Genomic DNA, 142765 nt, shown 5'->3' with positions numbered 1-142765 from the left:
CGAGGTCTTCCATCTCTCTGCCAGGGGAGCCACTCCAAGAAGGAAGAACCAGACATCAAGGGGAGAGCCCGTAGCGTGCTGGCTAGACTCTGCTCTTTGATTTGGTCCAGCAAAGGCACAGATGACAAATAAAGCCCACCGGTAAACTGTGCCAGGATATTTTTACAGATCATCACATATTGGGATTCTGTAGCAGCCACTGTCAGGGCTCTGCCCACATCCCCCAGGAAAACTTAACCATCTCAAGTCCCCTGGCTCCTAGCATCTTTCCACTCCCAACAGCACCTGTGTCCCTCCATCACTCCCTTGGAGGGCTGCCCCGAGGCAGCTGGAGCCCACTTTGCTGGTCTGCGTAGAGAGCAAAGTGCCTGAGAAGAGTTTGAAGGTGATGGGTGCTGGAGTATCAATACTGCAGCTCCCTGGCCCCTGGGCTGGACAGCTGTAAAGGATGACCTGCACTGTCCCCAGAGTTCTCCTGCAGAGCTGAACCGAAGTCATGCTCTGTGGGACTTTGCTTGGCATCACAGCTTTGCCTGACCTCCTCCCTCCACAGATCCACTTCCCCACAACCATACCAATGTTTTTATGCAAACACTTCCTAATACACCACTTTCACGTGACTTATTCCAAGGTCCGCTTCTGGGGAACACAAACTAAGACAGAATCAAATTCAGATCCTGAGTATTTAGCACTTATTCTGTGCTAGGCACTGAGTTAGGAAGGTTTGGGGTTTTGTTTTGTTTTGGGATACATTATCTCATTTAATTGTCACAATTAACTTTGGGGATATTAGAGGTAAAGAAACTGGGACTCAGAGATTTTAAGCCACTTACTCCCAGTTGCACACCTGGCAAATGATGAGCTTCTGCACCTGGGAATCCAGTGCTCTTACATCTGCCTCTTTTACATGATGGTGGGGGCTGGGAACGGGGAGGTAGGAAGGATGAGATGGTCACCAGGTCTACTGAAACCACATGGCAAAACTTTCACCGTTCTACATATTGAAGGGTCCATAGAATATTTTATTTTCAATGAAGATTCTGTCTAAAAAGAGCAACTTGAAAACCATTGCCTTATATCTTCTCTGTGGGATAACTATAAAGATTAAATGAAATAACGTATGTAAAGGGCTTAGCACAGAGCTTGGCACACAGCATATAGCCGACAAATGCCAGCAGACAGGATTATCTATTTATTACCTGCACTCCCAATTTATGTGTGCTTGTTCTATATAAATATGCCACCTATAATTTAAGAAAACAAATAACATACCTTTTCAGTGGCTGCAAATAGTACTCTCAATGTCTAGTTAGTAGAAATAAATTATAGAAACATACATATATGCATTATTTCTATGTACACACGGATACAAATGATTTAACGCCAAGCTGTAGGCGTATGGTTTCTGGGATACATCTCCTAAGAAAAGTATGAAAAAGAATGGCTATATGTATACGTATAAATGAATCACTTCTGCTGTACACCTGAAACTAACACAACATTGTAAATCAACTATACTCCAGTACAAAAAAAAATTAAATGTAAAAAATTTAAAACAATTAAAATCTTAGCACAGGAAAAAAAAAAATTAGTTTGATACTCCCACCCCATCCTTACCTCAACCCTACCCCCAATTCCACCCCCATTGTCTGCTGTCTATGTATTTGTCAGGAAGTGAAGGGAATTCGGCTCTCCGTGATCAGCTCATCCCAGCCCTTTGCTGCTGGGCATCAGCAGAGAGGACCCATGGACAACTATCGCTTCCCACGCAGAAGCCAGGTGCAGGCGACCCATGCACCAATCCCATAGCTGCCCTTCCCATTCATTCACTGCAGAGCAAATACTTGGGAAGACCTGCTCTACGTGCCAGGTTCTGTGATAAGCTCTGGGACAGACACAGTGGAGAAACAAAAACAATGATTAAACAGGCATGACCCCTGTCCCCATAGTGAGGTAGAGCCACACTAGTGTATAAGTATATACTTCTTTGTATATTTCTACACGATTATACAAGTAAGTGTATATGGCCAACTGTGATCACGCCACTAAGGCTGTATAGAAAACTGCATCAGGAATCGGAAAAGACAGAGAAGGTTTCTCTACCAAAGGGAGATGTGAGATGAAATCAACAGGTGTTAGTCAACTAAGTGAGAGAATAGTCAGGTGGGAAAAGTTCCCAAAGCTAAGACTCTAAGATGAACAGAGCACATAGACTTTTCTGGGCAGTGAAAATATTACAAGGGTGGATCCATGACATTATGCATGTTTCAAACTCATAGAATGTACACCACCAAGAGTGAACTCTGGGATAAACTATGGACTTTGGGTAATTCTGATGTGTCAATGTAAGTTCATCCTCGGTAAAAACCTCATCGTTCTGAGTGAGTGATGTTGATAATGGTGGAGGCCATGCATGTGTTGGGCAGGGGGTATATGGGAAATCTCTGTACCCTCCTCTCAATTTTATTGTAAACCTAAAACAGCTTTAAAAAATAAGGTCTATATATTTAGAAAAATCAGTTATCTCTTGTAACTGGATTACTTATTAAGAGAAACCATTCCCTTTGATTGCCAGGGCTGCTCTGCGTGGTCTTAAAGAACTTCATATTGAAGGGCCCAGAGTTTGAGTGTCCTCGCCTGGCTAGCAAGAGCTGGGGTGTTGAGATCATCAGCCAGACCTCTGCCCACAGGAGCCCATAGTCTAGTGATGGGGATGGATCGTGTTCAACCAGATATTTGCCCACTGGGTATGCTGGGCACTCTGGCGCCCCCACTGCCCTTGACGATTTCCGACACCATAGCTCTGGCCATACTGCACTCTAACTGTCCTTGTTTATTGCTCTTGGAGTGAGAACAGTCGTTCTTGACTATATCTCTATCTCAGTGTCAAGCTCTTTTCAATAAATATTTGTCAGGGAGATTAGGGGCCGTTTGGAGATGGGTAGAGGTTCAAAGGTGAGAGAGAGGATAGACAGATGGAGATGAGCACAGTGCAAGTTGAGTATATTCAGTGTGCCTGGAGAGGTCAGAAAACACAACCTAGAGAAGGGGATATTTGAAAGGGCTCTTACAGATCGAGTAAGAGTTTGCTGACCAGAGAAGGAGAGAAATGGTGATCCAAGCTGAGAGACCAGCGTGCGTAACTGCAGAAGCCTGAATAACAATGACTTCTCTGGGCAAGGGATGTGGGGAATGGCTAGAAATGAAGCTAAGTGGGATGCAGGCCACGGCCAGCTAGGGAAGACATCGGTAACATAAGTATGAAAGCTGGGACTCCAGCTTCCAGCAGCAGGGGCCAAGAAGGATTTACAGGAGGACACTGATGGATGCCAGCAAGCTAATTAGGTTAGCAGGTCCAGGAGTTAATAGGGATAAGTCAGGCCATAATCCCTGAGGCTGAGGACGAACCCAGGCCAGTGGACACTGCCTTTACAGTTGAACAGCTCACAGGTGCTCCCAGAGACAGGCTGGACCAGCCAGCTCCTCTTGCTGTAGGTTTAACAGTTCTCTCTCCCTGCTGCTAGCAGACTAATCCCTAATGTTTATGTGAATCAATTACAATAGAGAGAAATCCCATGGGCGGAGAGGGGTCTTAGAAGTCACCTTCCAGGGCAGTGTTCTACCCGATCGGAGTCTAGAGGCTCATGATTTTGCCAAAAACACACAAAGCAGGTGGCAGAGCAGAGGTTGAAACCCTGTCTCCAGATCTCTACTGCAAGGGTCCTAGAGCTCTTGCACCATTCCCTGTCCCAGCCATCCATGCTGGGGTTCTTAGAAACAGCTCTTTGGACTTCCTAGGTACAGGGCAGGTGAGGGTGAAGGGCTGGGGCTGCCCCCTCCCCACGAGACAAGGGACAGCTGAGGGTGTTTTCTGCCTCTTTCCCCCAGAGGAATCATTCTGCAAGGAGTAGAGGATGCCCTCACTCTGAGACCTGCTAAGTCTTGAATTAATTTCAAGTTCCTCTGGAGGCTGTTGCTATCCTTGAGCCCCTGCTGGACTAGGCTGGGAACGGGAATGCCCGGGACTGAAAATGGGGCCATGTGCCCATCGAGCCATGGGAAGATGGGAAGGATTCCAAGCCAGGAGCTGCCCGTTGCTCTGTTGCTCAAAACAAGACAGCCTCCCCCATCACGTTCTCATTGATCTACGATTTAGGAGACTGAAGCAGCCCCTGAAGCATTAAACAATACCCACTCTCTGACCTCCCCCCCGTCCAAATATTCACTGATGGACACTTAGGCCATGTGGACAAGTATTAATAAATTACTCCCCCACTCCCAATTCTCCTTTCATTATGCTTTGAAAAATCAAATCAAATCCAGAACACGGAGCAGCTTATTAAAAACAGAAACTCACTCTTTGACTCTGTGTGTTTGAAATAAAAGGTATTTTTTAATCCAAAGGAATTTCTAATTCACTGCAGGACTCCGTTCGCTGAACTTAATGTTTGAAATGCCACTTCTCTGAACAATGTGGGCTGGGGTCCGGTAGCGAATAAAGCAGCCGTCTCAGCCTGTTCCGCATCGGCTTTTCAAGAAGTCATACACACTTGAAAGACATCAGGCTTTGGAGAAGTCTGCTGAGGCCCCCCAAAAATATCTGAGTTAGATATGTTTAAAAATAGAAGAATATCTAAAGGAAACTTACCCAGGGGAATGAAATGGGCTAATTTCATTCATTCAACTGTTCATGCAACACATACTTATTGGGCACCAGCTATGTACCTCACTTTGTTTTAGGTATGGGATGTCTAAGTGTGCCTGACTTTGTTTAGCTATGGAATGTCTAAAAATGACTCATATGTGGCCCTACCCTCAAGGAATGCCCCGACCGGTGAGGATGGGACAGGCCGATAATACAGGACAACACAGCGATGAGGGCCACCAAGGAGAAATACGCAACGCGCAGAGCAAGAGAGGAGAAGGAATGAACACCTCGTCTTCCAGAAGGATCCAGAGAGCATTTTAACTGAAACTAGTCACAACTCTTTCTGCTGCAAGGGGCTTAACTCAACTTGGCTTAAACAAAAGAGAGATTTCATCGGCCCGAGTGAACACGTAGAGATTCAGGTAGAGGTAAAGATTCAGGTATGGATGAATCCAGGAGAGTTAACAGAAAGAAGAGCTTCTGTAAAGGCCCTGAGGCAGGTTTCTCTCCATCTCTCAGCTTTGCTTTGCTCACCAAGCTTTCTCCTTGGGCCCGTTTCCCTAAGTAACAGTAAAATGGCCTCCTTTAGCTGGGAGCCCACATGTTGTCAGTTTAGCACCTCCACAGAAGAAAAGAGCCTCTTTCCCTGCAGCCCCTGGGCTGATTCTTACTGGCGTGACCAGGGCCTCGTGCCTCCCTGGGCTTATCCCTGCTTCCAGCGGATAGAAGATGCTGCCTGGGTAGGCAGGCTTGGGTTACCTGCCCATCCCTGGAGTCAGAGGGCTGCATCAGGCCTTTCCAAACTACATTCATTCCAGAACATTCATTACGGAACACTGTGAGCTAAGCACTGCTCTGACAGATGAGGATGCATCAGGACAAACAAAAAAAAAAAGAGAACTCCCTGCCCTTAGTGAGCTTTCAAATAAGAACACATCTGGGCAGATGCATAAGTGCAAATGCTGGAGAGCAAAATAAGCCAAGGAATGGGGGTGCGGTGCCTGCGGGAGGGGCAGCGGTTGCTACACTAAAAAGGTTGTCTGGGCTTCCCTGGTGGCGCAGTGGTTGAGCGTCCGCCTGCCGACGCAGGGGACACGGGTTCGTGCCCCGGTCCAGGAAGATCCCACATGCCGCGGAGCAGCTGGGCCCGTGAGCCATGGCCGCTGAGCCTGCGCGTCTGGAGCCTGGGCTCTGCAACGGGAGAGACCGCAACAATGAGAGGCCCGCATACCACACACACAAAAAAAGGTTGTCTGGGGAGATCCCCCCCAAGAAAGAGACAACGTTGTACAGAAGCCGAAGTTGCTGAGGACTCAGGTCAGAGGGATTGCAGAGGTGGGAAGAACCTCCCTGAGGCCCTGGGCAGGGATGGACTTGACAGCTCTGAGGGACAGCACATGTTCCCCGGCTTGACCCTATTGAGTGATGGGAAGGAGAGCCCGTCAGAGGAGGGCGGGACGTGAGAGCTGGCGGGGCCTGAGAAACCTCGGTTAGGACCTTGGCTTCTGTGTCGAGGGCAGCGGGAGCGGCAGGGGTAGAGCACGCGCACCAGGTGGTGCCAAAAAGGAAGATCGGGACCCCATTGATCAGAGAGCGGAGGAGGGATCCCAGGCGAAGAGGACCAGAGACGCCCTACTCAGAGTCCAGGATGGAGTGTGCGTGAACCCGGGAGATGGACCAACCCTGAGAGGCAGAATGGCACGGAGCAAGGACAGACATAAAAGGCACCAGCCGCTGTGTAGGCTAGAATATTCAGAGAAAGAGACTACGTCTGGGTCAGAGCCACCGTAAAGAAGGCCCAGGAGAGGGACCTAGGGTGGTCCAGGCTGTGCGCCAGGCCCCAAACTGAACGGTGTGGGTGTTCGAGAGTATCTCTATGGAGACAGCAGAAGCCTCACGGAATCAATCACTCCTCCTAATCTTCCTCCCGGGAAACTCGCAGATATTAAAATGACCACTCAAGGGGAACGGGATTTGATTTCAGGTTTAATTGAAGGGCACTGTGCAAATGCGGAGACTGAGAGAGGGGAAAAAATGTTTCCTGGAGATGGTTTAATTTCCATTTCTTCTTAAAAATACAGCAGACTGCCTATTAAAAATGTTAGATAAAGGATATTGCAAACAACCATTTCTTTTTTTTTTTTTTTGTGGTACATGGGCCTCTCACTGTTGTGGCCTCTCCCGTTGCGGAGCACAGGCTCCGGACGCGCAGGCTCAGCGGCCATGGCTCACGGGCCCAGCCGCTCCGCGGCATGTGGGATCCTCCCGGACCGGGACACGAACCCGTGTCCCCTGCATCGGCAGGCGGACGCTCAACCACTGCGCCACCAGGGAAGCCCCAACCATTTCTTTTCCTTCCCGGGAAAGGAGAGATGACATTTGGGATGCCCTTAGCAGACGATAATATTAGCGCACACGAGTGAAGCTCGAAACTTGGCAAAGCACTGTCCACATGTGCACGTCATGAGCACAGCAGCTGCAGCGAAAATGTAATGGAGTTTCACTCCACATCGAGTGTGGAGGCCTAGAGTCCTAGGAAATCAGTCCCACCTGGAAGACACTTACGCAACTCAGCAAGCACACAGGGAACCCCATCAATGTGCCACATGCTGAACCAAGCTTGGGGGTGACCTGGCTTCTCTTGTGTGCCAGGATGGTCTTAGAGGCCAGAGGATATGGACCCAGACGACCATGACGATGAGTACAATCTCACGTAATAATCTTTCTTGCACTCACAGCACCGCTGTGCAGCAGGAATTAAGCCAGATCTATATGACTTGGGTGTTCTGGTGGCTAGGACTTAGTTCTTGTCTTAAAATTCTGGACCACCCCATAAAGTACCTCCTTCTACCGGCTTTCTCAGCTTCTTCTACTCTTGGGCTAAGAGCTGTGTTTTGCATACACTTAATTCTCAGCATAGCCTACGAAGTAAGTCCTGTTACTATCCCTATGTTCAGATTAGGACACTGAGACTTAGGTTAAGTGAAGTGCTTCAAGGTCACTGCCTAGACTGGACCCCAGGCAGCCTGGCTCAGGAAGCCACACTTAAGCACCCAGCTCTGTGCCGGGCACCTGAGGTCAAGGGTCGAGTGTGAATATGGTGTTACAGTAGAAGATTATTTTTAATCCTCAGTGCAATCCCTGAAAGTTTTTGTCATAGCCCTATTCTCAGATGTGGAGATGGAGACTTGGAGACGCCAAGCCAACCCTGATGTCTGGGCTTCCTCTTAGGAGGTGCCAGAAGTGGGATCTGAACCCAGCTCGGCCCCAGTCAATCCACTGAACCTGTGTGCCTCCACAGGACTTGTCTCCTGCTAAAGGTTCATCACAGTACCTCCCGATTCATCCTGACTTTTCTTCTCTTCCCCTCTGAGAAAACCCAACGGGTACATCCCTGAAGGTTCCAGTGGGGCGGTGCAGGGGGAATTCCGGCCCCCAACTTCCACTGCTGCTCCTTGACTCCCACCAGGACCCCCAGAACCTAAAAGATCCTGGGAGAAATGAGGTCATCAGGATTTCTGCACCTGTACACGCACAACCAGTCTGACCACAGTGCAGCTAAATGGGTCCAGTGGTTAACCAAGGAAATGACAGCTGAAGGGCTGTGTGAACAGCCAAGTTAGGGTAAAATCAACAATGGTTTGAACAACCAGTCCGTTCTGTCAGGGCCGGGAACTTTACTGGGGTGAAAAGGGCACTGGACACAGAGCCGGGGCCTCTGGCTCCCACCCTGGCCATGATACTTGTTTGCCCAAGTAACTGGACCCCTGCTTCCCCAGCTGTAACATGGCCATCACCCACCCGGACGGAGGTCATGAGGCCTCAGTGAGGACAAATAGGGGAAAACGCCTAGCGATCCATTTGCTCGTAGTGTAGGTTCACTAAACACTCGTTAAATATACTGGTTGTGTCTGGATGTAACGTTAGCTCATGAGGGAACACGTATCAAAGTGGCCGTTATCACTGGATAGATAAGAGAAGCAGTTAAATGTATTTTTTTCCGTCCTTGACCATCCACGTTTTCGGAGGGGCCTCGTAAAACCAACCTTTGCAGTGGCCCCAGCAGCCTCTGGGGCAGGGGGAACGTGTATGCTGTTGGCTTGTATCTCCTGCTTTGAAATCCACAAAGAAGCTCCACGGCAGTAATCCCAGAAGCCACCGGAGGATTTTCCACTTCCCAGCCCACTGCTGCTAGGAAGGAGACCCAAAGGCGCCCCAGGCTGAGTGCTGGGAGCTCGGGACCAGGGGAGACAGAAAACTCCCTCTTTCAGTAAGTGGCTGTTGGCTTTCAAAAGCCACTTTCTCTCCCCTTTGGGTTTCCTCAGTGAGTGGAAGACAGAGGTTAGAAATGTCTCCGCCACAGTAATTAATAAGAAGGGGCAGTACTCGCTGGGCTCACAGGAGCCTATCGCGGTCTTAAACATGTAGCGGCCACCATCTCCTCTGACCTTTACGACCACCCTACAGATTTCGGGAGCTGCCCCATTGTACAGACAAAGAGACCGGCAGGGAGATGAAATAGCAAGCCCACCATCACAGGGAATGAAGTGGCGGAGACCACCCAGGGGGGCTGATCCGACGGGGTCCAATGTCTGAACACTTAAACACCTTCTGGTTCTTTGATTAGGACCATCTCTGAGCGTCAACTCGGACGATATTAGCTGGTGTTTCTCAGGCAAGCTTGAATCGCAGTCTCTGCGACGCTGAACACAAATTTCTTCTACCTTCCAAGACAAGCATCAAGCTAACCTTCTGGGAGTTTAATTTCAGTGTTTCCATCCAAGTCAAGAGGAGTCTGGGAGGTCAGGGAGGACACGCCGCCACGCCCCTGCTCCCACCTTCTCTCCCTCTCAGAGCACGGCCCCCCATCCTCCACCTACCCAATCAGAGACCCAAGGTCTGCCCCACGCCTCCCTCATTCCCCCCAGATCCAATGAGCCCCCCAGTCTTTCCCACTGCCCCTGGGAGGACCCAGCTCCCCACCTCCACTCTCACGGGCTCTTACTGGTGTTCCCTCAGCAACTGCCCTGCCCCTGGTTTGCCCCTATAAACACATGCTCCCCCCTGCCCCGTCTCCAAGTCTCCAAGGTGTTCATTCAGAAACCCACATTGGATATTACTGTGCCCCCGCGGAAGCCCTCCGCCTGCTCCCCAAAGCCGCAGACTAGGGGGCCAGCTCCCAGGATCCGCCATGATCCGCTGCCCCCTCCATCTCCAGCCTCATCCCACCACCCACCCCACGCAGGGCGATGCTGGGCTACCCCTCTCTGCAGGCCCTGGGGCTTCCTGCTGCCACCCCTTTTCCTCCTCTTCCCAGAACTCTCTCTCCACCCTGGTCACATGCTTACACTTCTTCATCTGCCAGCTCCTCCCTGACCTTCAGACTCAGCTTGGCATCACCCTCCCCAGGGAGCCTTCTCTGAGCCCTGGGTTGGGAGGCACCTCCGCTGTAGGTGGTGAGGACCTGAGGACCGCAGGTAACGCACCTACCCCATGGTGATGCCCCTGTATCTGCCTGGCTCGCCCACCCGCAGTGACTTTGAATTCAGCATTGCCACTAAGGCTTCTGGCGTGGAGCCCCGGAGTCTGTGCTTCTAGCGAGTGATCCTTGTGGCCTCTGGAAAGCATTGTTCTAACCTTGCTTCGTTTCCTGGTTTAGACCAGGGTTTGGCTGAAAGTTGGCTCTCAGCGATGAGTCGTGAATGGGACTGGATCAAAGTCTTAAATCAGAGTCTCTTGGGGCCCCTACTACTCTGCCCTTCTGCTCTACCAGTTCTTTGCCATTAAAAAAGAAGACTGTGTGTCATTCCTTAGGCCCAGTTTTTTCTTTCCAGTACACAGTTCCTGTTGAAGGGGCAGAGAGTGTGTTGGGACACTTTCTGCTGTTCGTTCGTGGTCTTTCTTGTTATTCTTGTTGTTCCAGGAGGTTCCAATGCCCACAAACCCTCCCCTCATAGAATCAAGGACAGCAGCCATAGGGCCTTTGGGTAGCTTTAAAAGGGTGACTCTTTAGCGAGTTGATGATTTGAGGAAGGAGAATGCTGCTCTGTGGCCATAGAGATGCCTGTGACTAATTGTCTTTTGACAAGTCTGAAACGGCAAGGTCAAGTGGAAAATATCTCTAGCCAAACTTTTGGTGCCATGAGGAAAAAGAAACAAGCATTTATCAAGGACCCACTCTGTGCTGGCCGTGGGCTCTGTGCTTGACACACACTGTTTCACTGAATCCTCTCAAATGCTCCCATTTCAGGCATGAGGAAACTGAGTCTCAGAGAGGAAAACACGTTGCCCAAGACGGTATGGTTGTTACCTAACAGCAGCAGGGTTCAAGGTTGGTTGCTTAAGGCCTCACGCCTGTGAGCTTTCCACCGATCACATCTGAGCTGGGATGGGGGTCAGGGAACAAGGGTCTAGAGCAGGGTGCAGCATGCTAACTGGGGAGCCAGGGCCCCCGGGCCACCTCTCTGGACCACAGTTTCTTCCCTTGCCGGTTGGGAGGCTGGATTTCCCGGGTGCTTTCAGGAAAAGAGCCTTGTTCTGGGAACAGGAGCTTGGGGTTTTCTGCTCAGTTTATGGCAGGTCACTTGCCCTCACTTTCCACCTTCCAGGTGAGGTTTTCTGACGATGTTCCTAGGAAGTCCTGAAGCACCTTGGAGGCTATCCTAAGGCTCAAGGTAGTTGAGGGTGGTGGGGTCCTGGCCAAGAGGTGAGGTCCTGACGCCACTTTGATGGTTTACAGTTGGTGATTACACGTAAGAGCTCTTATGAAGAAAGATCCACGGCTACATATGAATGAGCGTAGAAGTGAGTAAAGGAATTAATACACACAAAGCCCGACGATTACAAAGTCTCTGCGGCCCCACATCTCTCAAGTTCAACAGCGGGTGTTTTATTGACCAGTGGCAAGCTCTACACATGACTGTGGTGTCAAGAGTGGTAATGTCTCCACCCAAAGCCAACACCTCCCACGGACCTGTAGAGCCCAAATGTACCAACATGCAAATTACTATTACTCTGCTTAGTCATCTCATGGGTCATCCACAGGGTGCTTCCCAGTCTGTAAAGCACACTCATCTGCATGGTCGTACTGTGATGTGTTGTCAGTTTTACCAAGATTGTGGTTTCAGGGTTTGGGAAGCTCCATTTTACTGGGCCCACCTTCTCACTGACACCCTCACACCAGCCCCTCTGAGGCTCTGGAAACTTCCATTTGCCCTTAAAGGCCAGCTGGAGTGCCACCATCTCTGGGAAGCCTCACCCCGTCCCTTTGCTGTTTGGCCCTTCTTCCTCTGGGGCCCGTCTGACTCTGGCCCTGGTGAAGCCCATGTTCCAAGTTTTGTTGCTATCTAGCTGTTACTCATCTCCCCTCCGATCACAAAAGCAAATGGTTCAGTTAACACCGAAAAGGATAAAGAATGAAAGATGCATGAATGCATGAACGAATGAATGGACCAATGACTAAATGCATGAGAACCCGGTTTCTTATATTAGTCAACTTCCTCTACCTCCCTGATTCCCTAAGTAAAGTCAGTCCCACCCTCATGCTCACCATACAGCAGGTTTATGAGGGCCTGCTATGTGCCTGGGACCACACCAGGTACAAGGGACACAGCGGTGAACAGCAAAGTCAAGGGTCTCTGCCCTCATGGAGTTTCTACTTTTCAGGTACACAGTCAGAGCACTTCTCAGAGGGAATGGTCTGCCCCGTATTGATGTGTGTCTCTCCAAATCTCCGTGGAGATCAGGACTATGTCTTGTTAATCTTCATACCCCCGGCACCCAGCTCAACACCTAGTGAAGGTTAGGTGCTCAGTAAATGTTTGATGGATGAATGTTGAGACCCATCACAAGCCAGGTTCTCTGCTCGATCCTATTTCTGGGTCATACCCAGGACCTAGGACTAAACTGTAAACACGTTTCCTAACATTCCAGGAATCTCAAGCAGCACCTGAGCAATGACTATTTTCATTTTTCAATACTTACACTGTTTACCCTCAAGACAGGGGCATTAATAAACCCCATTCAGTGTGCCTGCACGAGTGTCTGTGTGTGTGTGAAGCTATAGTTTCTGTCACCTGGGACCGTCGTGAAGCCCTTGTGTCATGACATGTGTGATGTGTCTGGTGTGTGGCAGGGGCTCAGAAAACGCCAGCACCCTCCCCTTGGCCATTCTCAGTTATAATAGCAGCAAAGAGCAACCCCTCAGTATCAGCCTCCTGGCTTAGGGCTTAGGGAGTAAGAGGTGATTTGGAGAAACTTAAAGCCAAGCTGGAACAACCTTATGGATTAAAATCGCCACCCATGCGCTGGAACTGATATTGCTTCTACAAGGCAGAGCAGAAGATGAGAAAAAAAAAAAAAAAACACGAAAGAAGATAGTCAAGAATATTAGAACCTCAATGTTCACAGCAGCACTATTGACAATAGCCAAGACAGGGAAGCAACCTAAGTGTCCGCTGACAGAGGAATGGATAAAGAAGATGTGGTACGTGTATACAGTGGAATATTACTCAGCCATGAAAAACAATGAAATAACATGACTTACAGCAACACGGATGGGACTAGAGATTATCGTCATGCTAAGTGAAGTAAGTCAGACAGAGAAAGACAAATATCATGTGATATCACTTATATGTGTAATCCAAAAGAAAATGTTACAAGTGAACTTATTTACAAAACAGAAAGAGACTCACAGACACAGAAAACAAATTTAAGGTTATCAAAGGGGAAAGTGGGGGAGGGATAAATTAGGAGTTGATTAACAGATACACGCTACTATATATGAAATAGATAACCAACAAGGTCCTACTGTACAGCACAGGGAACTCTATTCAATATCTTATAATAGCCTACAATGGAAAAGATTCTGGAAAAGAATTTATATATATATATATATAAAATTCACATTTTATATATATTATATAATTATATAATTTATATTTATATATATTATATATATATATATATATATCTGAGTCACTTTGCTGTACACCTGAAACTAACACATTATAAATCAACTATACTTCAATAAACTATAGTTTTTGTTTTCTTCTTGCTTTGGCAGGATCGAGTCTGAAACTCCAGCCGTTGCATAACCAACTCCACTTCTTCAGTTGAAAGTGCTGATCTGATTCTGGAAAAGAGTCTCTGCCATTCATCCTTTCATCCCTATTCCTTTATTTAAGTGAGTGTTGGTTAAACATTTACTATGTACTTGGGTAGGGTTGGCAAACTATTTCCACCAAGGGCCGGACAGTAAATATTTTAGGTTTTGCGGTTTACAGGGTCACTGTCACAATTACTCAACTCTGCCACTGCAGCAGGGAAGGAGCTACACAACCTGTAAGTGAGGCCGCTGTGTGCAATGAAACTTTACATATAAAAACAGGTGGAGGGCCAGATTTGGCCCACGGGTCACCCCTGCACTGGGACCACTAGGTACTGGGGAAGCAGAGGTGATCAGTTCCCCTGGAGAAGTTCACAGAGAATGAAATAGGCAAATGCAGTGCCCTGTGCTCAGGCTTCTAACACAGAAGGTCCTTCGAATAAGATAAAGGAAGCGAGGTAGGCACAGAAGCAGAGAAGGATTGACAGAGGAGAGGACTTTGACTGGGTCTTGAGAGGTAAGTAGGAGTTCACCAGGCAAAGGGCAAAGAATATTACAGGTGGAAGGAACAGCATATGCAGAAGCGTGGCGTCTGGAGAGAGTGCTGCGAACTTGGCTCGAGGCCACCATCTCAGCATCCTGTTCCTGCCCTGCCTGCCTTCTGCTGTATTCTCTGTACTTTTGGTGTATTCGCTGATCATTTTATTTACCTCACTTGCTTATGGGTGGCCCTACCTCTGGAGTGTGAGTTCTACGAGGGCAGGAATGACCTGCACCATGGGGTGAAGTGTCACCTTTATGTTTTCCCAGCGCCCATGGCTGCTCCCACCACGGCAGTCATCATGTTGGGGACAGTCGTCTGTTCATGGGTCTGCCTCTTCCCTTGCCGTGAGTCACTCAGGGCAAGACCCAGATCTTCTTAATCCATGTGTGTCTCCCCTGCACCTCGGTCCATGGCTGGGGCTCAGCACATACATGCTGTGGGGAGAATCAATGCAAGTGACTCAGCGTGGTGAAAATGAGGGAGGAGAGGACGCTGGAGGGGGTCAGGACTCAGGTCATGGTGGCCGTGTGTGTCACAGGCAGGGGCTGGGATGTTGACCCGGATGTGCCGAGACACAGGTTACTCCCTTTGCAGAAGGAGTACACGCTCATAAACTGACAGTGTTAATGCAGGTGGCGGAGGCGAGGGCAGGAGGAGCACCAAGGGCAGGGCTACTACACCACCAAGGAGGAAGCTGGGCTGTTTGGGAGCAGTGGGGCGGGGCAGGTAGCCAGAGCGTTGCTGCAACGCCTGAGGGCCTGGAAGAAACTCGTTACTGAAGAATGAGGCTTTAGGAAAACACAAAAGGGACACTTCGTCCCATGCTGTAGGTCATTCTTGTCCCCAGAGAACTCACCTCCGTGTCCCCCTAAACTATGGAGGCAGGCCTGCCCCTTGGGGACCGAGGACTTACAAGCTGTGACGTGCAGCAAGTCACACCACTACTTAGCCCCTGTTTCTCATCTGAAAAACAGAAATACCCATAACACCCCTGTCCTGACTTGGGCTCCCTGCGAAGCAAACTCTGAGGAAGAGATTTAGGCGCCAGCGGGGCGTTAGGGAGTGGCCCCATCCGTCCCGCGGGGAGGAAGAAAGTGGGAGGGGCCGCCAGAGGAGCCGGACTGTGATGCGGTCACAGTGAAGGCTTCCAGGCTCAGGGCTGCATGGTCCTGAGGGGATGAGGACCTCATGGGAGTGGGGCCATTTCTCAGATAGTGAAATGACTCTCTCTGGCTCCACCTTGGGAAAAAAAAAATTAAGATCTCCAAGAAAAACCAGGGAAGCTTGAAGATCTCAGTCTTCAATAACGAGTCTGTCACAGGTACTCGTAGCATTACAGCAACCGGAGGACCAATCCAGCCCTCCCATTGAACGGATGGGAAAACTGAGGCCCAGGGAGAAAAATGGCAGAGCTGGGTCAAGGGTACAAGTCTCTCGACTGTCAAATGGGTGTCTTTTCGTGTCAGCCTGCCATGTCAACATGCCTTCTTTTTCTGCCAAGTTTCACTCAAAGGTGGAAACAAGTCAGACTCAATCCAGCAAGGCATCTAAAAGTCCTCAGGATGTGGTCTAGGGACTGAGCTCTCTGGTGTGAATTGGAATAAATCTGCACACAGATTCCAGCTCTATCACTCACGTTGTGTGATCTTGGAGAAGCCACTCACCTTCTGCACCTGTCCTTTCATCTGTAAAATGGGCATGGTGATATCAACCTACCTCAGAGAATTGTTGCAAGAATTTAATAAATACTGAGCAGATTAAGTGCTTGGCCTAGAACCCCGCTCACTGGAAGCACCCCAAAATAACAGCTGCTACCATTATTATATGTTTTTGGTGCTGGCCCGGCACTGAGAAGCTTGGGGCAGGTGAATGATCTCTCCCTTCGTGGGACTTATGATAAAGAGCTAAGATTTAGAGTTGGGGATGAATAGTTAAAGGCAAAGGTCAGGGAGGGTGTAATTAAGTGACTTTGTATGAGGCAGTGAGTAACACAGAGCTTATAAGAGAGGAGGAAATGCATAGGGTTGACTTCAGACTGACATGAAATGTACACTTGACATCATTTTATTTCTTATTAGAAATATCTCTTGTAATCATTTGATATTAGATGCATTTTCATCAAAATGTCAAAGCAGTTCAGCAAAGGCAGGCAAAAATTCCCCTTTTACAGAATAGAGGACATGGGCCCGGAGAAACCAAGCGACTTGCCCAAAGTCACGCAGTTAGACATACTCAGGACTGTTTTTAATGAAAAAAGAACGTTTATTGGTATTCTTTAGTTCTTCTGATACTTTTTTTCCATTGAGGTGAAATTAACCATTTTATTTAAAGTGTACAGTTCCGTGGCATTTGCTACATTCACTGTGTTGTACAAATTCCATGTCTAGGTAGTTCCAAAGCATCTTCATCACCTCAAAATAAAACCTCTTACCTATGAAGCATTTATTCCCTATTTCTTCCTCACCTAGTCCCTGGCAACCACCATTCTGTGTTCTATTGGTCTGATTTACCAATTCCAGATATCTTATATAAATGTAATCATACAATATTTGTCCTTCTGTGACTGGCTCGTTTCAGTTCACTAATGTTGCCCAGTTTCATCCAACTTGTAGCAGGTATCAGAACTTCATTCCTCCTTATGACTGAATAATAGATCTCATTGCATGTATAGACCACAATTTGTTGATCTATTCATCCACTGATGGACATTTGGGTTGTTTTCAGCTTTTGACTATTGTGAATAATACTGCTACAAACATTTGTGTGCAAGAATTTGTTCAATTCTTTGGGGTATGTATCTAGGAGTAGAATTTCTGGGTGACATGCTAATTCCATGTTTAACTTTTTGAGGAACCCCCAAACTGTTTTCCACAGTGGCAGAACCACTTTACATTCTCATCAGCATATATATCAGCAGGTTCCAATTTTTCCACATTCACGACGACTCTTGCTATTTTCCTTTTTACAGTTTTTGCGTTCATCCTGGCAGGTGTAAAGTGGTAGCTCGTTGTGGGTTTGATCTGCATTTCCCTAATGCCTAACGACGTGGAGCATCTTCTCCTGTGCTTGCTGGCCATGTGTCTACCTTCTTTGGAGAAATATCTATTCCAATCCCTTGCCTGTTTTCTAATTGAGTTGTTTGTCTTTGTGTGTGTGTGTGTGTGTGTGTGTGTGTGTGTTACATCATAAAAGTCCTTTCTATATTTTGGATACTAGACCCTTATCAGATATATGCTTTGCAAATATTTCCCCCATTCTGGAGGTTGTACTTTCTCTTGATAATGTCCTTCGATGCACAAAAGTTTTTCATTGTGATGAAGTCCAAGTCTCTGTTTTCTTCCGTTGCTCATGCTTGTGGTGTCATCAGGGCTGATATTTAAACCTGGGTCCTCTCGCAGAAAATTGAGGTCCCTTCTGTACACCACAGCAGTCTTTGGAGGGGCGGTGAGAGGAACTTACATTGGACGTGAAATGAGCCTGGTCCTGAGGGAGTAGGGGGCTGCCAGTGGGAAAAGCTGTATGAACAGAAAGACTGAGGGGAGGGGAGGGCTCCCTGAGCAGCTTCTGCCCTCTCTGTTGGGCTGAGGCGGGGGTGGGGGGGTCCCAGTTCCAGATGCTGGAGGGAGCTGTGCAGCAGGAGGGCCTTGGAAGGGCCCTGCCCAGACAGGAGGGCAAATCTCTAAACAGAACCTTGGGGGCAGGGAACTAGGGGCAGCCATGAGACCACGCAGGGAGGCAGAGACAGCAGAGGAGAGGGGAGAAAGGACAGGAGAGAGGGAGAAGAAGGGGAACATCTGCGCTGGGCAAGGGACAAGAACAAGTGTGGGAAAAGAAAGTGCTTTGCCAAACTCTCAAGCACCAGGTCCGCATTCCACCTGGGAAAATTAGCGAAACAGGGGGACCCCGGGCTCCAGCCTGTGGCCGCCAGGGGTGCCCCGAGGGGGCTTGGAGTGAGGGCTTGCCTTTGAGAATAATTTCAGACCCACATACAGGTACAAACGTGTCGTGTCTTTACACACGTTAGCTCATTGAATCTTCCCGCTAGCTCTATGGAGTAAGTATTTATTTTCTCTACTTTACAAGTAAGGAAACGAAGATGCCGAGAGCCAAAATAACTTGCCAAACGTCACATTACCGACAAGGGGCAGACCAAGATTTGGACTCTGATATCCTGATCCCTAGCCTCGGGCTGTTTCCGCTATAACCCAGCTACAGTCAAATCCACAGTGATGCTAAGTAAATCCTAGAGGCCATTCGGATGCAGAGTGCTGTACACACAGGTGTGGGGTGGAGATGCTCGCTACTCCAAGTGTGGTCCGCGGACCACCAGCGTCTGTATCCCCTGAGAGCTGGTTAGAAATGCAGAATCTCAGAACTGCTGAATCCGAATCTGCATTTTTTTAACGAGAGCCCTGAGGGGTTTGTATAACAGTTTGGGAAACGTTTGTCAATGCCATATCATTTCAGATTTTCAAGAAGAATTTTTACCATTAGAAATAAAGATAATAATAAAAGTAATCATCATACTTAAGCTTAGCCTCCTGAGTCAACCGCTGACCTCCCAAACTTGGAAATATCATTTAACCGGAGAAGATTACAATCTGGTTTGCTTATCAGCCAACAGCTGACCTCAAAGCCTTTGGCAAGACAAGATGTTCTGCTCTCCCAATGAGATCAATAGTACGCTTCTGGTGGTGTATTTATCTAGCTAGCATTTCTGACATATGTTATGTAAAACTGCCCCTCTTCTTTCAGCTGTCTCTGCTTTATCTGAATTTCTGACTTAGCTTGACCCTAGAGCACACTGACGCTTACGCAACAGCACAGTGTTTCTCTTTGGAAGTCCCCTGTGTTCCCACAGTGGCCTTGCCTCCTGCCCTTGCCCTGCAGATAAGACAGCTGTGTCCCACCTGCAATTCTCTGGGCGAATTGGGATCCAACATTGGCTGAGTCCTTACTGCCTTCAATTCTTTGAGAATTTTCTGGACTTGACTGAGGTCCTTTTCAGACCTTCTTTGCCAGCTTTGCTGGGAGTAGAGGCTGCTAGGTGAGTAGACGCACCTGTCTCAGCGTAAGCGTAGGTCATGCCAAGCAGACTTTTCCTCCGCTCTCCAGGATGGCAGGGGAGAAGTGTAGCTGGTGGGTTAGGACCCAGGATGGGACCCCAGGGGTCAGCTAGGGAAAGCAGAGGTCAGGAGAGAACAGCTTGAAAACCTAGCGCTCTAAGGTCGGACTGAACTAAGACTGCATCCGGTTGTGCTTCTTATTTGCTGGGTGACGCTGGGTAAATGACTTATCCAGGCTGAGCCTGGATAAAATGGGATTATGATGTCCACCTGTGGGGGTTAGACTAGATAATATAAATGAAGTACTGGACACCAGGCCTGTCACATACACTCAATAAGAGGGAGTCTGTAATTTGATTATAGAGTAGGTCATTGAGGGACAGAGCTCACCAATGTCACGCATCTTCCAATGCTTAAAACACACACACATAGAGAGACATGTTTTCCTGTGCAAAATTCAATGAAGAATAACTGAAAAAATTAAAAGTGATATGACTTCTTCAGATATTTAATACAATAGTGGCCCACAGGCCAAATCCACCCATGGCATATATTTTTTGTGGTCCACAAACAAAAATAAATTTTATATTTTTAAAGAAAATTTGGCTGGTCCTTGATTAGAGAATAGTCCTAAGAACAGCCTCCTGTATCGAGTGCACACCACGTGCACAGTTACCTTCACGGATAGCCTTGGTCAGTCTTCCCAAGAAACCAGCAAGACACCCATCGTTGTCTCATTTTGCCGATGAGAAAACCAAGGCTGAGAAAGCATAAATAATTTGACCAGAGCCACAAAGCTAATGAGTGGCCAAGCCTGGATGGAGTGTCACTGCTCTAAACAAACTACTTTATCGTGGACCTTCTGAATTGATTTGATGAAGCATCTAAACCAAGAAAGGGAAATCCACGAATGCCCAGAGTCCACTCATCAGCCTGAAGGCGAGGACATGGCTCGTGGGGAGACTCACAACCAAGGCCCCATCCGGGAGTCTACGTCAGCTGAGTCAGGAGTGAGAAAGGTCTGGGTCCTCACAGGAGCAAAGAGCAGGAGAGACCTGGTAGGCTGTCTCACACCTGGGCTGGGCAGGGGGAGTTGGGATGTTAGGAGAAGACAGTGGGGCATGTGGAGGGGGCTTTGGGGAGTATTTCCTCAACTTGATGAGGAATTATCAGCACCCCACCCAGGTGCTAGGCACATGCCAGGTGCCTGGAGAATGCAAACGTGAGGAAGGCCTGCTTCCTGCCTTGAAGTCACACTAGTGGGTAGAGGAGAACAGACTGCAGACATGAGGTCTGTGTCAACGAGCTGCAGTTCAGGTGCGATGGAGGAAGCGTAGGTGAAGCCCTACTGGGCGAATCAGGAGGAGAGGGACCCACGGACCTGCTCATTGGCATCTGCTTCCCTTCTCTTCCCTTCCTTCCTCCCTCACTAATATTTTCTGAGCCCAGTGCAGTGATGGATGCCGAGGAAAACACAAAGAAGCAGCAGATCCATTCTCTGCCCTCACAAGCTCCTGAAATCCTGAGGGGAAAACATGGAGCAGGACTCCAGAGCAGCGTGGCGGAGGTGTGTGCAGGCGCCGGGCAAGTGGGAGGAGCCTCCGGGTGGAGTGGTTTCTAAAAGCGTGTCAGGCACCGTTGAAAAGACTTTACTAACAAGATTCCATTTAATCTGCATCTCCAAGTAACACAGTCAGAGCAAGGACTCCAAAAAACGCAAATGCACTGAGGCAACAGCAGACTCTGCAGGGCCGCCGCGTACAGTTCCGCAGATCGTGCACTGAGTGAAGGGGATGAGTGAGAGCTGAAATCCAGCCCTCCTTCTTCTGGCCAATTTGTGTGCTCTGGTGCAAGCCTACCCCTGCCCAAAGCAACTGGGGCTTTTCTTCTCACGAAGGGGCCACCCACCCCCCACGCTGTGGGGCTGCACCCACCTACCAGGGGCCTCTTTTTCAAATCCCGTCGAGACTCCGTATAAGTTAGCAATGTCCCAACTCTGAGGATTTAGAAGGAGCCAGGCCTGGGTGGGCTTGGAGACGGAGACATTTTCACCTTTAAAGCACAGAGAAAGACAAGACAAGTATCGATGCTGAGGTTTTATAGATGGCGTGTCCCAGGCCCCAGGAGGAAGCCCGACTTGCCCAGGGGCCACATGATTTGTCAGCCGCACAGTTCAGAGTAAAACTGACCCCTGTGTTTGGCAGGCTTCCCTCTACGTCCCGCAGTCTCTGAGACTGTCTCTCAAAATGCGGGAAAGAGGACAAGGAAAGCAGGGGGTCGGGGGCCTTTCCCAGCTTCACCAACCATGACTGGGCTGCAGGACGGCGCCATGGCTTTATGACCTTCTTGGAAAAACTCAAAGTCCCTGTAGTCAGGAGTCGCTCAAAGTCTTCATAAATGGCATCATCTCATTGATAACTATATTGAGTACATGCCCAGTGATAATAATGATAGCAGCAAGAGCAGCAGTAAATTGGGGTAGTTTTCTAGTCAAATTCTATTTTTCGAATATAGTGCTGCATTTCAAAGGTCTTTTGTGTAGAAGCCAGGGGTAACGCACATTGGGTGAAGAGGCATCAGAAGAGAGGTATTTCCATCCAGGATCCCTAGAATGGAGCACGCTGGGATGCTGGGAATGTCACATAGTCTGATGGAGGTGGCGTTTCTGTACACAGGTGCATACATATGTAAAATGCATTGAGCTTTACACTGCAGAGTCACACGCTCTATATAAAGTGTATTTCCACCATAGGCAGTTGACATGTCCTGTCTGATTTCATCCTGCATAGGCACAGCTGAGTAGAATTGTCGACGGATTTACAGGGGAGGAAGCTCAACTCTGCCACTCACCAATGCAAGCTCAGACAGTCTCCCGGAAATGCTGCTTCTTTACCTGAAAGTGGTTCCTGCTAAATTAGATTATATGGGGTTGTCTGTAAACCCTTGGTCACCACTCCAGCCCTGCTTTGTCTGCACATCACCCTAATCGAGGTGGATGCCACTGTGCGCTGATGCACTGAACCACAGTAGGCTGTTGGGACATTAGGGTGGATCCCATCTGGACAGCACTCGTGTCCTGCAGTTGGCAAGTCAAAGCTCGTACTGCTTGCCCCACAACAGGCCAGTTAGTCAAGAGACCAGGCATTAGGGCGAGGAATAGCGACTTTATTCGGAAGGCCAGCAGACAGAGAAGATGGTGTCCCAAAGAACCATCTTACCCGAGCTAGAATGCAGGCTTCTTTCATACTGAAAGAGGAGAGGTTGTGGTTGGTTGTTGCAAACTTCTTGGGGCCGGATCCTTTGTTCTTGGGGCCGGATCCTTTGTTCTTGGGGCTGTCCACCTAGGTCAGGTCACAATGTTCCTATAAACCTCCAACAGGACCAATGTTATTCTCTGTTCTGCAACTTTTTATCTCTATATGAATGGAAAAGTGGTATCCCTTTAAAGGTCAGAGCCTTGAGAATGGGTGATCCTGTATATTTCAGGCTGTAGGCAACATTCTTAACTTGTAGCCAAGGCAAGAGAATACAAAGGTTAAAGGAAAAGAAACAGATCCCATATGGAGTCGGATTTGTTCTTCTCTATTACACTGTCTCCTCCCTGTGCAGCTGCCTTTTCTTGAAAGCAACTTGAGCACTTAGAAGGGTGCGCAGGGCATGTCCCTCCTGATTGTGTGAAGTGTTCCGTGGCAAACCTCGATTAAGCTGTCATAAAACTATTTAAAAACCCCAGCTGGAAGGATAGGGCAGACCCACTATTTCCATGCTACTTGAAATGAGATTGCTTCCTCTTAATCCTGGAAAATATAGCGTGTATGGAAGTGAGTGTGTGTGAGGGAGAGAGGACAAGAACATGGTAGGCAAGCACCCCAAATTCCCTTTTATCTTGGAGCCTGTGCGCTTCCTTTTTCTGCTGAGCTGTTAGTCTGGGCAAAGGACATGGACAAACGTGTACTCATTAAAAATGCTTCTCACGTGGCTAATCTGTGCGGGGGTTTGGAAGAGCTGGCATGATGAGCCCAGAAATTAGGACAAGGCTGTGCGTTCTCCATGAGCATCAGGCTCTGCCTCTTCCCACTTCAGGCTCTCGGTGGATGTAAATGAAACGTTCGTTGAATTGAATTGAGCAGAGAGAAGCTGATAAATAATCCCTCTCGACTGTGTTCCCCTGGAGATCCATCCAGGCACGCACAGGTACAACCAAGTCAAATCTCAAGTCACCGAGTCATTATTACTCTCCTATGATGAACCGGAAGCGGCTGTATTCAGTTATTCATTTGTTTATTCAACAGACATTTATCTGTTGAGCTCCTGCATTTGTCAGAAACTGTGCTGGGCGCTGGGGTAGTTACAAAGAGGTAAACCCTTCACCCTCAAATAACTCAGGAAGAGGACACGTTCCCTGATAAATGTAACACAGTGGGCTCACTCCCAAGGCTCCTGAAACCTGCAGGAGGCGCATTTTAGCTGGGGGCGCGTGGAAGGCATGCAGATAAGTTGCAAACTAATCTCTGTTTAAGTTCAGAAGAGCAAAGGGAAGAAAATGGGCATTGGTTAAATTCCATCGTGTTCCTGGCTTTGAACTAGGGGTTTTTACATAGCTTGTCTGGTTGCACTTCATAAGACTCTTGCAAAGGAAAGGGTTTTCCCCTCATTTTGCAGCTACGGACACAGAGTTTTAGAGAGGTGAAGATGACGTGTTCAAGGTCAGAGAACTAGAATGTAGCCGATCAGTGTCTGAAGGGTAATTTTCCTGGCACCACTGAGGGGCATAGAATGGAAAGGGTTGGTGGGTTGGGAGGCTGGCTGGGTAGCCCATCCCGCAAAGAGTTTGCACTTTATCCTACAGACAGCTTTGCTGCTTGGCGGCTCAGGGGCCAGATCTGGGTTGTGGTAAGTGTCGAAAAGCAGCGAGTGGAAGTGTAGAGCATGAAGTCTAGAGCTAGATGTCTGGCGGGTAATGTCAATTCCACCTCACACCAGCTGTGCCATGTGGGGCAGGTGACTCAGCTACTCTGAGCCTCATTTTCCTCATCTGCAAAATAGAGATGGTCACACCACTTCCTCTTTCCCAGGGCTGCTGAGAGGAGTGAATGAGTGGCACATTATCCTGTGAGAAGCAGTGCCCAGAGCAGAGAAGTGCATAATGTGTGTTAACAATTCTGATGAATATACAGCACCTAGCACAGTCTCTGGTACCTAAGTGGTATTTAATAGATGATCATTTTTCTTATCTTGTGTTTTACCAAAATTATCAACTATCTACAATGCTTAATTGATCTGTAGCACAATAAAGAAGGAAGTATTGGTCAGCTACTGATGCCATCTGGAGACAGGGGCACCGTTTATTCATTGAGAATAAACCTTTTCGGACAACTCAGAAGTTAGGGACCTAGGAGAACGCACTTTCTTGACTCGAGATGAGTTTCTGTGTCCCGCTGTGTGGCCGTGATGTGAGGGGCTGCACAGCCATTCACAGATCGCTCATGTATGTAACGGGGGGTCTTTTCCGCGGCTGGCTGGCTTGGAGCTGGTTAAAAGTTTCTTTTTCTAGAGTGCTGCTTGAGAAGTACCCCAATTTTACTGCAAAATCTAGATACTTTTCCTTTGGCTCTACCACCAACCCCTTGTGTCATCCTGGAGGTGTCCCTTTCCTGTTCATTTGCTTATTTGATCTTCATAATATCTCATTTAGCAAATGGGAAAGTGAGAGGAATGAAGAGACCTGCCTCAAATTACAGAGACAATTAGACTAAGGATGAAATAGGAACGAGAACCAGAAACTGGGCACTCCTGGCTAGATTTGGATGTCGGGAGAATGCAACAGCTCCTCGAGGCAGGGGTATCAGACGCCTTCCACCCCCAGGACGCAGACCAGCTCCCCATAGACCCCTCTGTGCACCCTGGGCCAATTTCCCACCCCAACTCTGCAGGGCTGCAGCCCCTCCCCTCATGACAACCTTCTCCAGGGGTCTCTGCTGCTGCAGAGGTGAGAGATACCTGGAGCCTGGCCAAGACCGCAGCAGTAGCCCAGGAATGTAGGACAGTGAATGCCCCAGGGAGCAAACCTTTAACCTATGTAAAGTGGGAGCCAATGGACGCGTTCTTCCCCCTACCCCCTCCCCTCCCCAACTGTCTGTTTCCTGGTACTTCACAGGCCTCTTAAGAGACAGTCCCTCATGAATAAACAATACCAAATGGAGACCAGCTCAGTCATGCAACTTGGGATGCATCCCCCTCCTTCCCTGCCCCCCACCTCCCCCTTTCTCTCTCCAGCTTCTTTGGAATTATCTATAGTCAAGGAGTAACACATAGGCTTTTGCTCAGCCTCCGCTCAGTGGGATTCTCAGAGAAAGTAATTTCACTCTCTTTATTATTAATTAGGATAGATAAAAGGCTGGAGGGAAGGAGGGGGAGAGAGGAGGGGGGAGAGATGGAGAGAAGAGGTGGCATTGACTGTAGATGAACATTGAAGAAGCATGATGAGTATTACAGGAGCTGAGACCAGTACAGTGGTTCAGGTTCAGTGCACAGACTCTACAGCCAGCTGCCTGGATTACATCCTTCTTTCGTTAATTACAAGCCTGTAATTGGGCGAGTTACTGACCCTTCCATTTCCTCATTTGTAAAGTGTAGATGATAATAATTTCTGCCTCATAGGGTTTCTGTAAATATTAAATGTTCTGATAGTTGTAAAACACCTAGAATAGTGTCCGATACAGTATAAGCATTATGTGTTCATTAAACACGCAAATCAACAAATGCCTCTCCCTTGAACTGGTATGCAGGACTCTAAGGAAGTTAGTGAGTTTCTCTGGGCCACAGTTTCTTTAGCAATAAAATAAAAGGCTTGAGTTACAGTCAAGTATCTGACCAGTTCTGATCCCGGATATTTTAAGGAGAGCCCAGGTACTAATGCAAATCCAGCAGGGACGGTCTTCATGATCTTGTATAAATGGTCTTAAGTTTTATGTAAATTTTGCCATAATTAATCCTCACAAGAGGTCTATGAGTGCAGTGAGTTCTCTGCATTTTACAGACGAGCAAGAGAAGGCTCAGAGAGGTTAAGTAACTTGTGTGTGGTTACACAGTGAACTGTGGGGGGAGAATGCACGCTTGGATCTGGTTGACCCAGAAGCCCTACCAAGTGATAATCCTGTTCGAGGGCTGACCAACTATGACCGTAGAGATCTAAGTTCTGGGGTTAAAGATGTGAAGAGTGGGCTGGTGGCATCCTGGCAATTTGTAGATTACTGACTGGGTGTCCTTCTGCATACTTGATGGCTTATGAGAAAAAGGGGGACAATTGCCCAAAGGTCTGGGGTTGGAGTGTGAGACGAGATGGATTGATCTGTGGGCTGGAGTATAAGGGTCCAGATAAGGAAGGAAGCACACATTTTGAAGGGAAAATACCATTTGGGTGAGAATTCACTTATTTCTCTGTCTGCCAGACACCATGTTGAATCTGGCCCATGGTGGATGCCCAGCACAGGTTTCTGTGGGACTACTTCAAGCTTTCCCAACAAATTTGGTTAGATGAATGCTTGGTTTGGGTTTCTTAAAGTTTTTTTGTTTTGTTTTTTTTGGCAAGATGTCTCTATGTTACTATGAAACACTTCATATTTTATTAAAGGAACGATTGCATAAAATAAATAAGACGTGGTTTCTTTTGTCACATTCTTAGAAGAATGGCAGTGGCAGAAATTCAGAGCCCCAGACTTTCTCTGTAGATTTGAAGGGGGACAAGGCTGAGGGGTCATTGGAGGATGGAGGGGTCGGGGGAGTGAGGAAGAGAGACGTGCACCAGTAATAGCATCTCCCTGCTTTGGGTCTCATTTTTGCAGAAGCCCAAACACTTCCCTTCAGTCCAAGCTAATGGCATTTGCTGTGAGTTTATTTTGATATCGTCACAACTGTCCCCAGAGAGTGACATTGACAGGCTTTCTTTTCTTTTTGCCTTGGTAGCACAGCACCAGATTCATTGCTCACGGGTATCAGAATCATTTCATCTTGACACCAAACCCTGGCATCTACAGATTCCAAGAAACATGCCTCTGCTTCTCGAGGAAGCTCAGACAGGTCCTTGCGTTGGGGCGACCAGGACATGACAGACCATCTGTCTGGCAGAGATTACTTTATTTAAGTGCAGGGTGGGCTTGGACTCAGATATGCAGAATGAGCAGTGGATGGATTTATTATTCTATCTAATGCATGATTATTTGAGTACCTTTTTAAGCACTGGAGACCCAGCAGGGAAAAAGGTTGATAGTCTCTATTTTCAGAGAGCCTCGTTTAAAAGGAGATTCAGAAACTGAACCGACTGCTTCCCCCAACAACCGATTTCCAGCAGGGGTGATGCCCTAGCAGCCAAGCGCAAGGAAGGGAAGCGTATCAGAGAAGGACAGTGTGGTCTGGGGAAGACCCTGTTCAGTAAATATTCAGGACCACCAGCTCTGGGTCAGGGACTAGGCTGCAGTGGGTACAACATGATGGAGAGACACACACACCCTGCCACAAGGAGGTCACATCTGATGAGTGCAAAATGGGGTTACATGTAAGGTGCATAGAGCAGTAGGGACAGAGATTCAGCGGCATGCCTGGGGAAGTCAGGGGCTGTTTCAGGGAAGACAGAGTGTGATCTGAGGCTTGAAGATGAGTGGTCTGTGCCAGCTGGACAAGACAGCAAGGAAGGAAGGAAATACACACAGATGTGGAGGCACGAGAGAGCGGGGAGTAAATAAGATGTAGCGGGAGTCTGGTACTTATGAAACACAAAAGATGACTGGAAGAGAAGAGAAGAAGCAGAACTGGGAGTGGACAGGTAGCCAAAGGCCGCCCTGGGCCGTCTGCATGCCATGCTGCGGAGCTGTCACCTTTATCCCGTAGATGAGGGGGGCTCAGGGGGGGCTCACAGAAGAACACACCGAATGGTTTGGTGGAACATCCAAGTAGTCCTGAGACAGCGGTGGTGGTTTTCTGCTTCCCCTTCTCCATCTCATTCTTATTTTCCTCCTCCTCTCCTTCTAAAGTTGACCCTTGTTGAATATATTGTACAATTACGAGTTTATTCCTCTGTCTTAACCAGACTCTTGTCATCATAGACCCTCCTTGGATATTCGTCCAGAAGTTGAGGTCACTATTCAGTACACGATCCTTATGGCCAGGGTGACAGGTGGGACTGGCGAAGGGAATCAGAGCACACAAACCAAGGAGGAGCCCTTAACACGACTGGGTCCAGTCGGTTTCAGGCAATGTCGCACGGACAGGGCCCCTGTACCTGCAACTATAGCAGGTACAGGGGCCCAACGGGTCATCCAGGATATCTATTTTGACACTGGGCTTTTTCCAGCCAGAAAATATTTGCTTACAAGGAACATACATAGTCCATAGTTAAAAAGTAAGGAGGACAAAAGGAATCCAATGGAAAACTGTGGGTTCATTCATATAATTGAAAGGAAAGCTCAGCACCTAGGTAATAATAATAATAATAAACATACATTGAGCACCTACTATATGTCAGCTGCCATTCAAGAGCTGTACATGTATTAATTCACTTAATCTTTACAACAATACTAAATACTAAAGAGGACATTAGTATGGTGCTAATTTTATACATTAGGAGACTGAGACTCGGAGAGGTTAAGTAATGAACCCAAAGTCACACAGTGAGGCAGCATCAGAGCCATGATTTGAACACACAAAATCTGGTTTCTGAATCAGGGCTTTTCACGCCTGTGCTAAAAAAACAGGAAGTAGGAAGGTAAAATTGAGTGTTCTAGGTAAAAGGAAATAAAGAATGATTGATGTCTTCGGAGAAGTGTCACATGTGACGGGCCTAGCTTGGGATGCCTGCCATCTTGTAACTGAGGAAGGAGAGGGTCCCTTATCCAAAAGGCTCCCCAGACTACTTGGAATAAGGGAGAGTCATTTCTCAAAACAAGCCCAACTCTGGATTCCACATAAGATTTAATTTGAAGCAACAAACAAAGAAACAAACACAAAAGAACTCCACTACTAAAAGAAAAAAGAAATTATCACCGGAGACCTCTTATTTGTATGTGAATAAATAAAAAGTTTTAAAAGTTGAAGCTGTCAGTGTTTATTATTATTATAATTATTATTATCATTATTAGGCAGCTTTTGCATATAGAAAAATATTTAAGGTTGATTTTTTAAATGTATTAATATGAAAAAAATTTAGAAATCCATTTTTTGCCTTAGGACTTTGAATTCAACTTACAATTCTCTTTTAACATAGACTATATTTTAACAGTTACTATCAGGGAGTTGCTTATTCAATGTTTAAAGAAACCTAGATAACTTTAAACAATGGACCCAGATAAAACAACTCAATTCATTAAATCTCCTCCAATACTTATACCGATATGATAAGCAAAAGCCTTCCTTAAGTATTTAGGGACCTCCCTGGTGGCACAGTGGTTAAGAATCCACCTGCCAATGCAGGGGACACGGGTTCGAGCCCTGGTCCGGGAAGATCCCACATGTTGCAGAGCAACTAAGCCCGCGCACCACAACTACTGAGCCTGCGCTCTAGAGCCTGCGAACCACTACTACTGAGCCCATGTGCCACAACTACTGAAGCCTGCGTGCCTAGAGCCCGTGCTCCACAACAAGGGAAGCCACCGCAATGGGAAGCCCGCGCACCACAACGAAGAGTAGCCCCTGCTCGCCGCATCTAAAGAAAGCCCACGCACAGCAACGAAGACCCAACACAGCCAAAAATAAATAAATAAATAAATAAATAAATAAATAATTAATTTACAAAAAGCCTTCCTTAAGTATTCAAAACATCTTAGTGAAGCAATAAACTTAAAACCAAGTTTAAAGACTCTTAGATTCTTCTAAACAATCAAACATGGCAAATTTTCTTTCTTTAAATTTTCCAATAAAAATTGACAAGTCTAAATTAAACTGCTGCTTGGTTACATTTTAAAGTAGCGTCATCAATCTAATCTGTCTCTAATATGTCAAAAATATTTTTTATTACACCACATACTTCAAATACCAAACATGTGCTGATTTTCCCACAAGTATTATTTCTGTGATTTACTTTCCCATCACTCGGTGTATTTCTATGCTTTCCCAGGGTGAAAGCACCAGGAGAATAAACAAGTTGCACCAGGAGAATAAACAAGTTAGCACCAGGAGAATAAACAAGTTGTTTTAACAACATAAGTAAGTACCATCTTAAACTTAGGAGCTTATCAGCCAGAATTTTCGGGCCAGAACCCAGGATCTGAGACGCAAGGACAATTTTTTTCTTCATAACAACTGGCATGTTCAGTCTTTTCTGGTTACTATGGCAACAAGCGACTCCAAGTCCATGCTTTGCACATGGGATTAGGTTCTGCACTCGGGCCCTGGTCAAAATTAAGTGATCTAACCCCTTTTAACCCTGCAGCACAGACTGCTAATTGTCCCCACATAGCCACGTCTTTCAGCATACATTCCCAGGATAAAGACTACATTACCAGCATCCTTTGTAGCTAGGCAGCAGGGAGTGGCCTGGGGGATGAGATGCAAGCAGATATTGGTGTGGGCAATCTGTTGGAGATGGCCTGAAAGGTAAAGGACATGCTCTTATCTCTTTCTAAATGCCTGGAATAAAGATTTGATGGCTGGAGCTGCAGCAGCCAATTTGAAGTAGGAAGTAAGCTTATGGACGGATGGTAGGTGCTCTTGAGGAACAAGATAGATGAAGCCTGCGTCCCTGAAACAATAGAATGCCATATCAGCCTTCCTATCAGGACTTGTAAAAGAGAATTAACTTCTATCTGATTCAGCTACTGTTATTTCAGGTTTTCTGCAGCCCACCCTCATCCTAACTGCTACAGATACTATCATCTGATTTGCATAGATGAGATTCTGAATCTTTCCTCCATCAACAAGATTTTTCACCAGTCAGCTATTTTACCGCCTGATGGAATTCCACCCTCTCCCATGACTGGCTATGGACCACAGTCCTAAGGCACCCTAATGACTTAAATAATTTTACCAAATGGGCAGCCCAAATTAGTAGCAGATGTCATGTCTCTTAAAACTGATGCCACAGCTCCCAACACAATCTTAAGGTAGATATAGCTGCCTCCAGAATCATTAAATGCAGATTATTAAGTGCAAGAAGCTAATATTAATTTATATTTTATGAGTTTGCAGTTCAAAATATATGTCAACATCAAAATACTTAGTACATTGATACACATCAAAATAGCAATAGCTAAACTTACTATACACTTTCTATGTGCATGGTGTATTTAATAATTATCTTCTTTAACCTTCCCAACAATCCCAGAGGGTTGATCCTATCATTATCCTTATTTTAGACACAAGCAAGGTGAAGCTAAATGTTTTGCCCAAGTTCATACATGCAGCTCCACCCCATAAACCACTGAGTGATAGAGGTACTCCAGCCCTTGTGCATTCTCTGATTTGTTTTAATTACCAAAAGGGGGAGGGGGAAAAAAAGATGTTTGCAGATTTAGTCTCAAGGAAAGTTAACCTATTAAACTATCAAAAATACAGAGAAATAATTTCAGGGCCTCTTTTTTTATTTCTCAATAACATATATTGATGCCATCTTCATTCTTTGAAAACATGGAACACTTATATCCCAGATTTGAATATTTAGGCTTGGTTTCAACTGGGAAAAATAACTCACTCTCCTTTGGGGGAAAAAATAGGCAAACTCCAATTCTGAAGGCCACCACCGTGGGCATGTATTTTAAAAAAGGAAGAAGTACAAGGCTTTCTTCCCTCAGAGAGATGCTGCTGGCTTGGCAGAGTCCGGACCCTGGGCAGCTCTTAAACTGTGTGACTTTCTATTCTCATTTATAAAACATCTGCAGGAACATTGGCAAGTGTCGTATGCATTAGAAACATACTTAAATTAAGGATGGTCATCATTTATTGAATACTTAGTAAGTATCTGGCAGTGAAACAGTAAATTTTTATATATAATATTTCTCCTTAAAAGGTCTCTGAGAGGCAAGTACACATGCCCATTCTGCAGATGGAAACTAGAAGGCTCAGAAAGTGTGAATCATCTGACAAGCGGCTTCAGCACACATCTCAGAGTCCAGAGCCCCACCCTGCACCTCTGTGCTCGGCTGCTTCCTTTAGCAAGCAGGGCTACATTTCACCCTTCTCGGTCTGTTCTTTCACTCAATTTGCCAGGGTAAGGCGCTGGTTTTTAAATGTCATAAAACCATGGTATAGAACATTTTTGATCCCTAAAGAGCCCCACAATTTCTTTTCAAGAATGACGTGTTAACCTTGGGGTCTTGGACAGCCTTCAAATCCAGGAATTGCCTTCTACCTGTTTTGATTTTACTCCAAAGTAAAATCATTGAAAAGTATCATAGAACAAAGGTTTATGGTTGCATGGACTCTTAGAGATCGCCTAAGCCAGTGGTTTCAATCCTGGGAAGGGTTTGCCCAAACGGCAACCCAATGGGAAGCACATGTACGACAGTTTAAACCACCTTTGTCGACTCCCTCTCTTACCCCTTCTTGGGTTTCTCTTTCGAAGTACCTTTCATAATGGTAATCGGTCACCGATTGGGTCATATCCCTAATATCCAGCCCAGGGCCCAGCCTACAGCAAACATTCGCGAAACGGATCAATGCAGATGGAAACCCAACGTGGAACCCCTTAGGTCCCCTACAGCACAGTTTGAGAACATTGCTTTAAATCAGCCTCCTAATTGTACACATGAGAAAACTGATATCAGAAGAAGGAAACTGATGGATCTAGAGACTGTAATACAAAGTGAAGTAAGTCAGAAAGAGAAAAACAAGTATCGTATATTAACGCATATATGTAGAACCTAGAAAAATGGTACAGATGAACCGGTTTGCAGGGCAGAAATAGAGACACAGATGTAGAGAACAAACGTATGGACACCAAGGGGAGAAAGCGGCGGGGGGTGGTGGTGTGATGAACTGGGAGATTGGGATTGACGTGTATACACTGATATGTATAAAATAGATAACTAATAAGAACCTGCTGCATAAAAAAATAAATAAAGGGCTTCCCTGGTGGCGCAGTGGTTGAGAGTCCGCCTGCCGATGCAGGGGACACGGGTTCGTGCCCCGGTCCGGGAAGATTCCACATGCCGCGGAGCGGCTGGGCCCGTGGGCCACGGCCGCTGAGCCTGCGCGTCCGGAGCCTGTGCTCCGCAGCGGGAGGGGCCGCAGCGGTGAGAGGCCCGCGTACCGCAAAATAAATAAATAAAATAAATTCCCACTGATGCTAGCATGTATGGTATCTACAACCAGCTCGGGTTCCTAAAGCAGCCAACCTCCCCCTCCGCAAGGCCAGGTGGACACATTCTGTTTTCCACTCGTGCAATCAGTTGGCCTGGCCGCCATCTTTGTTCCCTCCACAGGTCTGGAAAACATTATCACACATAGGAAACCTCTTACTAAATTCACCCAAAAGCCATAAGTTATAGCCAACAAAGCCTACCCTTACCAAACATTACAATCTCTCTGATAAAAAAAGTAGTCCTCCCAAATAAAATGGCCTTAAACATTATTATTGCCTCACAAAGAGACACCTAGGCCATTATCCAAACCAAATAACATATGTTCATACCTGATAAGTCTACCAATATATCATCTTTATTAAATCACAGAGAAACACAAATAAACGCCCTCAATGATCCTATCCCCAGCCTAAAACAAATGGTTCGGATCATGGGGCACTTCATTAAAAATAAAAACAAAACTGTTACTTATTTTAAAAATCATCATCTTAACTGTGCTTTTCTTTACATGTACCTTTATTACTGCTGTAGTATCTGCTTCCAGTACAGCCAGGCAGCCACCACACAGTCCAGTTTCATGCCAGCAAAACTCATTGCTGACCGCTCAGGGCATATTACAAAAAAAAAAAAAAAAAGAAAGGAAACGTAAAATTGTAAAATCCGGTCACAGAAAAGAAAATGTTGGAGGAGGTCATCAAGAGGACATGACCTCGGGTTGACCCCTGAGCTGGACCCAGGCAATTGGAGGCTCCTCCCCTTCCCCTGTCCTTGGGATGAACTCTGCCTGTCATGCCCACAGTGGGAGCTGTTTTCAAGGACGCAGTCTTGAGAGAGCATGTGTGGTTGAGACCCTTTGGATGGTGTATGTCACTGAGCCCCTTTAAGGCCTCTCTGTAAACTCAAGATTCTGACCGGCAAGTGCAGAAATCTACTGGTTTTGTTGCCCAAAACAAACTTCGTAAGTTTCCATACTTATTAAACCTGCCACCTACCAATCTGGTGTGTCTGCCTCTCTCTTGGGTCTCTTCTTGCCTCCACCTATGGGGCTGGTTTCATATTTCACCCCAAAAGCTCCTGAGGTTGCAAACCAACAACCTGTTTGTGATCTCCCTATACCCACTTGTTAGCTTATCACGGTGCTACCCAAACGTGGTGAAATAACCAGCCACCATCAGTCTCCTGCAAACTGTGGGCTCCTTGGGGGCTGGAACGATGTCGTGTCCACCTCCTTGTCCCCAGCACTTGGCACAGTATCTGACACTTAGTAGGTGCTCAATAAATTTGTGTTGGATGACTGAAGGATTGCACCTTTTCTCCAGGACTTTTCCATCTTATTGGAAATGTAGCTTAATACGCAAATAAACTACCAAGCTACAAGGAATAAAAGATTCTAAGAAAGACACAGGATTTCATAAAGGGAAGAGACAAAAGCTACACACGAGATGACAGTAACGGTTTCATGTGGGGACAGTGAGACAGCAGGGGTCAGGCTAATGGAGAGCCTTCGAGGGCACCGACTGTCCATTTGCAGAGCCTGGTGGTGGGTTTTCTGGGACTGGTGATGTGTGAGACCACAGGTATGACAGGCACGGCAGGACACTCTATTTACCTATTAGTGGGTTTTGTCCCCTTTGTGTTCCTGTTTTCCCCATTTCAAACCAGGCCTTGGATGTTTCTTTGCCTCAAAGACTTTTGCCAAAGGGAAAATTAGAAGTAGGAATTCTTTGAAATCCTGTTTCAATCCATGTACAAAGGAAAAGTGGAGAGGAGGATACTTCTGAGAACACCAGGAGGGAAAGTGACAAAAAGGATCTCTGAGGCTGGAGGTCAGCTGGAGGTCTGCAGAGGGGAGCCACCACTCAAGGGCAACACCCTAAAGAGGGGTGAGCAGGAAGGTCAAGTGTCCCTGGAATTGTGGGTTGAATAGTGTCCTCTAAAATTCACGTTCCCCTGGGAACCTCAGAATGTGATCTTATTGGGAAATAGGGTCTTTGCCCATGTAATTAATTAAATAAATTAAGATGTGGTTATACTGGATTAGGGTGGGCCCCCTAAATCCTGGTGTCCCTACAAGAGGAGAAGATACATACAGACACACAGACAGACACACACAGACTCATACAGACACACAGACACACACACATAGCCATATGAAGATAGACGCAAAGATCAAAGTGACGCTTCCGCAAGCCAAGGAAGGCCAAGGACCGCCAGAAGCCACCAGAAGCTGAGAGAGAGACAGGGGACAGATTCTCTCAGAGCTTCCGAAAGGAACCAAGCCTGCTGACACCCTGGTTTCAAAGTTCTGGCCTCCTGAACTGTGAGAAAATAAAGTTCTGCTGCTTTGGGCCACCCGGTTTGTTGCAGTGTGTACTGGCAGCCCTAGGAAACGAACACATCCAGGAAGCCTGGACCGCATGACAGGCGTGTTCAGGAGCCATGGTCCTTTATGGGTTGGGCAGGAGGCTGTGCTGATATAGTGAATGCTGCTAAGAAGCAGAGTTCCCTCGTACCAGGCCCTGTGTTAGAACTCTGGACCTTTGCATACCTCAGGGGTTGAAGAGTCCTGTGATGGATATTAGGGAAATCTTTACCAGCCCAGCAACAGGGAGATCTATGTTGATTTCAAGGACACAGAAACGTGTTCATTTAACCAGAGCTTCTGGGCTGAGTCATGTTTGCTATATAGGGTTCACAAAGAGGAAGAGTGGAAGGAAACAAGTGAGAAACATACATTGGGACCATATCAAGGAAGACCGTAATTGTTAGGCTCAGAAGTTTGGATTTACTTCCCAAGGCAATGGGAGCCATTGAAGTTTTAAGGGTTGAAAGCTTGGAAGTGACTTGGGGGAATGACTTTCTTGAAGGGGGACTTCAGGAAAATCACTCTGGCTGTAGTGTTATATAGGTTATCAAGTGTCTGGCTACAAGTAACAGAACCATGACCTAAAGTGGCTTAAACAAAATAACTGTATTGACTCATACAAAAGAAAGACTAGAATGTAGGCTTCAGGTACAGTGTGATCTGGGCTCTGGATATACTTAGCTTCAATTTGGCTTCCGGCAGAGGCATAAGATATCTTCCAGAGAAACTGAAATAAGAATACTTCCTTGTTCATATCCAGCTGGAAATAAAGAGTAGCTTCCCAAGGCATACTTTTAAGAACTTCTTTCCTAGAAGACCCAAGTATATTTCTATCTTGTTGATCCAAACAGGGATTAAATCTACTTATTCCTGAGCCAATTTCTGGCAAAGAGATTAGGGGAGTCATGATTGGACAAGAGCAATGAGCTGCCTTAGCTGTTGGAGCTAATATATGTGAGCAGTGTAGTGTATGGCTCTGTTTACTACTGCTGCTCAAATGCCTAGAGATTTTCAAGGTTGGAAGGGGACTGAAGAATCATGGGTCCTACGTTCCCTGTAATGAAAAATCTCCTGTAAAGGTCTCCATCCACGTATTTATTATTGACGTGGGTACATGCTGCCTGAGCAGCCTGTTCACAGTTGGATTGTTGACCTATAACGGAATGAGATCTGTCAGTCAGATTCCTCTCCTGGAAAAACTAAAACTTGGAGCGGATGAACAGTTGCCACGATGTAGAGGGGCTGGGGCTACAAGCATACAGGAAACTTTTAGGGCGACCCCAGGACTTAACAGGGAATGCCTATAGGCGAGGAGAGAGCAGAGAGACAAGGAAGGGAGAGAAAGAGAAAGACAGAGAGGGCCACAGAGACAGGCTGTCATTCTCCTTCTGGGTCCCCACTTTTAGTCAGTCTGTATATCCCTACATCACTTTTTTTTTAATCTTTTTTTTAAGGAAAGTTGGGCCAGGTCCTCACAGCCTCAAGAACCCAAAGTAAAACACTGCCCAAAACCAAACACCAAGTACCCAGCAGCTCTGAACTCATCTTTGACAAGCAAGGCAGCTCTTTCCTTTTCTGCACCATCACCCAGATGGCATCAGAACCCATTAGGATTGTTCCACTCTGATGAACCAAGAAAGGGGATGGGGAAAGGATGAAATCAATTTCTTTAACCATCATTACTAAGAGCTTTGCTGTTGCTCTGAAGACATTGTGGGGCTGGGTGGGGTGACGGTGAGCATTAAATCAACGTCAGGGCTCCCAGGGAACTCACTGTGCAGACACTCCAGTCATGACTGTTACTGGCTGGCCATGTTGGGAGACACAGTGCGGGTGAGAAGCAGGAATGTTCACAGACACACAATCCTGACACATAGCCCCAGATCCGGGCTCCTGGAAACTGGCGAGGGTATCAGAAGTGCTTTCATAACATGTCATAACTCTAGGAAAGAGGCCTTCTGTGCTACCTGGTAAGAAGTACATTGTAAAAATAAAGGAAGTGGGGCTAGAAAAAGCCTCCCAGGTTAACCCACCAGAGACTGGGAAAAGATGTGTCTGATGTACATCTTTTTAGATGGATAAGCTGATGATTTATGCATGTTTCACCAGAGTTGCTTAATAAGAAATTTCCATCTCACTGTACAGTCATCTAGGGGAACTGCCAAGAACGCAGGGGGGAAATCCAGAGCCGACTCTGATTCTGGGCTGCAAAGCAGAAGAGCTGGATGGTCTGGGGCCGTTCACTTGCCCCATCTGACCTCCCTCCTGCTAGGATATAATAGGATAGTCTTAACGACGGAAGCATTTTCTGTTTTGCAAAGCGCTTTTCTGTACATTATCCTATTTGATCCTTGCCATAAACAACATTTCTTTACTAATTCATCCAGGAAGTCTTTATTGAGCATCTAGCATGTAACTGGTATGAGATGGGCACTGCAGTCAGCCGGGAGCAAAACCCGACGCATTCCCTCCCCACAGCAAGCTGAATCAGATCAGATCAGAAGGCAAACGCCGCCGATTATACAATCAGGAAAATCCACAGGGCGCCGGAGGCAGTTGTCCCCGTGAGGACAGCAAGAGGACCACGCTTACATTTGGATACTTGGACCCGGTTGATGTTCCGAGCCAGGCCCCCAGGTGCTGAGTCTGAGAGGTCCATGTCCGAAGGTTCCCACGGCTGGAAGACGCTGCCGCTGCAGAGAACAGAAGTTGATGTTCCTGGGAACCCTCTCTGCTCCCCTCGTCCCAAACACTAAAGCATTTTGGGGAATGCCAAGTGCGGTGGACGCCCTGACTCACATCTCAGAAAGAGCAAAGCCCACACGATGCTTCCAGGCAGGCCAGAAGGTTCACCTCCACCCCCCTCTAGAACTGAAACAAAAACCAATACGTTCAGGCAAGAGGTCTCGGGTCACGAAATACCCAAAACTTTTCTCGCAGACTCCCGGAGGGCAGGAAACTTAGACAGGCAGCAGGGCCCGGGTGCAGCTTGGCAGGGTTCCTGCTCCTTGAAGAACTCTTGCAGATCCACATGCTTTTTGTTTCGGCTTCCCCCCCACCCCACCCCACCTTGCCCTATTCTCTTTATTCCTCTTTTCCTTCCCCTTCTAGTAGGGAATTTTCTCACTCTCTCCTCTGCCCCTTTTAATCGTTATCTCTTCTGCTCTGAATATCTCTTTTTTTCCTTCAACTCCCAGAAGTCTTCTGCATACCACCACCCCATTCTCTAGGGCAGGCCTCCCCCAGCTGTGGGCAGGGAACCTGGTGCCGGAGAAATCCACCATTCACACAACACACTTTTATTGAGCATTTACTATATGCTAAGTAGAGGTTTTAATGTTGGACATACATGAATTCACTTAATCATCACAGCAACCTTGTGAGATGGACAGTATTAAGCCCATTTACACAAATGAAGAAACTGAGGCACAGAGTTAGTAGGCTTAGGGATTCTGAAACTAGCCTAATTTTGTTGCAGGAAGGGGGACCCCTCGCAGGGCCCGAGAGTAGGCTCTTAGTCTAACACCCGGAAATGAACTGTCCGAGGAGACACACGTGCTGACGAAGCAAGAGACTTTATTGGGAAGGGGAACCCGGGTGGAGAGCAGGAGGGTGAGGGAACCCAGGAGGACGGCTCTGCTACATGGCTCGCAGTCTCAGGTTTTATGGTGATCGGGTTAGCTTCCGGATTGCCTCTGGCCAATCATTCTGATTCAGGGTCCTTTCTGGTGGCACGGGCATAGCTCAGCCAAGATGGATTCCAGCGAGGAGGATTCTGGGAGGTTGGTAGGCCATGTGGACTGGCATCTCCTTTAGACCTTTCCCGGATTCCGGTTGTTGGTGGCTTGTTAGTTCTGTGATCCTTACCAGGACCTCCTGTGATAGAATAACTCATGCAAACTGTTACTGTCTTTGCCTGGCCAGGGCTGGTGCTTTCAGTCAGTGTTTCCCCCAACGATTTCACACATCCAGGGAGTGGCAGGTTTGAACCAAGAAGTCGGGTCCAGCTGGTCCTGGTCTGAAGCACACACTACACATTCCTCTGATGAAGAGCTAAGGAGCTCTCTGACTCCACTGCAGAAGGCTGACCTCTCCGACTGGGGCAAGGGAAGCTGAAAGAATTAACTGACCCCGAGGCCAAGCTATGCCTTTTTCCTCTTAGCATTCCTCAGGAAAACTGTGAAAGAGGACAAATCCCAATAAGGGGATAAGAACTGTAAAACCAGATTTTTTGGTAATGCCTCTTAAATCCTGTGTCCTGCACGTACGTAGCCTTAGGACTGGCATTCTGCCATTGAGCAAGACGCCTCCAGCGCGCACACTTCCCTGTAAAGAAGGAAGGGCAAAAACCGCGCAAACCTGACCCTGAAAGGGGGCCCGGTCCTCGAAGCCCCAGCCCCAGGAAACCTTTGGGGTTGGCTCCTGCCTGGGGTCCGGCTGCCCAGAGCTTGACCTGCTCTGGATCACGCTGCAGCCTCCGCATCTGGGAGGAAAAAAACAGCGGCGGTCAGGAGGGCCAGGGCGGGGGCCGGGCCTAGGTGGCGCCTCCGCGGCTCTTATCTGGGCCCCCGCCCGAGCCTCACCGGCTCCCTAGCCCCACTCCTCCCCTCCCTCTCCCTAAATCCCACCGCGAGTCCCGCGCCCTTAGAGGAAGGGGGTGGCTTTGCCCAGCCGCCAGCAGGGGGGATCGGCCCCTTCTCGCTACCATGCACCCGACTCGGGCTCTTCAGAGCCCGTCCTCTCGCAGGGCGCCGTCACCTCCTCCGCGGGGCTGATCCCCCGGCCCCCCTGGCCTCTCTTCCCCAGTCTTCCCACCCTGAAGGCGGCGGCCCCGGCGCGAAGTGTCGCCGAGACGTCCCCGCAGAGCCCCTCTCGGGGCGGCGATCCGGTCCCCGCGCCCGAGCCGACAGCAGTCCACGTGGCTCGGAGCTCTATATTCGGCTCGCAGGCAGCCCAGAGCGTGTGGAAACCCGACCGCGTCCGGGTGGAGGGAGTGACGCGAGGAGAGCGCCGGGCGGCGAGGGGCGGGCGCTGGGCGGAGGAAGGGGAGGGCCGCGCGCAGGAGAGGCGCCCGCCCGGCTCCGGCGCGCGCCCCGGCTCCTGGCCGCGGCCGGCCCCTCCCCGGCCCGCCCGCCTCCCCCTTCCGTTACACCCGGGGGAAGGTGTTCCCGAGACCGCTCCCATCCTCACCCCGCCTCCCCGCTTCCCCGGCTCCAGCCTCCGCCGGCGGAGCTCCACTATGCCAGACAGTTTCGACACTTTGCAAAGACAAAGACCAGAGGAAGGAGAACGAAGAGGAAGAGGAGGAGAGAGAGGAGAAAGGGGCGATGAGAGCTGGGAACGGGGCGAGTGTTCGGGACACCCCCTTTTGATTCTCCTCCGAATCCCCTCATCCCCCGAAGCCCAGGAAACTTTCGCGTGTCTCCGGCCGCGGTGAGTGAGCGCGCGGAGCCGGGGGTGCGCGGGGGGCTGCATCCACCGGAGTTGGGGTCCGGCAGTTTCGCTTGTGTTCTCCGAGTGGAGGGGCGATTGTCCGCACCCGGGGACAGAAGTGGTGGGGAAGGATCCAGGAGGGTGTGACAGGAGGGTGGAAGTGGGTTGAAGACCTCAGGTGCCGGGAGGGAGGAAGGCAAATGTAGGAAGACCCCTTCCTTAGCAGCGGTGTCGCCGGGGTCTTTGGGAGAGGAAGGAGGTCGCAGAAGAGGGTCGGGCTCAGGGGTTTACAGCCGTTTCAAAAGCAGCTGTTGGGTGCTTAACGGGGAGCCTACACCGGGTCTGGGGCAGCGGTCCCCGGGGTGGCCCCAGTGACATTGCACTCGGCGCCGGGCTGGCATCTCCCCGGTGGGGGCCGCCGAAACGCGGAGTGGCCAACGGGGTCGCCCTCCGGCGCTTTAGAGCGGAACCAGGGGTGCTGGGGCGCGCGGAGGCCGCCCAGTGATCCGGTCGGGCGGCCGAGGGATGGTATCCGGATGGTGCTTCCAAATCCGCTGCGAGCAGGCGCAGATCGAGGAGGTGGCCATCGCCCCCGGGGACACCGCAGGCCCGCATTGCTCCGGATACGGTGGAGAGGTTGGCACCCGGGACAGGACGGCTGGACGTGGCGTGGTGGACAGGGTGGGCGAAGGGGAGCGTGGCGGGGGTGGTGCCCGTGGCGACTTGAAACTCTGGGTCCGCCCCAGTCCCGGTAGGCGCCGCAGCTGCCGCGAAATAATCTGACAAAAGTTAGCAACTTGTCTGCGTCTCGGGTGTGTGACCCGCGCGGCGTAGGGGCCGCTCCTTGGGAGAGCGCAGGAGCGGTGAGCGGTGCCACCGGGGCATAGCGCCCTGATGGGGGTACAACCTGATTCGGAATCGGGACAGGGGCGCAATTTCTAGCTCCTCCTTTCACTAAGCGAGAGTGTGTTTGAACTTGACCTTGCGGGAGGAAGCGCGGCTGAACTTGACGTGGGGATTGAGGCTGCTCCCCAGCTGGGCGCCTTCGCTGTATCCCGAGGCCTGGTCTCCTGGGAAGGGTGTTGGGATTATCTGGGCTCTGCTCTTCCGCCGGAGACCTGAGTCTCTCCTCCCTCCTACGCGAGGGTCCCAAACCGCACCTTCACGCTCGGGGCTTGGTGGGGTCGCTGGGCGAGCGGACACGTGCCCGCTCAGAAGTCTGCGAGTGGTTGGGGGCTGGGCGGGTTCTGCGTGTCCCACAGAGGGAGACAGCCTTGACCCTGAGGGCAGTGACCTCCTCACTGCGTCGTCGCCGCATCAGGCATCCGCCGGGCTTTCACGTGCCCACGTCCGGGGACCTCTCGCCTCTTCCGGCTCATCCCCCTCCCAGGTCCCACGCCACGCGGATTTGTGCAGAGATGGTTCCCCAGGGAGACAGCGAGCACCCGCTCCCGCTCTGCGGCTGTGTGCCTGTGAGCGCGTGTGTGCGTGTGCGTGTGCGTGTGCGTGTGCGTGTGTGTGTGTGTGTGTTGAGGTGGCGGGGGGCGGTACTCGCCAGCGGGGAAAATGAGGTCGGCGGGGAACGAGGTTGTACAGCCGTCGCGCCTGGCACACAGTAGGTACGTATGAAGGCTGTCTGAAAAGGCCTCTTCGAGGGAAGGCGCTGGCAGAGGCCGGGACGTCCCTTCCCTCTTTCTCCCCACGTTTACTATTCATTTCGCATCTATCTACCCAGCCCAGCGCTTTTGGCTTCTAGACGTACCTTGCGCACCCACTACGTGCTGGGCTCAGAGATGCGCTCTTCTTAGACGCTGGGGCGAAGCCGCCAGGTTTTCTTTCCCGGGAGCTGCGGGAGAGCGTTCCCGACGTTCGGAAAAGGCAAGGTGCACTGCCGCCTGCCGACTACTCTAGACATTGCATCTTGGTTCCGAGGCTGGAAGGGGCGCGGAGGCAGGGTGCCTTGGGTCGCGCCCTGCACCTCCGGTTCCTACCCCCAAACACCATGGCCCGGCCTTTTTCTGAAATCCTGCGGTTAGCTGAAAAGACCGACCCGAGAGTTCACCATAACATGCCCCGATCTGGGTGCGGAGTGGGGGTAAAACGGGGTCATTGCTCTTACCTTACAAATATGTTATGCAAGATAAACATTACGTGTAATTGAGTGTGTGTGTATAAGTAGATATACATACGTATGTTCACATACTACATATGTGTATGTATATATTCACATGCCTCGATTTCAAGTTTGGGGGAAAGGAATTTCATCATAAGAAAAATTTATTTTGCTGAATACGTGACCGAATAAGTAGGGGGTCCTTTCCCGACCTTTGAACTATCCCACAGGCGTGGGAATATGCTGCCCCTGTGTTGTGCTAGGCCTGCATTTGCTGTCCAGGTCTGCGCTGGGGCAAGGCCAGGGCCTGGGCCCCAGCAGAGTCTTACCTTCACTTCCCTCCGCTGGCGGGGGGGTTAGCAGCCCCCTGGAGCACTGGGTTTAGAGAAAAAAAAACCAGGAAGTGTTGCCAGAAGTGATGGCGGAGGAATTTCTCTAAGGGCTGAAGATTACGCTCCTGCAAGCTCTATCAGCAGCCGGAAGCTGGCTCTTAAGCAGCCCCCTGCTGACCTTAGGGCTGTTTCCACTTTGGCGGTACAGGCCGGGCACGCCCCGGCTGGGCTCACCAGCACCTGAAGTCCTGAAGTCGGGGACCTGCCTAGTACTGGTCGTCAGAGCCTTCTGGTGCCCCAGCTTTGGTGGGCTGGATCCACCGGTGGGCCGAGTGGCGAGCGTTCCTCGGAGGTCCTGGGGCCTCGCGGGTGCGTGGGACTCTGCGCCAGGTGGGTGTCCCTCTCCTCTCTCCACCACCAGCCCCGGGAACCTCACCTGGAGACAAGCTGTCTGCAGCCCCGTAGGAAGGGGCCCCTTAATCTTCTGGTCAGTTAACTCTGTCTGAATCCGTTGTTGACTCAAAGGCATTATATTTGGACAGGGCTTTTGCCTTGCAGAATCGAAACCTTAACCCTCTCCTAGGTCCCCTCCCATACCACAAAAAGCAGCCAAGAAAGCAAAAAATAAAATCAACCAGTTATCTTGTCCATACACGGCTTCCCTGTGAGTTCTCCGTATGCATCTGAACACACACACCGCGGGCCGGAGGAAGAGCTGGCCTGGTCACAAAGAATTACTCTAGAATAAGGCTTCCATACACTTTGGTCAGTTATGGAACCCTGTGGAACCTCCAGCACTGCCAACCCCCTTGCAGAGCGGAGGATCTGGGCGCTCTCTTCTGCTCAGTTTGGTCCCAGGAACCCAGCCTTGGGCCCCAGCAAGACCCTGCGTTCTAGCCCCAGGGCCAGCACTCAATTATGTGACTACTTAAAACCCAGACTGTTTCAGGCTCTGGGTCTGTGTCACGCTGGGCAATGAGCAGTGTGGAGCTCTGCTGACATTACCTCGGGGGCATTAGGGCCTTTCTCTGCGAAAACAGTGCCCCCCTCCCATGTGCTTTTGCCTCCAGCTCCATCCTCAGAATGCTCCAGGCATCCCTGGCATCACAGACAACCTAGCCCACCCCATGCCAACTGTGTACCCCCTTTCACTCCTGGAGCCTTGAGAAGCCCACCCTCACTTGGCAAAGTTATTCTCCAGCGATTCGCAGCATTGGGTATGGAGACAAGGCCCAGAAGCTTCCGGCTCTGGGGTGACATCTGTAAGGACTCTCCAATGATGCATGTTGCAAATAGGGACCACAGGGACCTCTCCAGGACCTAGGTGGTTCCCACGATAAGAGCTGAGATGTTCTTAGAAATCAGTTTGTTCAACTAACTCTTTCATTTTATGCAAAAATACTGAGGCCCCGTGGAGAGGTCACGGGGACCTGCAGTGACAGAGCTGATCTAGACTGCTGGCTGGTCTCAAACTTTAAATAGATTAGCTGTCTGGGCTCCCCCTTCCCCAAGCCCACTCATTTCCATACACTTATGTCTCTTTTTCATTGTTGGAGACAAATAAATCCTTGGAGATGAAGCTAAATCCGGCCTCTGTACCCTGACACTGAATTAACTCTCGGAGACAGAGTTTTGGGTGAAGTAGAAAAGAATAGCTTTATTGCTTTGCCAGGCAAAGGGGGCCACAGCGGGCTAATGCCCTCAGAACTATGTGTCCCAACCTGGAGGGGGTAGTGAGAAGTTTTATGGTAATGGTTCAGAGAGGGCGTGATCAGCTGGTGGCCATTCTTCTGACTGGTTGGTGGGGAGGTACGTGGGAGTCGGCATCATCAACCTTCTGGTTCCACCTGGTTGGATTGTTTCGGTTGAACCAACATTTATTAGGAACTTATTGTCTCCCAGGCGCCATGCAAGGTGCTAGAACTATAGAGATGGAGGGACATGTGGTCAGTCCTTGTTCCGTCCATCCCCACCCCGCCAGAGGTCACGGTGTCGTGGGGAGGTGCATGGGGACATGAAGAGTTACTCTACAGTGGGGGTTTGCACTAGAGCAGAAATACATACTGGCCGAGGCAGGGTTTCGACAGAGAAGAAAAGGGATTCCTCTACCTGGGGGACCCATGGAAAGATTCATTGAGGAGACAACCCACGGGTACCTTGGGGAATTCTTCCAGGCACAAGTCAGACTGCAGGAGAGCAAGAGTGTTTTCTTGAATGCATAGAACTGGTATCGAGTCAAAGTGGCATGTGCCCTGTGTGCGCAAGAAAAATAAAGTAAAATGACAATAACAAGAGGTCTTTTATGCATGGTTCAGCAGAGGGGAGGGAACTGGGGATTTTAGGGGTTCGGTGCTTTGGTCCCCGGTTCCCGTGCTGATCTCCGGTTTGCTTCTGTGGGATTCATCCTTGCTACTCAGCCAGGGTGCAGGTCCCTGGACCCTGCAGTCCTCCAAGGGCTCTGGGCTTCAGAGGGATGGTGTGTAAGAATGCCAGTGGCTGCGTTGGCTTAAAAAATACAATTCGATGCTTTCTCTCTAATGCTCGGTTGGAGGAGCTGATTTGGGAGAGTGCAGTGAAATGGCACAGCGGCAGCGTGGGGGCGGAAAGCGCCCAGGTTTTCAGGATCACGCCGCCCAGGTCGAGCTGGGTGAGCTCGGGCAAGCCCTGCACCTCCGTTGGCCAAATCTGAGTTGCAGGTGGGCGATTATCCCCCCAGGAAGTGGGCCACTATGAGGATGAAGCAAGGTCATGCGTGAGAGGATATTGCCTGTGGGGCTGGGCTCCCAGAGCCCCCCGGGACCCAGTTAATAACAGTCTGGTTCCAGAGGGTTCTAAGAGGAAGTGCTGCTGGCTGGAGATACTGCCTCGGGACAGAGCACGTGGGAATAGAAGAGGTGACTGGAGGTGGAACGTTTTGGGAAGCTCATGGAAGAACACTTGAAACCCGAGGCTGGCTTTAATGTTCAGTGGTGGGTAAAAAACCCACCCTGGAAGCAGCGAGGCAGAATAGCTGGGTTGGGGTAGTAGCATTCTTTTCTCATTCCTGCAGGTTGCCTAAGCGTTTAAAGTTTTCTTTTTCCCTTGGGCATGATCTGGAGGGTTCCCGGGAGCGGTGGCACCTGGGTTGGGGGAGAGGGATGCTCTGCGCCCGGAGCCTGTCCTGGCTCAGGTGGCCTGGCTGGTCAGCAGGCCGTGTGGCACGTGTCAAAGTTGAAGGCACCTGGAGTGGACTCTGTAGTGTCAACCCAGGGACAAGCGTTAGAGGGACGGCCCTGGTGTCAGGCTATTTCCTCCCGTTAGGGGCACCGCTGGCCCAGGGTCAGAAGCGCCCCCCCCGAGTACCGGCCCTATTCTATTTGCTGCCGCCCGTGACCTTGGGGACATCATTTGTCGATGGAAAAAAAGGCACAACCTAGAAGTCGAGGTTGATAATTATGGGGTTTTTTGGTGGACTTTCTGAGGAATTCAAGCCGGGGAGACAGCTTCTCAGATCGCTCTGAGGGACTGCCCCAAGTAGGTCAGGGAGGAACCAGGATGGAGAGGGGTTTTTGCCACAAAGACCAGGTAGTTCGAACATCAAAAGATTACCACTAATGAGAGAAAACCAGACATCTCAAGTGAATGAATTTGGCACTTTTCTGTGTATGGGAAGATGCATGTCTGGGCTCATTGAGATCATTCCTTTGATGTGCATCTCAGCTCTCTAGGGCAAGTATCCTGTCCTTTCCCCTCCTGAGTCCCCTCGGGATGTACCTTTAGGGGTGGCTGCAGGGTCTGAGGGTTTGTTGCCATCCTGAGCTCCCTCAGGGGTGACTGGAGTGTCTTGACGGCTGCAGCATCCTTTATTTGCTGGTACGGCAGCAGCATTTTTCATCCACACACTTAAGCTCTGAATCTCCATTTCCTCAAGTAGTAGAGGGTGATATAAATCCCCCAAGACAGGATGAGGCCGATGAACAGGCCTTCTTGATTATAAATGGAGTAACATCTACTTCTTATTAAATGTTCAGTGTGTGCCCAGCGCAGCGGCAAGTCTTCTAAACTTCAGATCGTTTTGTGTCCAGTAGAAAGGATGTGCACTCACACTGAGTGGAGAGTTCTAGTAAAGAGTGTTTCACAGAGCTGGGAGCAGTATTTAGGGAAATCAGTAAGGGGTGTAGCAGTACCTGGGCCCAGTGACCACGCGCCACCATTCCCATCCCCCCCAGAGGAGGCAGAGGGAGGGATGGGGGAGAGGAACCAGGAGAGCACGGCAGTAGGAGCTGATCGAAGCTTGTGGAAGAGCCTCCCCCTTCCCCCTGGCGGGGAGGGGACAGGAGGATGCACTCTGCCACCCGGCTCTGTCCTGCCTGCCCCCACAATCCCTGTGTCACCGAGAGACGAGCCCTCCCAGCAGCCAGAGGCCACGGGCCTCCTTGTTGGAGCTTCTCAAGGACATGACGGGATGAAGACGGGTCACCCCCGCACTCACAGCCGTTGGCATCTGACCCTGTTTGGACCTCCGTTCGTCTCTTCTGTGTGCTCCACTGGGATCAGGGCCCTCCGCATTTTGCAGACGTACCCAAGGTCACATGGTCTTGCCCACACCCAGATCTTCCGTGTGCCTGGAATTACCCTCCTGGGAAGTAGGTGACTCCTGGGGAAGGAATAAGCCCATATTTCCAGCTGCCTTGAAGCCCCATCACACACCTTCCTCCGCTCACCCTTTGGAGCTCCCACCACCCACCCTTCCCACCTTGAACTGTACAGGTGAGGAAGTTGAAGGTCAGTCAGGTGAGCAGGTCCGCATGGGCTTAAGATACGGCCTCTGGCCGTGGTGGGGCCGCCTCCCTGCATCCCGGCCCCTCGGGGCCTTGCTGTCTCTACCTCGCCCCCTTCTCCCTCCATCCACTTGGCCGAGTCTGAGAACAGGGGCAAAAAATCCCATAAACTAAGTCTCAGCATCTCCACTAGATCCTAGAGTCAACTTAGGGAACCAAAACTTTATCATCGTAACAACGCAATACAACACAGCCCAACATAACACAACACAGCAGCACATAACAACCACAGGTGCCAGTTACAGTTCATGCAAAGTAAGTGTGGATGAACCTGACCGGAAACAGACTTGGCCAAGAACTAGCTTTTAGCATTATTAGGAAGCCAGAGAGCGCCGCCCCAGGGGAGGCTTAGAGCATCAAGGTGGGGTTCTGCTGGTGAGACTCAGGTAGGCACATAACAGTGGAACCTCCAGAAGGGAGCTGTCAGCCAATAACTCAGACACTTTGCTAGATAATTTCCCTGCTATTTAATTATTTTGCCTGTCAATGATTTTCTTCCAGGGGAGGGAGTCAGCTAGTACGTGGAGTTAAAAGTCATAGAACAACTGCATGAATAGAGTTTAGGAGAAAGCAAAGAGGAGAGGAGAAAACTGCAGGCAGTCTTGGAACAGGGAAGCTTGCCTGTATATTTTTGGGGGTAAAGTGATGAACTGTCAGCAGAGAGGTTACTGTGTGTGTTCTGTCCTTGAGAAGGATTTCAAAGACTACAGTTTCACTTGTTGGATTTTCTAGAAAACCCCGAGAGTTCAACCTTGGAGCCTAGCGATAGGGGGTCTCTGGGTTCCCCTGTGCTCAGGGCCTGCCATCAGCACTTCTACCTCCACTGAGCTGAGATGTACACATTCCCTCCTCAGTTAGAGCTGATATTTCTTGAATACTAGATCCCTAGTCTTTATAACAGCCCTGTAAATCACTGTTTTGTACTTTTTTCCTAACCTATTTTACTGATGTGGAAACAGGCTCACAGAAGTGAAGCCACTTGCCCAAGGTCACATAGCTAGAAAGTGGCAGAGCCAGAATTCATGATGGTTCCGTATCTGCCCGAAGCCCAAGATCTCAGGCAGCATATGCTGTGCGATTGCCAGGATCGTCCTGTGTCTCTAGATCAGGGGAACCAGGAAGGGGGGCAGCTGCCCCGGGAGGTGCAGCTATGAAACACATCATACCAGGTATCTGTTCCCAACCGTAGCCCAAGACGTGCGCCATCCCACCCGACAGGCATGACATATGGACCCAGGTTCTGTGACATCCTTTTTGGAAGGAGGTTCTAATTTTTCTCCACGTGCTCTTTGCCGAGGCCTGGGGCTCCAGGCCTTTTCCCCGATTCACCCATTTGGGGCTGGTTGGATGGGTTTATTTAGCCCTCGATAGTCTGGCTGGATTCTCAGATCTCCACAGGATCCCTGCGTTGCTGATTGCAAGCACTCATCCTTTGACTTGTCCACATAAGTTGAATTCAGAGAGCCCCACGGTGCCTGGGGATTGAGGAAGGACTGAGCAGGAAGGCTTGGTATAAAGTTTGTCCTCAGGGGGTGGAAACCTACCCAGGTCCCTAGACAGGTGTCTCTTGGCAATCTGCTTCAAGCAAAATGAACAGTAAACGTTGCTGTTGCAACACTGAAAACTTGCCTTTGAATAACATCTTCACAGTGGAGAGAAGTGTTTGTTGTTCCGGTTACTTGAAAACGCTGTTAATCCTACCACCTGGTGGAGAGTTTGATGGATAAAAACTGTTGCTTGGGAAACATGTTAGTTGCCACCAACAAGAATGTTTTAGTGGGGGGTATTCCTGGGTGTTTCTGAAGCGTATCCTTACATTTTAAACTTCAGTCTTTTGGCAAAAAGGAAATTAAAATGAAAAGGAGAGATTAGAAGGTGGCGCGGCTGTGTACCACACTTGAGGGAAATTTCAAATGAAAAACACACCTTTCAGAATGGTCTGAAGAATTGGTTCCAACATAAGAGCCGCTTCTGTTTTTCTGTCTGTAACCTATGGAAGGGAAGAGACTGAGGTAAGTGAAAATCATTTGTGAACTGCAGGATTATAGAAATGAAACTGATGTCTCTACAATGCCAAACATCCAAACAAGGAGAAAAAAATGTACTGGCCCTGGGGACAGTTTGGAATATCAGAATACCCCTGCATCGTTGGGAACCTGCCCCTGGGATGGAGTGAACGGGTTTTCTCTTTTTCTCTGAACATAAGCTGTAACCGTTATAGGAGAGGTTGGAAGGAAGTTGTGTGTGAGTCAGTTGAATGACAGCAAGTTACAAAGGTTGCACATTTAAAGAGCGTGAAATCAGAAGGAATTGTAAAATCCAAGCATTTGCAAAGATCCTTAGCAGCGCCCTTGTTCAGCCTTCCTCTTCCAGACTTCAGTTATTTATCGACCGAGTCATTCACTGATTCACTCAATAGAAGTACTGGCTCTGCCACTTCCTTGCTGTGTGACCTTCAGTGTGTTTCATAACCTCTCTGTGCCTCCATTGCCTCATCTATAAAATATGGATAATAATAGTACCTACATCTTGGTGGGTACTAAATACTTGGAAAGTGTTTAGAACAGGGCCCTGCAGCGTGCCTACTTTAAAGTGCCTGCTGAGTACATGCTATGATCATCATCTTTCGAGTTAGGAAATCCCTTGCTCAGCTTCCCACTGAAGTTTCCTCACTTCAACTCCACTATGTGGTTATCCCTCCTCTGCTTGAATGCTGCCAGTGATAGCCAGATCACTGCCCCACACAGTGGCCCTCTGACCTCTGGACACCTCTGTGGATTAGAAAGCTCTTCCTCATACAGAGCTTCCAACCATGGAGGACTTCCTGGAGGAGGTGGTAGGGTGGGGGTCTCCGGAGCTGTCTAAATTTAAGGCTGGGAAAGTTGGCTGGGCTTAAGAAGCTATGGTGTGGCCCCTGGACACTAATGGTAGACGAGGTCCACCTGAGACTTTGGACATGACATTTTAGCCATTCCCTGCCTTGTATTTCACTGCTAAGACAGCTCAGACGGAGGCCTGACCCGTGTGATTCCTCAGCCCGTTAGCAGGTAGAGCCAGGGTGAGAAGCCAGCCCTTCGTTCAAGGCTGCCACGGCCGACTTTCACCGCTGGCTTTTCCGCCCGACTTGGGCAGCTCAGGGTCGTCCTAGAGGTTCTGGTGCCCGTGTGCACGCCAGAGCAGGGGACACGGCAGCAGGCACGGACCCGGGTGCCGGGACTCCTAGATGACCCCACTGGGCGGGCCCCCTCCTCTAGGGACCCCTGTTGTGTCTACACCTCAGCCTCCCAGACCACCCCCTGACCCCCAGTCTCCCTGACCTCCCTCTCAGCAGGTCAGGGTTGGCTTTTGTGAATTCTGCCATCCCTCTGCCCTTGTATCCTTCCTGAGTTTCTGCCCAGGAAATGCTGGACATTCTGGACTCGTGTAACCTTCTAAACAGGGCTTTTCGGTCCTTCTTGTTAACAGTATTTCGACAGTTGAGGACACTGAGGCTCATGGAAGTGGCCCCCCGGGTGGGGACCGGCCCCCTCCAGCCACCCCCGCCCTGCCAGTGTCTGACCTCACGCCACCCACGTTCCTCCCACCCTCCCTTCGCATTGTTCTGAGAATCAGATAAGAGGCTCCTTCACTAAACCCTATTTCGGGGGCTATAAATAGGACACTTAATGGTGGCACTCGGGTCACATCCACCAGGGACAGAATCTGTGTGATGCCAGCATGTCCTCCAGCCCAGGGTTTTCACGGTCAGCACAGGATTCTTCCCTCCCTCCCTGCCTTCCTTCCTTCCCTCCCTCTCACTCTCCCTTCTTTCTTTTTCTTCCTTCCTTCTTTCCCCTCATCCACAAAATCTTGTCCCAAAGTACATAGTTAAGCCTCCTTAATTAGGCCGTGGTTGCCTAGAAGACAAACACATGCGTATTTCACGATTCTTCTCAGTTATGGCAGACACGGAACAGTGCCCATCAGGAGGCCCCAGGGGAGGCTGCCCAGCCTGTCAGCATGTCCTTCCTCTGAAGGCAAAGTCAGTGTAGCCCACAGGAAGGCCACGAGGGCACCGCTCACCCGGAGGCCAAGGGGGCAGAGGCATCAGCAAGGACCAGGGGGAGGTCAGGGCCACTGTTTGTTAGGTCTGGGGCAAGTGCCTTCTGTGTCCAAGCCACGTCAGTTTCCCCACTAGTGCTCTGGGGACACCACCACCCATCTTTCCGGCTGAGAGCTGAGATAACTCAAGCAGGAGAGGGTTGGGGAGAAAGCCCCAGAGAACAGATGGTCTTCAAGCTGGAAGATGGGTGGGAGCTGCTGACAGTAGCAGTGAGGGTGGGAGAGCCATTGGACGGGGGACCCTGGGGAGCAACCCACAGATGGAGTCGGGGCACCTCCCCAGTTGTGTGGTTGATGGAAGGAGGAAGAGAGGAAAACAAGGTGCCCGCCTGGGGGGTCCTAACCGTCCTGCCTTCCTCCAGTCTTGAGGAGCGATCAAGGTGTCTCTTCCTGCATGCAGAAGGAGATTTCGCCAGACGAGGCACACAGTGATGCTAGAACGTTCTTGAAATTCATATCTGTCTAAGTGACGATGAAGAGTCACCCTGACCCGCTGTCAATTCCACCACCCACCACATTTATTTAACCGTGGATCGGGTCCTGTTCCAGACCCTTTCCTTGCCGTTACTGCTCACAAAATCCCACTGGCGGGCTTCCCTGGTGGCGCAGTGGTTGAGAATCTGCCTGCTAATGCAGGGGACACAGGTTCGAGCCCTGGTCTGGGAGGATCCCACATGCCGCGGAGCAGCTAGGCCCGTGAGCCACAACTACTGAGCCTGCGCGTCTGGAGCCTGTGCTCCGCAACAAGAGAGGCCGTGATAGTGAGAGGCCTGCGCACCGCGATGAAGAGTGGGCCCCACTTGCCACAACTAGAGAAAGCCCTTGCACAGAAACGAAGACCCAACACAGCAAAAATAAATAAATTAATTAAAAGCAAAAGTACCAATGCCACCGTGGATGTGAGGATTAAATTAGTCAATGCTTTAAAAAAAAAAAAAAATCCCACCGGCCCAGGTTCAGAGGAGGAAGCAAGATTCTGAAAACCTCATTAACTGGTACAGAGTGTTGCAGCTAGTGAACAGGGCAAGCTTGCAGAGAGTGCCTGTCTGCGGGGTGACATTTGATCAGATGGCCGTGGGAGACAGTCCTGTCCCAGAACAAAAAAAACAGCAAAAGGTAGGGGAGCGTTTGTCCCCACAGACCTGGACCTGGGGTCTCTGGCCCTCCAGCAGCAAGAAAGGCAAAATACGTGTGTGGACGGCTACCTCCTTCACACCCAGGGAGCTGTGCTTACGGTCTGCATCACTGATGGAATCACGTAACGTACAGAGGGTGTGCAGAGATGCGTGTGGTGGAAATGTGCATCTGTGTGCGATGGCTGGTGTGTGTGTGTGTTTCTGTAGGGGGTGGCATGTGACCGCTGTCCAATGCTTGCAGAGACCTTGATCAGGTTGAGGGTGTGATTACGGAACTGGGGAGAGGGCATTTCCTCTCTTGCAGTGGGGTTTTCCCCGGGCGAGGGACTTACGCACAGAGGCGTTAACGTGAACATGTTTGTAGCCCCAGCACCCAGCAGAGCGTATGCAGAATGTGTGGTGGGTAAATGCTAGTGTCATTTGTGCGTCAACAAATATCTCTGAGATCTCTTATGTGCCAGGCACTGTTCTAGGCAGACAAAGACCCAGGGAGTTCACATCCTAGCAAACAGCGGGGAAGGGAAGGGATTGGCCGTGAGCAGGAAAAAATAGCAGGATGGGGGGGCCAGCAGGGGGAGATCACAGTGTAGGTGTGGTGGTCCAGGAAGCTCACTCTGAGGAGATGTTTATGGAACCACGTCCCACTGCTGATAGGAGAGAACAGACGGTGAGGGTGGGGAGAGCAGGGGCTGCCGATCACAGCACAGGCAGAGGACTCATTTACTCTCCTCCAGGGGCTGTGGCCTGCCCCCTGCAGAGCCAGGCCTGTCTTCTCCAGTGCGTCCTTTCCGGCCTGAAGAGTCACATGCGTGGGCTCTCTCCCTCAGAACTCAAGCATTTCCTCCCCCCAAATAAATGTTATCAGCTGGACCACAGACAGACCGCAGGCCAAGGCATTCTGCGTAGATAAGAGCACAGCTTGGCAGTCTTTAGATATGAAAATGGACAGCAGTGGAAAGCCTGGTGGAATTTCTGTTGCTGATAACCTTTAAGAAAAGAGCACTAGTTACAGGAGGGTTGTTTTCCTGAAAGAGAGGAGCCATCTTTGAATATCTGAGAGGCTGTCAGGTGAAAAAGGATTAACCCGTTCTGGGCGATTCTGAGGAGGGAATCCAAGTGGAATGAGTGAAATTAACAGATTTCAGTTCACCGAGTGTTTTCCTTCTCATCCCCTCATTCATTCATTCATTCACTCAGCAAACACACCTAGGTGCCCGGCACTGTGCCGACACTGGAGGTGTGACAGAATAAGGTAAGGGCTATGTCTTCAAGATGTTAATAATTTAATGGGAGAAACAGACGGATTAACAAATCAGTGGTACGTCGAGATGCAGTTCCGAGTTCTGTGACGCCTGAAGCTAATACAATTTGGGAGTTCTCTTTAAGAAGAAGAATACAAGTTTAGGAATTTAAAATGCAAGCCCTAGATTAATGGGGAGCCACTGAGGGCCCCTGGTGCTTACCTTCCTTGGCCTGGCCCAGGCCTCCTCTGGGAGAGGTGAGAGGGCGCGAGGGTTTGCTTCCTGCGAGGCTGGATGAACGCTTGGCAGAAAGGCTGGCAGTGGGAATTCTGGAGTTCTGGTGGTAGGGCAGCCTCACCTGCTGGGTCCCCCGAACCCTTGTTCTTGGGCTAAAGACACTTTTTCTCTTAGCACTGCTGCGATTTTCAAAGGTGTTTTCCTTGAAGTTCTGCAGGCTGACCTTGTGATCCCACTTCCGGGACAGTGTTCTGTGGAATCGCCTGGCCTTCAGGAGCGTAAGTGCTGGTGGAGTGGCTGTGAGCACTTTACACAGGGCTCACCGGGGCTCATACACTCTCCTGACAGCCCCCAATATTGACACCTTTAACCCTACAGCCACTCTGCATGCCAGCTGCTGACATTCTCCCTGTTTTACTGATGATGGAACCAAGGCACAGAGTGGTCAGGTACCTCACTCACAGATGCACAGCTAATAAGTGGAGGAGCCAGGCTTTCAAGCTACCTAGCCTGCCTCCAGGGCTCCGTGCCCTTGCTGCATTGCCTCTCCAGGGTCCTCGCTGTTTAACTCTTTTCTAGCAACATTCTGGAAACATCCGGAGGGGCCAGCATGGGAGAGTGGCTATTAGTACACCCGTAGAATGGGCTGATAAGTGTTTGATCCGTACAAAGAGTTCTTACCAGCATGCTGAAATGCTTTGATTAGGTGTGAAGGTGGGATACATAAGAAATAACACTGTCAACAGTGTTAGCAGTGCTTGAACGCCCTCTCAGCCTTTGTACCCTCGCCTGGACGGCGGTTATAATGGCTCATTTCGTTCACGCATCCATTCAATAGGTTTTAACTGAGACCCTGTCACGCGCCTGGTACTGGGAATATGGTGGTGACAAACTCAAGCATGGCTTCTGCTCTCCTGGTGATTACTTTTGGTCCAGCTTCTGATTGCACAGTCTGTCTGTGCTTTCTCCCTCTTTGTTGCCCTACGCGTACCTTCCCGAGGCCCTGATTGGCCCCCGGCCCCAGATCCAGCCCCGTCCAACACCTGTTGCCTCATTTGTAAAATGAACCAGGGACCCACAGACCTCCTGGACTTCAGAGTGGCTCTCCACAGTTGTCAGCAGGCATCCCTCACACCATTACCATCTTCTAGAAAAGGTCAGGCTCCTGACAGCTGCAGGGAGTGCCCTCCTCCCTGGACGTTCAAAGATCCAGCCCCGGTGGACAGCCGGGCTGGAAGGGAGGAAGCCAGGGCCCTGGAGTCCAAAGAAGCAGCTTCGGAACAGCTCTGCGATTGCCAGCTCTGCGTCCTTAACCTGCTGATCTTTGTTCTCTTGATAAATGGGACCAGTCCCACCCACCAGGGGAGATGGACCCCACGGGGACATGCAAGCTGTAGCAAGTTCAAGGCCCTGGAGTGGGATCCCCCTGGCAGGCACCGGCGTCTGTCCCTCTCCAGCTCTCGGGCAGACATTTTGCTACTCTGTGGCTCAGATTCCTGGTCTGTAAGAAAGGAGACAATCACAGTACCCCACCTACGAGGGGCTGTGAGAATTAAATGAGACGATGATTCTAAGAGCTGGGCACGGTGCCTGGCCCATAGCCAATGCTGGATAAGTTACAGCCGTGTTATTATTATTATTACATTAGAGCTGAGCCGCACTGGTGGGACGTGGGTGAGCTGTGAGGGTAGGAGGGAAAGGTGTCCAGCTACAGCAAAGACATCTCTTCCGTGAAAGGATGGACATCCCAGGGGTAGCTGCTGCGAACAGGCCTGGAGGCCTTGACAACACTAGGGTCACAGGAAGAGGGCATCCACCCAATGCATGGAAGTTTACTGCGTCCTTTTAGGAGCCAAACCCATAGACTGAGTCATCCTCAAAAGGTTAATTTCTGTTCTAATCAGGCCCAACTGATAAGCATTTGGGCATTTACAATAGCCTTTGTTCCTGAAGGGTATTCAGTTGTGCCCTTCCAGCCTGCAGTGACCATTTCCCTTATGGCCTTGGGACCTAGTCCAAATTCCATAGCAGGACAGACAAGGCCACCACCACCGGAGACCCCGCCCACGTCCCTGGCCTTCTCACTGCTTTCTGGTTCTCGTGGTTCTTACAACTGCAAGATGTACCTCGGCAAAGACCATCAGGGAACTTCGAAAGAAACCCAAGGTTTATTGGCCCGGGCCACGCAGGGAGGTGGAGGTGTGCACAGACCTGGGCTTCTGCCTTTACTGGGGCTAAGGTCGGGGGCCTGGTGTTTTGCAGGGTCACTCTTTACTGGCAGATTTAAAACAGAAGAGCGAGAATTAAAGCGTGGGAAGGGAGAAGCAAGGCCACTCAAAAGGTCAGTTATCTAGGCTACGCAGGGCTTTCTAGAAAGAGGGTCTTCACGGGTAGGGCCGCCTGGCCATTTATTTAGTTGTGTAGCTGTGGCAGTACGTTTATTCGAGATGGGTGCCTTTCGAATATTAGATGCCTCGGCAACTAAAGCTTAATGTCAGGCACTTACATTACAGTCAAAAAAGCTAACCGCCAGGCGTTTACACTACAGATGCATAGGTGTGGCTGCAGATACGGACTTAGATACAGACGCATCCTGTGTTCTCATCACCCGAAGTAACGTTCGCGCTTAACGAAGTAACTTTCCTGTCTCCAGGACTTGGACTATGCGGTCTGCCTCTGCTCTGCTCCTCCACTAAGAACACCCTTCTTTTACTTTCCTGCTTCAATCTTCTCTCCTTCAAAACTCAGTTCCAGCATTGTCTCTTCTAGGAGTCCTTCCCTGCTCTGCCCTCTACATGTGTGTGTGTGTGTGTGTGTGTGTGTGTGTGTGTGAGTGTGTGGCTAGCTTTCATCCCACTGACCCCACTGCTTGTGGTGCATGGCCTGTGTGCGTGTCTGTTTTCCCTGTTGGCCGGGGAGCTCCATGGGGAACAGGAATGTGTGATTCATCCTTCGTGGGGACTTACTGAGAAGCCACCTGGGCCGGGTGCATCTCTGCATCTTGAGGGCCAAGAATGGGCATTTGAAAGCGGGCATGGTTTGTCCACTTGTCTCAGCCACAGAGAGCCAGGCCCGGCTGTTGGTTTGGTCAACATGATGTCCAGCGAGCTGACCTCTCTGCTGAGCTGGACACAGGCCTGCGCCTCCTTGGGAATCATTTCTCTCTCCTTGGGCCCCCCTCGGGCCTCACTCAGCCTGCCACACTTCCTCTGCCTCCAGCTTTTGGAGAACTGGAGATGGGGGATCCCATGTCTGGAGGCTCATGGCTCTTTAACGTTGGGACTGGCCAGCATCTCTGTGTTGCTCACAGCTCGGCCTGCCTGCTTGCAGAACACCTGCTATTTATAGATCTGCCTGCCTCCGCCTAAGTTAAGCAAGCATGTCCTGCCAGGATAGCCCACTGCCCTTTTGGACCTGGACCAGGAGAAAGAGGAGGAAGGACATGGGAGGGACCCAAAGCCAGCCAGTCTGAAATCCATTTGGCCAGCATGTCCTGTACACTGTGCAGGGAAGAGACACGTCACCATGTGGCTCAGTGGCCTTCATGTAAACACTTTGTCACAGGCGCTAAAAATATCCTCATTGCTGGGGGATTGGCCATCAGAAAAAGAGAAGGATGGACGGGAAGGCCTTTGGGGGCAGGGGAGATGGATTTCTTCCTTCTAGTCATTGGATGTATGGAATTGGCTCCCTGTACCAACCACAGGGAGCCACAGCATGTGGACAGTCGCTTAACTGGAATCTCCTTGAGGGCAGGGGCCATCTCCTTCCCCACTGAGTCTCCGGTACCCCAGCCCAGGAGGTGGCACTCAGCGAGTGTTTCTGGAGTTGTCCTGAACAACTGTCATACTGTGTGGCTGTGTAGTGACCCATCAAGTAGCAGTACCACATGACTTACCTGCTTCTGTGACTGCATGTTTCTGTGTGATGTGTCAGCGTAGATCATCATCATCATCATTATTGTAAACAACGCTGCACTGAACATCTTCCTGCTTTTAGCATCTTCCTTCATTTGGACTATGTCCTTGGGATGAATTCCCAGGAAAGAGGTCCTTGCCACCTATTACCTATTGTGACTTTGTCATGGAACAAAGAGGGGAAGTCAGACGGGGGACAGGAACTGGAAGAGACTTTCTGCTGGGACTGGGAGAAGAACCAGTGCAAAGGCCAGAGGCAGCAGCAGTGGGATCTTGTGAGGGCAAGCGCATGTGCTCTCAGCTGGGTCCAGTGTCCACCCACCTCCCCAATACACACACACACAGACACTCACATGCACTCACACACACAGGGAGAGGCATGTTGGCTGTCACAGCACCTGTGGAGTCTTCTGGCATTAGGTAGATAGCAGTCAGGGATGCTATACGTCTTGCAACATGGCCAGTCCTTCCCTGGGCAGGAAGAATAGTCTTCTCCAAAGATTGCCAAGATGCCCTCTTCAAGAACCCCAAGGGAGGACTTCCCTGGCGGTCCAGTGGTTAGGGCTCTGCGCTTCCACTGCAGGGGGCGCAGGTTCAATCCCTGATTGGGGAACTAGGATCATGCCTGTGCGGCACAGCCAAAAACAAAAAAACAAAAAAACAAACCCAAAAAACCCAAGGGAGATTTGGTATCGAGTAGCGTAGCAGCAGTTCTTAAACTTTTTTATTTTCAAGGCCTCTTTACACTCTTAAACATTACTGATGGTCCCAAATAGCTTTTGTGTCTTATATCTTTTAACGTGTATTGTGTTATTAAAATTGAGAAATTCTTTACATATTTATTACTTTAAAAATAACGATAGGGACTTCCCTGCTGGTGCGGTGGTTAATAATCTGCCTGCCAGTGCAGGGGACACGAGTTCGAGCCCCGGTCCGGGAAGATCCCACATGCCGCGGAGCAACTAAGCCCGTGCACCACAACTACTGAGCCTGCGCTCTAGAGCCCGCGAGCCACAACTACTGAGCCTGCGTGCCACAACTACTGAAGCCCGCGCGCCTAGAGCCTGTGCTCTGCAACAAGAGAGTCCACCGCAATGAGAAACCCGCGGACCGCAATGGAGAGTAGCCCCTGCTCGCCGCAACTAGAGAAAGCCTGCACACAGCAACAAAGACCCAATGCAGCCCCCCCGCAAAAAAAACACAATAGAGAGGGTCAATGAAAAAGGTTCAAATTATCCAGAAGTTGTAATAAATCTAAATACATATAAAAAAACAACAAAAAAAAAGATAATAAGTCCATCACACGGTAACATAAGTGTGATGAAAACCAGCTACTTTCCCAAACAAAAAAGAAAATTAGTGAGAAAAGTAGTGTTGTCTTACAGACCTCCTCCATGTCTGTCTTAAAGGAAGTCAGTTGGGTCCTCAGTCGGCTGTTGCCTCGGCCTTCGGTGAAATCCCACGCCACTTGCCTCTGGGAAACCCCTGAGACTGAAAAAGCAAATGATGTCTTATTATCACTATGAAAATCGATTTGATATCATGGACTCCCTGGAAGGGCTTATTGACCCCCTGGGGTCCCTGGAACATAATTTACAATGCACAAGTACAAGAATATGGCTTTGCAAGCAGGCTGCTGGGGGAGGAGGGGAGGTCATGTCTCAGGCAGAGCCGTATCCCTATCCCAGGAATAGAGTCACGTGTATTCACCCACATCCTGCTAAATAAGCTTGGCGGTTCTCATACAATGAGTTAATGCAAAATTCCACAAACAATGTGAATATTCATTTATTGGACAGTGGTACCAACATCATTTTAAGATGTCAGTATTGTCCAGTACTGTTACCAAGGCAACAGCTCTAAGCCTTCTAATTTCTCCATATTTTGGGGAAAAACCCACAAAAAGAAGGCAGGTAAACTCAATAATTAACTAGTTTCTAAACAAAATGTTTGCCATTCCAGTGTCAGCAATCTTGTGCTCTGTTCCAATTTAATCATTAATCTCTACCACAGTTTTTCACCCTTTTATTGGTTCGGTGCCCTTGAGCAAAAGCCCAAGAGAGTGAGACTGAAAAAGCTAATGATGTCTTATTATCACTATGAAAATGGTTTTGCTGCCATGGACTCCCTGGAAGGGCTTATTGACCCCCTGGGGTCCCTGGTACATAATTTACAAAGCACAAGTACAAGGTTAAAAGTATGGCTTTGCAAGCAGGCTGCTGTGGGGTGAGGAGAGGTCACATCTCAGGCTCATCTGCATCCAGTTGGGTGACCTTAGGCAAGATACGTAGCTTTTCTGTGCTTCACTTCCATCCCCTATAAAATGGGATAATAGTACCTATTTCTCAGGGTTATTATGAGAATTAAATGAGCTGCTAGGTATGATGCTCTTAGAGAACAGTGACTGGTACTTATTAAATGCTATGTATCCATACATACATATGCACATACATGCTATATGAGTATGCATATGTGTGTACATATGTCCTATACGTACGCTATACGTATGTATATGTATACACGTCATCCTATATATACACTATATATGCGCATATGTGTATGTATACATATCATACTCTATACATATACTATATATATACTGAAGCCAATAAGAAACAATTTTAAGTCACTACAGCAGAAGTTACCCATTTCACTTCATTGCTAAGAATCTGAATCTTAAACAGAGACACATCTTTTTTTTTTTTTTTTTTTGCGGTACGCGGGCCGCTCACTGTTGTGGCCTCTCCCCTTGTGGAGCACAGGCTCTGGACGTGCAGGCTCAGCGGCCACGGCTCACGGGCCCAGCCGCTCCGCGGCATGTGGGATCTTCCCGGACCGGGGCACGAACCCGCGTCCCCTGCATCGGCAGGCGGACTCTCAACCACTGCGCCACCGTGAGGGAAGCCCGAGCCACATCTTAAGGCGGCATTTCTGTCCCCTCACGCCGGTGGGCTCACTGAGGGACAGTCACATGGTGCCTCGTAGAGCATGACCATCACGGCGGGACCCCAACGAGAGCTCAGCTGTGGGGTGCAGGGGCCGCGTGTCTGTCCCAGCTCGTGCTCCCTGGAGCCCCGATGAAGGGCTTGGTGACAGCTCCCAACTGCCCTCCTCATTTTCCCTCCCTTTGCTGGTGAAGTGACTGTCTTCGTTTAGCCCCTGATTGAGGACATCTTGCCGCTGGGGCAGGAATCAAAGCAGGAGCCCCCGGTGCCTGGCCCCAGGGATTCCCCGGAAACCCCAGGCTGCTCCTGACGGCTCACGGGATGCTCTGTCGGTGGCGTGGTGGCTCACACTGGGAGTGTTTTCCTGAAATGCTTTTTGTCTGGAAGCTCTCAGTGTGAGCTTTACAGAGGCATATGCATTCCCTTAGGCTTTGAAAATACACATCGGTTCAAAAAGAAAAAAACGATAAAAGGTCGGTGTGGATTATCCAGCCGCAGCTTTTGAGCGTGTGAAGAAGGAATCGGCAGGGCGGGGGGAGGGGGGTCTCTTAATAAAGCGCTGGGTCCTTCTCTTGCGCCCGCTTTATTCATTGATTCTACTAACAAATATCGATTGGATGCCCCCTTGTTCCAGGCAGGGTGCAGAAAGCTGAGGCTGCCTCAGTCAACTGACTGAAATGTACGTCTCGGTGGGGATGACTTCTGATAAATGACCAAGTGAGCAGGTGGATCCAGGGATCTGTAGGAAGATGGGAAGTGCTGTGAGAGAGAGCGAGAAGCTAGGACAGGACTTGGGAGTGCTGCCGGTGGAGGTGTTGGGCTGGCCACACTGAGAGCAGAAAGGTGAGCAGAGACCTAGAGGCAGTGAGGACCTGATCCAGGTGGGCAGCTGGGGGGACAGCCATGGCCAAGCCCCAGACTGGGAGGAGTGCGCCTGGCGAATCCGACCGGCCCTGCAGAGTGAGTGAGGTGCCGGTAGGTGGTCAGGGGGGAAAGGGGAGGGCCGATTGTAGGGGCCGCCTTGACCTTTGGGTGATACTTGTCTCCAAGGGTGACCCTGTGTGTCCTGATGGACTTCAGTGATTTCCTGTGGCTAATTCCCTATGCTCCTCCAATTATTCAGCCTCCCCCCTCCTCTGGGAAACCAGCCCCGAACCCCTGCCTGGGCCTGGAGCCCCTCCGCCGGGCTCCCGTGACAGCCCACGTTGGCCCCTAGCCTCGCGTCCTCAACCTCAGACGGAAATTAATCCGCCTGCCAGATTAAGACCCATTAGCTGGGTCTTTCAATATTCTATCTGCCAGGTGGGCTGCAGCTGGGCCTGGGTTTCATGACCTCTAACCCTTGTTCAGGAGCACCACTCCCAGCCTGTAAGAGACCCTAGGGCCTTTCTCAAATTCCAGCTCTCCTGTAGGACCCTTTTCATCTTGTCCCCAAACGGACTGACCTCTGTCCTTCATCAGAACCTGCTCAAATTCTCTCGTGCCTCTCCCAGGCACTCAGCACATTCTGCGTGGCATTTGCCGGTCACATTCCCCCACTAGATGCTAAATTCCACAAGGCAAGGAATGGCATGTGTGTCATCTTTGCTGTGGCTGGAGAGAGCTGGGGATGAGTACCCACCGCTACAAGGTTTGCCCCCGAAGCCTTCAACGCCAGGCTGTGCGGTGCTTCTGCGCACCCTCACCCTGCATGCGCCCATCTACTCGCTCAGTACCTACAGTGACCATGTGTCCTTGCAAGGCTATCCCTCTGCCAGGAGTGTGCTTGCCCTATTTCTCCACCCAGCAGGTCACCTGCCGGCCATTACTAACTCAATGAAAGGGCCACCTCCTCAGGAAACTGTCCCTGTTGACCCCTCCCCTTTAGCGCCGGCCCTTCCCCATCTTGGTGGCTGTTTTCATCTCCCCACAATGGACGAAGAGGCTCTGATGTGCCAGAAGGATTCACGTGGCCCTGCCGTGGGAGCCCTTGCGGTCTAGAACGGGGTAGTGAACTCTTTCTGTAAACGGCCGGAGATAGTAAATATTTGCGTTTTTGTGGGCCAGATCGTCTGTGTTGTGTCTGCTCTGATCTCCCATGGCAGCGCAAAAGCAGCCACAGGCAATACATAAATGAACAGGCGTCATTGTGTCCCAAGAAAACTGCATTTGCCCGAACAGGCGGCCGGCCAGATTGGGCCCACGGGTGGTCATTCGCTGAATCCTGGTCTTAGCCTTGGCTGTAGAGGAAAACAGCTTGACTAGCACATGTATGCATTGTTTGCTAATGCCTTGCGTTCCCCTCGCTGGACAGGGGCTCTCCCTGAGCAGAGAGTGTCTGCACTCAGCACCGCACCCTCAGGGACTGGCACGTGCCTGACACAGGGCTGGCCGCTGGCACGTGGGACCAGTCAGTGAGTGACGGAATGACGTTCCTGCAGGTCCTGAGCCTAGCAATCTGGGCTGGACCCTGCCTCTTCCCTGCCAGCACCAATGCTGAGGAGGGGCTGGGCGTGGGCTCTGGGGCCCCTGGGCAGGAAAGCAAATCCCCTCCTCCAGGTGCACCGTTCCTGCACTGATTTTAATGTGGTGAGGATGGGTGCTGTCTGCTCGAGGTGGCCCTGGGAGGATTCCGCTCAGCCCTCCAGACTCCCGACATCCTAGGAATGCCTCCTTCCTGGCCGTAGCCCACAGACTTCTAAGCCACCCGACCTTAACCACAGAGCTGAGAGCGGGCTGGGGGCACCTGGAACTTCCTGTCTGCTGTTAGTCCCTGAAAAGGAGGCATTGAGGTGCGAGACCCATCTGGAGGCAAGCTGTCCCCTTCCTGCACGGGGACGGTCCCGGGCTCTGCGTGGCCTTGGCTTGAGTCCCGACATGCACTTAGGCAGCGCCTTGTATGCTCCAAGTACGACTCACTCATGTTATTTAATTGTCATAACTGCCTATGCTGGGGATGTTATGATCCTGATGTGTCACAGGGGTTACACCACATGGGGGCGAAGCTGGGATTTGAACCCAGCAATCTGCCACAGAACCTTAGCTCATAACCTCCATGCCAAGCTGACAGGCAGTAGAAAGGACAGAGAGCTTGAGGGAGCCAGAGTGGATCAGACTCACCCACCACCCCAACGCCCTTTCTCCAGCTGGGACACCGTTGCACAGAGAGCTGAAGTAGTCTGCCCCCAAGATCACAGAGCATTGGTAGTGGAGGCAAGACTTGAAGCAGGGTTTCGGTTTCCAGTCCAATGTGTTTTATCCACAAGCCCAAACCCCTCCTTTGGCCTGGGACCTGCAGAAAAACAGAGGCGAGCTCTCTCCTCCCACCCAGAGTAATCTAGCCTCTCACCTTGCCCTTTGTTAAAAAGCAGCCCCTTCTCCAGGAGGTGGCAATACAGATGCACACCTTCGTTAACATGGATGGGTTTCTGGGCCCGGAATTAGCCAGATCTGGGCTCAAGAATCAGTACTCTGATGGGCTGGGGCAAATCTCTGACCCTCTGGTTTCTCATCTGGCAACTGGGGCTACAGGCCCCACTTGGCTGAGTTGTTCTGAGAACCAAGTACACTGATGTATCTGGGTGTCCAGCCATCACAGAGCCCACAGCCTTCAGCAAGCATGGCCTCCGGTCCCCCCTTCCTCATTCACTGCCTGCAGTTCCCCCACCCCCTCTGCACCAGGGAACTGCGGGCACCCCTCCCACTGCGCTCAGCTGCAGAACTTCGTGCCATGATTCCTCTTGGGCGCTCTGACCTCATCTTGGGCAGTATCGCAAATCAGGAAACCACACTGGGCTATTTCTATCCCAGGAGCCGGGGCAGCTCACTTTTTTGTTTTTGCCCCGTAATTGCAAGGTTTTACAGTGGTTTCTGTGTTGCCCGAAAGTCCCAGTATTCGCTCTGTTTCTCTCTGACATGTAATTGTATCTCAGGAACCCACAGCAATTAGGCCCCTGGCCCCTCGGTGGATGCCTTTTTTTCTGTGGAGACAGATGTCTGGATGAAAAGAAAGATATTAGCTGGTTGAAGCAAACGGTGATTAGACAACCCTTTACTGAAGCCTCTGCATGGATTTGCTGGCTCTGAATGTTTGGGGAGCCTTGAAGTCTTCATCAGCTCTTTCTAGCTTCCTTCCTCTTGATCTAGAACAATCTGTAGGAACCCAGACCCTGGATACTGGCTGGGGAATGAGTGATGGAAGAGGGAACGGCAGAAGGTGAGGGTCTCTGACGCCCAGGGCTGGGGAGTTGTCAGGTCTGCAAAGGTGGGAGAATCTTCAGCTTAGGAGTCTGTCAAAATGTAGGCTGCCTAGGGTCCAGGCCTGCCTTCCAGTGCAAGGCTACCTTTGGGAGAACTAAAGGAAGTGCCAGGGTCCACTTACCTGCAAAACGGTGATGTCAGCTGGAGGTGGCAGTGTTGCCTGGTGGTTAAAGCTCTGTCCTGGGAACACTGCCTGGGTTTGTGTCCTGGTTTTACCACTTACAGGCTGGGTGACCTTGGACAAGTTCTTAACCTCTTTGCGTTTCAGATTTTCATTTGAAAATTTAGGGTGATAATAACTTGCTCAACCTTCCTTAAAAACATATATATATTTTTTACCAGTCATAAATATTACCCTGGAAGAGCACTGACCCCAGTGCAGACCTTAGGGAATTCCTGGGAATCCCATGAGAGTTGACTGTGCATTTGACACAGAGCGGGAAACATGGCTGGTCTCCGTCGATGGTATGACTCTTCTCAGTCTTTACATAAACTCCCGATCCATCCTTGCAGGGCCCCGTTGAGGTAGGTGCTAGTTTTAACATCACAGTCTCTGCTTTACAGAGAAAGGAGAAAAAGGCACAGAGAGGTTAAGAGACTTGCCCAGGGGTGCCCAGCAAAGAGTTGGCAGAGCCAGATTCAGACTCAGGCCACTTGGCCCCAGAGTCTATGTGCTTAACCACTAGGTGTTCCTGCCTCTCAGCGTGGAGGGAGCAACAGCTGCGCACAGGCGTGGTTGTTGCCGTGTGACATGTGCTGTGACAGAGGCGTGCCCAGGGGCAGGGCGGGCCAGTCTATCCTTTGGCTTATGTGGGCCTGGACCTCTCAGTCTCCGCCTCTGTGGTGTTCGGAGGACTGAGCAACACCCCCAGGAAGGGCTGTGCCCCACCCTCCCCAGGAGGCCGGGCAGCACCCCTCTGGTCTGGTCCGAAGGCGGGAGGCCCGTGGAGGAGGTGGGGAGAGACTGAGCAGGGTGAGGGCGGGGCACAGACCCATCTGTTTGGAATTAGACACGAATTGAGCACAGTTGGCCAGAAAGCAGCCACGTGAAGCCAAAAAGCAGAGTTTGGAAATGCTCCGCAAATGTCTCAGCAGAGCTGACCCTCCTCTCGTGATTCTGTCCCGGTCTCGGTCTCTTTACTCCATTGCTCGTTTGCCCAGCACGTTCTCCACGCTGGTCTGGGGATGGAGCTGGGAAGGCCCTTTCCTCGGCCTGGGAGGGTGGAAGGAGGGGGCAGTGCGCTGGGGCACACCAGGAGGCCAGAGAGGGACCTAACTCCAGGGAGGACAAAAGTGACAACAACAATAATAGTATTGATTATGTGCTTACAGGGTACCAGCGGCTTAGCATTTGACCCCTAGGGTCCGTATTAGGTTTGTTTCCCGTTCATGGATGGAACCTGGGCTCCTAGGGGTTAGCTAGCAAGACTCCCACAGAGGCTGAGCGACTCTGCTGGGATTTGAACCCAGGCTTCCAGATGCCATTGCTGGGCTCCTGGACCAGCTGTGGTGTGGGGTAAGGTCCTCCGGGGGTCAGAACAGAAGCCTGAGTCCCATGCCTTGCTTTGTCTCTTACCAGCTGTGTGGCCTCGGGCAAGTCGGTTGACCTCTCTGAGCCTCAGACCTTCTGCTGTGGCGTATAATACATGACACTGTAATACATTCCCACAAGGATAGTGCAAGGAGCTTCGCCCATATTGAGCCAGGGACGGTGCTTTGAAAGGCGAGGAAGGACCTCTCTGCGCTCCAGGGTGAAAGTGAGGCAGTCCCTACAGGCTTTTAGCTGGGGTTGGAGAGGGGAGTGGGGGCTGGGTGGGGCCCTAGGGAGCCTCTGAATCCAGGGACAGTGTTCCCAAGCCCTCTTTCCTGGGAGCCAGGTCCACCCTGGCTGGCTCTGCATTCTGACACACCCTTGCTGACATCCTATATTGCTTTCTATTTTTCCTTCTCTTCTTTGCGTCTGAGCTTCTGGAAATGAAATCCCAAATCCTAGGAGGCTTTCTCATTAAACACAGCCTTGGGAGATTGCTAGGTAAAGGTCCTGGTGTTGAGCGTCGGGTGGCTAGAGAACGTTTTGAAGGTACCACCATTTTTTAGGTTTGGGGAGTGTTGGCAGTTTTATTTCACGATCATAAAAGTAGCCATGATCACTGAAGAAAATGCTGAAAAGAGAAAAGAGTGTGAAGATAAAAAATCCTACAGAACCACTTCTCCCAGAAAGTGCCTATCTTAGTATTTTAGAGAATTTCCTTTCACTGTATGTTTTTCGGTTCCTCTGTTGTTAAAACTGTCATTCTGATTCTGGTATTGTTTCCTTTGTCTTTTAACAATTTAACGGTATAGCAGATGTTTTCTCCTGTTCAAATTCTGCATGAGCATTATTAAAGATGCAAACTTTTCCACGGTATAACAGATACTCGCTCGTACCATGATGCACTTAGTAATTTCCTTACGGTGGAGCGTGTTGGAGCTCTGTGGCATTTTGCTGTTAAAAATAACATGATGGGGCTTCCCTGGTGGCGCAGTGGTTGGGAGTCCGCCTGCCGATGCAGGGGACACGGGTTCGTGCCCCGGTCCGGGAAGATCCCACGTGCCGCGGAGCGGCTAGGCCTGTGAGCCATGGCCTCTGGGCCTGCGCGTCTGGAGCCTGTGCTCCGCAACGGGAGAGGCCACCACAGTGAGAGGCCTGCGTACCGCAAAAAAAAAAATAAATAAAATAACATGATAAAGATAAAGAAGATGTGGTGTATATATATATATATATGTGTATATATATATATAAAAAATAACGTGATATTTTATTTATTTATATAAATAAATTAATAAATATATATAAATATATAAATAAATAAATAACATGATAAAGGTAAAGAAGATGTGGTATATATATATATAAATATATATACACACACAATGGGATATTACTCGGCCATAAAAAAAGAATGAAATCTTGCCATTTACAATAATACTTAGAGGGTATTATTTAAGTGAAATGAGTCAGACAGAGAAAGACAAATACTGTATGGTTTCACGTATATGTGGAATCTAGAAAGCAAAACAAACGAACAAATATAGCAAAACAGAAACAGAGTTATAGATACAGAGAACGAACAGGTGGCTGCCACAGGAGAAGGAGGGGAAGAGAGGAAAGAAATAGGTGAGGGAGAGTAAGAGGTAAAAACTTCCAGCTGCAAAATAAATGAGTCACAGGTATGAAATATTCAGTGTGGGGAATACAGTCAGTAACGATAGAATATCTTTGCATGGTGACATATCATAACTAGACTTACTGTGGTGATCATTTGAAATATATGGAAAAAAATCACTAGGTTGTGCACCAGGAACTAACATAGTGCCGTAGGTCAATTACACTTCAAAAATAATCAAACATACAAACAAACCCATAAAAAAGAGATGAGATTTGTGGTTACCAGAGGGGAAGGTGAGGGAGGGAGAATTGGATGTAGGTGGTCAAAAGGTACAAACTTCCGGTTATAAGATAAATAAGTACTAGGGATGGAACGTACAACACGGTTAATATAATTAACTGCTGTATGTTATATATAAAAATTGTTAAGAGACTAAATCCTGAGTTCTCATCACAGAATGTTTTCTGTTTCTTTAATTTTGTATCTGCATAAGAGGATGGATGTTCACGAAACTTATAATCATTTCATGATGTATTCAAGTCAAACCATGATGCTGTACACCTTAAACTTATACAGTGCTGTATGTCAATTCCATCTCAATAAGACTGGAAGAAAAAAAAAATAACACGATGATAAACCTCTTTGGGCACAAAACTCTGTCCACACATTGAGCCATTTCCGGGAATAGATTCCTAGAAGGGGACTCCAGGGTGGAAGCTGAGTACTTGTTGAGGCTTTTGATGCCGAACATGAATGTCCTCTTGTTGGAGACTGTGGTGAGCAGAGCTGTCAGGGACGGTGCCTCTGCTGCAGGGGGCTCATGCTTCTGCTGAAAAAGGATCTGAAACCATGTGTTCCTGATTCAGAGGAAAGGTACCAGATGGACCAGACTCAGTGTCTCTTCTCGATGACTTCGAAGCAGCTCAAGTCCTCAGGAGCTAAATGAAGTTTCACCCGAAGCTGGTACGACTAGGAGCCCTAGGAGAGCAGACGTGGCAGGACACAGAAGCTTTGGTGCTGCTGGCGTAGGGGGCTGCCTCCAGCGAGACGGGGTTCCTTGCAGAGTACACAGAACCGTCCAGCTGCGTGTGCACACTCCCACTCTCTGCACTCTCTGCCCACGCCCTGTCCTCTATTCTCCATCACTGGTCTCTGGACATCTGACGAACGCATCTACTTCTTTGTTGATTCTCTCTTGCGCCTAAAACTTAAGCGCCCTTCATCCATTTTGTTCCCTCTTGACACATTACCTGACATTTAACAGGTGTTTAGTAAATAAATATTGAACGAATGAATGGATGAATGAATGAATGGGGGAAAATGTAAAGATCAGATCAAAGCTCCCCAGAACATGACTGTCAGAGGTAACAGGACCTGAGCACATTGATTTATTGAATTAAATATGCCTGGCATGTGATCCCGGACACTTCCCGGGTTACCCTACAAGGTGGCTCTGTTCTCAGCTCATGTATTTCCCGCCTCCTGCCTCCTTGGCCTTACAACAGAAACATTTCCCCATGTCTTTAAAAATTCTTTGTGAACCAGAATTTATCTTCCTTTAACATACATAAGAACATTCCAAAATTTGCTTGATAGCTTCCTTAACACTTCGGATAGGTGGGAGTGGAATTGCTGGGGCATAGAGGTTGCCTATGTGTAACTTGCCCCGGTACTGCCAGGTGATGTCCTAGGACGGCTGCCGAGTCCACCTTCCTATCAGCAGGGCTGAGTTCTCACGTCTGCAGCCACCCGCCGACAGTTGGCATCGCAGTGCCTGATGATTTTTGCCAAGCTAATAGGTGTCAAGTGATGTCTCATCCTGTTTTTATTGGCATTTCTCTGATTACTAATGAGGCCCCAGACCTCTGTACCGGCCCAGCCCTCAGCCTGGCCCTTCGTCCACCTCGGGCTTACTCTGTCTTCTGCGTGTCCTTCAGGATTCAGGACAGACTTTTGTCCCCTCAGCAGGCGCTGCTCCCCAGTCTCTCCTCTCTGCTCCCCAGGCTGCCCTTCAGAATAGCAGACTGAGGTTGTGTTTACAAACCCAGTTCTGGAGTCTCAGATCGCTGGGATCAAAGCCTGCTCCAACACCTATAGGCTGTGCAACCTTGACCAAGGGCCTTAACCTCTCTGAGCCTCAGAGTCCTCACCTGCAAACGAGAGGTTAAGGATAGCACCTCCTGAATAAGTACTTGAAATTCATCACTTTGTTATTGCTTTAGTACATATGAGTAATATCTATGCTACTGGGTTACTTAGGTCTGTTTTACCGTCTGTGTAAGCGCTATATGAGGTTGTCTACTGTATATCTCTGCCCAATTCCCTGTAGCTTGAAATCGGCCGTAATGGGAATATTTTCATATGGAAACTGACAAACCTATGCGAATCATAGTTTGATTTTTGTTTTGTTGATTGTCTAGGCTTAAGAACGTGATGGAGAAAATGTCAGTGTGTGGTGCGTGTTGTAGTTATATTGTGAGTAAGACAAAAAGTTGAGGAAATAAAAAAAGAATAGCACCTCCTGGGAGAGTTTTCTTGAGAAGTAGCTGAGATTATTTATGCAGAGTGTTTGACAAATAGTATGGCCGAGTTCCCGGTAGCTGCTGGGTGTGAAAGCCCGTGCCATCCTGCGTCCTCATTGTCCGTTTGCCAGACTGGCCTCCACAGCCTGGGAGGACTCGCAGTTGAGGCTGCATTTGCTGCTTTTTTTATATTTTCAGCTCCTGAGGGTGCCGGGCAAATAGTAAGACCCGGAATGAATCTTGTCAGCCTCTCTGGAGGAGATTTAAGCATCAGATGGTGGGTCTAGATGCTTTTTTAAAGTCGCTTGCAACCCTGAAATTCTGTGATCAAGAACTTATCCAGGAAACAGTTCTCCCTGTGGGGTCCTTTCTCAGGTTCCTAAATGGGGCTTTATTACACACTGCAGGTAATTATAGGAGGCTGCAGTGGCCGCAGGGAGCTCCACGTGGCCTGATTGATGGCTGGTAGGTGCGTCCCAGAGGCTATCATCTTTCCGCTGACCCGGGCGTCGGAATCCTAGCAGAGGCAGGGCCTCTCCCTTCAGCCAGGCAGTGGGAGGAAGCCCTGGAGGTCTCAGCCTCCAGCTGGGCAGCCCTCCACTCCCTACCCCAGGGTATGGCAGGAGCAGGAGCAGCGGAGACCTTTAGGACCTCCAGTCCAGGAGTCACAGTCCCCTAGGTTCATAGGGACCAGGTGGGTGATATGAACAGATAAAGAGACCTAGGAAGACAATAGGGAATAGTGGGGCCTGCAACAAACTAGAAAACCGACCAGGTTCTGACCAAAGGGGATGGCTGCTGCTCCGCCGTGGGGATTGGGGAATGGGAGCCCCGGGTTCCTGGCTTTCCCCCTTCTTTAGCAAAAGAAGCTTGAGGTCCAGATTTTTATGTAAAGCTTTCTGATTTTTGACAATTATAGCTAATTCAGAGTTTTGTGAATGGCTGTATGGCACAGACAGAATCGGTTTGTAAAACAGCTGTTGCCGTATCTTCTGATTTAGTACAACGTTTGACTGATTGGGAAACTGAGGTTCAGAGTTTGGGAACTTGCCAAAGGTTCCTGGGGAGGTAGTGACCCCGAGGGACGTAAAGCGAGGTCCAACATCCCAGTGGTCTCCTAACCCCACCTTTTGCCAAGGCAGGAACCAAAGCCCAGGGAAGGAAAGGGACCAGCTCCAAGTCACACAGCTGGTAATGGCAGAGTCTGGGGTAGGGCCGGGCTTCTGGGCCCTCCTCCATGGGATTGTCCAGCGACTGTGTTGCCAAAAACAACCCTGGAATGGTTTCGGTGAAAGCCTGACCAAGAGTGTGGCACAGGGCAAATTCTGACTTGTCATTCGGCAGGAAACGGTTGGCACGCAGTGGGGCACGAATGCCAGGGCGCCCCCTGCTGGCAGGAGAGCTGTTTGTGCATTTGCTGAACTAACACTTTCAGCTGTGAGGGTGCAGAGATCAGCTCTGGCCTCTTTGTAAAGGGTCTTTTCGACTGAATGCCTGGAGTCTGACTGCCCTTGAACTGGCATCCTTAGAGTCTGCCTGTGAAGTCTCAGGTGGAGTGGGGATGTCTTCTCTCGTTTCTGGTCAGACACATGGCTTAGGGAAATGAACCCGAGCTTGGAGGTGAGAGTGAATAGCAGTCCAGTTCACGATGACCCAGCTCTGACACTGGGCTGCCTGTGTTCATCACTGTGGCCCTGCCGCTGTCACAGAGCTGTTATGAGAGTGTAATCAAGTGGATGGATCTAAATTGCCAACGAAAAGGCTAGAGAAACGTGAACTACTTTTTCCCTTCTATTCCTTCTCCCCAAAGGGTGGCATTTGAGCTGGGAAAGGAAGGAGGAGAAGGAGTCAGTACGGTCAGCAAGTGCAAAGGCCCGGAGGCAGAATGAACTTGGAGAGTTCAAGCACAGATATTGGGTTAGCAGGATGGGAACAGAGAGGGCAGGGGTGAACATGTGAGGGTGAAGCAGAGAGAGGTGGCCGAGGGCTCCAGGAGTGGGTGTGGGTCTCTGGAGGGAGGGCGAGCTGCCTGCCCTTTCATGACGGGTGTTCTCCCCCAAGGTGGTGGCAAGGAGCTCACTCTCTGAGACAGGCCCTGCTAGTGAGGCCAGGACTGTGGGTGGGGGAACGAGAGGTCCAGAAAATGAAGAGGACTGTGGGGAGGAAGAGGCTGGATCACCCCGAAAAACGTTAAGGAAGGGAGGGTAGGTCATCTGGGTTGTGAGGCGTGAGTAGGGTTGGCTGCATAGTGAGAGGGAGATGGATTTTGCCAGTAGGGCTTTGGATTGGCGGAGGGGCCCGTGTGGAAATGAGCAGCGTGGCCTCCCTCTCTCTATGAAACTGTGGGCGAGCCGCAGGATTGAAGAGAAGGCCCTGAGCCCTGGACTAGAAAGGCAGGGTCTTAGCAGGCAAACCCACGTGAGGTCTGGACCCCATGTCTCCACCTAGTGCCCCAGGAATTCAGAACCTTGCCCCCGCATTCCTTCCAGCCTCGCTCACGTGCTCAGAGGTCAGGGCCCCAGGAGCGAATCTCACTGCCCGAGAATGCAGAAGCCTGAGGAGTCTCCAGGGACCCCTGTACTCATGTCGTGGTGTTGACCATCCCATGGAGGGCTCGCGGAGGAGAGGGACTCACCAGAAGGAGACTGGGCAGCAGCTGGAAGGGAGGAAAGCGACCAGGTGGCTCTTACACCTCCTGATGCTGCCCCTTCATTCCTCTCCCACAGCTCGGAGGGCGCCTCTACTCTGTGCATCGTGCTCCCAGGGTGAGGCTGAGCTAGTGCAGGCAGCGCTGGTCCACGCTGAGCGTGTGTGTGAGTCAACTGTGGGTTGCCTGGGAGTGTGCTGTGCAGGGCAGGAGGGGTCATGCAAAGAGGGAACTAGGGGTCAGGGGTCGGCATCCTTGAGATTCTGATATGTAAGAAATGGCATCTCTTTGCTGATTCAATGACTTCGGTTAGTAGTGAAGTTGAAATGTTCTTGATAGTTGATGGGTCACCTGCCTTCCTTTTGTGCTGATTTGCCTTTTATGTCCTTTCCCCTTTAAAAAAAAAAAAAAATTAGTTCAAGGCATTTGGTCCCATAGGTCAGGGACCAAAAAAAAAAAAAAAAAAGCCATCTTTTTAGATAAAGGGACAGGTAGTAAACATTTTAGGCTTTGAGAGCCATACAGTCTCTGTTACAACTACTCAACTCTCTGCCCTTGGAGCACGAAAGCAGCCATCGACGATACAGAAATGAATGTGCACAATGGTGTTCCAATAAAACTTTATTTATAAAAGCAGGTGGCCAGCCTGCAGGCTGTAGTTTACCAACCCTTGCCTTAGAGAAGTTTACATTTCTTGTGTGTTCAGCCTTTTCCTTGATGTAAATATGGAGTTTTACACTAAGCATGGACCTTCTCCATTCCAAGATAAAATGCAAAAACAAACCAAAAAAAGAAGAAAAAAGTACTCAAAAGTGGTATAAACGGGTGGTTCTGGATGAGGCATCCTGGACGTGCTGGCATCGACCTGCATCTTGGTCAGTCTTAGGTCCCCAGCAGGAGAGGTGGGCGGGGCACTGATGCAGGCAGAGGCAAAGCCAGAGCCTGGGGGCCTGGTGGGACCTCCGAGCAGGGGTGGCTGACGTGGGGACAGCGCTGTCCTCATTCTGTGCTTCTCCCTGACCTTGAAAACTGTGTTCTCAGGGGTTACTGGGCCCGTCATGTCCTGAGAGACCTGTCCAGTCCACCAGCCAGTCCTTGGCAATAGGACCCCAAGTGAGGACCCCCTACTTCCGCAGAAGCCACCAGTCCCTTCCCCACAGTCTGGACCCTTCCGTGGACTGGGTTGTCAGCCTGATCTTAAAGAATCACGTGCGACTTTTATACTAAGCGAAAGGAGAGTCCTCCCGCCTTTTCTTCTGGTCCTGTTTAAGATGTCCTCATACCCAGTGCTGTGCCTAAGATAAAGATTTCCTGTTAAGAATCTTAATTATTCACTTGAAAACCCAAACTGGTTTGGCAAAGGGCAAATAGGGAGATGCATTTGGTTCTCTGAATTTGAAGAGGCCAAATGGCTTTGTCTTCCTTTCCTCCCAGCTCACTTCCCACCCACCCGTGACTTGGTTAGCCTCGGGACACACTGCAGAAATGAGGCTTGGGACCTGGACTGTCCCTGAGTTGACTCATATCTGGCCTGTGACCTGGGAAAAGCCCTTCTCCTTCTGCAACTTGATGGACTTCCCTTAAGAATGGAAATGATGATATGTCACTGTCAAGGTCTGCAGCTAAGAGGAGGGGAGACACCTTAGGACAGTTTGTCACTGTTGGCGTCAGCTCCGGAGCCCGGCAATCTGGATTCTGGTACCGACTCTACCATCTACTCGCTGTGTGACCTTTGCATGAGTGACTTCACCTCTCTGTGCTAGCCTAAACATGAGGTGACAATAAGGTACCTAATACTAGGCTGTTCGGAAGATTGAATGGCTTTATCCACATAAACTGTTTGAAACAGTGCACATCCAAGTAGTTAGTGAATGTTCTGTTGTCTGTAAAGTGCCGGGCAGATAGTAGGTGCTCATTAAAGACAGTCACGCTTCTGTGTTATTAGACGCTCCAGAACAATTCCATATGTTAATCTTGCACAGGGACTGCAGATTTCATGCGTATCTACGTCTCCGTACACTCTTAACGAACGTTCTAAGCCCAGATAACCTTGCTTTTCCGTCCTTAGCAAGCTTCGGCTTGATGAGAATTTTCACAATGTGTTTGTCGATCTTTTAAAACCCCTGAGATGAGTATTTACTGCCAAAATGTACAAGTATATCAGAGGGATTTAATTCAGGCGTTGGATAATAAGGCTGGAGACTTAAAGAGGGAAATGACAAGGATTTCCTTTCTTTGCCCTCTATCTGCTGTGGCAACAAGCACTTCCGTTTATCCCTTAAAGTCTTGTTTGAAAAGGTCAGCGGTTATTTGCGTGAATCACGCGGTGTGAGGACTCAGGAAGGATGCACTGGAGACAGGCGTCCTCAGATTTCTACTCCATGCCCTGTCCTTTCCCCATGATGGACATTTCCCCGTGTCCCCGTGCTGCTCCCAGCTGGGGTGGGCGCCCTGGGCAGAGGAGGACCTGAGTGCAGTCACGTGACTGTCAGTGCTGAAGACCGGTCACCTGTCCTCAGCGTGTGCCCAGCACGTGAGCCGCCTTCAGTCCACTCTGTCACGGTTCTCAGCACTCTTATTTTCCAGAGGAGGACACGGAAGCGCCGGATGCTTTCAGCACTGGCTGCAGGTTGCCCAGCAAGCGAGCAGCAGGAAGGACATGCAGCTGCCCCCACTCCAAAAGCCCATCCATGCTCTGCCCTGACTCATCTCTCCAGCAGGTCCTCCCCACGCCTTCCGCCGCCCCTTCATTTGATGTGAGAGGAAATGAAGGACGATGAAATATTTATCAGTCTCGTGTCTGCTGGGCGCCTTCACATGAAAGCCCAGAGAAACACTTTGGAAAGTGGAGGTGATGTTCCAAAGGCCGCTAATTGGCTTACTCACGAGTCTTAATCTCTGGTTTTGAAATATTCGACGTGAAAGACGGGCTCGGCCTGGGGAACCCCAGTGGGACTGGTGTGCCGCCGGTTTCCAAGGACAGAGCTCACCCAGAGGGGGTGACTAGGAAGGGGGTCGTGAAGAGTCTCTTGCCTTTGCTAATTTGCTGGGTGACAGGCCACTGCCCTCCCGGGGCCACATGATCAGGCCCTGCTTCCCTCTCTGACCCCATCCTGTAAAATTATCCCTTAGCCAGTGTGCTTGCACCGCGCTGGCCTTTGGGCTGGATATGCATAGCTCGTTTCTGCTGTACCACCTTGCACGGACTCTCCCCTCCGCCTGAACTCTGGTCTCCTCGCCCCTGCCTTTGCATGGCCGACTCGTTCAGGAGCTCAGCTTGGAGTTTACCCCAGTGGCACCTTCCTTGTCATCCACTGTCACGCCACCCCCTCGACTTTGCTGCTGAAGTGTTTCCCGTGATCTGCTCTGTTGGATTTGATGCCTAACCTTCCAGAGGAGAAGGCTGTTTCCTTGTTCACCGTGGTGTCACCAGCACCCAGAACAGAGCCCAGCACATTCTGGGCCCCAGTCAGTCTTTGCTAAGTGACCGATGGCTTCTGCTGCTTGGTATAAAGCCAAGAGTCTGGACCAGACGGTGGTCGGGGAGCCTCCGTACTCTGGAAAAAGCTCTCTGAACTGGAGAGCGAGTGCTTCACTTTGAGGCTTTCTCTTCCTGACGGTCACTGCTCAGACCAGCCTCATGCAGGGGGCCCAGTTCCCTCCCCGCAGAGCCCGAGGCAGGGGTTTGGTGCCTGTGGCTTCCAGAAGGTGGTGAGAGAGGCTGGACAGGGCAGGGGGAGGAGAGAGGCTGGGTAAGGAGGTATCTCAGCTGGAGTCAGCCTGACCCCACGGGACCCCGGAGCGTACAGGGCACCCACCACAGGGCTGGTTCCATGTGGAGGCAAAGGGGGTCAGCTTCGTGCAGCCCCGATTCCCTCCGTCATAGTCTGGGGGCAGCCCAGGGTGGCGGGGGCCAGAGGGGGTCACCTCTTGGGCGAGGCAGCTCCTGTCTGGCCAGGGCAGTCCTCTGGAGGAAGGGGCAGCTGCTAGCAGCCAAGAGACACAACAGCTGAGGGGTGTTAGCGGCTCAGAAAAGGCTCTCTGCACTGGGCGCCAAGAGCGGCCACTCTCCAGGGACCTGGCGGCCCCTTCCACGTAGCCTGACCCCAGCTGAGGGAATTCAAACCTGCGACCTGCCTTTCCAGGTGAGGTGTCTCTGAGGGTCACTGCGAGTAATCTGCTACCCGAGGAAAGGCCAGCAGCTCCTGGTTACCACCCCCTGCCCCTCCAGGCCACTCAGGTTTCCTGCCTGTCCTCTCGGCCAGCCCAGAGAAGAAAGCAATGGATTTTCCTTTCTTAGTGTGCCTGCTATGCGCCAGGATCTTTCTAGAAGCTTTAAGTGTATTATCTCATTTACCTCTCCCACCAACCCCACGAGGTGGGGCTTACAGTGCCAGCGTCTGCAAGGTGAAAGCCACGCCTCTTGAGATAAAATACCTGCCCAGGGCCTCCCAGCTCGAGAGGGACAGTGTCAGAATCCCAGCCATGTCTTCTAGACCAAAGCCTGTGGCCTTTCCCCTCCCACACTGCCTCCATGAGCTTGGGTGGGCAGAGACGAGGCCTCCCTCTGCCTACAATCTTCTGAGGCTCCCACTTGCCCTCAGGCTAAACCTTTGGACTTGACTTCCTAGGCCTGTCTATGTTTGTCACCTTGCTTCCTGTTCATTCGCACCACTCAGTGTTGCCTGCCACTGTAGTGAGAAGGGGAAGTGGCATTTGCTCAATATCTAAATTATTAGTTCCTGTTTAGGGACCCCCTCAGCAGGCTGGACTGCACCCTTTTTATGTGCTGTCTTGCGGAATCCTCATAAGAACCCTTAGGTCAGCCCTGTTTTTCTTGCCTTACAGACAAGGAAAGGGAACTCAGCTGAAATAACTTGCTGAAAGTCTCAGAGCCAGAAATTGCAGAAGCAAGGATTGAACCCAAGCTGGTCCGGCCCCATACCCTGTGCCCTTATGTCTTAGATCAGTGCTCTTCATAGAGCTTTCCCAGTGATGGGAATGGCCCCCATCTGTCCTGTCCGGTCCCTGCTAACCATACGAGGCTATTAAGTGCTTGAAATATGGTTGTCGCAACTGAAGAACTGTATTTTACATTTTATTTCATTTTAATTAAAAATAGCCACGTGTGGCCAGTGGCTGTGAAGAACTGAAAATCTTGAGATGTTATTCTAGTTGTAAGCTAACAAATCAGCCTGTTGGGAGATGCTGGCAGAAGACGTGCGCTTCCTGGATCAGACACGAAGGACTGTATTACTCATAGCACACACAGAAGGCAGTCTGAGCTTTAGTTTGTATCACTTACTTGCTTCCCAAGTCCCATGGCTTTGCTTTGTAGATGAGATCCATGATCTTTCATAATGGTCTGCAAGCAAACCTACCCAACTTTATTACTAATAAAAAATAGTCTTTATTATGATACTGGATGGTAAGCAGACCTGGGCTCTGCTCCAGAGGGACACACTACCTCTATCTTCCATCCCCTCTGCATCCTTGAAAAGATAGTCCAGAACAGAAGCTGTCGTTGCTTCTGCCCCAAAGACACATAGACGTGCAGAAGACCCATGAAGAATTGCCTTTCAACAGTGACTGCTGTGCTGGGCAGTGTAACTCTAGACCACTTGCAGGGCCTCCTCTGGGATGTCCCACGTGGGTTTCATCCTTCTCTACCCTCCAGAAGCCTATACAGTTGGCTGCAGTTTCCCCATTTTGCAGATGGATAAACTGAGGCACGCTCCAGTGATGCTCCCTGAATGTTCAGATCATGGATTCTACCGATTACTCATTATCAGCTCTGCCCCCGGCCCTGTGAAGAAAAACAAAAACACAAAAGTGGGATGTTTGTCCTCCTTGCTCTCTTTCAAAACTTTACCCCACAAGACTCTGGAATTCTTTTTCTCCTCTACCTTGTCTTATTCTCCCCGTCTTTCTAGAACCAGTGCCAGGCTCACCTCTTCCCTGAAGCCCTCCCTGTCTAGCACAGCCTGTGCTCACCTTTCCTGTCTCTTCTCTAACGTACAGCATCCCGTCTCACGTACTCTGGACCAGCAGCTCTGAAGAGCGGATTCTGTACCTTCCCGCACCCACTCTCCCCCTACGGCCAATCGCAAGGCTTGGGGGAAAGCAGACCAACAAACAAAGACCCCAAACCAGATCCAGTGCCCACCAACTCCTCCTTTATGCCCTGCGTTGAGTTCACAGTTGACCACCCCACTTCCCATTCCAGGATCCATGGAGCATGTGAATGAGATCGACTCTCCCTGAAAGACAAGGGAGATGTTTTGAAGTGACTCAGAGAAAAGCTTGTTGAGTTATGTTGAGTTTTGGTAAATCCACCCACAGAGATAGAGAAACTTGACATTTGCCTTCCGAGCCAGCGGAAGGAATGAGCCACGTTTCCTCGTAGAAGAGCAGGAGGCGGAGGAGTGACGCTCATCTCAGGAGACCAAGGTTCTATTCCAAGTTCCGAAGCTAAGTGGCTGTGTGACCCTGGGGAAGACACTCCCCCTTCCCAGGTTCAGTTTCTCATCTGTGAAGTGGGACTGGAGGGGGGAGAAGAGGAGCCAGACCCTCAAAGTGCTTTCCCAGCCTTCCTTCCTGTCCAGGCTTTCTTGACTCTGGGCTGGGGAGAGCCCAGCTTTGCCTTTGCGAGAACCAAGTGCCTCCCGGTTCCTCGCGCAGCCTGCTTCCTGCTGCCTTCTTGAGTGGGACCGGCCCCGCCCCCTCCTGTAGAATGCAGACTTCCACCCGATCGACATGGAGGGAAGCCTTGCTGTAAGGATGTGCTGAAAAGAGGACCACTTGATTCGAATCCAGTCCCATCCACTTTCCGACTTAATACATCACACCACCATCCCGCTTACCAACCGTACGAGCACCTACTATGTCAGACGCTGTGCTGAGAACTTTCTATCATCTCTCACTGAGTCCCTGTAACAACCCCAGGATCGGGGTCGGGGTGGGGGGGGGGGTGCTGTTATTATGCCCATTATGCAGATGAGAAAACAGAGGCTCGGAGAAGTGAAGTGGCTTATCCAAAGCCACAAAGCTGGTGAATGGCAGAGCCTGGGTTGGAAGTCTCCAGACCACCTACTCAGTCCTTCCGAACGGAATGTTTGTTGGAAGGAGTCTGGATAATTGCAAAAGGAACAGTGTATGGTGCTGCCTAACAAAGAGTCCCCGAATCTCAGTGCCGTACAACACATGCTTATTTCCTGTTCACATCACAGGCAGACTGTGCTCAACGGCAGGGTGACTGCGGCTCAGCCGTGTTCCTTGAGTTCTCTCGGTCAGAGGCCCGGGCTGAAGGTGGTCACCGTCTAGGACACGCTGTGCTCACGCCAGAACGGAGCGAGCCACACAATCAAATTTAAACCTTCTGCTTAGAGGTGGCACACAGAGCACGTCTGCTCACACTCTATTGGCCAAAGCAAGGGACATGGCCAAACCCAGCGTCGGTGGAGCAGGGAGTTAGAGTCCCCCACGGTGAGGGGTTGGGGGCAAAGAGAGGGGAACGATGTTTGCATAATACAATTGGCCGTCAACCATTGGGCTCTGCAGCCAGATGCGTGGGTCTGACTCTACCTCTTAGTAGTTGTGTGGCCTTCAGTGTGGTCCGTCACCTCCTTGTGCCTCAACTTCCTCATCTGCAAAATGGGGATGACAGTTATAGCCCTGGATTAGCCTCCAAGGGCTGCCGTGACAGAGTATCACAAACCGGGTGGCTTAGAGGAAAGAAATGTATTTTTTTTGCACAGTTTTGGAGGCTCAGAGTCCAAGATCAAGGTGCTGCCAGGGTTGGTTTCTGGCGAGGCCTCTCTTTCTGGCCACCTTCTCATGGTGTTCTCACACAGCCTTCCTTCTGTGTGTGCACGTCTTAAGGACACCAGTCCTGTCAGCTTAGGGTCCCACCTTTATGACCTCACTTAACCTTAATTCCCTCTCTAAAGGCCCTGTCTCCAAATTCAGTCACATTGGAGGTTAGGGCTTTAGCATATGTGTTTGGTGGGGAGATACCACTCAGTGCCTTATTCTGTAGGGCTGTTGTGAATGTGATGGGCCAGGCACTTAGGGTGTCTGGCTTGGGAGCACTGAATAGGTGCAAGGCTGCTGGGAGTACTTGGTGGTAGTTTGTCCCACGTTTTGGGTATTCCCCTGTGTAGGTATCTCTCATTCCATTTATCTTTAAATCCTTGGCCTCTGTTCCAATTCCTGGCACACACGAGGTGCTCAGAAAATATATTTTGGGGATCCTACCGTGAAGCCTGAGGCAGCTGACAGGAGCCACCCAGGGTTAGGAGGCCCTGGGCTGTGCTCCTGGCTGTACTGTGAGCCTGCTGTGTGGACAAGTGATGGTCTCAGGCCAACCAGGATCCCTCACATTAGACAGAGTGGGTTTGTCAGCAAAATCTCAGCAGATTTCTCGTGGCCTTTGTGCTTATACCAAGGTAGTTAGGCAATGTTCAGAGCCAGGGTAGACTCAGAGAGATCCTTTTCTACGACGATGTTGTTATAAACTCCAAGGTGGCCATAATTCTCTAAACTCCCTCCCACAGATACTGCCCCCACCAGCAAAGCACCATAATGTGACAGGGCTGGGCATGGGTGGGCATCAGGAGAACTTATTCTCACTGCTTTGGGTCCGGGGAAGTTTCTGACACAGAACCACGAGCTTGGAATGACCTCTTGGGGTTCCATGGCAACACTCAAAACCCCCGTGTTCATTTCTCTTCCCTCATTCATGTTACCTTGCCCACTTCTGGCCTTGCTGAGGAAGGACCGTGTCCGAGGATGTTTATTTAGCAGATGGCGCTGTTGCCTGGGGATGAAAAGGTTAAAGGACATGGGGACAGCCGGCCTTTCCAAGCCCTCTGCCTGATGTGCTCAGGCCAGCAGTGTCATGGAGAAGAGAGTACCATGTGAAAGTTCTGGGCCTCCTCCCAGCTCATTGCTAATTAATTATTGGCATGATGAATAATTCAGTGTGTGCTATCTTATCTCGGGCTCAGTTTCCTCATCTGGGAGATGGGAACAGTGACACTTCTCATGTGATGTGCAGCATCTGGCCAAGAGCAGACGATGATGATGATGAGATGATGATGATGATGAGATGATGATGATGATGGTGATGATGATGATATGATGATGATGATGATGATGAGATGATGATGGTGATGATGATGATGGTGATGATGAGATGATGATAAGTGATGATGATGATGATGATGGTGATGATGATGGTGATGATGATGATGGTGATGATGATGATGATGGTGATGATGGTGATGATGGTGATGATGATGGTGATGTTGGTGATGGTGATGTTGATGGTGATGATGACATGATGATGATGAGATGATAAGTGATGATGATGATATGTGATGATGATGATGGTGATGATGATGATATGTGATGATGATGATGGTGATGATGATGGTGATGATGATGATGACAGTAATGATGATGATATAATTATGATGATGATATGGTGATGATGACATCATGGTGATGATGATGGTAGTTTGGTCCTTAGAGAGCACTTTCTCCTTGTCACTGTATACACATTGACCTTCTTAATCTTCTCAGCAACCCTAGGAGGTAGGCAGTCTCAATGTTCCTAGTTTACAGATGAGGAAACTGAGGGTAGGTGACTCACTGAAGGAGGCACAGCCAGCAGTGACAGAGCTGGCAGTCTGGCTTCACAGCCCGTGCCCCTTGCCACTGCGTGTATGGCCTTGAGGCTCACCTGACGTTAATTATGGACTGTGTCTCCCGTAGCTCCCTGCATGTGGTGGGAGAAGGGAACAAGCAATGCGTGCTGCTTGTTCTGGAAAGTAATTACTTTTAATTAAACTAGTTGATGATTTTTAAAAATTCCTCCTTTCTGGATGAATATCCAGAGAAAATTGTAATGTTTGAAAAAATACATGCACCCCAAAGTTCATAGCAGCTCTATTGACAATACAAGACACGGAAGCAACCTAAATGTCCATCGACAGGTGAATGGATAAAGAAGATGTTATTTTTACATGTTATTTTTACACACACACACACACACACACACACACACACACAGTGGAGTATTACTCAGCCATGAAAAAGAATAAAATAATGCCATTTGCAGCAACATGGATGGACTTAGAGATTATCATCACACTAAGTGAAGTAAGTCAGAAAGAGAAAGACAAATACCATATGATATCGCTTACATGCGGAATCTAGAAAAAAAAGATACAAATGAACTTATTTGCATAACAGAAATAGACCCACAGACCTAGAAAGCAAACTTATGGTTACCAAAAGGGAAGGGGGGAGGGATAAATTAGGAGTTTGGGATTAACATATATGCACTAATATATATAAAATAGATATCCAACAAGGACCTAGTGTATAGCACAGGGGACTATACTCAGTATTTTGTAATAATCTATAAGGGAAAAGAAGCTGAAAAAGAATATGTATATATCACTGAATCACTGTGCTGTACACCTGAAACTAACACAACACTGTAAATCAGATATACTTCAATAAAAAACCAAAAAAAAATCCTCCTTTCCTGTTGTTTCCATGGAGAGTCAGAGGCAGGTTGGGCACATCCTGGGCAGCGGCTCCCTCCTGCTGGCCGGGGCGGGTGCTATGTGATACTGATGTCCACAGGTCATCCATTATTGACGGGCAGAGGTCAGCCAGCTCAGGTCCACGGTCGCGGGTGTGCTCAGATGAGGGGGAGAGAAAGAGGACCCGGAGGTCTTGACCATTCAGAAAGTCGTTTTCATGCCACCCCCAGGGGCAGGAGCATTTTGCACACCTCGCAGGGGACAAGAGCTAAGACAGCACGTGGCTGAAGCAGCTGCAAGCCCGCAGGCTTATTAATAATAATAATACCGTAGCATGTCGTCCTTATTGTTTACGGAGGGCCCTTCCCCTACTCCACGTTTAGGGAAAAGTGCTAAAATAGCAATGACACCTCCTAATTCTCAGATTCAAGTTCTCTCTCCCTTCGCAGATGCAAAACGCACAGCTGTTGGCTACCAGTTAGAATATTTCTGAGTCAGACCCCCTCCCACCCCACATGTGATCTGGGACTTGCCACGAATTCAGTTGCAGGTGCCACCTGCTCCTGTCTGCCCTCTGTCCTCTGGGTAGAGAAGGGCTTCAACCCGACAGACAGGTTTCCAGCCCCTCTCGGACCCCACTGGGCTCCACCTGATGGGCCCCAGTTTCCTCCTCTGTCCTGTCACAGGCTGGGAGGTTAAACCACATGTGAAGAATCTTAGCTCAGTGTGGGGCACACAGCGGTCTCAGGATCGGAATACGCCCTCCTCTGTCTTCTGTTTAGAGCAGGAAGCGGTCATGGTGATCAGGCGGCACGGAGATTTCATTTACAGTTTGGAGCAGAGAGCCTGCACATTCAGGTCCCCTGACTCCCCGCAGGGCTCTGTAGGTGACCGCTGTTCCCTCCCCACACCGCGGCATACCTCTTCTCATCAGCAGTCGATATTTGCTCTGTGTCTGAGCTGAGTAGAAGGCAGGCGCTCTCGTTAGATCTTCACTCCCTCTCCTTAAGACTGAGTATTTTCTTCTATTTTTCAGATGCAGAAACTGAGGCTCAGAGAGGTTAAGGAACTCCCCAGAGGTCACACAGCCGGTAAGTTGCAGAGCTGGGATTTGAACCCTGCTCTCTTTGACGCCAGAATCTGTACTCTTAATCGCCTTGTTTTCTGTGCCTTAAACCATGCTGAAATGACCGTCCTCCTCCACCCAAGCGTGGGAGGCCTGTGACTTGGTTATTATCATATTTCTTCCGATGCCTTCTACAGCATCCAGAGCACAATAGGCTCTCCGTACCTACAGGGTGATTAGAAGGCAGTCCTTTCTAATCTCACGCGGTCGTGCAATGTTCAGGGATAGGGATGTGTGTCTAATCATAGAAAAGTCTTGGTTAACTAAGCGTTTCCCCTTTTTGCCACATTCAAATGCATCAGCAAGGAGCCAACACGTGCAAATAAGAAATGCGTTATAACCCCGTTATAAAGAGCAGATACTCTATGCACAGACTGTATCTATAGACTATTTTGGAGATGAATGGGTCTTTCTTTGTGATTCCAAAAGCAGGACCCTTGACTTGGTGGTGGGAAGGAAGGCAGGGCAGGCGTGGAGGTGGGTCCAGCCTGGAGGCCCCCAGCACCTCCACCCCACATGCAGATAGGCACCCACTGAGTGCTAATGCTCTCCACCAGCGTCTCTCCTGCATCCTCACTGTGGCTCCGACCATATCCACTTTCTCCTCGTCCTGCTGCTTCTCACATCCCCTTTCTTCCATCTCCTCTTTCTCATCCTTGAAACCTTCTCTCTTCCTTTTCAGAAGATTTCCTAGAACTCAGTTTTGAAAAACCTTGGAGAATGAACAAGCCCCATTTAGTAACATGACCACAAATAAACTACCTGATTTGGTCTCCAAAGTCCTCCAAGAAAACCCTGGAGTCGGGGTGGAAGTGAGTGTGTCATTCACAGGCTACTAGAGTGGACAGTGGGTGTGGTCTGTGAAGGGCTTTGGTTTTAAAACCCCCTTAGGGGTGGTGAGGCGGCCCAGCAGCTGGGCCAGGAGTCCCCACCCTTGGATCAACCGGAAAACTGAGTTTCAGTAGCTACTTGTTGCCTGGGTGAGATTCAGTTTAAAGAAGATATGAAAAACACAATCTAACGGCCATTGTCCTTGTCCAGGAGTCCGGAAAGCTGGTTCTAGGTCTGGTTCTGCCACATCACACTGTGTGGACTTTGCCAAGGCCCTCCTCTTCACGGGGCCTCAGTTTGCCCATCTGTACAGTGGGTTATGGACCAAGTGCAGCCAAGGCTGACCCTTGGCCGTGGTTTCCCAGCTGGGGCATCAGTGAGCCTTTGATGATGCTCATGCAGATTCCTTGTTGACGGGGAAGAGCCATGGGGGCAGAGGACTGAGAAGGGGGTGGCATTTGATAAAAACCACCCTATCCTCCATGCATACCCTGGTCAGGACAAACCCAGAGCCAGATGCACACGTGGGTTCAGGAATGAGCCTCCCGTGGCCGACAGAGGCCATCCTACTGTTCCAGGGAGGTCAGACGGAGGCTCCAGGATCTTGGGAACCAGACCCGTGGACCCCACAGCGGGGCCAGGCGCCTGCTCATGAGCTATGTGCTCTGCGTTCTGTTCCTGCCACAGAGGAGCCCAGCAGGCAGGACTCACACCTGCTGGCCACGGCTCTGAGCCCTGTACAGATACACAGTGTGGTTTTGTAGTATTTTTGGTTTTGCTGTTTTTGCAGAAGCCAAAGGAAATCTGTAGGCTGGGCCCTGACTTCCTCTCCCTGAGGATGGCTGATCTGCTCGGGTGGGGACAAGCAGAGCTCAGCTAGGAGAGGAAACCTCGAGACACAAGGTCCAGAGTTCAGAGGGCACCTGCTCTGAGCAGGGTACTGTGGCCGGCCGTTCATGGGCCAGGCTGGTTGAGGTTGTCATTGGAATCATCCCATTCACCATATGAGAACACTGAGGCCCGGAAATGACCAAGTTCCCTCATTTTCACTGTGCCCACACCAGAATGAACCTCTGCTCCCTGAGCTTGGAGCACTTTTCACTCTGCCGTCAGTCCACACATATTTGTTGAGATCCTAACGCTGTTCTCAGCAGGGGGGAACACAGCAGTGAGGGACACAGGTGAAGTTCCTGCCCTCCTGGTGGGGAGGAGACAGACAAAGAAGGAATTCAGTATACAATGGAGTGTCATTTTTCTGATTAAGGCTGTGAAGGAAAATGCAGCCGAGCAAAGGGATAGTGACAGCGAGACTGTCTTGGGGTGATCAGGGAAGGCCTCTCCTAGGAGGGCAGCTGGGCAGAAGAATGAATGCAGTGAAGGAGCAAGCCCTGTGGGTTCCACCTTGAGAACATGTTCTAGGTAGAGGGAGGGGCACGTGCAAAGGCCCTGGGGCAGGGCATGTGCTTATTGTACCTTTGCACCCTTGGATTCTGATTCTCTATGTGCTTGCCTCCCCACCTTCCAGCAACACAGTTCCTAATCGTCTCCATTGTTCCCTCCATCTGTCACCTCCAAGTGTCTAGGGGTGTGGCAGGGAGTAGCAGTTGTGTAGCAAGAAAAATCAAACAGAATTGAATGGGGCAGAGAGAAGGTATATCTCTAACAGGAAACCGCTTGTCTCATTTCTTCATCCTCTTTGCACAGTTCACTCTTGGGTGACATTTGAAATGGTTTCACATTCTTGCTTTGCATTTATTCTCAAAATGTGTGTTTAAACCAAGACTGTGGGTTTTCCGTGCACTGTAATGTACCATTTCAGACCCATGCTTCCAAGCAGGGCAGGAATCTGTGGCAGGAATCTGTATTCCAAAATCACAGAAACAGAGCAGGAAAGTAGGTTGGAGCTGCACTGCTGACCTCAAGCTGAGCGCAGGAGAAGGGGCTCCAGCCCACAGAGCCTGGGGTGGGGACGGGGGTGTGGCCGTTAGCAGGCTGTGATCTCGGGCGGGCCCGTCCCATCTGGGGCTCCGTCTGCTCTGTATCTATGTTGGTGCTGATGTAGTCTAGCTCTTGCTGGAGAAGCTCATAGGCCAGGTGGGCCAGAAGGGACATACTTTGGGGGTGAGGGACCCCAGCTTCGAATCTTGCTGCCACCACCTTCTCATTTACAACTTTGGACAAGTCACATCCTCTCCCCCCCACCCCGGAGCCTTAGTTTCTGCACCTGGAAAAAAAAAAAAAAAAAGCAGAAATGTGTGATGCTTCCCGTGACCCTCTGCGATCCTGAAATGCCACGAGCCTTTGCCTCAAAGCAGGCAGTAGCCAGGCCCAGGGATGGAGAGTTTCGGCAGCTTCCCTTCGATTCTGTAGACATGGGGCTCTTGGCAGGGAGGGGCCGAATGAAGGGGGCACGGCCTTGGCCGTCCTGCCTCAGGCATTCATGTAAAGGGCTTCAAATAGTCCTCACCTCTCCCTGATCTGAGACCTGGGTCTGCAGAGCCAGAAACTCATTTCCGGTAGCAAAGGAATATGTATCTTTCCTCAGGGCCCAAAAGGACTTATTAAGTCTTCTGTGAACTTAATCTCATTCAACTGGAAAAATAATAATCAGAAAGCAGTTCTGCCTGGTTACCATGAGTTCCTTGAAAGTTTCCCATGAGAAAGGGGCAAAAAGCTCATGTACCGTGAGGCTCAACCCTCCCTGCTTCCTCCCCAAGGAGCAGGGAGCTGGTGGTCGACCAGCAAGCCCATCAGCATCATTGGGCTATCCACCTGTCCATCTGCCCATTAACAGGCCCCCCATGAGGGCCCAGGGCCAAGGGCCCAGCACCAGAGACACAGAACTAAATAAGACACAGTCTGTGCTCTCAAGGGCAGTTCAGGCTCAACCTGACCGTTTTCTACATTTGGTCAAACTCTAGAGACTCCATGACTGAGCTCGCTCTCAAGGTCACAAAAATATAAATGTTCAGAAAACTTTCACTTCTCTACGTTTTCTGTTTTCCACAACGTCTGCCCCAAATTCATTGGCGAAACACGTTCTGTGTTTACTAACTAAAGCTAATGTCTCTCTTTGCTTTAATCAAATCAAATTTTCTTCTGGTCTGTTCCATCCAATACATCCCAGTCTCATATGAATTCTGGGGAAAAGGGGAAGAGAGGGAACCAGGGAAATTCGGGGGAAGATGATGCTGGAGACATGAAATTCACCTGCTGGGAGGCGACAGGAGACAGAAAGCCACTCACTCCATCACCAAGGACGTTTGGTTGATAACAGGATACTTTAAGATATGGAAAGTAGAAAAGCATGGGTGTAAGGTCTGGGGTTTGATTTTATTCCACTAACAAGCTAATAAGCTAGCTTGTTAGTGTTTCAGGGATGCTGGCAGAAGACCGGCGAGTCCTGGGTCAGAGAAGAGAGACTGGTATGAGGTGGGAGAGACCCCACTCCTTTCATGCCTGGAGCCTGAGCTCAGGGTGAATTCTTCTAAATTTTAGGGACGATTTTAGCTCAGTCAGTGCTTTCAGAGGCTGAGCTCAGGAAACAGAAGGGAGTGAACGTTCTTGGGACAAATTGCAGGTCATGGCTTGTCAGAAGGCACTTATTCTCTAACCTGCTTATCTACCGATAAAATAGGAAGGAAATTGGCATCTGGGCATATTGTAGAGGCCTCGTGAATATAAGTTGAATCTGAAGACCATGTACTTATTATTTGCATTAATATGAGGATGCAAACTCATTCTAATAGTTCAGTCTTCTAGGTTTTAGATGATTCCTTTTTTTAACTGAGATTGAAACTATTTGACGTGCAGCTCTAGTTCACAGCACACACGCAGACACCCATGTAGAATTCACCTGCCAGTATCTTCCTTGATAAAGATGTTGGTCATTCACTGGGAGAGGGAAGGATGTGAAGGTGAAAAGGGTCAGGTTCCCAGAGGGCAAAAGAATAGAGCCAGAGAAAAGAGCTGGGGCAGCCCCTCTTCAGATCATGTTCTTATGGATGAAAAAAACGAATCAATAGTCCATCTAAGAAAGAAATGGAAAATCTTATTCGAGCTAACCTGACGATTATAACCCAGGAGACAGTCTTTTAGAAAGCTCTGAGGACTGTTCCTCCCGTTAAAGATCAGAACACAGGTATACAAGTTTTTGAGACAAAGGGTTGGACATCAAATGACGTATTATGGGCAGTTTACACAATCCAGGTCTACACGTCCAGAGCAAGTAACGGGTCATGGGTCATCGTGACCCCTTACCAGATTAAGAGGAAAGGTTATCTCCTAAGGAATTGTGGCCCTTTATGAGATTAAGGAGGAATGTTATCTTCCAAGGAGGTCTGGATGCACATGCACAGCACACACTAAAGGGAAGGAGGAGGTCCAAATGGGCAAAGAGAACTTTTGTGTTTAAATTTTTCTTGAGTTGCCATAAAATATGAATTTGATTTCATCGTCCCTCACTCCCACCCCGTGCTGTACATCTGGAGAGAGCTGTAGTTACCCCCATGTCCCTCCCTCAAACTCCAGCGGTCCCTGTGTCAACCCGGGATGCCGCCCCGTGGCTGGGCGAGGTCACCTAGCTGGCAAGATAGAAGCTCTGGGACTCTCAGGTGGAGACCCTGACTGGTGTCAGGTGCTCCGCCAGACCCTGAGACATGCCTGGACTTGCCACCCTGGCCAGCCTCTGAGACCCCAGGAGAGCAGCCAGCCTCTTCAAAGCCCGCCTCTCACCACAGGCATTTTAGGAGAAGATGAAAGGACGCCTGTGTGTTTTAAAGCAAATTAGGCAGAACGAGAGATTTTGAAAGTGCTGTGTTCCCCAAGTTGGAGGCCCGTTGATGGGCAGCAGGGGACAAACCCTGAAGTCTCCTGCCCGCAGCCCTCGGGAGCTGGGGCAGAACAGCTCCGTCCCTGGGGCACACCTGACCACAAGGGGGGCATTCGCCATCTGGGGGTCAGCGTAGCTCGCTCTTTCCCTCTCTCCTGCTTGACTTGCCTCTTCCATTGCATAGAGGATAAGTAGTGGCTGTGAGTACTTTGCGGGGAGAGGCGGGGGTGGGAATAGTCCTGAGTGGGGTCTAGCTGGCAGGGATGCGCCCGCAGGGGAGATGATGGGCTCCAGCCAGGACTCCAGCTGTGGAAGCAGGTCAGGCTGCAGGGCACTTTGGTGCAGAGCTCAGGCACTTGGGTCCAGATGGCTTGGCTCACCTTTTAGCGTCATTCTACAAAATGTACAGCCCTGGGCCAAATGGCTTAACCTCCCTGAGCCTCCATTTTTTCATCTGTAAAATAGGTGTATTAATAGATTCAACAAGTTCGCAGGAATAAAGCTCTTAGACCAGCTCTAAGAGCTGCACTCAGCCCAAAGTCAGGGCACAGGATACGTCTGCTCTTAATCGGATTAATACAGAGGACGGATCAGATAGGCTACTGGCCTGTATGGAGGCCAAAGCTTGTCCTTGTCTCATTCCTTTCCTTCAGGACTCCTAAGGCATGGTCTTTACTGTTTCAGTTTTGCACACAAGGGCTGGGTACGGCTCAGTGTGGTCAGGTGGCTCGTCCAAGGTCACACAGCTAATCAGGCTTTGGAACTGCAGCCCCCGTCCTCTTTCCACTTCCCCCACAGGAAACGGATGCTGTCCTGAGTTGTGTCTCCATCCACTGCTTGCCCTGATGGGTGACCGTGAGCAGGTCCTTTAACCTGCCTGAGCCCCTTTGGTCAAATAAATGCTTAAATGATGAGCACTTATGAGCACTTACTAGATAATATTCGTTAGTTACAGATGTGAGAAGGGAGACCGAGGGGCCGGAGCTCCAGCAGCGGGAGAGGGTCATCTGGGTATTGCCCAGAGTCCCTAACATCTCCCAACTGGGAATAAGATACACATACCTGCAGGTCAGGGCCTCCCAGTAGGCACAGTGGCTGCAGTGCAGCTTTGACTCTGGGTTGAATCTCACGCCCATCCCTGGCCATGTGCCCTTGCACAAGTGCCCTCAGCGTTGGCTGTGACAGAGGCAGCATCACCCCCTTATGCCCTGGGAGAAGCGCCCAGCTCTGTGCCCGGCGCACGGTTGTCGATGTTAGGGCAGGTCCCCGACACACAGAAGCACAGATCCTTGCACAAGTGCCCTCAGCGTTGGCTGTGACAGAGGCAGCATCGCCCCCTTGTGCCCTGGGAGAAGCGCCCAGCTCTGTGCCCGGCACGCGGTTGTCGATGTTAGGGCAGGTCCCCGACACACAGTAGCACAGATCTCTTCAAGACTCTCCAGCTGTGGGTGCAAACGGAGAGATAGCAACCCGGGCATCTCCCTTTCTTCTGTGGCTCCGAGACCTCCTGCCCCCCTTAGCTACGCTGGGCTCTGGGGACATCTGCCACATCCTCCCACCGTGTGCCAGGTCATCCCTGGCCTCTGCTCTTACCCTGCTCGCTGGGATCCTGCTGCCCCAGCCTGGCCCGTGTTCTCTCAAACTTCCTGCCCTAGGCTTTCCCGGGCTTCCTGGTCTCAGCTGCCCTGGAAACTCCCTGGCCCCCATGACACCATCCTCGCGCACCTGCTCCAGGCACCTTTATTCTTGGTCCTCCAACTGGACTGCCGCATCATCCCTTGTCAAGGGGGCAAGGTCTCCCTCCTCTGGTCTCCCTCCTTGCCCAAGTTCCGGGCTCGGGAGGGAGCCCCATGCAGGTGGCTTGGGCCCCGAGTGCTGTGGTGTTGAATGGGCTGAGCTGCCCTTCCTTTCCTCCCGGGTGGGGCTTGGCTGGGGGATGGGGAGGGAAGCTGGGCCCGGGCAGTTTTTGGGTTTTTTTAAGTTTTTTTTTTTTTTGATGTGGACCATTTTTAAAGTCTTTATTGAATTTGTTACAATATTGTTTCTGTTTTATGTGGTTTTTGCCCACGGGGCATGTGGGATCTTAGCTCCCCGACCAGGGATCGAACCCGCACCCCCTGCATTGGAGGCAAAGTCGTAACCACCGGACCGCCAGGGGGGTCCCCTGGGCTAGGGTAGTTTTATCCCAGCGGCCCCACTGGACACTATGATACCCCTCTCACCCTTGTTTTCCGGGGATGGTTTGTGCCAGACACGTGCTTGTCTGGGGTCCCCGCCCATCCCAGAACACGGGGGGCGGGAGGTGCCGGGCTCCTCGCCACTTTGGCTGCTGGGTTTATCAGGCACTCCAAATCCCCGTTCTGGGCATCACCAGAGATCGACCCCCAACCCCTTCAGGAGCCTTCTGGAAGCCCCTTGTTAATCATTAGAGTGCAAATCTCCCCATGAAGTTAGGGGGCCTGGGAGGAAGTTATCTCTTTAAGACCAGTCAGGACTCCAGCCATTCACTTCTGCAAAGCTCTTTGGAGTCAGGGGCCAACCCCGGAGGCGGGGCCTGGGGTGGGGATTCAGAGTTCCCAATTGGCTTTCCTTTGTCATGACTTTTGTGCCACCCAAATCAGGGAAACCCCTCTTTCTTCTGGGGACCAATGTCCTCCCGATGTGCTGCCTATACAGGGCAACTCCTTAAATTCCTGACCACGTTACACGCTTTGGATGTTGTGCGGATGTCTTTGGACTCCGAATTGAGCACCCTTCAGTCTACACACATAAGAAGATTTGTGGATTTAAATTCCTTTTGTGCAGCTCACAATAGGAAAATTTATCCAGCTCCTTCTCATATGACCCTAATCCTGGTTAATCATGTTTCTCGGGAGCGCTTCTCCAAAGCACCTGCTCTGAAGCACTGCTTGTGCTTCCGGGAACCTCTGCTTTTTCCTCCAGCGCTCCTCAGCAAAGCAGCAGGCAAGAGGTACTAGGGTGAGGGGAGGAGGATTTGCAAGCCCTGGGGAGGGTTCTCCCAGCCTGCCGCACTTCTTGGGTGTGGGGGAAATGGGCAAATGGTCAAGTTAGTGCAGGAGTGGGGAGACAGCCCTCCCAAACAGGCTTCCCAAGGCGCCGAGACGGAGGCAGGGCTGCTCTCCAGACTCTAGGGGGCGCTGTGTGCACCCTCTCCAGTCCAGACTCCATATGCTAATTGTGTCACTACTGTCTGCTGCTCACAAAGCATCATTGGCTCCCCATTTCCTTCATCCCAAAGTCCATATTTCTTAAGACTTCCATGACCAGGCCCCTGCCCACCAAAGTCACCCCTAAGAGCACCCTGTTTTCCATAACTGTGCCAATTGCCCCCATCACCGCTGCCTCCACCGTGCACTTTTTGGGAGCTGCCTGGTTTACCCCACCCTCTCCGTTCTCCTCCATCAGTGCTAGAGGCCCCCTGTGTTCAAAGCTGGGCTCCATGGCCACCTCCTCCACAGAGGTTGTCTCCCTTCTCCCTTCGGTTATCACCAACACGCCACTCCCGCATCCCTGGGGCCCTTGGCGTTCCCTCCTTGGAAACGCTGGTCCCTCACGAGCAGAAAGTTATATGTACGAGCTGCCGTGCACATGATCCTGGAGCGGCCCAGGCTGGCTTTACCATCTAGCGGTGAGGAGAGGCGTGGCCAGTGTGCTCAGTGAGGTGTTACGGGGTCCTCGCGTGCCCAGGTGAGAAGCCAGGCAGGCTGGCACTGAAGAGCAGGCCTGGGAATCCACCCCAGCCCTCGGTAGTTGTGTGACCCCAGCTCCCTCTCTGTAAGATAACAGTACCTTCCCCACACGACCTGCAACTGTCTCGTTCCCATCCTGGCTGGTCCCTAGGAAGCTACATAGCCTTGAAGGGTACCTTCCCTGGAGATCCTCTGGGTGCCTTGCCAGATGTCCGGCACATAAAGAGTCAGATGCTGACACTGCCAGATGGGCGGATTGCATGGATAAATGGGGAGACGGTGGCAGCTGCCTCATCAATCCAGAGACAGGATGAAGGAGACACTACCAGTGGCCACCAGACCTGGTTAGAGATGTTCTAGGGGCCTTAGTCTGCAGGAAAAACAATGAGGATTCTCTCTGATATCTGGATATTTAACTCCAGCAGAAGTCAGAGAGTTGACAAGTGGGAGAGAGCAGGTGAAACGGTCACAGAGCGGGGCTCAGGAGTGGGTGGGGTTCAAGCTCCAGTCACTGCCCAGAGCGGCCAAGGGCTAAAGGGGCCTTGCCCTGTGATTCCCCTGCGATCCAGTGGGAGGCAGTGTTGGGAGGTGGCTGGTGGGTGTCCCCAGGGAGCCTGGAGGCGGGGCTTGTTAGCACGCCCCCTAGTGGGAACTGGAATGTGGTGAGCCTGGAACTTGAGCGGTGCCCACAGGGAGCCTCCCTGCCCCCAGTTCTCTCCCTGCCCCAGACTCCATGGCATGAGGAGGACAAGCAGGCCTCCCGATGGGTGAGTCCCAGGCAGTGTTGGGAGCAGCATGGTTGGGAGGATTCCAGAAAGTGCAGGAGGAGGGAGGGGAGCCGGGGCACAGGGGGATCCAGCTGGCCTGCGCCAGCTCTTCCTGCACATCCTCTGAGCTGCCAGGGCTGTTCTCAGAGCAGCTTGTTTCTCTGGGGAGAGGAGTGGTGGGGAGGCAGGGCTCCCTGTGGGCCAAACCTCCAGGTGGTACTTTTTGCAGGATGCAGATGGGGAACTCCGAGTGGGCCACCGAGGGCAGGTTAATGCCAGGGTGATTCTCAAGGGCGTGGTCTGGGATAGGGAAACACCAGGACAGTGTGGTCCCTGGGAGTGAAAACATTGGGGTGTTTCTAACCTTGGGGCTGAAGAGGCAAGAGGACAAGGACAGAGACCCCCAAACAGAGCCATTGCGTGGAGAGGGCCGCTTGACAGGAGCCAGCGGCCACCAGGTCCTGGCTGCCCCCCAGGGAGGGGGCCAGGGCCCTAAGCACCTGCCCTCAGCCCCCTTTCTCCCTCCAGTCTCCTTTCTGCGTCCCCATGGCCCAAAGCCCCCAGGGAGCCCGCCAGCGTGGGAACCCGTGCGTGCAGCCCTTGGGCACAGAGCAGGGTGCGAGAGGCGGAGAGACCATCTGGAAGAGAAGTCAGGGTGCCCGGCTCACCTCCCGAGACCCCGGAAGGCCTGGCTGCACACATTCGGCCCTCCCTGGCAGGCAGGGCAGGGACAAGGGGTGGCACTGCAGGAGGTGCTGTGCTGTCACTCCTGGTTTTCCTCCAACTGGTGTGACTTAGGCAAGTCTCGACCTCCCTGAGCCTGATCAGGAGACCCCACGGCTTCAAACCCTGCAGGGGCTTCCCATGGTGCCTGGGATGTGGCTGCAGCCCTTAGGGGGCCGCCAGACCTCGCCTGCCCGCCCCCAGCCCCATCCTGCATCTTCCTCTCTGGGTTTCCGCTTGACTTGACCTCTCTTTCAGTTCCTTCGGCCTCACCTGCTCTCCTGACAGGCCTTTGCACCTGCAGGTTCCTTTGCCTGGGGACCCTTGCTCTCTGCCTAGTTACCGGCCCATCCTGCAGTCCTCCGGCCACTACCGCTTTCTCGGGATGCCCGCCGGCTCATCCCACGCTCTATCCCCCATCGCCCTGAAGGAGGCCGTGTCATTTGGTTCTCCATGGGAACATGTAGGACAATAGCTGTATGTGTATACGCAGAGATGAATTTTTAGGAATCGGCTCACGCTTTGCTGGTGGGGCTCGCAAAGTCAAGATCTGGATGGCAGACCTGCAGGCCGGAGCCTAGGCAAGAGCTGATGTCTTGGCCTTAAGTGTGTGAGATCTGTAGGGCAAGCCGGGGGGCTGGAAAGTGGGGCGGGATTTCTGTGTTACTTTGTGTCACGGCCCGTTTGCCTCTGCCTGGCTGGGGCCATCTCTCAGGCCTCACCACACCAGGCCGGGCTTCTGTTGGATGACGTTTTCTGGAGGGACCTGGGTCTGACTGCAGCCAAGGCTGGTCCTTCCTGAGCGGGGCCAGGAGACGGCACAGGAGCTGGCCCAGGACGGGCCGGGGGTGGGGGGGGGCCTGGCTGCCAATTTCGTGTGTGACTCAGAGGGTGGGGATGGGCTGGAGGAGCTGACCAGGGAGAAAACAAAACCGGGAAGGGAGGGTTCACATCCGCTGCCTGCCAGGCCCTGAACTGGCCACACGCAAACCCTGTTCAGTGCTCGGGCTGCCACCATGGAGTGCAGATGGTCACTGGCCCTCTCTCTCAGCTCAGATGTCGCAGGGCTCAGGGCTGGGCCACCACCCGCTGGGCTTTCCCTTGCCCAGAATCCCGGCTCCTTGGGCAAGTCGACTGACAGCTGTGGGCCTCTGTTCCCACCTCTGAAAGAAGGGAGCTGGTACCAGTGCCGTGTGACTGTCCAGTACCGTGGTTAAAACAGGGTCTGCAAGGAGAGACCCTCCATGAATGGAAGGTGGCCCCTGATAATAGATTAATTCGTGCCCCGTGCGGCCCCCTCAGAGGCAGGGATGGTTCTTAACCCCATTTTCTACATTAGGCACTCGAAGCTCAGGCAGCGCCTGTAATGCCCCTGGGTTACACCGCAAAGGGCTCGGTGCTTTTAGGATTTCCCGGCAGCGTCCCACCCCTGGCTGCAGCAGCTAGACTAACTCCTGACCTCTGACCTCTCCACCTCAACCCCTGATGGCTCCATCTGGGCCCATGACGCCCTCTGAGCTCCTGCCCTGGGAGGTGTAGAAACAGCCACGCTAGGGCAGCTGCGTGAATACAGCCGGTTCCTTATAAGGGGCCACGCCCGTCTTGGAGTTGGGAGCCTGGTTCCCCTCTGAGCTCTGGACTTTGCTGTGTGTCATTGGATGAGTCACTTGCCCTTTCTGAGCTGAGCCTCCACAGCTGTTAAATGAAGTGGGGCAGAAGTGAGAGGGGGCAGGTGGGAGTGTCAGCTGGCGTTCCCCGCAGGAAACCACAGGAGGAACGCCAGTAATCAAACCTAACGTTCGGGGAGCAGTCGCTGTGTGCCATGCACAGACCTATGAGCTTTCCCTGCACTGACTCGAGTCTTTCTCGGCCCCACCCTGTGAGCTGGACACTACCTTATCCCCATGTGATGGATGACGCTTCACTGAGGCAGAGGCTTCATGCAAAAGGATTTGGTTCAGGGGATCTGGTGCTTATAAAGTTGTGGGAAAGGTGATGGGGGGCATATTGGTCCTGATGCTGCAGGCTGGGGCCCAGAGGCCAGGAAGCCAGCACAGAATCGGAGGCTGCCCTGCAGACTCGGGGGTAGAGGGAGGCAGAGGGCCTGGGTCCAACGCTCAGGCCACACAGCAGCCTCCGCCCCTGCGGGAGGGAGGACAACCTGCAGTGTTTATCCTTCTCTTATTGGCCGATTCTCAACTGCATCCAGAGCCCTCTGGTCACGGAAGCTGGGAAATAGAGTTTTTAGACATCCAGCCCCTGCGGCACAGGGCCGAGAGCACAGAGGGAGGAAAGAATCCCCAGTCCCATAGACACTAACCAGCAGGGGGACCCTGCAAACAGAAGGAATCAGGATGCCCCAAAAGCCCTCACAGGCACACGGGTTGATGCGCTGAGAATTAACCCTCTGAAGAGAGAATCTGGGCCATGTGAATTACAGATACCCCTTATGCCTCTAGCCCATTGACTGCTTTGGGACCCCCTTCACTGCAGGTTCTCAGAGGTAGAGCAGAGAGCAATGAAGTACTGGTTGTCCCGTCCCTTGAGGAATGGAAGCAACTAATGAAGCGAGTCGGAATCATAATTTTCGTAATTCCCCCGGTTGGTTCTTTCATGCCTGATTTTGTTTGGTCTTTTATGTAACCCTGTCAGTAGGGCAAGCCAGGGACTCTGTTGGACTTTTTACAAATGAGGAGCCTGAAACTTAGGGAGGGAAGAGAACTGACATTTATAATGTATCCTCTCTGTGTCCCGAAACAAGGCTGGTCACTTTTGTGCAAATAATTTTTATCCTACAGCAACCCTCCATTTGGGCATTATTCGTCCCACCTTGTGGATTCAGAAACCGAGTATTAGAGAGAGGCAGTGCTTTGCCCATGAGAACAAAACTGGGAATGGGAAGAGTTGGGATTCGAACCCAGGTATGTCTGGGCCATCTTTTATTCCAACAACCATTGGCCATGACCCACTGGCACAGAACCAGAACAGATGGATTCCTAGTGTCCAGTGACCAGGGGCTGCAGAACAGTGCAGGAAAGATTGTTCTTCTTTTTTTAGTTTATGTTTTATTGGTCATTTGGAGCTCTTTGGAGGTTTTTTCTTCCAGTTTTATTGAGATATAATTGACATACAGCACTGTTTAAGGTGTACAGCATAATGATTAGACTTAACATACATCATGAAATGATGAGCACAGTAGGTTTAGTGAACATCCAACATCTCGTATAGGTACAAAATAAAAGAAGTAGGAAAAAATGTTTCTTGTGGTGAAAACGCTTAGGGTTTGCTCTCTTCACAACTTTCCTATGTAACACACAACAGTGTTCATTGTCTTTACTGTGTAGTACATCACATCCCTAGCACGTCTTTATCTTATAACCGGAAGTTTGTACCTTTTGACCTCCTACATCCTGTTTGCGCTCCTCCGACCAGAGAGGGTGGGAGGAGTGGGAACTGGTAACCACAACTCTGATCTCTTTTTTTTTTTTGCGGTATGCGGGCCTCTCACCGCTGTGACCTCTCCCGTTGCGGAGCACAGGCTCCGGACGCGCAGGCTCAGCGGCCATGGCTCACGGGCCCAGCCGCTCCGCGGCATGTGGGATCTTCCCGGACCGGGGCACGAACCCGTGTCCCCTGCATCGGCAGGCGGACTCTCAACCACTGCGCCACCAGGGAAGCCCACAAATCTGATCTCTTTTTCTGTGAGTTTGTTCGTTTTGAACTATAATTGACCTACAGCACTATGTTAGTTCCTGTTACACAACATAGTGATTCCATATTTCTATACATTTCAAAGGGATCAGCATAATAATTCTAGTTGTGATATGTCACCGTACAAAGATATTACAAAGTTATTGACTGTATTCCCCACACTGTATATTCCCCACACTGTATGTTTTCTCTCCCCTGACTCATTTATTTTGCAACTGGAAGTTTATACCTCTTAATCTGCTTTCCGTATTTCTTCTTTCTTTTCTTCCCTCACTCCCCTACCCTCTGGCAACCACCTGTTTGCTCTCTGTGTCTGTGACTATTTCTGTTTTATGTTTGTTCATTTGTTGTTTTTTAGATTCCACAGGAATCGATACCATACAGTGTTTGTCTTTCTCTTTCTAACTTCACGAAGCATGATACCCTCCATGTCCATCCATGCTATTGCAAATCTGCTTTATGGCAGAGTTATTTATGCACATCTTCCTTATCCACTCGTCTGTTGATGGGCACTCAGATTGCTTCTGTATCTTGGCTGTTGTAAATTATGCTGCAGTGAACATAGGGCTGCGTATATATTTTGTAATTAATTTTTTGTTTTCTTTGGATAAATACCCAGAAGTGGAATTGCTGGATCGTACAGTAGTTCTATTTAAAATTTTTTTAGGAATCTCCATATTATTTTCGATCGTGACTGCACCAATTTACATTCTCACTGGCAGTGCACAGTGGTTCCCTTTTCTCCACATCCTCACCCACACTTGTTATTTGTGATACTTTTTTTAAAAATGTATTTACTTTAGTTATTTATTTTTGGCTGCGTTGGGTCTTCGTTCCTGCGTGGGCTTTCTCTAGTTGCGGTGAGCGGGGGCTACTCATTTGTTGCGGTGCGTGGGCTTCTTACTGCAGTGGCTTGTCTTGTTGCGGAGCACGGGCTCTAGGTGCACAGGCTTCAGTAGTTGTGGCGTGTGGGCTCAGTAGTTGTGGTGCACGGGCTCTAGAGCGCAGGCTCATTAGTTGTGGCGCATGGGCTTGGTTGCTCCGCGGCATGTGGGGTCCTCCCGGACCAGGGCTCGAACCCGTGTCCCCTGCATTGGCAACTGGATTCCCAACCACTGTGCCCCCAAGGAAGCCCTGTGGTACTTTTTTGATAATGGCTTTTCTGACAAGCATGAGGTGATATCATTGTGGTTTTGATTTGCATTTGCCTGATGACTAGTGATGTTAAGCATCTTTTCATGTGCCTGTCAGCCATCTGTATGTCGTTGTTGGAAGAACATATATTCAGGTCTTCTGCCCATTTTTTAATTGGGTTATATGTTTTTGATGTTGAGTTGTATGAGTTCTTTGTATGTTTTGGATATTAATCCCTTATCAGCTATATCATTTGTAAATATCTTCTCTCATTCAGTAGGCAGCCTTTTTGTTTCATTGATAATTTCAATTATAGGTCTTTTACCTCCTTAGTTAGATTTATACGTAGGTATTTTATTCTTTTTGAAGTAATTGTAAGTGAGATTGTTTTCTTAATTTCTATTTCTGATAGTTTGCTGTTAGTGTATGGATATGAAACAGATTTCTGTATATTAATTTTGTATCCTGCAACTTTACTGAGTTCATTATGAATTGATTTAGGTTTCTGGAGGTGTCTTTAGAATTTTCTATGTATAGTATCATGTCCTCTGCAAACAGTGAGTTTTACTTCTTCCTTCCTAATAAAGGAATTTTTATTCCTTTTATTATTTTTTTTTCTTTTTCTTGTCTGAGTGCTGTGGCTAAGACCTCCAGCACTATGTTGAATAAAGCTGGTAAGAGTGGGCATCCTTGTATTTTTGCTGATCTTAGAGGAAATGCTTTTATCTTTTCACCATTGAGTATGGCGTTAGCTGTGGGTTTGTCATATATGGTGTTTATTATGTTGAGATATGTTCTCTCTGTACCCACGTTGTGGAGAGTTTTTGTCATAAATGGATGTTGAATTTTGTCAAAAGCTTTTTCTGCATCTATTGAGACGATCATGTGATTTGTACTCTTCAGTTTGCTATTGATTGATTTGTGGATATTGAACTATCCTTCCATTTTGGGGAGAAATCCCGCTTGATCATGGTATATGTTCTTTTAATGTATTGTTGAATTGTTTACTAATATTTTGTTGAGGATTTTAAAATTAATTTGTTTATTTATTTTCGGCTTTGTTGGGTCTTTGTTGCTGTGTGCGGGCTTTCTCTAGTTGCAGTGAACGGGGGCTCCTCTTCGTTGCGGAGTGCAGGCTCCTCATTGCAGTGGCTTCTCTTGTTGCAGAGCTTGGGCTCTAGGTGCGTGGGCTTCAGTAGTTGTGGCGCGTGGGCTTCGTAGTTGTGGCGCGTGGGCTTCAGTAGTTGTGGCGCGTGGGCTTCGTAGTTGTGGCGCATGGGCTTCAGTAGTTGTGGCGCGTGGGCTTCAGTAGTTGTGGCGCGTGGGCTTCAGTAGTTGTGGCTCATGGGCTCTAGAGCGCAGGCTCGGTAGTCGTGGCACACGGGCTTAGTTGCTTCACAGCATGTGGGATCTTCCCAGACCAAGGCTTGAACCCGTGTCCCCTGCATTGGCAGGCGGATTCTTAACCACTGGGCCACCAGGGAAGTCCCGAGGATTTTTACATCTATGTTCATCAGTGATATTTGGCCTGTAATATTTTTGTGTGTGATATCTTTGTCTGGTTTTGGTATCATGCTGGCCTCATGGAATGGGCTCAGAAGTGTTCCTTCCTCTGCAATATTTTGGTATAGTTTGAGAAGGAAGGGTGTTAACTCTTTTCAGAATGTTTGGTAGAGTTTATCTGTGAAGCAATCTGATCCTAGACTTTTGATTGTTGGGAGGTTTTTGTTTGTTTGTTTGTTTTCTTACTGATTCAATTTCATTACTGGTCATTGTTCTCTTCATATTTTATATTTATTCCTGATTTAGTCTTGGGAGATGGAACATTTCTAAGAATTTATCCATTTCTTCTAGGTTGTCTATTTTATTGGTGTATAATTATTCATAGTAATCTCTTACGATCCTTTGTATTTTTGTTGTGTTGGTTGTAACTTCTCCTTTTTCATTTCTGATTTTATTGATTAGATTTCTATTACTATTACAATTTCTTCCTTTACTTTTGTTAAGATTTGTTTTGTGTATTTAGGTGTGCCTATGTGGGTGCATATATATTTACAATTGATATATTTTCTTCTTGGTTTGAGTCATTGATCATTATGTAATGTCCTTCTTTGTCTCTTGTTACATTCTTTATTTTAAAGATTAGTTTGTCTGATATAAGTATTGCAAACCTGGCTTTCTTTTCATTTCCACTTGCATGGAGTACCTTCTTTCATCCCCTCACTTTCAGTGTGTGTGCCTTTAGATCTGAAGTGAGTCTCTTGCAGGCAGCATATATATTTGTTATTATTCCTGTTCAGCTTCAGTGATTTCCACAACTCCGTCTTCCAGCGCGCTGATCCTTTCCTCTGTATAATCTAATCTGCAGTTGATTCCTTCTAGTGTTTTTTTTTTTTAATCACTTATTGTATCTTCATCTCTGTTTGGTTCTTCTTTATATTTTCTATCTCTTTGTTAAAAAACTTCTAAAGGCTCACTTTGTACACCCAATCTTCTCTCAAGTTCTTTGACCATCTTTATGATCATTACCCAGAACTTTTTATCAGGTAGATTGTTTATCTCTGCTTCACTTAGTTCTTCTTCTGGGGTTTTGTCTTGTTCCTTTGTTTGGAATATATTCCTCTGCTGCCTCATTTTGCCTAATGTGCTCATTTTATTTCTATCTATTTGGTAGGTTGGTTGTTCTTCCTGACCTTGGAAAAGGGGCCATATGTAGGAGACATCCGATGGGTCCTAGCAGCACACTCCCCTCTCATCACCAGAGCTGTATGTTCTAGGAGTGCCCCCTATGTGGGCTGTATGGGACTCTCTGTTGTGGCAGGCTGACTACTATGGGTGGCCTGGTAGGTGTGGTTGGCCCCCAGTCTGGGGGATTGCCAGGCCCTGCACTGTATGGAGTGTGCCAGCCACTGGTGGGAGTGGTTGGGTAATGAGGCCCCTAGCCATGGGTCCCTAGGGGACCCCAGGGCTAGTGCTGGCCCACTGGTAGATGGAGCTGGGTTCCAGGGTGAGTGGTTGCAGGTCCAAGGTTCCTGGATCTAGTGTTATCCTGCTGTGGTCAGGGTCAGATCCTGACATGGCTAGCTGCAGCGTCCAGGGTGTCCCAAAGCTGGTGTCAGCCAGCTGGTAAGTGGGGCTGGATCCCAGGGCAGCTAGCTGAGGTGTCTAACGTGTCTTGGAGCTGGTGTTGGCCTGCCTACTGGTGAGTAGGGCTGGGGCTCGGTAGTGGGTGGGAGGAATGTTCCTGGGTCTGGTGTTGGCCTGCTGGTGGGCTGGGCTGGGGCCCAAGGCCCCCTGGGGCTAGTGTCAGTCTGCTGATGTGCAGAGCTGAGTTCCAGGGTCTCTGGCTGCAGGGCCCTGGGGGTCTCAGAGTTAGTGTGTTGGCCTGCTGGTGGGTGGGGCTGTGACCTTGCCCCGTTAGTTGTTTGGCCGGAGGCATCCCAGTGCTGGTGCCCAAAGACTGTTGAGCAGGGCTGGGTCCTGGTACTAATAAGCTATAGAGAGGATTCCAAAATGGTGCTGCCAGCACCAGCATCCTCGTGGTAGGACGAGCTTCCCAAAAAGGCTGTCTCTAGTGTCTGTGCCCCCAGGGTGAGCTCCAGTTGCCTCCTGCCTCTCTGGGAGCCTCTCCGAGATCAGCATTAGGGTCTGACCCAGGCTCCTTTCAAGTCACTGCTTCCGCCCTGGGTCCCGGAGGGTATGAGGTTTTGTATGTGCCCTTCGAGAGCGGAGGCTCTATTTTCTACAGTCCTCTGACTCTCCCCAAAGCAAGCCCTGCTGGCCTTCGAAGCCAGACGTTTTGAGGGCTCGTCTTCCTGTTTCAGGACCCCCAGGCTGGGGAGGCCAGTGTGGTCTCAGACCTCTCACTCCTTGGGGAGGATCTCTGCAGCTGTAATAACCCTCCCGTTTGTGGGTTGCCTACCTGAGGTCCTGAATATAACGTAAGTCTGCCCCACCTATCCATCTCATTGTGGTTCCTTCTTTATGTCTTTAGTTGTAGAAGATCTTTTCTGCTAGATTCTGGTCTTTCTCATCAATAGTTATTCTGTTGTAATTTTATTCGGCCCATGGGAGGAGGTGGACTTAAGGGCTTCCTACTCCACCATCTTGGCCACTCCCCCAGAGCTGTTCTTCTCTGATGGAAGGTTTGGGGGCCCTTCACCAGTCAGTTCTGATTTCACGCCACCCTGTGCCTTCACGTAAAGCCAGCCAGGACCCCAAAGGCTGGGACGTGGTGGGATCCAGTTTTCCGTGATCAGCAGGTTCACAGATGCTAATTCCCCACCACTGCTCCTCACGTTCTCAGGATGGTTGAGCCAGCCAGTCACCTCGCTGTGTGTCCCAAAGCTGCTGTGTGAGGAAGCAGAGTGAAAGCAGATGGGGCTGGGCCTCTTCCAGGACAGGGAAGTGGTGGCAGATGAGAGGCTGCAGCTGCAGCCCTCTGCTTGTTGGTTTGTTTCCTTCCCTCCCACGGTCCGCTCACTCAGCTGGTGCAAGGAGCTTTGCCCTGGCACCTCTGGGGACTCTCTGCCCCTCCCCCTTCTCCGGTTCACCGAGCCCTCATCATGTGCAGGGCGCCACGCCAGGCACACAGAGTGGCAGAGAAAAGATTCCATGCCTTCCACGTCTGGCTGTGGCTGAAGCTTGTGTCAGACCACTTATCCCACCAAGGACTGTAAGAGCTGGGTAAGATAGAAATTCAGCTCTTCGAAGGTTTTAGAGAACAACCAGGCAGCCAGGACTTGAGGGACGAAGACCCCTGGAAGGAGAGAAAGGGGCGGGGGTGAGCCTGATGCTTCCTGCCGCCTGCCTGCCCAAGGGATGCACTGGCTCGTGGGAGGCTCCAGAGGACAGACGGAGAGAAGCAGCTCAGTGTTGAGCAGTCCCACGAGGCTGGACATAAAAAATAACAGTAAAGAAATGAAATAAAAGTGTAGTGCGGGACTACCAAGTCAGCTAAAATTAAGGGGCCAAGAACCTAGGGCAACAGAAACCACAGGCAGAGAGTCATTATTCCTCACCTCTTTTTCCTTTCGAGGCATTTGCCGGAATTTCAGTGACGTGGGACCAGAGCCTAAGGAAACAGGCTGGAAGCTGAGAGGTTGAGAAGCTAGACTGAGCCTTTGACAATCTCACAGTGTAGGGGAGGCAGGAATTGGGAGTGAGAATGTGCAAGGAAGAGGTCTCTTGGTAGACCTCCTAGCTTTCCTCTAAGAAGGGCTATGCCCTGTAAGTAAGGGCAAGCCAGAAATAACTAGTCATCAGGAAGACAAAGTGCGCCCCAATCATCCTGGTCACCAATTGGAACAAGGTAATGTGCCCGTGCTCTACCTAGCTCCAGGAGCAAACAAATTCCTCCCTGAATAAGGACAGCCTTATCCTCAACTGCTACACTTCCAGCGCATGCGGTATCCACCGTCGCCAGGCATGCCAGGAGACAGCCAAATGACCAAAGAGAGATAAGGAGAGAAAATCGACAGCAGAAATAGACCCACATCTCCTCCAAACGTCATGAGGGTGAGACAGTCTTTAAATAACTGAATAACTCTGATGGATCATTGGAGGAAGATAGATGACAAGGTGCAGATTTTCACCTGAAAACTAGAACTTATTTTTAAAAATTACTTAGATGGAAATTCTAGAACTGAAAAATACAAGTGAAATGAATATAGTATATAATTTAAACAGATTAGACACAGCAGAAGAGAGGATGGACAAGGTAGTATCCATCTCAGGAAGCTGAAAAGATGACAGGTTACAAACCCAAAGAAATGACAAGAAAGGAAATGAAAATGAGAGCAAGTCCTGATGAAGTAGAACAATTAGCTGTGTCTACAGAGGACAGCCCAGGAGGAGGCAGGAGCCTGGAGCAAAGTGCTGGCTTTGCCACCATCTCGCTGTGTGACCTTGGACAAGTCTCTTGCCTTCTCTGAACCTCAGTTTCTCCTCTCAGGGAAATAAGCATGATGGCTCACTTCACCCAGATGACGTGAGGACCCCGTGGAGGACGGTCATGGCAGCTCTATATTAGAAGTGCTGATATTACCGTTCACTCGGTCATTTCACCAACAGTCATAGGGCAGGAGGCTAGGCAGAGAGCTAGGAGGGCATCCCAGCCTTGTTAGAACTACTGTGCAGTTCAGCAGGCATTAAATAAACATTCACAAACCCATACTGTCCGTTCATTTGGTTTTCCAAGTATTGGAAGCAACTCTTCTCTCAGTGGCTGGTAATTGCTGCTCTCTCCTTGTTGATGGGGTGGGGGGGGTATATCTTCATTAGGGACCCTCCTTCGGGGAATCCTTACTTTCTGAGTTCTTAAAAGGGCACCAACTTGCATCAGCTTTTTGCAGTGACCCCGTTAGCCCGTCACATCCATGTCCGCTGTGCCTCTCCCAGAACTCCCGTGTGTGGCCGTGAGACGACTGTCTCTCTGCAGACAGGACAGGGAGCTGTGTCCTCCTCCCCCTCCCTCTCCTCGTCCTCTTTGTTTTGGGAGGCTTGGCCAGCCTCCGTCCCTGGCCGCACTCTTGGCATGCGGAGATCTGTGGCCCATGGTGTATTGGCCTCAGTTCCACCTCCGGGTGCCAGGGCTGGCGCTCCCCGTGTGTAGCAGGCTGCCTCACATCACACAGTGCAGAAAGTCATGCATTCCTCCTTTCTTCCCTGGGGCTGGGGGGAAGGGGAAGGTGGAGGGCTGTTCTTGCTTTTCCACTGCAGTTTTCCAGGGCTTTCAAAAGTGCTAATTGATACCAGCCTGGAAGTGTCTGCTGGTAGGTGGGTTCAGAACAAGCACCCTGACCTCAGAGATGCAGCTACCAAGACGTCCCAGCTGGGTGGGAGGAGGATATCACAATCTGTACCTCGGCAGCTCGGCCTTGCCCTCTGTCCCAACTCTCACCACACCTTCCCCCGGCCTCCGCCAGCGCTAGTGTAGAACATTAATATCTCTCGTGGAGCTGGGACGTTGTAGGGAACCTAACCTCTCATTCAGAATTTTATTCGATCAACATGGTTCAGTAATCATCTATTTCAGTGAACTTGTCTCTGCCCTTGGCATCAGGATACAGAGTCAATAAGAGCATCATGGGCCCTGCTCATGACAAAGACAGATGTAATGAGACCATGTGAGTCCTCTGCTTAGACCCTCCAGTGGGTCTCCATGTCCCTCAGAGATATCATGGCTTCTGAGTCCCGCACACCCTCGAACCCACCCACATACATGCCACATACATGCTCCTCTCTGATCCAAGGACACCAGCCTCCTTTCTCCCAAAGGCACTGGAGCCTTGCAGATGCCTGGGAAGCTCCCACCTTAGAATCTTTCATGATGGGTCCCCCACCACCCAGCCCAGAGCCTGGCACAGCTCAGGGCCCCAGCAGATATGCAGCGAGTGAATCACGTGAATGGATAGATCTTGCTTGGTTAATAGCCTCGAGAAGCGGGCAGAATCTGTGTTGTCAGCCCCATGTTCCTGTTGAAGGGATGGTTCAGAGAGGTTAGGTAACTTGTTCACAGTCACACAGCAAATGGGTCGTGCAACCTGATGAGAATCAGAATCTTCCGACTCTTAGTCTGTGCTTTCTTGCTCAGGTCTCCACTCTGAGTTGGTGGCTGTTTCCCTTCATTCACCTCTGCATTCCTTCCTGCCATGTGTGTTCCCGGTTTCCGGGCCACAACAGTGAGTGGGACTGAGTTTCTATCCTCCTGGAGCTCCCAGCTCAGGGAGGAGACAGATTAAGTACACAGCACAGGCAGAGTGGAGCCAGGATGCTGTGGAGGCCAGGAGAGGCCCCTGTTCAGGCCGGCAGTGGGCAGGCCTCCCTCCAGGATCAGTGCCAGCTGAGCCCTGAAGAATGAATCAGAGCCAGGTGGGGTGGGGTGGATTTTCCGGACGGCAGGGACGGTCTGGGTAGGTGCCCAGAGGCAGGAGCAACTGTGACCTGTGGGTCAGTCATGTTGCTTCAAGTTAGGGGATTTATTCTCTCAGGCCCCTGAAAAGTCAAGGCATAGGGTGGGCTGCAGGGCTGGATCGACGGGATTCAACACTGTTCGCCTCTTCCAGTGAACTAGCAAAATGTCCAGTACGACCCTGACCTCGCATCCAAACAGCAGACTGGCCAGAGCAAAAGAATGTTTCTTTGCCCCCCACTGCAAAGAGTCAGGAGTTTCACTCCAGATGAATTAGGCTACACGTCCATCCCTGGAGCAAAGACTGCGGAAAGAGGGGTGGGAACCCTCTGCCTGCCAAGTTAGATCAGAGCCCGCCCTTGAGGACAAGCAGGTTAATCTAACTCAGATGACAGAGCTGGTGCTTGATGGAGAAGCAGGGGACAGCTGGAAGGGACAGCTCTGGACACCATTAGGTTCTACATACAAGTCCCATGGTCACGACAAGTAGAAAGTGGAGCAGTAGGCAAATGGAGAGACGTTGCCACCCGGGCTGAGGTGTTGAGGAAGCAGTGGAGGCAACACATCTTGAGCCCTGGCTGCCTCCAGGAAGGCACTGTGGATTTAATCTGATTTTTGAGCTGCCCCTCTTTCTACCAAAAAGGTAAATCAGTCTCCCTTCCACTGTTGCTTTCCTGGAAAAAATATATCCTGCTTGTTGATAGTCTATACCTTGAGGATGGGGAAGGAATTGATCAGACAGATAGAGATAGGGGCACGTTCCAGGCAAGTACCAAAGGGAATCATGTTCAAGTGCAGAGGTGTGACCACAGCTGCACTCTGCAGAAGCCCGGAAAGTCAGTGACGTGTGGGAACTTGTGTTACAAGCGTTTGAGGAGTCCTGGTTTGCTTTCTTTGATTAAATAACTCCCAGCTTTCTCTGTATCCCTCCAACTATGGTCATCTGGAGCCCAGTTAACAGACAGGGTGTCCCGTCCAGGGCAGAACTCCTGCTCGTGTTTCTGGTACCCTGGCCCCTCCAGGTGCATGGAGTCAGAGGGGTGTGGGTCTGGATTCAGATCCTGCTTCTTACTTTCCCCATGACCTTGGGAAAGTCATTTAATCTCTTTGAATCTCCGTTTCTTCTTAGGACAACCTGGGAAACCCCTATCTAGCTGATGGTATACTTTGTCAATCATCTGAGGAAATAGATATGTGTGACTGTACCATCCTGTTTGGCTGTTAGTGGCTCATCCAAGAACACTCATTCGTACATTGAAAACGGAAAATGAAAGTTTAGCAGTTACTTAATGAACACCAGAAACTCAGCATTTTTTAAAATTAATTAATTTATTTATTGTTGGCCGCATTGGGTCTTTGTTGCTGCATGCGGGCTTTCTCTAGTTGCGGCTAGTGGGGGCTACTCTTCGTTGTGGTGCACGTGCTTCTCATTGCGGTGGCTTCTCTTGCTGTGGAGCACGGGCTCTAGGCGTGTGAGCTTCAGTAGTTGTAGCACGTGGGCTCAGTAGTTGTGGCACGTGGGCTCTAGAGCACAGGCTCAGTAGTTGTGGCACACAGGCTTAGTTGCTCCGCGGCACGTGGGATCTTCCTGGACCAGGGCTTGAACCTGTGTCCCCTGCATTGGCAGGCAGATTCTCATCCGCTGCGCTGCCAGGGAAGTCCCAGCATATAGCATTTTGTCTTATCTTCATAACCATTCTATAAGTGGAGCTATTACTATCCCATTTTACAGAAGGGAAAATTGAGGGTCAGGAAGGCTGAATAACTTTCCCAAAGCCATACAACTGGTAAACCAGTACTTGAACCTGGGCCAGGTGGAAGCCTGGGCCACCCCCTAAGCATACCATTTTGATTGTGGTTGAACTTTAGAATCTGAGAGACAGAGAGTGAAGGAGAGAGAAAGTAGCATGTCCTTGGCAGTCTCTGTGTACCTGGCACTGTACGTGCATTATTAACTCATTTCACAAACTTAGGTCTGATTCTTAAAGGTACTAGGTTCTGGTTGCAGGAAAGATGGGTGGGCCACCTTCCGTGTCTCTTAGCAACCCTGAAGGATAGGCGTTAACATCCCACTGTACACATGCACACACTGAGGCTCAAAAGGGTAAAATATCGTCTGTAGCCACTTGCCACATGGGCTTGACAACAGAACGGAAGACGATGGGAGGAAGTGGAGAGAGAGAAATGGTTTTTATAAAAAAGTAATAGAAGTTCATCCTGTTTTCTTCCTCCTTTTCTGTGCAGATGACAGACAACCCCCAGTGCCTTTGTCAAGTCGGCTGCTTCACCGCCACGTCTCTGGTGACAGCATGGGCAAGACCAAGTTCTAATTAAGGATTGCCACACACCGTCTTCTCTGGAGGGCGGTAACAAAGACAGCTTGACCCTGTCCTGTACCGTGACCCTTCCTTCGAGGCCCTCACCTCCGAGGGACCCTGGCCTGTCACAAGGATTAATTACCCCTCAACCCCCTTGGATGGGAAAGGAAATCACCGTTGTCAAGTTTCGATTAAAGCTTCATCAGGAGACATTATCGGCTGTTTAAGGATTGCTGAGGAAGCAGGCCGCTTTATTTCCTGAAAAGACAAATTATACGCCAGCAGAGGCACCCCGCCACAAGTGGTCCGCTTAGCCTTTGAGTGTCGCGGGTGATGTCGGGCACAGCCGGGTGGCCGTTGCCCAGCAGCAGTGGCCATAGGAGGCTTTGAGGCTCCCTGGGGCTCCCCGCCTTGCCTTGCAGTCGATCCTCTGTCTCTGGGATCTTTCGTGGAAGTTCCTCCTCAATTAGGCGCGATTTCCTGCAGCCCATCCCTGGGAGGCCCCGCGTCAGGAGAGCAGAAATGGCGACCGCGAGGAAAAGAATTCTCAAAGTGCTCACTTTCCTCACCCTCTTCATCTTCCTCACCTCCTTCTTCCTGAACTACTCCCACACCATGGTGGCCACCGCGTGGTTCCCCAGGCAGATGGTCCTCGAGCTCTCGGACAACTTCAGGAGGCTCGTGAATTACCCCCACAGGCCCTGCACCTGCGCCCGCTGCATCGGAGAGCGCAAGGTGTCCTCCTGGTTCGACGAGAGATTCAACCGGTCCCTGCAGCCGCTGCTGACGGCCAAGAATGCGCTCCTGGAGGAAGACACCTACAGCTGGTGGCTGGTGAGAGCCGGGGCTGAGTGTGGGTCTGGGGGTGAGATGTGGGCGGCCCCTGCCTGCCAGACGCTCACACCCAAGTGTGCACCAGGGGCCCTGCCAGGCGCTTGGCGGGATTCAGAATGCTGGTCATCCGTACGTTCGTTGGTTCATGCATTCAGCCTCTGTTATTGAGGATCTCCTGTATATATTATAAATCAGAGCAGAGGGCTCTGTAGCAGTTCCCTGTGTCTGCCGTAACAGGTGACCGCACGCTTGTGGCTTACGGCAACAGAAACGCATTCTCTCGCGATTCCGGAGGCAGAAGCCTGAGCTCAAGGTGCAGGTTCCAGGGGTTAGGACTTGGGCATATCTGTTTAGAGGCCACTACTTAACCCACTCTGGGTATGGAGAAGCCAAAAAAAAGAACCAGATCGTTATTCTCATGGAATTATATTCCGGCAGAGAGAGACAGATAAGAAACAAATAAACAAGATAGACTCAGATAGAAGTGCTTGGAGGAGGATAAAAGGGGTTTGGGAGAAACTTGGGGCAGGGGCCTCTGTAAATGGTCTCGTCGGGAAGGTCTCTGAGCAGCCGGGAATTGAGCTGAGACCCAAAGGCGGAGAGGGCGCCGGCTGCGGGAGGATCTGGGGAAAGTGCCGCTGGTCACGGGGACAGCGAGTGCGAGAGCACTGGGGCAGCATCCGCTTGGTGTGTTGGAGGAGCTGGAGCTGTGTGTGGCCGTGAGTGCGGGCGTCTGGGAGTGGTCAGGACCCACAGCCAGGAGCCTGGGGTTTGTTCTAAGTGCAACAGGAAACCACTGTAGAATTTTAACTAGGGGAGGTCCATGATCTGATCTAGTTGTTGAGCGCAAAGTGGATTGAAGGGGAGTGAGAAATATCCATTCATTGAAGACTTATTGAGCATCTATTAGATGCCAAGATGCTGAGATGGAAAGAAACAGCCTTGCCTTTTAGCTTGCAGGGATGGTTGGAGGAGAAGGGAAAGCAGACCAGCACAAGGCAGGGTGATAGGTGATAGGCACCCAGGGTCCCTGGGTTTTGCTCCTGACTTTCTATATTTTATCAAGGGTGATGTTGAGGAAGCTCTTCCTCTCAGATTCTCAGACTGAGGTAGTAATAGTCGCCTCACCAGGTTTCTCTATAGCACCGCAAACATTAGGTTTTAACATTTTTATTTATTTTTGCTGTTTTAACGGGCAAAGGAAAATGAATTTGCATTCTTTCAGCACTTAGGAAGGCTGAATGTTTTCCCATGTGGCTCTTACCGTTTCATCAAATTGTCCTCCCATGTCCCCATCCCAGCCCTTATGTGCAGTCCTTCTTTGCTGGAGTTTAGCCTCTTGGAAGGGATTTTGCAGGGTAGGAAGGAAGGGGAGAAGGTTCCTCATGAATAGAAATCAACAGAAAGGAGCAGGGCTTTAGAGCTTCTGGGTTCCTTGACAACACACAGACCACATGTTTTGAGTAAAGAATCAGGACACCACATCTGACAAGCGCTCCTGTCCCTCCAGACGGAGACTCAGAATATTGAAATAAAAACCACCCTGGGGGCTTCCCTGGTGTCGCAGTGGTTGGGGGTCCACCTGCCGATGCAGGGGATGCGGGTTCGTGCCCTGGTCCAGGAAGATCCCACATGCCGCGGAGCGCCTGGGCCCGTGAGCCGTGGCCGCTGGGCCTGTGCGTCCAGAGCCTGTGCTCCGCAACGGGAGAGGCCGCAACAGTGAGAGGCCCGCATACCGCAAAAAAAACAAAAACAAACAAACAAAACACCCTGGGAGTTCCAGCAGGCACCGTAGCTCTGCATAAAGGCCCCCAGACAGCCAGGACAATGTCTGACAGATCCAGATTTAGGACCCCAAACACAGAGCCCTGCTTCTAAAGTATGACGTGCCTGGTGGGAAACGCCCTGAAGGATGCTTGGCTGGCCGGGAGCCCGCAGAAGGTGATCGATGCCCGGTGTCAGAGGGGCTGGCCCTAGACATGCTGTTCCCCAGACCTATTCGGGGCCCTGGTTTGGAGCAGACCCCTCATGTCTGCTCCCTCTTCTACTTTGTCTCCGGGATGAGGGGAAGGACTTGACTGAGGTCACTCAGCCATCCATAGAGAGCCAGGCCTGGGACCCGGCCGCCCGCCCCAAGGCACCCTTGCTTTCCCGTCCTCTTGCCCACCGCTGCTTCTCCAGACCCACATGGGAGGGAGGGCAGGCGTGGGGGAATCAGGAAGAAGCCTTCAGGAGCTGGGGGCTGACAGCTCAGGTGCCTTGGGTATCACGAAGTCCCCCATGTCCTGCGGCAGTGGGGTGATGCTGGCTGTCTCAGCCTCTGCCTCCAGGCTCTGCCTTAAGACTTGGTGCTTCCTCGGGGAGCCTCTGACAACAGCAGCAGCCACTGCCTGAGCGCTGACTGTAGACCAAGAAATACACTGCTTGGAAACTAGGCAGGAAGAGTGAGAGGGGAGAAGGGCGTCTTGGAACTTCTGCCCTTTCTCTCCTGCGTGCATGTCAGCAGCCCTCTGGGACTTCCGTTGTCATTTACAAAAGGCAGAGAAGTCAGAGAGTTCCTTCCCAAGGAAGACAGGGACATAGCGGTACTGACCTGCCTCATCTACCCCAGCTGGTGAGTGGATGCTTTAGGGCTCTAATCCCCAGAAACACAGCTCGATTCCAGCCCGCTGTCCCCGAGTTCTACTCAGCTCTGTACTCACCCCGTGGCCTAGATCTTTCCCTCTCTGGGCCTCAATCTCCGTTCCTGCCAATGAGTGTCTGAAACAGAGCCAGGGTTCCTGAAGTGTGAGCCGGTGGGGCAGCGTGATTCCTGGTGATACAGGGGCAGGGCCTTTAAGAGCATCGCATCACGCTCAGGGCGAGGATGTCATTCGGCTTTAATTCTCTTTCCATCTTTGAAGTTGCGAGGATTAAATGTCGCTCCTTGTTTCATGATGTGCCTCTAACACCTGCCCATCTTGGTTCTAGCAAAGGAGGGCGGCTTGCCTGGGCAAGCAACGGGGTGGAGCTGGAATCAAATAAAGTGGTTTTGTTTTCATCGTACTGGACACTTTCCTTTTTTTTTTGGACAGATTTTTTTACTTCTGCCAAGTAATTCTTGCTTTCCGCTTGTGGCAGAGATATGAGATTTCCTTTAAAAATAAACTTACTTTTTAAAGTGAATCGTTAAAGAGGGGTAAGTCAGTAGTAGGTGGACGGGACAACGTGATGCTGCACTCCCAGCATGGGTACCCTGCCGGCTGTGAGCCTTCAAACCCCGGGGCCCCCGAGGCAAAGCAGGCACATGTGTCACGTAGTAGGTGCTCAGTAAATATTGCTGAGCGCTGGATTAAAGAACGCCGTGTTGCTCCCTTAACCCAGCATACAGTGTCATGCTCCCCGAGGCGATGACATGCATGGAGGACACTCTCTGGTTCTGAGCGCATCTTCACATTGTCAGGGCTCTTCCTGGGTGGGGGCCCTCGTGGAGGTCCCTGCCGGGCAGCTTGGCTGTGGTCCTCGATCCCAGGGGTTCTCAGAGTGTGGTCCCTGCACCAGTAGCAGCATCACCTGGGAGCCTGTGAGACATGGCTCTGTTGCCCAGATGTCACACATCAGCCCAGGTGATTCAGGAGCCTGGAGCTGCCCCAGGAGATCCTATCGGAGCAGGTGTTTAATCTGGATATAATTTTTGTCCTATTGTCGTAAAATATGCATAACATAATATTTATCGCTGTTTTCTAAGTGTGCAATTCCATGGCATTAAATGCATTCACGATGCTGGGTTACCATCACCACTACCCGCACCTGGCGCTTCCGTCACGTCCAACAAAAGCCCCTTGTATCCATTAATAACCACCCCCCTCGGCACCCCTCTCATCCCTCAGGCAGCCGCCATTCTACATGCTAGAATTTGGCGATTCTAGTATCTCCTGTAAGTGGAATCGTACAATATGTGTCCTTCTGTGTCCGGCAAATAAGCCGGTGAAATAACACAGCATAAGTGTTTTCAAGATTCATCCATTGGGAGCATATATCAGAATGCCCCTTTTTTTAATAACTGAATGATATTCCAGTGTCTGCACGTTCCACATTTTGTTTATTCATTCATCCATCGATGGACACTTGGGTTGTTTCCACCTTTTGCCTATTGTGAGTAATGCTGCAATGAACACGAGTGAACAAGTTTGTGCTCATGACCCTGGTTTCAGTTCTTTTTTTTGTTTGTTTTTGTTTTTGTTTTGGCCTCATCTTGCGGTTTGTGGGACCTTAGTTCCCCGACCAGGGATTAAACCTGGGCCCTCAGCGTGGAGTCCAAACCGCTGGACTGCCAGGGACTTCCCTGATTTCCGTTCCTTTTAACACTTAGGAATGGAATTGCCAAGAAGCCACCCAACAGTTTTCCACAGTGGCCGCGCGAGTTTACATTCCCACCAGCGAGGCACGAGTGTTCCGGTGTCCTCACCTACGCTTGCTATTTCCCCTGTTTCTTTTATTGTAACCAGTGATGTTTCTAAGTAGAAGTGTGTCTGCGGTCCTGATGTTGTTGCCTGCGGCTCCCGCAGCATGTGAGTGTCTTAGGCTGGAGGAGATGCTGGGTGGTTTTATCTATTGGACCACCCAAGCCTCCTGGTGTGCCTCTCCTTGGGGATGCTAGTTCCTCCAATGCCAGGTGGGGACCAGATGCCTGGGGATCTCCCTACGCCATCCCCCCGTCACTGACCTCCTAGACAGTGGCCCAAGCAGCTGCTAGCCTCCCCTTTCTCTCCCAGCTCCTCTCCTGTCCCTGGGGCTGCGAGTAACTGGTGGGACTCACCCCACAGCCACCTACCCCTCCCCAAGCTCAGGGACTGGCCTTTCCAAAGGTCAAGGTTCCAGGGCTCTGAGGCAGGGGTGATGTTGTGGGAGAGACTTCAAGGTGGGTTTATAAAAGCCTGGCTTCAAATCCTGCTTTGGATTCGGGACACGTGCTCAACCGACCTGGGCCCCAGAGCATCCTTTCTCGTCTGCCTTTGAAGTGACACAGCCCTGCGGCTTGGTGACACAGGCAGATGCGATGCTTCTTAGGAAATCTCTCTAGGTTTCACTCTGAGGGGGGGAGTAATGTGCATCAGCGAGTGGTCACTGTGCAGCGTGGCCCTGAGGCAGTGGACGGACGTGGGTGTACAGAGAGAGGGCTCAATAGGGAGACCCACGCATCCCACTTTTAGCACTGAGAGTCCTGCTTCTAGGGAAACCCCTGGGCCAACCAGGGGGCTGGTCACCCTCAGGATAAACCCAGTGTTTGTCTCCGCCTGTGGGTCAGAGAGGTCCCAGGGCAGCTGACCTTGGGTGTGGGTGTGAAAACAATTTGTTAAGCAGACATTGGACTCCTTGATGCATCCGGCAAAGGGCTGATTCCTGAGTCTGGCTGGAGCCCGGTGGTCCTGGAGCTGCAGGAGCTGAGAGGCGGGAGGGTGAGGGGAACAGAGGGGAGGGGAGGCGAGCGTGAAGGGTCACCCGACCCTTCTCCCATGTGCTTTACTCATACCAGCCAGTCTCATTGCGTCGAGGCCAGAGCTGTACCTCGCACATAGGTGCTCAATAAACCTTTGTAGAATGAGTGAATGATCTCTTGCCTTCCCATCTCCCTGAGTGGCCCTTGGGCTCCTGGCAGGGGAGGTGGCTGTCTAAGCCGCCTGCATCTCCAGGTGCCCAGCGGAGAGAAGGGGACTCGGGAGGGGCTGGGTCACCAACCACAGGGGGCTCAGGGCCCAGCAGCGGGCGCCAGAGGTAACACATCCAGACTGACTGTGTCCTGCGTCCTCCGCCCACAGAGGCTCCAGCGGGAGAAACAGCCCAGTAACTTGAACGACACCATCAAGGAGCTGTTCCAGGTGGTGCCCGGGAACGTGGACCCCCTGCTGGAGAAGAGTTTGGTGGGCTGCCGGCGCTGTGCCGTCGTGGGCAACTCTGGCAACCTGAGAGAGTCCTGGTACGGACCTCAGATAGACAGTCACGACTTCGTGCTCAGGTGGGTGCCAGCCCCTCGCCCCCCAGGCCACCCCGCTGCCCCCCAGGCCCCTGGAGCTGCAGGGGCTTCATGGCTCAGCGTCAGGAGGTCAAGACCCCAGTCCGGGTGTGCCCAGCCTTACCTGGGGACCCCGGGCCCCTCACTGCCCCCTCTGGGCCTCAGTTTCCCCATCTGCATTGCAGATGGACCAACAGGACCTCTCTGGATGGAGAGAGGAAACCATACACAGAGGTACCCAGGAGGCTGGGAGCTTGGCCTTGAGAGGCCTGGCCAGAGGGCAAGACTAACTTGAGGACTCTTGTTTAATCTTTAAAATCCATCCCTGTCTGGGAGTTCCCTGGCGGTCCAGTGGTTAGGACTCAGCACTCTCACTGCCAGGGGCCGGGATTCCATCCCTGGTCTGGGAACTAAGATCCTACAAGCTGCGCTGCCAAAAAAATAAATAAAATAAAAGCCGTCTCTGTTTTGCCATCTAGGCCATAACGTAACTATATACTTTTAATGTAAAACATGTTTCCCTGACACCAAGTAAAATGGGTGTTCCAGGAAGATGCCCCACGTCTCTCCCACGTTTCTTGTCATCCCCACACCAGTCACCCGACCCAGGGGCACCAGTGACTCAGATGAGAAGCGCAGGCACCTTCTAGAACCATCCCCTGTTTCTGTGGTCTCTGACTTTGTCTTTAGACCACTCACCTGGCCTCAGGGAGCCTCAGTGTACCTGGTGTCCAGTGGGCACGTCCATGGTGAGGGGGAAAGAGTCAGGTTCAGGGTCAGACAGGCCCTGAGTTCAAGGCTGCCTCTGGGTTACTCTGTGTCCTGGGATAAATTCTTTGCATTCAGATTTCTTTGGCCATAAAAATAGGACCATAAAGTACGTACTGGACACTGTCATCATTAAGGGTCAATGATGTGCGTCACTGGACCAGGACAGAGTAGGCCATCGATGGTGGCGATGGTCAGGCTCACTCGAGATCATAAATGAGAGAAAAGTAGCAAAAGCCTCTGAGCTGTGCCGCAGTTGCCCCCATTTTACAGATGCGGAAGTCGGGGCCCAGCACAGCCTCGCGGAGCTGCAGCCGACCCTCAGAATCGGTGCCCCAGTGTGATGCCGGTCCTCTCTCCCTCCCCCTCCCAGGATGAACAAGGCCCCCACGGCAGGGTTTGAGGCCGACGTGGGCAGCAAGACCACCCACCACCTCGTGTACCCCGAGAGCTTCCGGGAGCTGGCGGAGAACGTCAGCATGGTCCTGGTGCCCTTCAAGACCACCGACCTGCAGTGGGTAATCAGCGCCACCACCACAGGCACCATCTCCCAGTAAGTCCCCTCGGGGCGCCTGGAGGAGGGGCACTGCTTGTCCCGCTGCTGCTCCTTGCTGTGTGAGGGCCTCTGAGCCCCCCGCCACGCTCTTCCTCCCCCGGAACACCCCCCCCTCCCCAGGCCTCCTCCTGGAGTGCAGAGCCCCAGTCCCCCGGCCGCCTCCAGACCCTCCGGCTCTTCTTGGCACCCCTCCTCCCATCACCCCGATGCACCCGGAGCTCCGGCCTTCCTCTTCCTCGTGACTTCCCGCCCCTCCGAATAGACCTCCCAGCTTTGCTTCCCCAGACACCCTGGAAACCCCTCGGGAGAGGGAGCCCCGCTGGAAAGGACACAGCACGTGTTAGTTCTGACCCCGTGCTCGTCTCTGGGGTGCTCCCCGTTGATGACAGCCTCCGCCCGCCCCCGCTTCTCAAACCGTCAGAATGGCCCCGGCCGGGCTGGGGGGCGGGCGGGGAGACCGGGCGTGGAGCACGTCGGCTCCGGCTGCCTTGAGCACCGAGGAGCTCACGTCTTCTGATTTGTTCCGGGCACTTGGCACGGGTCTCAGTGAATTCCCACTAGTCCTTCTCATGACCTCCAGCCTCCAGGGAGACCCAGAGGCTTGGCCCCTTCGCAGAGCCAGGCTCGCACCTGCCTGAAGAGAAGTGGCTTAGTGCCCAGATGGCCAAAAGCCTCCTTGTCTGAGGCCTGGTTAGGAAGCCCGAGGGATTTGGGTGCGGGAAGCCGGGGGGCGGGGGGGGGGGGGGGCTGTGCTCGGGGAGGAGGGCAGTGAGGGAAGCGGGCGCAGCCAGGGGAGGAGCTGGACCAGCCAGGGCTCCGCTGCCGGCCCCTCCCTCCTGGTCCCACAAGCTGGAACGTGACTTGTCCCCGAGGTAGATGCAACGTGAGGCCAGGTGGCCAGGCACGTATACCGTCATCTTGGGGGCACGGGAAATCTGGCAGATGAAAAGGGGCCATTGTGGGCCTATCAGCCAGCGTCCCAGCAGCGGGGGATGGGTGTTGTGGGCCCCTCTCCGTGCTGCTTGTGCTGTGTGCACGGCTTGGAGCAATCCCGCTTCTTAAACTTTCTGAGAGAAGGCGGCATAATGCAGCAGCAGGTCCTCGAATGGGCCACGATCGCCCTCTGGTGTCCATAATGGGCCGCTGCGAGGAGGTGGGGTCCCTTGGGGAATGAGTGTGCTTTCCCGCCTGCCCCACCGGCGTCTCCAGCTGCCCCTACCAGCTGATGCCCAGGCCGCCAGCCCCCTCCCACCTTAACCACCTGCCTTGTCCTCCCGCAGCACCTACGTTCCTGTCCCCACGAAGATCAAGGTGAAAAAGAATAAGGTGAGTGAAGGCTCAGGTGCCTTGTCCTCTGAGCTCAGCCTCGCTTTCAAGGCTCTGCGTGAGGACGGAGATCACCGTCTCCCTGCTCTGCCAGCATCGGGCGGCGGAGAGCCCCTGGGCCCCCGGGCTGCTGGGGCTGGTGGCCCCCCGCTTAGAGAGTGAAGAGACGAACCCTGGAGAGGTTCCCTAAGCCTGGACCCTGGACCTGCAGCACCACCAGGAGCTTGTCACCAATGCGGATCCTCAGGCCACCCCAGATCTGCTGAACCAGAAACGCTGGAGTTTTACAAGCCCCCCAAGGATGCTGGTGCTGTTCGAGAACCACTGCCCTACAGCATGAGCATCTCCAAAGCCAGACCTCGTCACCTGTCTCCATATCTGCATCTTCCCCAGTGGGCCCTGGAATGGGGTTGGCTAAGACGTGGGCAAAGGGCAGAGGGATGAAGGAAATGAAGTGTCCGCCACACCAGACGTTTGCTTACACTGTCATGTGTAGATGGAGAGATCAGGTTCAGAGAGGTCAGGTAACTTGCCCAGAGACACACAGCTAGTCACTGTATGGCTGGAGCTGATGTCTTCCCGATGGTGGCTGCATGACATTGAGCATGTCACTTAGCCTCTCTGAGCCTCGGTTTCCTCATCTGTAACATGAGGAGAGGGAGAGCTGGCATGCGGGGTCATTTTAGGGACTGGAGATCATTCAGGCCCACGTGAGGCAGAACGGGTGGCTCGGTGCCTTCCTGCAGTGTGACAGGAGTGTCCCTGCCCCCAGCTCATGCTCTTCCCTGGAACCTTCTCCTGCAGCCTCATGTCCCACTCCTTGGCCGCATTTGATTGTAATTCAGATGTCACCTTGTCTGCAAGCCTTCCCACCCCAGTGCCTTATCTCCTTTCCCTGCTTTGTCTCTGTAGTCTCATCATTCTTTTCTAGCATCCTCTGTGTCTCAGTGATTTAGGTCACGATCCATCTTCTCCACTAGAACGTTAACCCCCCCCCACCCCGAGTGCAGGGTTATGAGTTCCAGTCCCAACAGGGTCCCCCGAGGTTACAGCAGTGTGTGGCACCTAACACAGGCTTGGTATCCTTCTCCAGACCCCTCACCGTGTCCTCCCTCCCGCAGATCCTGATTTACCACCCAGCCTTCATCAAGTACGTCTTCGACAGCTGGCTGCAGGGCCACGGGCGGTACCCATCCACCGGCATCCTCTCGGTCATCTTCTCACTGCACATCTGTGATGAGGTAGGACCCCCTCCCCCATGCCTGCCTGCCCCCCCCAGGGGGTCAGGGACCGAGGGCTCCTCATTCTGTGTTCTCAAGAGGGGCGGCGAGAGCGCCTGCAGTCAGGCAGACCTCCATCCCCCTCCCGGCCCCGGCATAGCCTGTCTCTTCTAGAAGCTCTGATCCTGTCTCTACAGTGAGGCTTGCACTGTCTCCCGCACGGGAAGTTTAGGTCCCAAGGCAGAGCCTGGCCCAGCAGGTGGAAGCTCAGATCTGATCTGGGGGCAACATAAGCATATCTCGCCCCCAGGAGTATATTATAATCGGGGGAGCTGTCTGGGGTTGTGGTTTCGATCTCAGTTGCTCATCAGAAGCATCTGTGGAGCTAAATTCCGGCCCCCAGGCCACAGCCCAGCCCACTTCCACCAGAATTCCTGAGGTTGGAAACCCGGCCGCCAGGGGTTCCACTGTTCACGGAGGTTGAGAATCAGTGATTTTGCCAACCGTGTGTTTCCGATCATGGATTCGCCTCGCCGTACGCCAGCCTGGGCCTGGGTTTCCATCAGTGATCTGGGGTGCTGGCTGCCCGTGGACAGTGAAGCAGGATGGGGACCACAGTGCCCCCTGCTTCTTCCCTGGCCTTGGGTTCAGGCAGGGCACTCCGCTGTCCCTTCTTGTCACGTATAGCCCATCCCCGCCCTCGCCCCATCAGGCTCATCAGTGGACATCGCAGGGAGAAGGGGTCGAGGGGGTAGCAAGGCCCGCCCACCGTCTCTGCCTCAGTTGTTCTGCCACCATCTTTGCCTGCCCTTCACCCCAGAAACCATACCTGCCTCTCATCTCCCCACCAAGCCCCTACCTCCAGCTGGCTGGTCAAAGAGCCCGTGGGCTTCTGCCTCAGAAATGCCCCTCCCGTCCCTTAGCGCGTGCTCTGGGGCGGGCCCGTGTCCCTGCTGGCATTTTCAGAAAAGGCTGCACTTGCCACAGAGCTGTCTCCTGCCCCTGGTGGGTCCCCACCCCTGAAAGCTGTCTGCCATGCTGCGGCCCACATAGCTTTCTCTCTCCCCGGAAGCCCCTCCTCCCGTCCCTTCCTGGTCACCTTCTGCTCATTTTCCAAGACCCAGTTCAAGTGTCACTTGCTCGAAAGAGCTCTCTCTGCTCTCGTCGGCCTCCTGCCCCTCCGTCCTTGGTGCTGAGGGAGCCCCGGCGTTAGCCCCTGCCCCCCACGGGGGCCCGGTTGGTGTTTGTTATAATTTAGGAGCGCCAGGGGCCGAGACCTGACTCCTGCATCCCTGATCACGCCAGCATCCGCCTGAACTCTGACGGATTTAATGAAGCACCTGGTACAAAATAAGTGCTCAGTAAAAGTTTGTCATGCATGAGAAGCACGCCCCCTGCCCCGCCCACCAGACAGTGAGGACCCCCGGACCAGATGGGTATTCGCCCAAGGGAAGGCAGGGATCAGAGCTGCCGCCCACCTCACTGTGGTCATCGCTCTTGGCCCCATTTTCCATATGAGGAAAGTGAGGCTCAGAGAAGTGATTTGGGACTTGCAGGATGTATCAGCAAGAGGTAGAGCTGGGATCTGAGGCAGGCTGCTGGGCCTCGAAGCCCTGCTCCTCAAGTCTTGGAGAAGAGGTTGTGCCTCCCCAGAGGTGGACCCAGCACCCACAGGGCCACCCACAAGCAGTAGCCTCCCACTGTGCGCTCTGGCATTGGACTTGACTTTTTACTCAACTTGCCTTTGCTTCCCCAAGCCTCTGGGAGTTCCAGGCTCCTGGAGAGGGGTTTCTGTGAATCCTTGGAAGTGGTGTTTACAGATGCTGGGGGTGCCTGCAGGCTCTCTTTGTCAGAGGGTCCGCCTGCAGCCCTGCTGTCCGGCTCTCACCTGTGCTTTGCCCCGGCAGGTGGACTTGTACGGCTTCGGGGCGGACAGCAAAGGGAACTGGCACCACTATTGGGAGAACAACCCGTCGGCGGGGGCTTTTCGAAAGACTGGGGTGCACGATGGGGACTTTGAGTCCAATGTGACGGCCACCTTGGCATCCATCAACAAAATCCGGATCTTCAAGGGAAGATGACGCTGTGAAGGGCTAAGGACAGATGCACCAGAGCGCACCTCTCCACATCCAGCCCCAGCTTCTCGCCGGAGCCACTGCGCTCTGGGAACTTGGAGGGCCGGCCTCAGGGGTGCACCCAGGTGCCCCTCGCAGCCTCTTGCACCCCAACATTTGGTAGCATCTACTCAGCAAGGTTGCCGAGCCCTGCCAGGGCTGCAGGGCAAGTCTCAGAACCATTCTGGGGTGGGGAGACCCCTCTCGCTGCTGTTCCGGGCTGGGGAAGGTGGGGAGACTGTGGGGGAGGTCCAATCCGAAGATTTCCACATTCTAAAGAAGAGGATGGTCTCCTGGGGAGGATGCACAGAGACTCTGCTCTGCTGAGGGGTCCGGGGCCAGTGCTCTGATTCTCGCTGTGAAGTTCCTGGGTGAGGATGACCCCCAGGACAGCCATGTGGGGCCTCCCTCACATGGTAGGACCACCACGCCTCCCCTTTCTGCCCAAAGCTCATTTATGGTGGCCAGGAGGGCTCCTCACCCACAGATCTTCAGAGACTCTAAGTATCCAGATGTCTCCTTCCCCAGCTGCCGTTCCCTTGAGTAATCAATCTTTGTGTTTATCATGATGGCTGAGAGCAGATCTGACGCCTTCTGTGTGCCTTTGTATTGGGGAGAGAGATGCATGCATTTGGCTGAAATGAGGCAAGAGCCCCGACTTGGGAAAGGGGACCGCAGCAGTGCACTCCCCTTACTCTGTAGCCGGGGACAGTTTTCTAGTTCCCTGAGCCAGCGTCTGAGTTGGAACAAAGCTCGGATGATACGCGGCTCCATCCAGAGGCCCGTCAGCCATGGGGACTTACTTTCACAGACTACTGGATTTGGTGCCCGTAACCTTCCAGAGCTGTGCAGGAGGCCGCCACCAGCCAGCAGTTTCCCCCAGGGGTCTACGCTCTGGGCCAGATCCCTCCTGGTCACCTGTGTGGTGTCCTGGAGGTTGCAGGGTCATCCTAGGAACGTGACCATCAGAGGGGAGAAGTCATACCTCATCCTTCACGTCCCAGCTGCTCGCTCTTCCTTGTCAGCCTTCCTGATTATTTATTGTTTTGTTTTTAAAATTCAGCTGACATCATCTGCACTTTGTGACTCAATTGCTCTCGTTTCAGCTGGTAGCTGGGGTGTGGACGCTCAAAGCCAGTTTTGTAGGAATCCTGAGACTTGGGGTACCGTGGTGTCTAGGGTTGAGGGCTTGCTGGTGGGCAGATCGTGGGGTGTCAGGTCGGTAGGTTTGGGGGATGCTCTGTACCTCCTTCTCTCCCAGTCCTACCTTTCTTCTTTCTCATTACCAGCTTTAGACTGAGTCTCAGGCTAGGAATCGCCAAACCCAGCGGCACTGTCTTGGGGCCGGGTGGGGAGTAGAGTCGCAGGCGTGAAAGGACAGTGATTTTTGGCTCCAGTTGCTGACATTTAATCAAAACAAAACAAACAAACAAAAAAAACAGCCCATTTTTTTCTGTCAAGAGCATTTCCTAAAAGGCCACTGATACTTTGAGGAATTGTGACCGTGTCCTGGTCTGGGAAGCCAGGAGGCCGCCTCCGCTGCTCCCTGCAGCCCTCTGGGTAAGCCCTGCCCTCCCCAGCCTCACTTTCTCCCTCTGCAAATGGGGAGAGAGGAATTACAAAGATCACGGACCACAGATGGCAACGGGCATTCACAAGCATCCCTAGAAGTCACACACCGCGTTTGTTTTTCCCCCGAGTCCCTGTATGTGAGTATTTTCCTGGGGAGAGGTTCCAGTTTTTATTCGATTCTCAAAGATTCAGGATTCAGAAAGTGGCTTTTAAAAGCTAACAAACAAAAACCTGTTCCAGCTTTAAAATTCTGCAAAATTGAAGACCCTCTTGACTGATAAAAGGCTTGTAAATTGCTGTGAGGTCATTATTCCGAGCATAAATCCTCAGAGGCTAGAGCTCATGGGAGTCCTTGACGTGAAGAATTCAGCAAACGTGCTGGTCGGCTGATTAATCCCAGGGACAAACCTTGCAGAAATGGACACTGGCGCAGGGAGCGGTGTGGGCTGACCCCTGAGCTCGCTCTCCCCTTCTCCTGAAAGCCAAGTCTGTTCAGGATGATGGGGTCAGAGAGAGCACTCGGCTTTCCTGGATGTGCTGAGTCAGGTCCCCAGAGCAGACAAGTGTCCACGGCTGAGCTGCGCGCCACCTGGGTTGGCCGCCTGGTCCCCACTCCACCTCTCCTTCCCACCAGGCTGTTCACTGTGAGATGCCTTTCAGCCCTTGGATCCCATTTTACAGATGAGAAAAGCAACGCCAGAGAAGGCAAGTGTTTGCAAAAGTGAACCAGTTGTGAAACAGATTTTGAGCCAAATAGGGTGTTCTTGGCTCCAGAGGTGGGCTTTCCCAGCCAGGCTCACCCAGCCCCTCAAAGAACTGTAGTCGGTGTAGGTTTCGGACTACAAGCCTCTCACCGCCGGGCTTCGTTCTCAGGCTGCCCACGGTGGCCCGAGGCAAGCTATAACCTCGGCCTTCTCACACCGTCCTTCCAGTGGAGGAGGTAGCATCATGCTTTCCCAGAGCTGGGGCAGACATCATCTGTGGCTTAACAACGGCCGCCTACCCGAATCCAGCCAGCCGCTGTGGCCGGGATTAACGCACCATTGCCTTAAACCAGCGGGGCCCATACCGGGGTAAAGGTGGCTGAGAACTGGACAAGAGTGTTTCCCACGGGGATTTGGCTGGAGGACGAGAAGCACCCACACGAGGAAGTTCTTGCATGAACAGTATACGCAGTTGGGCTCCCCGGGGCTCCGGGATCCCAGCCCAGGGCTCTGTCCACTCCGCGGGCAGAGAGCTCCTCGGAGACCAGCCCCGGGCACGAAGCCTGCAGTAACCAGTGCTGAGCCTGAAGCCGAAAGGCGGAACTGATGAGGGAGAAAGATGTTGCCAACATCCCAGACATCTGCCTCCCCCAGGGAGTGAAGAGGCTGCTTTCTCAGCTGGAGCAAAGCAATGCCTGCAGCCACACGACCCCTGGAGCCCCTGCTCTCACCCACCTGTAGGGGAAGAAAGGAGGGTCGGTTTGCAGTGATCTGGGGAAGAGAAGCAAGTTCCTGAATTGATGCCTTTTGAAACCCTGGCTTCATCAGGCATCGTCCAGCAAACCACGAGGGCTGGGCTTAGTGGGAGAAGGCGGACCCAAGGAAATAGGACCTAAAAGAGAGAAGCCAGGTTAGAATGGGGGCAGGCGATTTTTGTCGCGGGGATTGGGGGTGGGTTTGGGGACTTGATGGCATCCCAGGCTCTGCCGTGGCCAGAAGGGCCAGCGAGAGGCCAGTCCTACCTCGACGCAGTCTGGGCCTCTGGATCAAAGGTGGGATAGAATCACAGAGAATATTGAGAACTGTGATGTTTGCTTTAACTGTTCTCTTCAAGGCAGCTTGAACCCAAAGGAAAAATGGAAAACTGAAAAGAGCTCACTCTCCCTCTCATGGTTGTGGTCGGAAATGCTTTCTCCAGGGAAGCCAAAGATGGCTGGACTCCAGCCACGTGCCATCAGGGACTGGCAACTGTCCTCGCTCCCCCAGAGTTCGGGGATGTCACTGTGTCCATCGTGGACATCTGGTTTGCAGCAGACATGGCCTCAGGCCACTGGCTGGTCATCCTCTCCTGGGGTCTGGGCTAACAAGTTTTGAGCCCTCCTGGGGGGCAGTCCACGACACCTCTGCAAAAAAAAGAAGAGGGTGTAGGAGGAACAGCAGGCCAGGCAAAGCAGCATCACATAGTCTGTCCTTACCCAAAGCACTGCATTTCCTACAAGCAGCCAGCCTCTGGCCTCCTGTCTCCCTCCCAGACCATCAGAGGTCCGTACTCGTGTTGAACTTGACCCCGTTGCTCAGCTTCTGAACTGCCATTGTCGCCCTCCTGCCCAACGTCCTGGTCCAGACATCAGCTTTAACCTGGGAGCCCTCACTGGGCCCCGGTAGGATGGACATGGGTGCACCGTCACGTTAGCACTTAACTGAATTCATGTCAAAGCCAAAGTTTCCTGAGCACTTTTTCCTCTTTGCAATCTTGTTGGCTTGGTTGGTGGTGTTTTAAAATCTGCGTTCTTTGCCCCCGCCCCTTGCTTCACTCCCAGGTTTTGCAGCTAAGTGTTTGTTCATCTGAATGAACTTGGCAAGAGTCTGCCTTCCTCAGCCTCTGCTCTGTTTTTTATTTTTAATTTATTGTTGAACATTTCCAATGATCCGAATCAAAGTGAATAAAAAAAGAGCTATTTTATTGTTTGGGTGTGTCTGTCGTTTTTCTGTGAGGGCTGTACCTTGGTGCTACCTCTTGAGGTTTCCGCTCAGGAGATGTTTTCAGTCCTAAAAAGACGCCTCCTGTGTTAGTGTCTGCCCTGAACCAAGTGCCCAGATGTTCAGGACATGGAGAGAGAGCCTCTCCTCAGATGCAACCGTGCCTTCTCCCTGCTGTGTGACTGTGGTAAAGTCGCCCAACCTCTCTGAACCTCAGCTGCCTCATCTGTCCAACGGGGACCACTCTGCGGGCCAGCAGAGGGAGTGTGAAATCAAGAATAGATGCATCGTAGGAGGCTGGTGGAGACACAAGCCCGCCGCTCCAAGCGTTTGCTGAATGAAATAGGCCAATGTGGGCAGATTAGTGTCCATCCTTCCCAAAGAAGACTCGTCCATGAATGGATGCAAGTCTGATCCAGAGCTGGCCCAAACTGCCCAATTTTTAAAATAGATCCGACAGTCCACTACCAGGACTCTGTAAAGCTGGTGTAAATAATACTACTTCCCGATTTGCGTGGCACTTTACAGTTTGCACAACGCCTCCCTGGGCACGATCTTGAACTCTCTCAGGAGCCCTGCAGAGCTGGTGAATGGGGGCAGGCAGTTGAGGGCAGAGGTGAGGTTCAAGCCAAGCCTTCCCTCTCCAGATCTGGGGCTCCCTGTTCTCTGTGGTGACACCTCCCGAGTCACTTGAGAAGTTTGTCTGTGGTGACTTTCTGAAGGCAGCCCCCCCGGAGATAGGACGGTGCAGAGATTAACACAGGTGCCCAGGAGTCAGGCTGCCTGGGCTCCTACTTACTAGCTGTGTGAGTGTGAGCGAGTTATTTAACCTCTCTGTGCATATTTCCTTATGGATAAAGTTGGGGTGGTGAAGTACCTCCCATATAAGCAGGCGTTGAGGGTTAAATGAGTTATACCATACCTGGGACCTTCTCTCATCAATGGTTAACAGGCTTCCTGACCCTCCACTCCATCAGAGACCCATCTTACCCCAGATTTATTTCTAGTTGGTATCACATTAGAGCTGCAACGTGGACAAGTGGCCACGAGGTGCCGACACATGGACCCCAGCCCCACTGGATGAGCTAGGCCAGGCGGGAACTCTTCACTCCACGGAGACCCCAGCAGGGAAAGGAATCAGCCAGGGCCCTCCACAGGGAGCCCCGAGCATCTAAAGGCATTTCTTTGCGACCCTTCAGGCACCCGCCAGAGACAAGCCAAAGCCAGCCTGCTCTGCACCACCCGACCCTTCCCACAAATGCAGGTCCCCCAGGATTTGGTTTTGGGAACCCTGGGGAAATCCACCCAGCAACACTCCTCAGGCTGCTCCAAACACGCACTTGATTGTTCAACAAAGAGCTAATGGGATAAAAAAAAAAAAAGAACGAAATTTTGTCATTTACTATAACATGGATGGATTTGGAGGGCCTGAGTCTAAGTGAAGTAAGTCAGACAGAAAAACAAATACTGCATGATATCACTTATATGTGGAATCTAAAATATACAAAAACTAGTAATAACAAAAAAGAAACAGACTCACAGATATAGAGAACAAACCAGTGGTTACGGGCTGGGATGGGGGGCAGCATGGTGGAGGGCACGGGGTGGGAGGAAGGAGGTACAAACTACTGGGTATAAGATAGACTCAAGGGTGTATTGTATCACACGGGGAATATAGACAATATTTTGTAATAACTGTAAGTGGAAAGTAACCTTTAAAACTTGTATAAAAATTGTTTTAAATTTTAAAAAATAATAAGTTAGTTAAATTTTTAAAAATAGATAAAAAACCAACCAAAAAATATTTCTAATTTCTTTTTACTTTCTACCGTAAGGATCTTTACACATACACAAAGATTGAAAGGAGAGAGTATATGATCCCAGGTGTTAGATTCAACGATCCTCAGTGTTTTCCACATACGCCCCCTCATTTTTTCTTCTCCTTTCTTTTTCATCATCATTTTTCATGTTCAGCTGGGTTTAGGGATCTGCCTCAGATGTCACTTGGCTCCTGTGCGTGAGTGAGTAGGTCTCTCAGAGCGTGCCTGTCCCATCCGCCTGAGTGTCACCCACCAAGTGGAGGTGTCCCCAGGCCCTCTGGTGCCCCGTCCTCCAAATGCCTTTGGAAGGTGGTTTAGTTACACCAGGATTCACAAAAGTCATGTCACCAAAGGTCTGTCCCTTCCTAAGCAAGGAGGTCATGTGAGGTCCAGGATGCTGTGCTTCTAAGGGTCTGAGAAGAAACACCGCCGCTGATCCGTGGGTCCCTCTGTACCCACTGGGGAAGGGCCAGCTTCTCCTTCGCTTCTGCTTCGTTCACTGAGTCAGCGCCCACCAAACACCTCCGGGGCTCAGGTACTAACCAGCCCTACTTCATCAATATCCATCTGTGGGACGATGATGATGCATTTCTCCCCTCTCCCCCCCACCCTGCACCCAAAGCCCACCACTGGGTCTGTCCAAACTCTGGAGCCCTGAAGAGCAAGACGATGCCCCTTCCACATGTCAGAGTCACAGCTCTTTGGTCATCTTCAGCTGAAGCATCAGATCTTCATGGAATCAGCAAATTCCAGGTAACCTGCTTCTCAGAGATGCTAGGCACCTCGCCACACCTTTTATCTGTGGTCATGTGGGAGGATTCAGAGACTGGTTGCGCTCAACTCCAGTCCCACTGCTACAGACTGAATTGTGTCCCCAAAATCCATATGTTGAAGCCTTCACCCCCAGTGTGATGGTATTTAGAAATGAGGCCTTTGGGAGATGATCAGGTTTAGATGAGGCCCCATAATGGGATTAGTGCCCTTATAAGAAGGTACATAGTGAAAAAAAAAGAAGATACATAGTGAGAAGGCAGCTCAGCAAAACCAGATCCCAGCTGGGCTCTGGGAAGCACGTCCCTCCCCCAGTCTCTCCCCCATCTCCGGATCTCCACGTGGCTCTCTGCTCAGGCTGTCCTGGCTGCTGCAATCAGCGATAGAAAAGTCCGTTCAATTGGATGAGATAAGCAAAAGGGAATTGAATATTTTGCTCCAGTTCTAATTCAATTCAAAATTAAATTAGCATTTAATTTTGACTGGTTCCTGAAGCAATCTCGCCATGACCCCAGAGCTCAGGACAGTAAGGTGGGCTTGAGGCCCTAAGGCCCCAGCCATTTGGGATCAGAGACCTGGGCCTTGTCAGGCTATGGACCTTGGAGGCCGTGGATCTGGCTGGAAGCCTGCAGGCCAACGGCACAAGCTGGTAGAAACTCACAGCCCCAATTTGCAGTCTGCCGCGAATGAGGGAAAGCAGGCAGCAAGACGGTGGGTGCCCCTGATAGGGAAAGGCGAGTGTTGCACCCAGATGGTACACGCTGCAAAGGAAGGTTTGGGGAGTGGGCGTGTGTGATGTCCAGAAACGTCAGTGTGGCCAAGGGAGACACGGTCCTCACCTGGACACTGCTGCTGAGAGCTGGACGTGAGTGGCCAGGAGCTGGGGTGGCAGTCGTGTCCGCAGGACCCTCCAGGCACATCTCACAAGACAGGGCAATGAGCTACCACCCTCTTTTCGGGGCCAGGGATCCCCTGGGTGCCACCTGCCCAGCACACTTCCTGGCTTGTGGAAGGCCTCAGCAAAGGGTCCTGAGTGCTATCAATTCAGAACATCCTTTCTCCAGCCCTGGGGAAGGGGTGCTTACCTATAACCTGTTACTGTGGTAAGTTGCGTGCCCTGAGGGCACCTTCAGATCCACGTATGTCCAAGCTCAGCTTCCTATGGGGACCGACCAGTTCTGAGAACTCCTTCCCATCCATATTTTAAAACATTTGGACTGGCTTTCCTGAAACTTTATCCAAAACAGGGAGCTAGAGGTGGTGTAGATTTGTGGATCGCTGGAAGATTCCTTTCCTTTGTAAGTCCCCCGAGAAGGAGGCTTGGCTGGATCACAGGCACACACAGGTCCGGGGAGTCAAAGACCTGGATTCAGACATGGGCCTTTTCTGTAAGGTAGGAACGATGATTCCTGATCTGCCTGTCTCATGCGAGTGTATGAGAAACTAACGTACGCTATGTACACATACACTTCATTTGCTGAATATGTACCGAGAGCCACTGGGGGCTGGGCAAGACAGGCTCTGCCATCAGAAGGTCACAGCCTTATGGGGGGACAACCGTCACACCAGGAAACGTGGGAGATTATTAATGATGATGATAGTTCCCTTTCACACGCTGAGTACTTTGCCTACGTTAATCTCATTTAATCCTGCAGCAATCCTGCCGAGCGGCACTGTTCCTTCTAGAGGAGAATTGAACAAGGAAACTGAGATTCCAGGAGACGAAGTAACTTGCCAGGGTGGGAGGGGTAGAGCCAGGGCTTCCACCGCAAGATGCTGCGTTCCCCACAAGAGTGGGAGGACAGGGGACTGTCTGCTTTGCTCCAAACTGAAGCACTTGGGAGATGAGCCCTCACAGAGTGGTTGCCCTGCCCTGGGAGCTGCCAAACCTTCACTGTGATCTCGGCCAAGAGCCTGACCGGAACACCTACAGACAGCGGCCACCAGAGGGTGCAATGGAATCGCCTTCAGCCGGAGTTTCAACACAGAAAGGGTATGAAAACACACACACACCCAGGTCAGAACTTAAAAAGCCTTGGCTATTATCGAGTCCACCGCTTCCAGATGAGGAGATTGAGATCTCTGTCTCTCAGCCAAGAGAACTGTGTCAAGAGGCAAAGTCTGGACGCAGTTGGAAAAGGTCAAAACCGCAAGCAAACGAGGACTGGCTAAAAAGCGTTACGTGGTGTCGCGTTGTCACACAGCGTAGCGGAGCCCAGGCCCCTGCTGTACCTCCAGACCTCAGAATTTTACTAGCTTCAAACCCCACCCTTTCTCTATGACTCATTAGCTTTCTAATCTATGGGGTAAACCTGATTTCTTGGACTTGGTTTCTTAATCTGTAGAATGAGTAGTAAATGAAAAAGTATATGGAAAGCAAAGATGGCAGCATCACATTTTCTGAGTTCTTTCTCTGTACCAGGCATTCATCATGCATTTTCTCATTCAGTTCTCACAAGAGCCCCTTGGATGCGATAGTGCTACCACCTTCACGGAAGATCTGAGGCTCAGAGACTGTTAGCTACTTGCCCGTGGCCACACACTCCATGAGGGATCAGAGGATTCAAGATCAGACCTGCCTCCATCAGTCAGGATACAGCAGCCTAGCGCCGCAGCAACAAATAAGCCCGAGAATCCCAGTGACTTCGAACAGACGACAGACGTGTATTTCCTGCTGTGTCAGAGTCTGATGGGTTTGGCAATTTCCCTACATGGGCCGTCCAGGTGGTGACTTGCGCTCCCCTGTTATTTTCATCTTGTGACAGTACCAGGTTCAACTTCAATTGGCCTTCAAGGCCAATGGCAAGGGGACAAGGGGATGGAAATGACTCACTAAATCTTAACTTGGAGTCCGCACCCACCACTTCCACGCAAGGTCTAGTGGCCAGAACTACTACCCACGTGGTCCAAACAAAGCTGCAAGGGAGGCTGGGAATGTGGGGGAGTGTCTGGGATAGTAGAGGAGCAGTATCTCTGCCCACGTCTTTCCTTGACGTCACAGACATCAGAGAGCTGCTGGTGAGAAGCCCCCTGGCTCTGCCCTGTGAGTCCTGAGTGTACCTGGGCAGAGCACTCCATTCTGCAGGCTCAGCAAAATGCAGACAGGCCAGCCCACACCCTAGGGAAGGACCCCAGAGACAGGGGTAGTGGAATCAAGGCTGTTCAGCCTCATCTTCGTCAATGCCTTCTATTACCCGAAGGGCTGTTGTTTAGATGAGAAGCTTGGTGTGTCCAGGCGGCTGTTAGCGTTACCTTTGTCCGCTTCTTCTGCGCAAGATGGTTCTTCCCAATGTAGACCCCCCAGCGATGGCATGAGCTGCTGTCTCAGGAAGGAAGTGAGCTCTCTTTGGGTAGCTGTCTGAGCCAAGGCCAGAGAACAACTTTTGGTAGATGCTAAGAGCAATTTGGACGTCAGGAAAGATACACTGGGAAGAGAGGGTGGAGTTTGCCAATGACTCAAAGCCATTCCCATTCTTGCAGACAGCATGGCAGCTGGACCACACACTGGCTCTGGGGTCTCCATTTCCAGATCTGTACGTCGGAGGATCTGGACAAAATCTATGTGTTTCAAGCCTTTATACCGAAGGACATCTAATCTCCTACTTGCCCAAAGTCACAAATAGAAGTTCCCTGAGGCCAGGAACAGTGTCAGTTTCTTCCCTTCTGAATTCCCTGCTCCTAGCACAGTAGCAGACATGTAGTAGGCACTCGAAAATTGTGTTGCTTGACTAAGCGAGCCTTTGGGAATTTATTCAATTTAAATTGAATGCTAACATTTATTAAATATCTCCCATGTTCCAGTCTGTTTGTAGTGTTTGCAGGATGTAACTTACCTGCTGCACAATTCCAGGGGCAAGTATTCTTCCTGGCTGCACATTTTACAGATAAAAAAGAAAGGGCAACACAAACACAGCACTGAAGATGGTCATCAAACCACAAGAGAGGAAGGGAAGAAAAAAGACCTGCAAAAACAAACCCCAAACAGCCTCTGTGGAGAACAGTATGGAGGTTCCTTAAAAAACTAAAAATAAAGCTACCATATGATCCTGCAATCCTACTCCTGGGCATATATCCAGAGAAAAACATGGTCCGAAAGGACACATGCACCCCAGTGTTCATTGCAGCGCTATTTACAATAGCCAAGACATGGAAGCAACCTAAATGTCCATTGACAGAGGAATGGATAAAGAAGATGTGGTACATGTATACCGTGGAATATTACTCAGCCGTTAAAAAGAATGAAATAATGCCATTTGCAGCAACATACATGGACCTAGAGATTGTCATACTGAGTGAAGTAAGTCAGACAGAGAAAGACAAATGTCACATGATTTACCTTATATGCAGAATCTTAAAAAAATGATACAGATGAACTTATTTACAAGACAGAAACACTCTCAGAGAACTTGTTGCCGGGGGAAAGGGTGGGGGGGAGGGATAGTTAGAGAGTTTGGGATTGACATGTGCACACTGCTATATTTAAAGTGAATAACTAAGAAGGACCTACTGTATAGCACAGGGAACTCTGCTCAATATTATGTAACAACCTAAATGGGAAAAGAATTTGAAAAAGAGTAGATACGTGTGTATGTATAACTGAATCACTTTGCTGTACACCTGAAACTAACACAACATTGTTATTCAACTATACTCTGATATAAAATAAAAAGTTAAAAAAACTCGCCGAAACTCTGAGAGGTAGACCACCTTGCCCAGTGGCACACAGCCCATCAGCAGTGGACCCTGAATGTAAACCAGGCAGTCAGGCTCTGAGCCTGCACTCGGAACCCCTAAGCCCCTTGCAGTGTCTCCCAAAACAGCTGGCAGACACATTTGAGGCACCCAAGGCCATGGGACAGATAGAGGACAAGCTCCTGGAGATGAATGATGCTAGGAATGAAATGAGTCATGACTAGGGATTATGTGAGCTCCATCTGCCACCAAGGTCATGGAGACAGGGAACTCAGCTTTGCTCTAAACCGAGGCACTTTGGAGGTGAGCCCCGTGGGCTGATTCATCACAGAAGAGCCAGCCCAGTCTGGGGAATGCCCAGGGATGCCAGAAGGTTAATTTTCACCTTGGCCAAGAGTGTTGACCAGACTGGAGTGGAGGGTGCAGCCGTACTGGTGCAGCTCCAAAAAAGAGAAGATGGTCACACTCAGCTGGGTGCTGAGGGTAAAGTAGGAGTTTACCAAAAAGGGAAAATCAGGGAAAGGGCCTCCCCAGCTGAAGGGCCAGCTTCTGTGGCACGTCTCCTTCCTGTTTGATTCCTTCTTGGCCCTTTGCACGTTCCCCATCTCCCACTTCATCTTCATATATCTGGGCTTCCTAAGACGCCATCTTTGGTCCTCTTCTTACAAACTACAGTCACACTGCCCCTCACTGCTGGTGCCATGACTCTCTATTTTTTCCCTTTCTCCTCCCTTAGACCCACATATCCATGTGTCTTCTGCATATCCTCCTTTCTATGTCCCAAAGCCCTGCACCTTCCACAAATCCAAACCAAATCCATCATCTTCCTCCCTTGCTCTTGCTCCTGGCATCTCCACTGGCCTCCCTGGTCTGCAAAACAGGTGTGCAAGGTAGCATCCCTGGGGCTCCCTCTCTCTCACCCACCACAGCTATCCCACCCCCAAGCCCTGTCCATTCTGCTTCTATAACATGTATTGCTCACATCTAATCTTCTCCCCAGCTCCATTCCAACCCCCATTAAGCCTTCCTTATTACCTTGCAATTAGATAATATCAAGGACCTACTAACTCTAAAGTCCTCTCTCTGCTACTCATCTTGTCACTCTCCAATTCATTATCCACATGCATGTAATCTACTAAAACCCAAACTCGATTGTATCAGTCAGCTATTGTCATACTAATGTTTGTAGCAGTGCTATTCAAATAGCCCAAAGGTAGAAACAACCCAAGTGTCTATCAACAGAAGAGTGGGTAGATTGTGATGTACACACACAATGGAATACTATTCAGCCATAAAAAGGAATGAAGTACTGATACATGCTGCAATGTGGATAAACCCTGAAAATATTATGCTAAGCAAATAAAGCCAGACACAAAAGGTCACATAGGATATGATTCCATTCTTGTGAGCTATCCATACTTCATCAATCCAGAGACAGGAAGGGCTGGAGGTGGGGTCAGGGGGAGGGCTGGGAGTAACTGCTCAGCGGGTACAGAGGTATGTTCTGGGTTGATGCAAATGTCATGGAACTAGATAGAGGCAGTAATTGCACACCACTGTGAAAGTACCACATGCCACCAGATAGTATACTTTAAAATGCTTACTTATATATTATCTAGATTTCGCATAAGTTAAAAGATTAAAATAGTAATCAGTAATTGTTTTCCTATATTCTCTCATTTGATGAGCCCTGTGAGGGGGGCAGAATGTGGATTAATAATCCCTTTTTATGGACGTGGAAACCAGGGCCCAGCGTGTTAAAGTCTTGCTCAGAGTCTAACAGGGTCTTAGCAGCAGGAGAAAGATTGGACCAGATTCCCTGACTGTCCAGCTTTGGGGAAGAATCTAGGGGCCGGTGTTTGCATCACTGGGCCCATGGCCAGAGGTTAGGGAGACAGGAGCCCCCTCTGGGCAGAGTCTCTGGGCAGCTGTCCAGCCTTGTGTCCAATAGGTAGGGGATTCTTTTCGAAGCCCCGAAGGAAGGTGTCCAGGTTACACATTCCCCACAGCCGGGTCTCTGCGAAGGGAGAGGAGGGATGGGGAGAAGGCAGGGAGGGCGAGTCAGGACCAGAGACAACGAGAGAGAAAAGCTGGCCTTGCAGGATTTCATTTCAGTTTTCTAAAGGAATTGGAGCCCGAGAATTGTTCCAGAAATAGAGCTGTGACTGCAGGCACGTCCTGGAAATCCGACTTCCTGTTACAAACACGTGGCTTCCCTTTACCAGCTGAACTTTCCAAATCAAGGTAGAAAATGAACTGCTCAGCCTCTCCAGGTCATAGCTGCATAAACAGTGCGAGTTTCTCTGTCCTGACGCACGTAGGCACGGCTGAGAGTGGAAGGTTAGAAAGAGCAGAGCTGATCAGGTGATGCCTCCGGTCAGATTCTTCCCCAGGGGCTCTGAATCCCTGGGAAACCAGGTCCCAGCCCAGGTGACCAAAGGCTTGTCCCAGCCCCGTCCCCGACCTCCAGCTCTGCCAGCCATCTCCTTGTTGGCCTGCCGTGGACCACCTCCCTTCCTGCTTCGGTGCTAACTGGCCGGATGGGGACAGGAGCAGCCTCCTGGGCCACGGGAAAGTCATTCACTGGCCTCTCAGCTTTGTCTGGAGGATGGATCACCCCTTCCCTCCTGGCACCTACACCTCACGTCTCATCATGCCTCCAGAGCTCCCAGGACAGCCGTCCATCCTCAGAAGAACGTGCTTATTCCGCACCAAAATTGTTTCTTTGCGGACTTCCCTGGTGGTCCAGGGGTTAAGACTCCACGCTTCCACTGCAGGGGACACGGATTCCATCCCTGGTCAGGAAGGTCCCACATACCAAAAAATAAAAATAAAAAATAAATAAAATGGTTAATTTTTTTAAAAGAAACTTAGCAGCTCTTAGTCAGGGTTGGGGGAGTCCTCCTTGTGTTCTCACAGTGGCTGGCAGCTGGCAGGTGCTCAGGTAGTGCTGGCTGAATGGGAAAAGGCATCACTTGAAAAATGCTGGCTGGATAGGTGGACAGGTAAATGGAAGAGATGAAGCTGACGTGAAGGATGCGGGCCGAGAAGTGTGAAGATCGGAGAGTCCTCCCTGAGTCATTCCAGACCCCCTGGAAAGCCATAGGATTGCCCTGTGCCTTCTCTGACCCTGGTTCTCTTGGCCATAACGTAAGGGCGTTGGGCGACCCGATCCCAGAAGGCCTCTCCTAATCTGATCCTCTATGAGGCTCGGAGCCTGGGGCCTTAGGTGGCATGGAGGGACTTTTCCCAAGGCCGAAGTCTCAGGTCAGCAGTTTTGGACCAAGATACATCACCTGGAAGGATCTACCTGGGGTGGGGACGGGGGGTGGACAGGTCGGGGGGTACTTTGTGCTAGGAGTCAGGGGTCCCCGGGAATATCACGCAGTATTCCAAATTCTGACTTTCCCCTTATACGTTCGTGTCCACAGCCATATTCGCTGCTTGCACCCGTGCACACAGCCGGGAGCAGAGGCCACCAGCTCCACGTTTAGGGAGGAGCGGTGGCTTATCCAAGACCTCACAACACATAGCACTGCTGCCATCCTTCATCAGGCTTTGAAGGTCTCTGCAAAACTGACCCAAGAGAAAACGCTCAATAAGTCTGGATGCCCGGGACCCTTTGTGTAAATTACTTGGCAGGCCAGCCTCAGTGCAACAAAGTGATGGCCCATCGGTGCTGGCGGGGCGAGGAAAACAGTGACAGGCTTGACACCAAGCATGCTCCTTCCTGCCCTCCTGTTGAGATGTTTCAACTTCTCAACTTGAAAAGCTTCCCTGTCACTGCAGACAGCCAGTTCCTCGTGAGGGCCCTGCCTCTTGCCCACCTCTCCAACCTTCTGCATCTGACACGCCCCTCCTCCCCTCCTTCCCTCGGACACCTGCCCATCACGCCCCACCTCCGTGCCTACACCCTGTCTACTCCCGCCTCTGATGCCCTTTTCTATAAGACCAACTCCTTCCCGGTCCTGCTGTTTATTTCCAGCCAGAACTGGTCCCTTCTTTCCTCTGTCCCCCTGGGCTAACGACAGTGCCCGAATTAGCACGCAGTACAACTTGCTAAAACGGTGTGGTTCCCCGCCCCCCTCTCCCCTCCCCCATCACACGGTTCACGGGGGCTTTTAGCTTTGTGCTCTCAGTGCTCCCCATATTGCCCCGCACTTAGTCAATTCTTTAGTATATATATAATAACAGCCGACATTTATCGGGTGCAGGTTATGGACAAGGCGCTGTACTGGTTCCCCCCATAGATGAATCCATTGAAGGTGCACAGCTATGGGCAGGGTTGCTCCTGGCCTGTTGCTTGTAGACGCAGCCTTGAGCAGCAACCCATTTGCAGCCTGCAGCAGTGACTGTGCATGGTGACCCTGCCTGTAATGTAGACACCATCATTATCATTGTCACCATCGTCACTGTCATCATCTGCCCCATTTCATAAATTAAGAGTGAGAGGCACAGAGAGCTTCAGGAATTTGCCCAAAGTCACAGAGCTAGTAAATGACAGAGCCAGGATTTGAACCAGCCCTTTGACTCCATAGTTCAAGCTCTTATCTATTATACGCTGCTGTTTTCTACCACACCGGGCTGCCAACAGGTGAGTCTGGGGTGTTGGAATGGAAGAACTAATGGATTGAATGCCTTTAGGAAGACCAAGAATTAGAAGGCATTTCAGGGACTTTGTTAGCCAAAGCCTATGGACACAGATCAAGATGGTGTCCCTTCCAGACCCAACAGTCTATGATGAATTGTTGTTGCTGTGGTTCTCTGACTCCCATCCTTTCCCCAACCTGCCCACAGGGCTGAAGTACCTCCTGCTGGCATAGCAAAGACCTGACCCTGCCACGTACTTTACGTGGGATTTGGGGCAAATTTCTTAATCTCACTGAGCCTCAATGTTTTCCTCTGTAAAATGTGCCAAAGAATTGTGTCTTCCTTTGTAGTTTGGTTAAGGATTGAAGGACGTGATGCTTATGAATTGCTTAATATGAGGCCACAAACATTGTGAGGGCTCAAGAAATGGTTAAAGAAGTCATATATATATATACTTTTTTTTTTTTTTTCAGGCAAGGTTTTATTGGGCCCCTGCTGTAGCAGCAGGGAGTGAGAACAAACAACAGGTTCCCTTGCTTGCTGGCTCCTGGGTTGGGGGGTGAGATTGTTCCTTATGTGAGGTGAGGGTAGGGGTGTGTCCAGGGGTCGGGCTGGAGGGGTGGCTTATGTGTCTTGCCCACCACTTAGGTGGTGTCGAGTGCAGGGGGCATGCTCGGTACCCTGCTTTTGCTCCCAACGCCCTGTTTTTGCTCCCAGCTCTTCAGAAGTGGCAGGGTTTTTTTTGTCTTTTGTACCTTTTGTCCAGAATTTGCCCCAACTGTGCATGCATGCAGTTATTTTTAGTCCCTTATAGTTTCTTTGTATTTTGTTGCTGGAGGAGAGGTTTGTCCAGGTGTGAGCACTGCAGCACTGCGGCAAAGGGTCCCAGGTCCCAGCCGGTCTCATCTGCCCCTGAGAGACTCTACACTGTTATTCTAAGGGGTAAGGGCCAGAGGTCTCTTCTTCTGAAAATTCTTCCTCCTGGACAGGGGCTGCAGACCCTAGCCTCCCCTAGAGGTGTAGAAGTCCCTTGCTGACTGTTCCAAGGACCTGTAGGGACCTGGGCCACCCTCCGCTGGAATGGGTTGAATTCTTGAGTCATCATGAAACTTACTTCAAACTGTTGGAGCCTAGAAGACACAAACTCAATCAAAAGGTTAAATAAACAAGGGCCAAAAAGGAGAAGAACAACAGTAGCCGTTAAAGGGCCTGGAAAGGGAAGGAACCAGCTTAACTTTGGGAAGGCTTCCTTAACCGTTGACCAGACAGGGGAGGTGATGTCACCCCTGCCAAGAAGCCATTCTGCTTGGGTATATATTTTTGTTAATCTCAGGGTTAAAGTTTAATGTGTTTCTCTA

At 50.8% G+C, this 142765-nt stretch overlaps 1 protein-coding gene across 2 annotated transcripts; it reads left to right on the top strand.

The window, feature by feature from the left end:
• The first annotated feature begins 41146 nt into the window (after positions 1–41146).
• ST3GAL1 (ST3 beta-galactoside alpha-2,3-sialyltransferase 1) lies at positions 41147–129522 on the top strand. 2 transcript variants are annotated; one of them, XM_030875869.2, is made up of 8 exons: positions 41147–41450; positions 86442–86496; positions 112395–113302; positions 119101–119297; positions 120436–120615; positions 121899–121944; positions 123066–123185; positions 125072–129522. In XM_030875869.2, exons 3-8 carry the CDS (start codon positions 112991–112993, stop codon positions 125243–125245), a joined length of 1029 nt encoding a protein of 342 aa, XP_030731729.1. In that variant the 5' UTR covers positions 41147–41450; positions 86442–86496; positions 112395–112990; the 3' UTR covers positions 125246–129522. The 2 variants fall into 2 exon arrangements, with proteins under 2 accessions (XP_030731729.1, XP_060143221.1); XM_060287238.2 differs by lacking the exon at positions 41147–41450 and adding an exon at positions 86197–86288.
• Positions 129523–142765: the final 13243 nt, after the last annotated feature.

Source organism: Globicephala melas, chromosome 17 (genome assembly GCF_963455315.2).
Source record: "Globicephala melas chromosome 17, mGloMel1.2, whole genome shotgun sequence".
Taxonomy (NCBI): domain Eukaryota; kingdom Metazoa; phylum Chordata; class Mammalia; order Artiodactyla; family Delphinidae; genus Globicephala; species Globicephala melas.
Note: the sequence above shows the minus strand (reverse complement) of the source record. Positions and strands in the feature narration are given on the sequence as shown.

Coding starts and splice junctions, on each gene's coding strand:
- ST3GAL1 (XM_030875869.2), top strand. CDS start 112,991: ATGGCGACCGCGAGGAAAAGAATTCTCAAAGTGCTCACTTTCCTCACC. Junction 119,298..120,435: donor AGTCACGACTTCGTGCTCAG/GTGGGTGCCAGC, acceptor TCCCCCTCCCAG/GATGAACAAGGCCCCCACGG. Junction 121,945..123,065: donor TCAAGGTGAAAAAGAATAAG/GTGAGTGAAGGC, acceptor TCCCTCCCGCAG/ATCCTGATTTACCACCCAGC.